The sequence below is a fragment of the Saccopteryx leptura genome, chromosome 1, assembly GCF_036850995.1.
Source record: "Saccopteryx leptura isolate mSacLep1 chromosome 1, mSacLep1_pri_phased_curated, whole genome shotgun sequence".
Lineage (NCBI taxonomy): Eukaryota > Metazoa > Chordata > Mammalia > Chiroptera > Emballonuridae > Saccopteryx > Saccopteryx leptura.
In genome coordinates this window covers 244,513,491-244,650,035 of record NC_089503.1, presented here as the reverse complement: position 1 = coordinate 244,650,035, position 136,545 = coordinate 244,513,491, and the positions used below count along the sequence as shown (strand labels likewise).

The 136,545-nt window shown below is 50.6% G+C and overlaps 6 protein-coding genes and 1 pseudogene across 13 annotated transcripts; 3 read left to right on the top strand and 4 right to left on the bottom strand.

Moving 5' to 3' along the window:
• Positions 1-26,843: 26,843 nt before the first annotated feature.
• On the bottom strand, positions 26,844-29,935 carry LOC136376476 (heat shock 70 kDa protein 4-like; annotated as a pseudogene).
• A 2,941-nt stretch (positions 29,936-32,876) lies between these two features.
• PLK5 (polo like kinase 5 (inactive)) lies at positions 32,877-56,872 on the bottom strand. 4 transcript variants are annotated; one of them, XM_066342520.1, is made up of 15 exons: positions 56,760-56,872; positions 42,273-42,380; positions 42,038-42,154; positions 41,496-41,625; positions 41,315-41,402; positions 41,116-41,211; positions 40,275-40,473; positions 39,985-40,111; positions 39,717-39,793; positions 38,778-38,862; positions 38,420-38,497; positions 37,152-37,308; positions 35,925-36,054; positions 35,717-35,854; positions 32,877-33,263 (listed from the first exon to the last, which is right to left on the bottom strand). In XM_066342520.1, exons 2-15 carry the CDS (start codon positions 42,345-42,347, stop codon positions 33,078-33,080), a joined length of 1,683 nt encoding a protein of 560 aa, XP_066198617.1. In that variant the 5' UTR covers positions 42,348-42,380; positions 56,760-56,872; the 3' UTR covers positions 32,877-33,077. The 4 variants fall into 4 exon arrangements, with proteins under 4 accessions (XP_066198617.1, XP_066198623.1, XP_066198601.1 ...); XM_066342526.1 differs by lacking the exon at positions 56,760-56,872 and adding an exon at positions 50,471-50,565; XM_066342504.1 differs by lacking the exon at positions 56,760-56,872 and adding an exon at positions 43,060-43,434.
• Positions 56,005-63,908, top strand: ADAMTSL5 (ADAMTS like 5). Its single transcript, XM_066360193.1, has 13 exons — positions 56,005-56,229; positions 56,477-56,823; positions 58,778-58,850; positions 58,958-59,049; positions 59,306-59,357; positions 59,509-59,617; positions 60,642-60,769; positions 61,566-61,677; positions 61,989-62,075; positions 62,218-62,381; positions 62,654-62,852; positions 62,924-62,995; positions 63,337-63,908. Exons 1-13 carry the CDS (start codon positions 56,005-56,007, stop codon positions 63,636-63,638), a joined length of 1,962 nt encoding a protein of 653 aa, XP_066216290.1. The 3' UTR covers positions 63,639-63,908.
• A 3,492-nt stretch (positions 63,909-67,400) lies between these two features.
• REEP6 (receptor accessory protein 6) lies at positions 67,401-72,604 on the bottom strand. 2 transcript variants are annotated; one of them, XM_066342538.1, is made up of 6 exons: positions 72,370-72,604; positions 69,427-69,520; positions 69,212-69,350; positions 68,737-68,905; positions 68,443-68,525; positions 67,401-68,163 (listed from the first exon to the last, which is right to left on the bottom strand). In XM_066342538.1, the coding sequence occupies exons 1-6, from the start codon at positions 72,482-72,484 to the stop codon at positions 68,155-68,157; spliced, it is 609 nt and encodes a 202-aa protein (XP_066198635.1). In that variant the 5' UTR covers positions 72,485-72,604; the 3' UTR covers positions 67,401-68,154. The 2 variants fall into 2 exon arrangements, with proteins under 2 accessions (XP_066198635.1, XP_066198643.1); XM_066342546.1 differs by lacking the exon at positions 68,443-68,525 and having other exon boundaries at positions 72,370-72,602.
• Positions 72,605-73,355: 751 nt separating this feature from the next.
• On the top strand, positions 73,356-79,838 carry PCSK4 (proprotein convertase subtilisin/kexin type 4). Its single transcript, XM_066360973.1, has 16 exons — positions 73,356-73,550; positions 73,812-73,916; positions 75,543-75,635; positions 75,710-75,838; positions 75,924-76,000; positions 76,096-76,184; positions 76,470-76,642; positions 76,736-76,948; positions 77,494-77,594; positions 77,673-77,776; positions 77,845-77,962; positions 78,202-78,381; positions 78,604-78,728; positions 78,990-79,148; positions 79,232-79,339; positions 79,620-79,838. The coding sequence occupies exons 1-16, from the start codon at positions 73,356-73,358 to the stop codon at positions 79,778-79,780; spliced, it is 2,130 nt and encodes a 709-aa protein (XP_066217070.1). The 3' UTR covers positions 79,781-79,838.
• Positions 79,839-82,425: 2,587 nt separating this feature from the next.
• Positions 82,426-87,382, top strand: C1H19orf25 (chromosome 1 C19orf25 homolog). Its single transcript, XM_066342491.1, has 3 exons — positions 82,426-82,515; positions 82,659-82,790; positions 85,784-87,382. Exons 2-3 carry the CDS (start codon positions 82,661-82,663, stop codon positions 86,008-86,010), a joined length of 357 nt encoding a protein of 118 aa, XP_066198588.1. The 5' UTR covers positions 82,426-82,515; positions 82,659-82,660; the 3' UTR covers positions 86,011-87,382.
• On the bottom strand, positions 87,343-113,823 carry APC2 (APC regulator of WNT signaling pathway 2). Of its 4 annotated transcripts, none has more exons than XM_066342448.1 (15): positions 113,765-113,823; positions 107,399-107,557; positions 107,134-107,224; positions 106,827-107,007; positions 105,411-105,519; positions 105,181-105,297; positions 104,283-104,360; positions 104,017-104,118; positions 103,128-103,518; positions 102,502-102,597; positions 101,128-101,267; positions 100,635-100,712; positions 100,323-100,439; positions 98,645-98,859; positions 87,343-94,958 (listed from the first exon to the last, which is right to left on the bottom strand). In XM_066342448.1, exons 1-15 carry the CDS (start codon positions 113,816-113,818, stop codon positions 89,981-89,983), a joined length of 6,906 nt encoding a protein of 2,301 aa, XP_066198545.1. In that variant the 5' UTR covers positions 113,819-113,823; the 3' UTR covers positions 87,343-89,980. The 4 variants fall into 4 exon arrangements, with proteins under 4 accessions (XP_066198545.1, XP_066198553.1, XP_066198564.1 ...); XM_066342456.1 differs by having other exon boundaries at positions 105,181-105,294; XM_066342467.1 differs by lacking the exon at positions 113,765-113,823 and adding an exon at positions 110,321-110,482.
• Positions 113,824-136,545: the final 22,722 nt, after the last annotated feature.

Here is a 136,545-nt window from a genome sequence, read left to right as displayed (position 1 = left end):
CTTTTTACCTCTTGTGTATATGTAGCAAATTTATAGGGAAATATGTACTTTATGGAATAAATTTTAAGAACTAAAATATATTTTATTTTAAAGTAACGGACCTTTAATCTTACACAGCTAAATTACTGATTATATATTTGCTGAGCTGACTTAAGGGTTCAGAAAATTGTATCAAGAGTTTTATTTTTTGACTCCAAAGCCTTCTTAATAAAGTCTTTTTATGACATGTGAGCCCTTGGCGTGGTGTGGGGCTGGTGGGCACAAGGAGGTCGGGTGGGGGAGGGACCCTCATACCCAGCTCCTCACTCTCCATCTTCCAGATAATGGAATCTGGCTCAGGATACCCCCATTCCAGGCCCTACCACAAGCCAGGCTCTGCTCTGTTCCAATGAGGACATAGAGTCTGTCAGGGAGATGGTCCAGCCAGGCCCCCCTTTCATGAGGCTCAAGCCCTCCACATCCCTAGGGTTGGCCAGTTATAGCCACTATGGAAGTGGAAGTGCCAGGCTGTCTTTTCTTGGGGCACCTGCTCCCCCTCCCAACAGGATGGGATCTACGTGTCACTGTAGAGATGGGGATACTGAGCTCAGAATCTGCATCGTAGGTCCTAACACCTCCCTGTCCCAGAAACGTCTGAATGATGAGCCACAGGCCTTCCCCACCTACCTTAGGTCTAGTCAGGACTGGCCCTTGGGCCGCCAGACACAGTTCAAGTCTGGGTTGGCATTAAAGCAAGGACTCGGGGACCAGGGGTTAGACCAGTGGTCGTCATACCAGCTCATGAGCCACATGTGGCTCTTTGGCCCCTTGAGTGTGGCTGTTCCACAAAATACCACGTGCAGGTGCTACCTCAATAAGGAATGTACCTACTTATATAGTTGAAGTTTTAAAAATTTGGCTCTCTGGCCCTGGCCGGTTGGCTCAGTGGTAGAGCGTCGGCCTGGCGTGTAGAAGTCCCGGGTTCGATTCCCGGCCAGGGCACACAGGAGAAGCGCCCATCTGCTTCTCCACCCCTCCCCCTCTCCTTCCTCTCTGTCTCTCTCTTCCCCTCCCACAGCTGAGGCTCCACTGGAGCAAAGATGGCCCGGGCGCTGGGGATGGCTCCTTGGCCTTTGCCCCAGGTGCTAGAGTGGCTCTGGTTGCAACAGAGCGATGCCCCGGAGGGGCAGAGCATCGCCCCCTGGTGGGCGTGCCGGGTGGATCCCGGTCAGGCGCATGCGAGAGTCTGTCTGACTGTCTCTCCCCGTTTCCAGCTTCAGAAAAATACAGGAAAAAAAATTTTTTTGGTTCTCAAAAGAAATTTCAATTGTACTGCTGATATTTGACTCTGTTGACTAATGAGTTTGCCGACCACTGGTTAGACCATCAATAGGTGCCATCAAAGTTCTGAAGGAGGGAAGGAAACTGGAGTAAAGGGAGATTAGGGTGTGAAACATGGTGACAGGGAGGAGCCCAGGGACAAGAGTTTTCACAGGCTGCTGGCCTAAGGAGTGGGCAGTAAGGAGGGATCTGGGAAACAGACCACTAAGAAATCTAGGAAGGCATACTGGAGCAATCTGGAGAGCTTCCAAAAGAAGGCTGGGGGGTTTGGGACAACAGATGGAGCAACAAGAAGAGATGGAGAGAGCTACAGATGGACAGGATACCCCAAGAACAGTGAACCCAGTGTCAGTCATATCAGACCCTCTGGCTGACAAATGGAAGCACCTTGAGGACTGAACTATGCTCAGGGCTTCAGGGCATGGGGCAAGTCTCAGAAAGAGCCACACACATGCACAGTTTCAGCCCAGCCTGCTTGGAATTTCCCCATCTGTAAAACAGGGCCCTCCCATGTCCATACTCCCAACTCTGGTGAGGCTCAGGGAGGTCGAGTGGGTTGAATTGTGGCCCCAAAAGATACATCCCCCAGAACCTGTGATTGGGATCTTATTTGGAAAAAGAGTCTTTAAAGATATATAATCAAGGTTCTTGAAATTAGGTCATCCTGGTTTGGGATGGCCCTAAATTCAATGACAAATGTCCACAGAAGGGACAGGAGAGATATAGACATTCAGAGGGATACTTCCAACACAGACATGCAAAAGGCCATGTGATGATGACAAGGCAGAGACAAGGGTGATGAAGCCATAGACCGGGGGAAGCCTAGAGCCCTCAGAACCTGGAAGAGGCAGGAAGAACACGCCCCTGGAGGGAGTATGGCCCTGCCACACCTTGATTTTGAGCTTCTGGCCTCTGGAACAGAGAGAAAAAATGCCAATTGTTTTAAACTGCCCACTTTGTGGTAATTTGCTTCATCATTCACGCGAGACCAATACAGGTGGGTGGGTCATGCTTAACCCTGGCCCAGGCCACAGTTCAGAGGTGGAATTGGACATGGCTGCAGTGGCCCCAGGAGACCTGGGGTAAGGTCAGGCCCTAGCCAGCCTACAGGAGACAGTGAAGTTAGCAGGGAGGTGAGACTGAAGACAAGAACATGAATCAAAAGGGCAGCAAGAGGGGCTGAAGGGTCAGGAAAGGTGGAAGTGAGCTGTGCACTGCAGCCCAGCTCCACAATGGTGGGGTGAGGGACTGGGTTCTTGGGTCAGCTTTACCTCTTGATAGCCCTGGGTGAGTCAGCTTGTCAGTTTGCTGCTGTAATTTGGGGAGAAAAGAGGCACCACAAAACTACCTGGGATGCCCCGGGAGCTCAGCAGGGGATGGAGAATGATGAGGTGGCTGGATGACTGGCCACAGGAAGGTCAAGCCCAGGGCTTAGGCCCAAATCCAGTCTGGCCAGAGCTCTCTCAAGGGGTTTCTGAAAGATGAAATAGTAAATGGGAGTGGGGTCCCAAACCAGGGGGTGAGGCCTTCACCTCTGGTGGTCTGAGGATGTATTGTCTTAGAATTTTCCAGAAAAATATGAGGCTTGTGCTCATTCCCTGCTGACAGCTTGTGAAGCTGATAAAAGGAAGGCCAGAGCTTCTGAGGCCCTCAGGGAAGATCAAGAGGTGGCCAAGCCAGAGGGAGATTCTGGAGCTTGCTGTTTGGACACTGGATTCAGTAGTATCTGAAAGCAGCCTATCTCACCCTCTCAGTTATGAGCACCAATCAGCTCTCCTTTGTTTAGCTACTGAAAGTTGGAGTAACTCTGAGAGACGGACAGACAGGGACAGACAGACGGGAAGGGAGAGATACGAGAAACTCAGTTGTGGCACTTTAGTTGTTCATTGATTGCTTTCTCATATGTGCCTTGACAAGTGGCGGGGGGGTGTTCCAGCCAAGCCAGTGACCCCTTGCTCAAGCCAGCGACCATGGAATCATGTCTGTGATCCCATATTAAGCCAGTGACCCCACAATCATGCTCAAACTGGATGAGCCTGTGCTCGAGCTGGCAATCTGGGGGTTTTGAACTTGGTCAGGCAAGTTGGAGTTACTCCAACTTATAACCACCTACAGGGACCACATTCCTGGTGAAAGAGCTGGGAAGCATTTTTTGTTTTTGTTTTTTTTAGCAAAATCAAGTACCCTATACACAGTTTCTCCACACCTCGGCACACATACGGGCGCTGGAGGCTGAGGCCTGGCTAGTATCCTGGATGCAAGCTTTCATTCCATTGTCACTTGTTTCTGTTGGTTCATGGACTCAGCACAGTCTCCCTCACCCTTGGACCCTCCCCTTTAAGAGAATAAAGCCACATTGGCTCACATTGGACTTTAGCAGCCAACAGAATTTAAATATAAATAGCCACATGTGGCTGGTAGCTCCTGTATGGGATGGCATTCCTCTAGAATGGTGTTCAGTGGTGAGAAGCTTCTAGAGCTACACTGTCAAACACAGGAGCTGCCAGCTACATGGGATGACTGACCGTGACAGGTGGCTTGTGCAACCGAGAGACTGAATTTTCTTTTTTTTAGATTTTATTTATTGATGCTAGAGAGAGGAGAGAGAGAGAGAAGCAGGGAGCAGGAAGTATCAATTCGCAGTAGTTGCTTCTCATATGTGCCTTGACTGGGCAAGCCCAGGGTTTCAAACCAGCGACCTCAGCATTCCAGGCCAATGCTTTATCCACTGCGCCACCACAGATCAGGTGAGAGATTGAATTTTCTATTTTATTGGGGTTGAATGTAAACTTAGATAGCCCCAGACAAAAGGAAATATGTAGGGAAGCTATTTGCTCTGCAGATCTTAAAATATTTTTAGAGCCAGGGAAGCAGGAGAGCCACCATGCCCTAAGATTGTTAAGAGAGTGTGGGTGGGTGGAGGCCCTGACCACAGTGGGCCCAAAGCAACAAAGGCCACAGAGGAGGGACAATTCATGGGCCGTTATGGTTGGCAGAATAACTGCCCCCACACTTTCTCAATCCTGGTCCTGGGACTTGTGGACATATCTCCTCACATGGTAAGAGGACTTTGCAAATGGCATTAAGTCAAGGTCCCTGAGGGGCCCAGTGTCATCACAAAGCTTTTCATAAGAGGAAGGCAGGAGGGTCAGAGTCAGAGATGGAAGAGGCTGCACTGCCACGAGCCAGAGATGTGGCACTTCTAGAAGCTGGAAAAGGCTAGTAACTATTCTTCCCTGGAGCCTCCAGAAAGACCAGCCCTGCCCACACCTGGAGTTTAGAATTTCTGACTTCCAGAATTGTCAGAAAATAAATTTGCATTGTTTTAAACTACCAAGTTTGTAGTCTTATGTTACAGTAACTATTTGAAACTCACACAGCTGTGTTAAAAGTTGCCCAACTCAGCATAACCTGTGGTGGCGCAGTGGATAAAGCATTGACCTGGAACACTGAGGTTGCCAGTTCAAAACCCTGGGCTTGCCTTGTCAAGGCACATATGGGAGTTGATGCTTTCTGCTCCTTCCTCCTTCTCTCTCTCTCTTTCTCTCTCTCCTCTCTAAAATGAATAAAGTCTTTAAAAAAATTTTTTAAAAAGTTGCCCAACTCAGCAACTCAGTTGGCCAGTTGGCTCAGTGGTAGAGTGTAGACGTCCTGAGTTCCATTCCCAGTCAGGGCACACAGGAGAAGCAACCATCTGCTTCTCCACCCCTCCCACTCCAACTTTTCTCCCTCTCCCACAGCCATGGCTCCACTGATTGAAGTGTACTGGCCCAGGGCACTGAGAATGTCTCATAGAGCCTCTTGCCTCAGGTGTTAATAATAGCTCAGTTGCGAGCATAGCCCCAGACAGGGTTTGCCAGGTGGATCCTGGTTGGGGCGCGTGCAGGAGCCTGTCTCTATATCTCCCCTCTTCTCTTTTGGAAAAGAAGAAAAAAGTTGCCCAATTTTTTTTTTTTTTTTTTTTTTTTGGTGACAGAGTCAGAGAGAGGAACAGACAGACAGAAAAGGTGAGAGATAATTCTTCATTGCTGCACCTTAGTTGTTCATCAATTGCTTTCTCATCTGTGCCTTGGCCTGGGGCTATAGCAGACGGACCGACCCCTTGCTCAAGCCAGTGACCTTGGGCTCAAGCTGGTGAGCCTTGCTCAAACCAGAGGAGCCTGCGCTCAAGCTGGCGACCTCGGGGTTTGGAACCTGGTCCTCTGCATCCCAGTTCAACACTCTATCCACTGTACCACCACCTGGTCAGGCATTGCCCAACTCTTTAGAGAAAGGACTGATTCTATGGCCTTCCCAGGCAAACATGTTTGAAAACTGCCCCCACCAGGCCCTGGCCGGTTGGCTCAGCTGTAGTGCACTGGCCCAGCATGTGGATGTCCTGGGTTCAATTCCCAGTCAGGGCACAAAAGAGAAGCAACCATCGGTTTCTTCACCCCTCCCCTTCTCCCTTCTCCCTCTCTATCTCTCTCTTCTCCTTCCTCAGCCAAAGCTCACTTAGAGCAAGTTTGGCCCTGGGCGCTAAGGATGGTTCCCTGACCTCTGCCCCAGGTGCAAAGAAGAGCTCAGTTGCTGAGCAACAGAGCAACACCCCAGATGGGCAGAGCATAACCCCATAGGGGGCTTGCCAAGTGGATCCCGGTCTGGGTGCATGAAGGAGTCTGTCTCTCTGCCTCCCTTCCTCTTATTTAAGAAAAAAAGGAAGAACCCGCCCCCCCACCCCCACCAAGGATGGGGACATGTCCAAGGACACAGGAGTCACCAGCTGAGATCCCTCGGTGGAAGAACTGAAGCAATTCATCCTAGAAGACACAAGATGTCCAGTTTTGAATTTTAGATAAATCTTTTTGTATATTTTTTGCTTTATAAGACGTACCTGACCATAAGATGCACCTAGGGTTTTAAGGGGGAAAATAAGAAAAAAAATATTCCGAACCAAATGGTGTGTTAAAATATTTAATAAAATATACCACAATAATATTTCAACAATGTAAACTCAACAGCAGTATTAACAACCATTAGCACTGTTATTAACAAATGAGAAGAGACTTTAATGTTCAAATACTCTTCTAGTTGTCCGGGAACCCCGGGAACTCATCATCGCTAGTGTCAGAATTTAAGCAGCTCAGTTGTTCACAATCACTGGTATCACTTTGCTATTTTCATATATGATACCATCTTCAGTGCTCTTCAGTGCCATCTAAGGCATTGCTAATGCCACATTTTTTTATTTTTTATTTTTATTTTTTGTGACAGAGACAGAGAGAGGAACAGACTGGAAAGGAGAGAGATGAGAAGCACCAATTTTTTGTTGTGGCACCTTTGTTTTTCAGTGATTGCTTTCTCATATGTGCCTTGACCGAGGGGGCTAAAGCAGACTAAGTGATCCCTTGCTCAAGCCAGTGACCTTGGGTTTAAGCTGATGAGCCTTGCTCAAACCAGATGAGCCCGCGCTCAAACTGGCGACATTGGGGTTTTGAACCTGGGTCCTCCATGTCCCAGTTCGACGTCTATCCACTGCGCCACTGCCTGGTCAGGCCACTAATGCCACATTTTTTGAATGCACCACAGTTTCATTCTTCACTGACTGCCATGATATTTTCACCCATTCACAAACTTGAGTGACAGTGGGTCTCTTCATTCGTCCAGTTGGTATCAGATCATGATTACCAGCAGCCATCCATTTGTTCCACTCTTCTTGCATAAAGACTTAAATGGTATGTTGATGGAAACGTCAAGAGGTTGCAACTGACTGGTAAGACTCCCAGTAATTACGGCTAGATGAGTCTTCACTTCTTTAAAGTTTTTTTTTGTGTGTGGTTTTGCTAATATGTGCTCTAAACTGGTCAAGCACTGAAGGGCAGCAAGTGACGTCAGCACTTCACACAGAGCTCCAGCAGCTGCAGCGCAGCCCTCCACCGCTGCAGCGAGCCTCTCACGTCTGCCCTGGATGATGCCAGATGAATGCGCCCACACGTCACTCACCTTCCCTCCTGCGCTGCATGCAACTGTGGAAACCGGAACCAGGAGATCACTCAACAGATGCTGGGGTTCCACACGCAGCCGTGGGGGGTATGATAATGCTCCCGCTGGCTCATTCTACATATGTTTACCAGCGCAGCAGCAGCTAAAAAAGTGAACATTCGCTTCATAAGACGCATAGGCATTTTCCCCTTCACTTTTTTTTTTTTTTTTGTGGGGGGGGGGGGGAGTGTGTCTTATGGAGCGAAAAATATAGTAAGTTTATCTCAAATACTTCATGTGACATCCTTCTACTTAACAGTGATGAAATTTGGATTGAACAGTGTCTAGTTGTGGGGCAGCTGTGTTAGGCTTGCTCACTGGTTTACTGGCTGCAAGCCCTTTGCCTGATTAGTGCGTGAGCAGGTGGCAGCGCCACATGTGTATGGCCTTTATATAGAAGGCTATGGGTGCTTACATGCTCTAGAGAGGTGGGGAATTACGGATTTGCGGATTGCTTGTCTGCCTGCCTGCCAGTGTGAGGGGCCATTTTGTTGTTTGTTTGCCTAAGAGGCTGTTTCGCCTGCCTGTGTGCTTGTCCGCCGTTGTGAGACTTTATTAAATGAATGGCCCAACTCTTTCTGGATTCACAGTTTTTCTACCGTCTGCCTGAATCCAGTGTGAACCTGCCTGGCCTCTGCCACCGGCATTACACCAGTATGTTTTTTAAATCTGGCAACTATGAGGAATGGAGAGAGGGGAGAGAGTAAATTCACTAATTTGCAGGGAGCACTATGAGCTTGAGAACTACCCTTTGTGTTTCCTGAATTCAGCAGGTAAAGGTGGATAAAGCTAACAGAACATAGGGCGGGGAGCAGTGGAGGGGAGCATAGGCAGCAGGATTTTGTTTTAATTGTGGTAAAAATACACATAAGGTAAAATTTACCATTTCAATCATCTTAAAGTGTAATTTCACAAATATTGATAAGGATTGAGGGCCTGGCTGAGTAGCACCAGTATTAAACCAGAAGTGGGTTTAATCTAGGACAGCAGCCAGGATGGAGCCAAAAGCCCTGAATACATTTGCGCCTATGCAATCCCCCCACCCCATTATCTCTTCTGGACCCCACCCACGGCCAGGAAGGACCACCAAAATAGCTCATACTCTGTCGCCACCGTGTGGCAGCAGCTGCACATGACAACCTGCACTGAACAGTAGTGGAGCCCAGAACAGCTGGGGCATTGGGCATCATTTGTGCCAACAAGTCTCAGCTGTTTACTTCCGTCTGCTTCCTCATCCCCCCCACCGCGCTAATTGCTCCATAGCACCTGCATTTCTCTACAACGACGCTTAGTAAATCACATAGCCACAGTGTTATGATCAAACTTAAAACTCTTAATGCTAATTTCTCCACCCCCACCCCAGTTTTATTGAGATATAATCAACATACCGCACTTTATGTTGTGCAACCATCACTTCTATCTTGTTCCAGAACATTCATGACCCGAAAAAGAAGCCCTGTTCCCATTAACAGTCACTCTCCTTATTTTCCCTCTTCAGCCGATGGACATTTCGTGTATGTGGAATCATACACTATATGTGTGTGTGGCTTCTCTTGCTGAGCATCACGTTTTTAAGGACAATCCAAGTTGTAAAGTGTCAATGCACCACTTCTTTTCTTTTTTTCTTTTCTCTCTCTTTTTTTTAGTGAAAGAGACAGCAAGAGGAACAGGAAGGGAGAGAGATGAGAAGCATCAACTATTTGCAGCACTTTAGTTTTTCATTGCTGTGGGGAAGCTGTGTTAGGCTTGCTCGCGGGTATACCAGCTGCAAGCACTTTGCTTGATTAGTGCATGAGCATGTGCAGAGGCACATGTGCACAGCCTATATAAGGCTACGGGTGCTCCCCCTGGACAGCGATTCTCCCAAATTGCTCCCCCACCACCGTGAGGTGAGGTTTTCCTTGCTTTCTTGCCCTTACTGCGAATAGCAGATTTTTCTGTTTATTAGCTCTTTCCCTTTTGTTGTTTATTTGCTCTCTTGTCTTTGCGAGCCTCCAATAAACGGGTATAATCCAACACTTTCTGGCTCTGCAGTTTCTCTATGGTCTGCCCAAATCCAATGTGAACCTGCCTGGCCTCAGTCCCCAGCATTACATCTAGCGTAGTGGGCAGGATTTGGAGCAGATTGGTATGGAGCTGCCAACACCCTTGAACGGTGGGGTAAAGTGGTTGCAGTTTTCCAGTGTATGGTTCCCCATGGCTGTCCTTTTGGGAGCTGTAGGCTGGGGGTTTTTTACAGCCCTGCGAGAGGAAACCGAGAGCTCTGTGTGAGAGGCAGCCCGAGGTAAAAAAAAACTCCAGGGTGAGCTGTGGACTGAGCAGAAACAACAGCATGAGCTGGAATGGTCACTGGAGTAAGAGCTGCAGATCCCAGAACTGCAAGTCAGACTGCAGGCTGAGAACCAGCAAAAGCATGTACTGGAGCAAGCACTGGTGAGGGAGACTGACTGGGTCCAAGAGTTGCAGTGTGAGGTGCAAGCTGAACACCAGTGGCACCTAGAACTGGAGCAGTCTATGAAGAAGGAATTGCAAGTTTGCAAGTTTCAGTTTGCCCTAAAAGCTGAACATCGGCAACAACAGCTGTTGGAGAAACAACTGAGGGTTCAGGAGCTTGAAAGTCAGCTTCAGGCTGAGAGCCAGAAGCCACAGGAGCCGAAACAGGTGCAGAAGACGGAGCTGCATACCTGCCAGCAGAGTGGCTCTGAGTCGGTGGAAGCAGGTGTTTCCTCTTCTGAGGGAGAGGCTTAGGCTGCAACTGCTGTCCGCAGATTCAGAGCCCAGCTGGTGGTCGCCGAGAAGGTAAAATACCAGCAGCAAAGAGTCCCTCAGGGGCAACCACAGCCTCCTCCACAGGTAGTGAATCACTCTGTGGTCTGGCCCTACACCCAGGCACAGCTGATGGAATTGGGGGCGCAATTCAGGCAGAAACCCATGGAGCCGCTGGCAGCCTGGTTACTGAGGTTGTGGGACATAGGGGGTGGATGGCATTATGCTCTCTGGAACAGAGACAGAGAAATTGGCCGCCATTACCACACACTCCTCCTTGAGGCAATGTCTTCAGAACTGCCATGAGAACCCAGGAAACCATACCTTATTAGAATGGGTGATGGCTGCCATTCGTACAGTGTGGCAGAATGCTGGGGACTTGCTGGGGGCAGCGAGTCAGTGGCAGTGCTACAGTGAGTTAGTAAAGGTCCTTCGGGAGCTAGATATGAAGAATGCTGCTTTCCACTCGGGGTCCCGTGGACCAGACGAGGAAGTGTTTACGGCTGGGATGTGGGATCTTATCCTCTGCAGTGCCCCATCAGCTCTTTCTGGGTCACTAGTGGCTATCCTGGGCCCCCATGTGGGACAGCCTATCAACACGGTTACACAGATGGTAGCAGATTTGGGGGAGCTGGAGGTAGCACAGAAGCACAAGCTGTGAGGGATGCTGCCCATGCTGCCCCTCCAACTATCAAAAGGAATGGGCCTGTGAAAGTCACCCGAATACAGATGTGGGTAGATTTGATTGCGGCTGGGGCAGATAGGGAGAACTTGGATGGCAAGCCTAATAAGGTTCTTTTGGAGCTTTGGCAGCAGCTTAAACCAGAACAGAGATTCTCGCCATTGAGACGAACAGCCCCAGCAACTACCAGTAAAATGGTTGGTTCCCGGGCGGCACGGTTACAAGATTATATGATGGAGACTGCTGAAGAAGAGGAGGATCCCCAAGACTCGCTGTTCCAGTTTGAGTAGGGGGAAGGCCGAGGGACCTAACAGGGGCAGGTGGGGACCAGAGGCCACACATGGAACTGGCTACCCACTGGTACCCTTCTAATGTACAATGGGTATTGGCCTTGGTGGATACAGATGCAGAATGTTCCCTTCTTTATGGGAACCCAGAATAGTTTGCTGGGATCCCAGTGACCATTGACAGTTATGGGGGCCAAACTGTTCAAGTGAAGCCAATAACTATTCCATTGAGGATAGGAAGACTGCCTCCTAAGCCATATAAGGTGTATGTATCCCTATTCCTGAATATATTTTTGGGGTAGATATCTTACAAGGACTGTGGTTGGAAACTACAGCCAGGGAGTTCCGCCTTCAAGTCTGGGTCGTGAAGGCAGCATTGCGGGGACATGCAGCACATTCCCCCCTGCAGTTCCCATTTCCCGGCGTGTGACTAGCAGAAGCAGTACCGCCTGCCAGGCGGCTATGAAGTCCTGGGACAGTCTTTGAACTAGAAAAGGTGGGGATTATCTGGCCTGCACACAGCCCTTACAATTCCCCAGTGTGGCCCGTGCATAAACCAGATGGAACCTGGAGAATGACAGTGAATTTCAGGGAACTTAATAAAATTGGTCCCCCTTTGCATTCTGCTGTGCCCTCAATAGCTAACCTGAAGGATTGGGGAAGCCATGAGTTGGGGACCTACCACTTTGTGGCAGATTTGGCTAATGCCTTGTTCTCTATTGATATAGCTACAGAAAGTCCGACAAATTTGCCTTCACTCGGGAAGGGTGGCAATGGACCTTTACAGTATTACCACAGGGCTCTTTGCATAGCCCTACCTTGTGTCATGGGCTGGTGGCTGCTGACCTGGCTAACTGGAAACAACCAGAGGCAGTTCATATGTATCATTATATTGATAACATTATGCTAACTAGTGACTCTCTTCCAGAATTGAAGCAAGCAGTCCCTACCCTACTATCCCATATGAAAGCTTGTGACTGGGTGGTCAACGAGGGCAAATTACAAGGACCTGAATTATCTGTTAAGTTCTTGGGAGTCGTCTGGTCAGGTAGACAAAGGTTACCCCTGACACAGTTATAGATAAGTTCCAAACATACCCCGTGCCCACTACGGTAAAGCAGTTACAGAAATTCCTAGGTCTGTTGGGGTATTGGTGAGCATTCATACCCCATTTAGCTCGTGTTCACTCACTAATCGTGCAAAGTGCTTGCAGCTGTTTTCCCAACACTTTCTCATATGTGCCTTGACCAGAGGTCTCCAGCTGAGCCAGTGACCCCTTGCTGAATCCAATGACCTTGGGCTCAAGCCAGCAACCTTGGGCTTCAAGCCAGCAACCTTTGGGCTCAAGCCAGTGACCATGAGGTCATGTTTATGATCCCACGCTCAAGCCAGCAACCCTGTGCTCAAGCAGAATGAGCCTGTGCTCAGGCCAGGGACCTCAGGGTTTTGAACCTGGGTCCTCAGTGTCCCCGGTAGACACTTCATCCACTGAGCCACAACTTGATCAGGTACTCCACTCCTTTTCATGGCAGAATAATCCATTGCATGGATGGACCACATTTTGCTTACCCATTCATCCATTGTTGAAGATTTGGGTTGTTTCCACTTTGGGCTATTTGAACAAGGCTACTCTGAACATTTATTCACACAATTGTTTTCAAATACCTATTTTAAATTCTCTTAAGTATATACCTATGTAATGCCGGTGGTTGGGACCAGGCAGGTTCACACTGGATTTGGGCAAACTGTAGAGGAACTGAGGAGCCGGAAAGCATTGAGTTGTTCCCATTTATTAGATTCTCACAACTGTAGGTGAGCAAACAGGCAGAGGAGAACTGCTTCTCGTGGGGATGGGCAAACAAACAGGAAAACTGCCCGTCACGGTGGAGGGCAAGCGATCCACGTGGAGGGAAAGTACCCATAGCCTTATATAGGCTACATATACACATGTGGCTTTCTGCCACATACTCATGCACTAATCATGCAAAGTGTAAGCGAGCAAACCTAACACAGCTGTCTTTCCTGTATATCTAGAAGTAAAATTGCTGGGTTATATGGTAATTCAATGTTTAGCTTCATTGAGGAACCAGCAAACAGAACTTTTTATTTCTGGTTTGGTTTTTTTTTGTGGGCCATTAGCTTTAATCCTAGCTTGCACTCAGCGGGCAAGTAAAAACATACAGTGGGAAAACACTTCCCTTTCCATTCAGGGCTCCCAAAGCCACGGACTTATCTGAGTTTTCTAGAATCAGAGGTTTCTACCTCACCAGCCTTATTCACCTCTGTTCCCCATCTCCTTCTCTCTGCACAAACTGGCTTCTCCTTCAGCACTCTCCCATCTTGACTGCTTCTCCTCTCTTCCCACGCAGCCTTTCTCTACTCACTCTCCTCCAGCATGGGCTCCTCTGCCCCATTTTATAGTGTAGAAATCAAAACCTTTAATTTAATATACAAACAAGAAAGTCTCTGATACAAAGTCACTTATCTGAGGCATAATGGGATTCCTCATGAGAGCGCACCACCCCACATCATTCAACAGTCAAGGGTGTGGGGGAAAGCTTAGTGTTGAGAAGATTTTAGGATTAAAAGGGTGGGAAAGGCTTAGTCTTAAAACTAAGCCTTAGGCCTGACCTGTGGTGGTGCAGTGGGTAAAAGCATTGACCTGGAACACTGAGGTCGCCAGTTCAAAAACCTCAGGCTTACCTGGTCAAGGCACATATGGGAGTTGATGCTTCCTGCTCCTCCCTCTGTTCTTTCTATCTCTCCTCTCTCTCTCTCTCTCTCTCTCTCTCTCTCTCTCTGTGTGTGTGTGTGTGTGTCTCCTCTCTCTAAAAAGATGAATAAATAAAATGTAAAAAAATAAATAAATTGTAAAAAAAATTTTTTAAATAAAAATAAATAAATAAACCTAAGCCTCTTAGGCTATAAGGATCCTGCCTGCTTACAGCCTGTCCCCCATACCCAATGCAAACTATAAGCGAGCAAACATACATCATATTTGCAAACTTATTTGACCCACATTCCACCCCTTTTGCTCGCTTCACAATCTAAAGCACAGGTATTCCTGCACAAGGAAATTAGGCACACTACACAAATTACAACATGACAAACCATACAATTTCAAGAATTACAAAAATACGCTTCACCAGTCTCTGAGCACTTTGCCAAAAGCACAAAATTTCCTCGGACTTCTTTCTAGCCATGGGAAAAGCTTCCCGGGGCAGGGGGAGGGCCTCCAGCAAAGCCACCCCCACTGCCATCAGGGTATTTCACATTGTCCAAAATCTGTAATTCCATCCAACAAAGGAGCCAGTGCCCACTCCAGTCATAGTCCAGGGATCAGTCCACACACATGGGGCCTCAACCCCCCCCCCCTCATCCCTGCCTTCCTGGCAGGTCTTACACTGTCCCAGGGAGGAGCATGTGGCAATGACAGTCAGCATTTCCATCTCTGCCCTGGAGCATGATGGCATCCATACCTGTGTCCCAAGATCGCAGACCTACCAGGGGCATAGTAGGTACTCCTTGCTGCTGGGTTCTCATCTTCTGGAGACTGCAGATTGCAACTCCAGCCCGATTCTCCTCATCCTCCAAAGAGGAACTGAAAACATTAGCTCCCGCTGCCGGGCTTGAGCCCAAGGCCGCTGCTGCCTTCTGCTCTGCCGGCCTTGTAGTCTCAGCCCCAGCCTCAGCCCAGGCCTCCCACAGCTGCTGGCTCTCTACAACGTCCAGGGCATGCTGCAACTCATGAACCTGTGATTCCTTCTTCAGCGGCTGCTCCATTTCAAGCGAATCTCACGAACCTGGTTGGCCTCCTTCTCCGGTGTTTGCTCCAGCTACAGGGTCAGCATCTCTTTCTCCCATGTGTGCTCCAGCTCTTTCCACTGCTCAGTTTGCAGGTCCCAGGCAGCTTCTTCCACAGAGTTCTTGGTTTCCTCATGCATGGCTGTAAAAGTCAGCCAGACTCTGTTCCCCATCTCCTTCTCTCTGCACAAACTCTGCACAAACTGGCTTCTCCTTCAGCACTCCACCATCTTGGCTGCTTCTCCTCTCCTCCACATGGTCTTTCTCTACTCACTCTCCTATTTCTGATTTTTATATTTTCATTCAATGAGAGGAAGGGAGGCAGAGAGACAGACTCCCACATGGGCCCTGACCTAAATCCACCTGGCAAGCCTACTAGGGAGCAATGCTCTGCCCATCTGGGGTGTTTCTCTTCTTAGCACCTGAGGCGGAGACCATGGAGCCATCCTCAGCGACCAGGGCCAACTTGCTCCAGTTGAGCCATGGCTTCAGGAGGGGAAAGAGAGAGAGAGAGAGAGAGAGAGAGAGAGGAGAGGGGAGGAGTGGAGAAGTAGATGGGCACTTCTCCTGTGTGCCCTGACTGGGAATCAAACCTGGGACATCCACACAGTAGGCCAACGCTCTACCACTGAGCCAACCAGGCAGGACTGAACAGAATTTTTTAATTAAAATTTTTGTTGAGATCATTTGGATTCTCCTGCTGTTGTAAAAAACAACACAGATTCCGTCATACACTCTGCTCAGTCTCCCCCAATAAGGTTGCATTTTACAAAATGAAATCAAGATCTCAACCTGGATGTTGAGGTGAATCCCATCACCTACCTTACCCAGAATTCAGACTTCCCAGTTTTACCTGCTCTTGTATGTGCATGTGTGTGTGTACTGTCCACACTTGTATCAACTGAGTATGTTCATGTGTCCACCACCATAAGGACCCCTCAGCTGCCCTGTTATAACCTCAGCCCTTCCTCTTTCACCCACTCCCATCTCTAATATCCTGGCAACTATTCATCTGTTGTCATTTTAAAAAGTTACATAAACGGGCCCTGGCCAGTTGGCTCAGCGGTAGAGCGTCGGCCTAGCGTGCGGAGGACCCGGGTTCGATTCCCGGCCAGGGCACACAGGAGAAGCGCCCATTTGCTTCTCCATCCCTCCGCTGCGCCTTCCTCTCTGTCTCTCTCTTCCCCTCCTGCAGCCAAGGCTCCATTGGAGCAAAGATGGCCCGGGCGCTGGGGATGGCTCTGTGGCCTCTGCCTCAGGCGCTAGAGTGGCTCTGGTCGCAACATGGCGACGCCCAGGATGGGCAGAGCATCGCCCCCTGGTGGGCAGAGCTTCGCCCCTGGTGGGCGTGCCAGGTGGATCCCGGTCGGGCGCATGCGGGAGTCTGTCTGACTGTCTCTCCCTGTTTCCAGCTTCAGAAAAATGCAAAAAAAAAAAAAAAAACCAAAAAAAAATCAAGAAAAAAAAAAGTTACATAAACGACAAGACCAGGCAGTGACACAGTGGATAGAACATCAGACTGGCAAGCAGAGGACCCAGGTTCAAAACCCCAATGTTGCTGGTCTGAGCGCAGGCTTATCCAGCTTGAACATAGGCTCACCAGCTTGAGCGCAGGGTTGCTGCCTTGAGTGTGGGATCATAGACATGACCCCGTGATCACTGGCTTGAAGCCCAAGGTCGCTGGCTTGAAGCCCAAGGTTGCTGGCTTGAGCCCAAGGTTGCTGGCTTGAGCAAGGGGTCACTTGCTCTGTTATAGCCTCCTGGTCAAGGCACATATGAGAAAGCAATCAGTGAACAACTAAAGTGTCGCAATGAAGAACTGACGCTTCTCATCTCTCTCCCTTCCTGTCTGTCTGTCCCTCTCTCTGTCTCTGTCACTTGTACACACACACACACACACACACACACACACACATTACATAAACGGAGACCTTTGGACTTTGTTCCCTTGGCATAGATCCCTAGAGTCATCAGGATTTTTAAAACTCCCCTGGAGTCCTGGCTGGGTTGCTCAATTGGTTAGAGCGTCATCTTGGTATGCCAAGGTCGCGAGTTCCATCCCCCCATCAGAGCACTACAAGAATCAACCAATGAATGCATAAATAGGTGGAACAACAATTGATGTTTCTCTCTCACTCCCTTCCTCTCTCCGAAAAAAAAAAAAACCTGACCCCTGCCCGCACCTTGTCTAGGAATGGCCAGTTTGACCTACCTACAACCATCTGCCTTTTCTCCCAGCAGTGTATATATTGAGGCAACTCCTGTGCCTCAGTTTCCTCATCTGTCAAATGGAGAGAGGAAAGCCCCCAGCTCGCAGGTGACCTCTGTGGCTTAGAATAAATGAGGTAGCAGATGCTGGCAGGCAGGACCTGGATCCTGGGGGGCTTTGTGATACCATACCAGGTTGCTAGGACAGCAGCCAACCAGCCCCCCCCCCCCCCGATGCCTGCTGCCTTGGCCCCCAACTTATTGGTGGGTGATTGGAGGAGGCAACAGTGTCACACACCTGCTTTCACAACGAATGAGGAGGTGGTTCAGAGGCAGGGTTCAGCTGGCTTCAGATAGGGAGGGGGGACAAAGACAGAATTAAATTGAGGTGAGTTTTCCCTCATGCTTTGTGTGTGTGTGAAAGAGAGAGACAGGCCCTGGCCAGTTGGCTCAGCGGTAGAACGTCGGCCTGGCGTGCAGGAGTCCCGGGTTCGATTCCCGGCCAGGGCATACAAGAGAAGCGCCCATCTGCTTCTCCACCCCTCCCCCTCTCCTTCCTCTCTGTCTCTCTCTTCCCCTCCCGCAGCTGAGGCTCCATTGGAGCAAGGTTGGCCCGGGCAATGAGGATGGCTCCATGGCCTCTGCCTCAGGCGCTAGAATGGCTCTGGTTGCAGCAGAGCTATGCCCCAGATGGGCGGAGCATCACCCCCTGGTGGGCGTGCCGGGTGGATCCCGGTCGGGCGCATTCAGGAGTCTGTCTGACTGCCTCCCCGTTTCCAGCTTCAGAAAAATACAAAAAAATAAAATTAAATTAAAAAATGAAAGAAAGAGACAGAGACAGTGAGAGAGAGAAAGAGATAGAGCCTGGAAGAGAGGGAAGCATCAACTCCTAGTTGCTTTTACTTTAGTTGTACATTGATTGCTTCTTGGATGTTCCTTGCCTGATCTCAGGCTCTAGCCGAGCTACTGTCCCCTTGCTCAAGCCAGCAACCTTGTGTTTTTCAAGACAGCGGCCTTCGGGCTCAAGCTGGAGAGCTTTGGGATCTGTGGATCAAATGGATCATCTCCCACTCAAGCCAGCAACCCCACGCTGAGGAGCATGCATTCTTGGTGGGTGCCCTCTGGGTTTTGAACCAGGGACCTCAGCATTCCAGGCTGACGTTTTACCCACTGTGCCACCACAGGTCAGGCTTCCCCCATTTTTAAGTGTTAAAAATGTCCTCAGTGGTTTCCTTAAAAAAAGAAAATAAAGAAAGAAAAGGTTCTGGACAGAACTGGAGTGGATTCATTGCCATATCTTGAAGCTCCAAACTTTGTAGGCACCCAATACCTAATAAATGTATTTGGAGGAGCAGAGTTCCCCTCTCTGGAGGATTCCAGAAAAGTTCAGTGTGAGGGCGGTGTGAGCACTGTGCCATCTCTTGACGTTCTTATACCTAGAAATAAGAATTGGCCTGGGAGGTTACAGAATTAATATATTCTGTGGTTGGTTTATAAACCACCATTGTGGGCGATTCTCAAAGATTGTTGCTGTTCCTGCGCCCACGAGCAGATGGGAACAAACACTTTAGGTAGGTCATTTGGCAAGATAGACAGTTAAATTGCTGACAATGTCTTGTCTTTTTCTCCTCTGAAACCAATGGGCAGAACTAGGGCTGGGTCCTCTGTGTGTTTGGGCCAGCATACACTATTGCTGGGTAACAAGTCACCCCAAAGCAGAGTGACTTGAAACAGCAAGAAACCTATTTTTTCACAGCTTCTGTGGTCAGGAATTCAGAAATGATTTGGCTAAGTGGTTCTGGCTGAGGGTCTCTCATGAAATTGCAGTTGAGATGTCAGCCAGGGCTGTCTCATCCCAAGGCACGACAGGGTCTGGAGGAGCCACTTCCCGGATGGCTCCCTGGTGTTGCTGTTGGTGGCAGGCTCAGCTCCTCTCCACTGGGCCCCTCCCCAGCATTCCTTGAGTGTCTTCACAGCATAATAGTCCAAAATACAGTAGGGTAGAAGCCTAGTCTCAGAAGTCACAGACTGTCATGGCTGATATCCTATTGGATCCACAGGCCAGCCCTATTCAGTGTGGAGGGTAGTACACATGGGATTGAATACCAAGAGACAGGGCCATCTTGAAGGCTGCCCACCATGTCACTTTCACGCAAAAGACTATCTGTTGATCAGAAACACACTACAGCAAAGCCAGATAATGATGGGATGTCAGCATCCCTTCCCCTTGCTTCTGGACCTTCTGCACTCTACTCTGAGTACAGGGATATGTGGGTGAGATCATATCATCAAGACCTGGCTGGCCTGACCAGGCGGTGGTGCAGTGGATAGAGCATTGGACTGGAATGCCGAGGACTCAGGTTTGAGACCCCCGAGATCACCAGCTTGAGCGCAGGCTCATCTGGTTTGAGCAAAAGCTCACCAGCTTGGACCCAAGGTCGCTGGCTCGAGCAAGGGGTTACTCGGTCTGCTGAAGGCCCACGGTCAAGGCACATATGAGAAAGCAATCAATGAACAACTAAGGTGTCGCAATGTGCAACAAAAAACTAATGATTGATGCTTCTCATCTCTCCGTTCCTGTCTATCCCTCTCTCTGACTCTCTCTCTGTCTCTGTAAAACAAAACAAAAAAAAGATCTGGCCAATAAGCTTCAACTTGGGACTTTTGCTGGCACTAATGGGGAAAGTGTGGCTGCTGCTTTGTCCCTGAGTTTTCTGAGGGAGCATGACAACCCAAACCTGGGGTCATTTCTGTCACTATGCTGCAAGAGCCAAAACAAAGGATGGTAGAGCCAGAGGTGGAGAAAGAGTGAGGGAAAGAAAGAGAGAGGCAGGGGGAAGACCTTAGTCTTTGTTTGAGCCCCCGATCCAGCCTGCCTGCAACCATCCCTTCTTCTGAACATTTCAGCCTCAGAAGCCAATCCTTTATGTTGCTCATAACAATTAGGTGGGAAGTTTCTGTCATTTGTAACACGATGCCATTAACATTGAACAAATATATACAACATTGACACTACAAGGTGGATAAACCTTGAAAACATGATGTTCAGTGAGAGAAGACAGACACAATTGGCCACAGAGTCTATGACTCCATTTATATGAAATGTCCAGAACAGGCACATCCCCAGGGACAGGAAGTGGATCAGTGGTTGTCAAGGGCTGGGGAAGGGGGATGGGTGTTCTGGGATGATAAAAATGTTTTGGAATTAGAGGTGATGGTTGCACAACATTGTGAATGTACTAATAGTTGCCAAGTTGTACACTTCAAAATAATTAATTATGCTCTGGCCCAATTGCTCTGTTGAGTAGAACATTGTCCCAATATGCAAAGGTTATGAGTTTGATCCCCTGTCAGGGTACATACAGGAACAGATCAATGTTTCTGTCTCTCTGTCTCTTTCCCTTTCTCTCTCTAAAATCAATAAGTAAATTTTAAAATAAATAAATAAATAAACTATGTTATGTGAATTTCACATTAATAGTAATATTAAAAAGAAAAGACCAGGCCCTGGCCGGTTGGCTCAGCGGTAGAACGTCGGCCTGGCGTGCGGGGGACCCGGGTTCGATTCCCGGCCAGGGCACGTAGGAGAAGCGCCCATTTGCTTCTCCACCCCCCCCCCTCCTTCCTCTCTGTCTCTCTCTTCCCCTCCTGCAGCCAAGGCTCCATTGGAGCAAAGATGGCCCGGGCGCTGGGGATGGCTCCTTGGCCTCTGCCCCAGGCGCTAGAGTGGCTCTGGTCGTGGCAGAGCGACGCCCCGGAGGGGCAGAGCATTGCCCCCTGGTGGGCAGAGTGTCGCCCCTGGTGGGCGTGCCGGGTGGATCCCGGTCGGGCGCATGCGGGAGTCTGTCTGACTGTCTCTCCCCGTTTCCAGCTTCAGAAAAAAAAAAAAGAAAGAAAGAAAAGATCACAATGTCCCACCCAGCATTGCTTCTCTCTTCTGCTGGCTCCTCTTCTCCCCACACCCAGTTCCTGCCATGTTCTCCAGTTTCTACCACCTCTTTTTTTGTGTGTGTGCCCAAGCTGTAGCTGCTTTTGTACCAATTGAGCAGCTGCCCTAAGTTTCTCCTGAGGAAGGGGCCATTGGTCTACCCATACAGGATTATCTGATTTCCAAGTAATTGGGTCTGCACAATGCATTATTGGAGTAGCAGGAGCTACCAAGGCCCCTGTACTAAATTTTGATATCCTAATCCACACCTTTTGGTATTGGGAGCCACTTCTATGGGGGTGAGAATTCCTCGCTGTTCTTTCCCTAGTCCCTTAGTGGGCAAAAATCCCCGATCAAGCATCTGAGTACTGACTAGAACATTAGGACTGACAAGCAATGCTCCCATATTTTTCAAAACATCTCTACCCCACAAATTAACTGGCCATCCAGGGAGCACATAAGGCTTAAAAACTCCAGAATGACCTTCTTAATCTTCCCAATGTAAAAAACTAGAACTTTGTTGAGGGGATTTACTCTACCCTATACCTTGTAATTCTGTGGCTGCTGCATGAGTGGGCCAGGAAGGAGGCCAATGTAGCTTAGCAATAACAGATACATCAGCTCCAGTATCTAAAAGTCCTTTAAATTTATGCCCATGTATTGTTAGTTCCATTTCAGGGCATTCCTGACCTATTTTTTTTAAATCCAATTGGCAAAATCAGAGGAGCCAAATCACCAATTTTCTTGAGGCCCCTCTTGCAGGATGTGGCCTGAGAAGCAGAATTAGCACCCTTATACTATTCTTCTAACTGCCTAAATTAGCCGTGAGACAAATTCTTTTTTTTTATTTATTAATTTTAATGGGGTGACATTGGTAAATCAGGGTACATATGTTCAGAGAAAACATCTCTAGGTTACTTTGACATTTGATTATGCTGCATTCCCATCACCCAAAGTCCAATTGTCTTCCGTCACCTTCTAACTGGTTTTCTTTGTGCCCCTCCCCTCCCCCCACCTTTTCCCTCTCCCCCCCCATAACCCCCATACTCTTGTCCATGTCTCTGAGTCTCATTTTATGTCCCACCTATGTATGGAATCATGTAGCTCTTAGTTTTTTCTGATTTACTTATTTCGCTCAGTATAATGTTATCAAGGTCCATCCATGTTGTTGTAAATGATCCGATGTCATCATTTCTTATGGCTGAGTAGTATTCCATAGTATATATGTACCAAAGCTTTTTTTTTTTATATATATATATTTTTCTGAAGCTGGAAACTGGGAGGCAGTCAGACAGACTCCCGCATGCGCCCAACTGGGATCCACCCGACACGGCCACCAGGGGGCGATGCTCTGCCCATCCGGGACGTCGCTCTGTTGTGACCAGAGACAGTCTAGCGCCTGAGGCAGAGGCCATGGAGCCATCCCCAGCACCCGGGCCAACTTTGCTCCAATGGAGCCTTGGCTGCGGGAGGGGAAGAGAGAGACAGAGAGGAAGGAGAGGGGGAGGGGTGGAGAAGCAGATGGGCGCTTTTCCTGTGTGCCCTGGCCGGGAATCGAACCCTGGACTTCTGCACACCAGGCCAATGCTCTACCACCAAGCCAACCGGCCAGAGCCTTGTACCAAAGCTTTTTAATCCACTCATCCACTGACGGACACTTGGGCTGTTTCCAGATCTTCGCTATTGTGAACAATGCTGCCATAAACATGGGGGTGCATTTCTTCTTTTCAAACAGTGCTATGGTGTTCTTGGGGTATATTCCTAACAGTGGTATAGCTGGGTCAAAAGGCAGTTCGATTTTTATTTTCTTGAGGAATCTCCATACTGTTTTCCACAGTGGCTGCACCAGTCTGCATTCCCACCAGCAGTGCAGGAGGGTTCCCTTTTCTCCACATCCTCGCCAGCACTTACTCTGTGTTGTTTTGTTGATGAGTGCCATTCTGACTGGTGTGAGGTGATATCTCATTGTGGTTTTAATTTGCATTTCTCTAATGATTAGTGATGTTGAGCATTTTTTCATATGCCTATTGGCCATCTGTATGTCCTCTTTGGAGAATTGTCTATTCATTTCTTTTGCCCATTTTTGGATTGGATTGTTTGTCTTCCTGGTATTAAGTTTTACAAGTTCTTTATAAATTTTGGTTATTAACCCCTTATCAGATGCATTGTCAAATATATTCTCCCATTGTGTAGTTTGTCTTTTTATTCTGTTCTTGTCTTTAGCTGTGCATAAGTTTTTAGTTTGATAAAGTCCCATTTATTTATCCTGTCTTTTATTTCACTTGCCTGTGGAGACAAATCAGCAAATATATTGCTGCGAGAGATAGATGTTGGAGAGCTTATTGCCTATGTTTTCTTCTAAGATGCTTATGGTTTTTGTTTTTTTTTTTGTTTTTTGTTTTTTGTTGTTTTTTTTTTTTTCATTTTTCTGAAGCTGGAAACAGGGAGAGACAGTCAGACAGACTCCCGCATGCGCCCGACCGGGATCCACCCGGCACGCCCACCATGGGGCGACGCTCTGCCCACCAGGGGGCGATGCTCTGCCCATCCTGGGCGTCGCCATGTTGCGACCAGAGCCACTCTAGCTCCTGAGGCAGAGGCCACAGAGCCATCCCCAGCGCCCGGGCCATCCCTGCTCCAATGGAGCCTTGGCTGCGGGAGGGGAAGAGAGAGACAGAGAGGAAAGCGCGGCGGAGGGGTGGAGAAGCAAATGGGCGCTTCCCCTGTGTGCCCTGGCCGGGAATCGAACCCGGGTCCCCCGCACGCTAGGCCGACGCTCCACCACTGAGCCAACCGGCCAGGGCTAGATGCTTATGGTTTTATGGCTTACATTTAAGTCTTTTATCCATTTTGAGTTTATTTTTATGAATAGTGTAAGTTGGTGGTCTAGTTTCATTTTTTTGCAGGTAGCTGTCCAATTTTCCCAACACCATTTGTTGAAGAGGCTGTCTTTACTCCAATGTATACTCTTACCTCCTTTGTCAAATATCAGTTGTCAAAAAGGCAGAGTCGGAGGCCCGGGCTGGTCTGTCCCAGCCTCCTGACTCCTGGAGGGCTGGCTGCTGCCAGGGAGGGGTCAGCCCCCGGCCTCCAGGACCTGTTTCCAAAGTGCCCAGTTAGGGGTAAATGAGTGTGACCCTTGGATTTACTTTTGGCAACCTGGTTGGAATGTATCTGGCTCAGAATTATGACATACCCATCCTGGCTAAAAAACTTGAAGATATTAAAAAGGACTTGGATGCCAAGAAGAATCCCCCTAGTTCATGAGGCCACCTCCAGCACTGCCTCCAGGGATCCCGAGTCTGTTCTTCCCATGGGCCTCCTTTCCATCCGAACCAAACACTTCTGTCTTAATCTCCAGTCTCAGCCCTTGATAGATCCTGCACTGCCTTCGCACACGAATGGAACCATGAGTTAAGAGCCGTCCTTTTCCAGCTCTTTTCCCTCACCTCCTCCCTTTCTCCTTCCAGCCACTTGGAGGTTGTCCTGAGACTGGAGTTATGGTGCTAGATTAGTAAACGTGACCTGTAATTAGTAGTCTCTCCCTTATTTGGGATCTCTACTGACTTTTTCAAAAGAAAAATTGATGAGTTTTGTATAGCTGGTTAGATACAAATAATGCTGACTTCACAGCTTAGCAATTGGAATGGATGTTTAAACATTTGGAACTAAATTATGTTGTTTCAGGGTCATTAAAATTGAAATCTAGAAGCCAGGTTCTGGTGAATTAGAAATAAAAATATTTTTAAAAAATATATATCAGTTGTCCATAAAAGTGTGGGTTTATTTCTGGGTTCTCAGTTCTGTTCCATTGATCTATATGCCTGTTCTTATGCCAGTACCAGGCTGTTTTGAGTACAATGGGCTTATAGTATAACTTGATATCTGGAAGTGTGATACCTCCCACTTTATTCTTCCTTTTCAAGATTGCTGAGGCTATTCATGTTCTCTTTCAGTTCCATATAAATTTTTTGGAATATGTGTTCTATATCTTCGAAGTAAGTCATTGGTATTTTAATCGGTATTGCATTGAATTTATAATTGCTTTGGGTAATATAGACATTTTAATGATATTTATTCTTCCTAACCATGAGCACAGTATATGCTTCCACTTGTTTGTATCTTCCCTGATTTCTTTTATCAATGTTTTATAATTTTCCGAGTACAAGTCTTTAATCTCCCTGGTTAAATTTATTCCTAGGTACTTTATTTTTTTGGTTGCAGTGGTAAAGGGGATTGATTCCTTAATTTCTTTTTCTGACAGTTCATTGTTAGTGTATAAAAAATGCCTCTGATTTCTGAGTATTAATTTTATATTCTGCCACCTTGCTGAATTCATTTATCAGGTCTAGTAGTTTTTTGACTGTGACTTTAGGGTTTTCTATATACAATATCATATCATCTGCAAATAATGATAGTTTTACTTCTTCTTTTCCAATTTGGATACCTTTTATTTCTTTTTCTTGTCTGATTGCTGTGGCTAGGACTCCCAGAACTATGTTGAATAAGAGTGGTGAAAGGGGGCACCCATGCCTTGTTCCTGATCTTAAGGGGATTGCTTTTAATTTTTGCCCATTGAGTATGATGTTGGCTGTGGGTTTGTCATAGATGGCCTTTATCATGTTGAGGTATGTTCCCTGTATTCCCACTTTGCTGAGAGTTTTGATCATGAATGGGTGCTGGATTTTATCAAACACTTTTTCTGCATCTATTGAAATTATCATGTGGTTTTTCTCCTTCCTTTTGTTTATGTGATGAATCACATTGATTGATTTGCGAATATTGTACCAGCCTTGCCTCCCAAGAATAAATCCCACTTGATCATGGTGTATGATTTTTTTCATATATCGCTGGATCTGGTTTGCTAATATTTTGTTGAGGATTTTAGCATCTAAATTCATCAGGGATATTGGCCTATAATTTTCTTTCTTTGTGTTGTCTTTGCCTGGTTTTGGAATCAGAATTATACTCGCCTCATAAAAGGAGCTTGGAAGTCTTCCTTCCTCTTGAATTTTTTGAAATAGCTTGAGAAGGATAGGAGTTAGTTCTTTGAATATTTGGTAGAACTTACTTGTGAAGCCATCAGGCCCAGGACTTTTCTTTTTTGGGAGTTTTTTGATAACTGTTTCAATCTCATTTGTTGTAATCAGTCTGTTTAGGTTTTCTGATTCTTCCAGATTAATTTTTGGAAGATTATATGTTTCAAGGAATTTGTCCATTTCATCTAGGTTGTCTAGTTTTTTGGTGTATAGTTCTTCATAGTATTTTCTTACAATATTTTGTATTTCTGTTGTGTCAGTTGTTATTTCTCCACTCTCGTTTCTAATTTTATTTATTTGAGTCCTCTCTCTTTTTTTCTTGGTGAGTCTGGTTAAAGGTTCATCAATCTTGTTTACCTTTTCAAAGAACCAGCTCCTGGTTTCATTGATCCTCTGTATTGTTTCTTTAGCCTCTATTGTCATTTATTTCTGCTCTGATCTTTATTATTTCCTTTCTTCTACTAGCTCTGGGCTTTACTTGCTGTTCTTTTTCTAGTTCTTTTATTTTTTTATTTTTTTAAATTCATTTTAGAAAGGAGAGAGAGAGGGAGAGAGAGAGAAGGGGGGAGGAGCAGGAAGCATCAACTCCCATATGTGCCTTGACCAGGCAAGCCCAGGGTTTCAAACCGGCGACCTCAGCATTTCCAGGTCAATGCTTTATCCACTGCGCCACCACAGGTCAGGCCTCTAGTTCTTTTAGATGTAGGGTCAAGTTGTTTATTTGAGCTTTTTCTAGCTTCTTGAGGTTGTTTTGTTTTTGTTTTTTGTTTTTTGGTTTTTTTTAGCTTTATAATAATCTGTTTTAATATAAACAACTGTTGGAATCAATCTATGTCCATTTCAGGAAGCTTCTTGTCCGAATCCGAAGGCACAGCTGAGTCTGTGCACTGTGCAGCAGCCTGGGAACCCGGGCTGTCTCCTTGTCCGTCCACTGGTCCGTTCTGCTCTGCATTTTTTGGTTCCTCTTTTGGAGGCTCCACTTTGGGTTTGGGCTTTGAAATTATAGGACTACAGATACTTATCAGCTCCTTGATTTTAGCTTCAATGTCTTTTGCTTTGACAACTGGATCCATGGTCAGACTCTGCTTGTTCTGAAGATTTAGCTTCTTGTTCATCCACTCCATGGCCTCGTTCGTGCTCTTCTCCACCTTCCCCAGGTCAGCAGCATCCAAATGGTCATACTAGTCCTCCTTGTTTTTGAAAGAGCTGACTACTTTCATATAATGTTGAATTTATTTCCCTAGTTCTTCAAATAATTTTGGTCTTTCTTCAGATTCCTGGAATCTTATCTTAATAGGTTGACCTAGATTCTTTAACTCAGCCAATTTATTGACGTAAACTTGCTTTGGCTGGTCTTCTCCATCCTCATACAACCAATTTTCAGTATCTTCTAGTTTCAAAGTAAAATTGCTACGATCCTCTTCACTCACAAACTTTTCGTATTCCCCACTGAGCTTGTCTCTCATCTCATACACATATTCTTCTACTGCGTTCTTAGCATCATTCCTCTCCTTCTCCAGCTTATCCTGCATGATCATCTTACCCTCATTTTCAATGTACAAGTTGAGCATCTCTCTGTCTATCTGCCACAACAGCTGATTCTCAATTGGCAGGTCCACGGTACTGGTCTTCACTTTTGCTTTCTTGGCTTGAGGTGGTTGATCCATCTTTTTGTCTTTTGATCCAGCTTGGGAAGTCTCCATTTCTTCAGACTCAGCCTTATTTTCTGCTGGCATTTGCTGCTGTTGCTCTTCAACATGTGGTTCCTCTTGGTCCACTTGCATTTTCTCTTCCTCCTTTGCATTCTGATCTGTTTCCATTGGTTCCTCATTTTCCTCAAACTTGTGCACTTCCACTAGAGATGCACTGGACACACTGAAAATGCCATGGACATTTACTCGAACCTTGACTTTGACTTTCGAACTGGAGCCATCAGACTGAGGAGTGACTTTCTGAACAGAAAACTGAGCTATAGCAGGATCTGGGTAGGGCAAATTTTGAGGAGAGCTGTAATAGGCCTCAAGAGTGAAAGGCTCCTTTCTATAAAATGTGAGTACTTTAGAGAAAGGAGCAGCATGATTTTTTAGAAAGACTTCACAGTCACTTGACCCTTCTTCAGCTGGAAAATTCCATCTCAGAGATATTGGGTATGGAACTACGTCAGTGATAGAAAATTCTCTGACTTTGAAAGCAGGCGATAAGATTGCACACTGCAGTGCACAGCCTCGAGTGACGGCTTCATCGGCATTGAGTGTTGTACTGAGCTCTTTACCAAAAACTTTGCTCATCTTCTCTTTTACTTCAGGGATGCGTGTTGCACCACCAACTATCTCCACTGCATAAATATTTTCTTTCTTTAACTTGGCTTGTTCTAAAACACTACGAAGTGGCGGCTCCACTCTAGCTAAGAGATCAGCACACATCTCCAGAAATTTGCCTCTATTCATAGTTCCAGATACATCAACATCATTCATAAAACATTCGATGCTCAAAGAGAGATCTGAAGCATTTGCACTCATCAATTTCTTAAGTTTCTCACACTCTTGAGATAGTTGTAATAATGCACGGATTTTGGACTTTATGTCTAGCTTATATTTCTTTCCAAATTCTTCACAGAAGTGATTTACTAACACCTCATCAAATTTTCTGCCTCCCAGTGTTGTGTCAAATGCAGTGGCCAGAACTTTAAGTTTTCCTCTATTAAATGCACATACAGAAACTTGATAAGGAGAATGCCCCATGTCTATGAAAACTACATTTCTTGGTTTTTCTTCTAAGGCAGGAAGATCTTGCTTGTAGATTCCATATGCAAGAGCAACTGCAGTAGTTTCATTCATTAATCTCAGGCAATTGAGACCAGCAATCTGTGTTGCATCCATCACTGACCGTCTTTCTGCATCAGTATAGAAACAAGGAACTAAGACAACACAGTCCACAGCAGGCTTTTTAAGAACACTTTCTGCCTGACCAGGTGGTGGTGCAGTGGATAGAGTGTCGGACTGGGATGCGGAAGGACCCAGGTTCGAGACCCCGAGGTCGCCAGCTTGAGCGCGGGCTCATCTGGCTTGAGCAAAGAGCTCACCAGCTTGGACCCAAGGTCGCTGGCCCCAGCAGGGGGTAACTCGGTCTGCTGAAGGCCCATGGTCAAGGCACATGTGAGAAAGCAATCAATGAACAACTAAGAAGCCACAGCGCGCAACGAGAAACTGATGATTGATGCTTCTCATTTCTCTCTGTTCCTGTCTGTCTGTCCCTGTCTATCTCTGCCTCTGTAAAAAAAAAAAGAACACTTTCTGCTGTCTCCTTCAGTTTAGACAGAAGCATGGCAGTCACCTGTTCTGTGGTAAAATTTCGTTCTTCCTCCATATATGTCACCTTTATACCTGTTAATCCAGTGGGCAAATGAACAATATCATATGTGAGGTTAGATTTTTCTGCCTCTACAAATGGATCAGAGAATGCTCGGCCATGAAATCTTTTAAATCCTTGGACTGTGTTCTTTGCATTAGAAATGATCTGGCTTTTAGCTGCTGCTCCAATTGAACGATTCTTAGGACCGAAAGAAATGCAAGCCGGCGTGCAGCGGTCGCTGTACTCATTCGCTATGGTCTCGATGCCGACGGCGCGCGCCACAGTCACGTAGCAGCTCTGGAAGCCCAGATCTATGCCCACCACTGACATGGCGCTGGCTACAGCTCAGGCTCGAGCCCGGGTCGGCCGCCGAGACAGGACGCGGAGCACAACGGGGACAGCGCACGGAGAGTGGACCGCATGAGCTGGAGGAGCGGTGCTAGTGCAGGACTGGTGAGTGCCCACGCGAGAGCCGAGGTCCTCGGAAATGGAGCTGCTGTGGAGCGTGCTGCTTGGCCAGCTCCGGCTCAGCCGCAGAGAGGGCGCTGGGCAGCCGCATCTTTTGTTTTAAGGTGTGTCTTTTGTAGACAGCATATGTATGGGTCCTGTTTTCTTATCCATTCAGCTACCCTATGTCTTTTGATCGGATCATTTAATCCATTTACATTTAAGGTTATTATTGATATGTAATTATTTATTGCCATTTTATTCTTTAAAACTGTATTCCTCTTTTGCTATATTCTTTTTCTGCTTTGATCTGTTTACAACAGGCCCCTTAGCATTTCTTGCAGCCTTGGTTTGGTTGTAGTGAATTCCTTGAGTTGTTTTTTTTTTTCCGTCTGGAAAGCTTTTTATTTCTCCTTCAATTTTAAATGATAGCCTTGCTGGATAAAATAGTCTTGGTTGTAGGCTTTTGTTCTGCATTACTTTGAATATTTCTTGCCATTCCCTTCTGGCCTCAAGTGTTTCTGTTGAGAAGTCAAAAGTCATCCTTATGGGGGCTCCTTTGTAGGTGATAGTCTTTTTTTCTCTAGCAGCTTTTAATATTTTCTCTTTATCACTTAGCTTTGGTATTTTAATTATGATGTGTCTTGGTGTTGATTTCTTTAGGTTTCTCTTTAATGGAGTTCTCTGTGCTTCTTGAACATGTGAGATGTTTTCCTGCCTTAATTGAGGGAAGTTTTCAGCTATGATATGCTTAAACAAAGTCTCTATCCCTTGTTTTTTCTCTTCTTCAGAAACCCCTATGATGCGGATGTTATTTCTCTTCATGTTATCACAGAGCTCTCTTAGAGTTTTCTCAGACTTTTTGAGTCTCTTTTCTTTTTTCTGCTCTGCTTCCGTGCCTTTTTTTATTGTGTCCTCTAACTCACTGATTCGATTCTCAGCTTCATCCATCCTGCTTTTAATTCCTACCATTATGTTCTTCATTTCTGATATTGTATTTGTCATTTCTGACTGATTCTTTTCTATTATTTCAATGTCCTTTTTTATATTTGCTATCTCTTTATTTAGGTGTTCGTAATGACCATCTTTTGTTGTTCTAATATCTTTGAGCATCCTAACAATTGTTATTTTAAACTCTGCATCTGGTAATTTGGTTACATCTGATTCATTCAGGTCCTTTTCTGGGGATTTCTCTTGATTCATTTGTGTTGGATTTCTCTGCCTTCTCATTTTCTCTGTATAAAGGAAGGTTTTGGCCACTGGAGTCCACTGGGTGTGGCCTCTGTTCCCTAGGTATGGTCTGTCTGCAGGCCCACCACCCCCTCTACTGTTGCTGCCTAGGGCGTTTGGGTATGGGCATTGCCGGTGCCTGCCCACTGGGGCTGTTGCTGTGGTTTCTGCCTCTCCTTCACAGGAGTGGCTGTGATCACGTGCTCGGGTGTACAAGCCTTGGTGGCCTTGGCCTTTGCCCCACCCCCGTGGGTGGCGTTATGCTCAGCCCTGAGGGCAGTGGCGAGCACCTTTGCTCAGCTGTGGGTCTCCACCTGTTTTCGGGCTTTCGCCCTGCCCTTGCAGGAGGAGCCCTCTCATGGGAAGGCTGCAAGCCTTGGTTCCACCTACCACCACCTCTTTTAAGAAGAACAATTTCTCCTCCCACATCTGGCCACACCAAGGCATTTGACTTTCTGACTGATCCTACCAGCTACCTCCATTTCCTCCCCAGTCCTTACATTTCAGATTTTATTCATCCCCTCATTCCATTAAAAGAAACAATATGGGGCCCTGGCCAGTTGGCTCAGTGGTAGAGTGCCAGTCCAGTGTGTGGAAGTCCTGGGGTTTGATACCCATCCAGGGCACACAGGAGAAGCGCCCATCTGCTTCTCCACCCTTCTCCCTCTCCTTTCTCTCTATTTCTCTCTTCTCCTGTAGCTCAGGCTCCATTGGAGCAAAGTTGGCCTGGGCACTGAGGACAGCTCCATGGCTTCTGCCTCAGGCGCTAGAATGGTTCCAGCCACAACGGAGCAATGTCCCAGATGGGCAGAGCATCACCCCCTGATGGGCATGCCAAGTGGATACCAGTTGGTGCATGTGGGAGTCTGTCTGACTGCCTCCCCAATTCTAATTTCGGAAAAATACAAAAAAAAAAAAAAAGAAAGAAAGAAATAAGATGGCTCTCTACACACAAATGCAGAAAAATACATCCAGACACATGGTTGAGGGGAAAAGATAGAATGTACTGATGGTTTAATTCTTTTTTTTTGTTTGTTTTTTTGTTTGTATTTTTCTGAAGTTGGAAACGGGGAGGCAGTCAGACAGACTCCCGCATGCGCCCAACTGGGATCCACCCGGCATGCCCACCAGGGAACGATGCTCTGCCCATCTGGGGCATTGCTCTGTTGCAACCAGAGCCATTCTAGCGCCTGAGGCAGAGGCCACAGAGCCATCCTCAGTGCCCGAGCCAATTTTGCTCCAATGGAGCCTTGGCTGTGGAAGGGGAAGAGAGAGACAGAGAGGAAGGAGAGGGGGAGGGGTGGAGAAGCAGATGGGCACTTCTCCTGTGTGCCCTGGCTGGGAATTGAACCCGGGACTCCTGCACACCAGGCTGACGCTCTACCACTGAGCCAACTGGCCAGGGCGGTTTAATTCTTTTCTACGGGAACATAAGTGTATGTCAATGGATAGAAAATAAGAGGACCCTCTCTAGGAAGCATATTCCCCCCAACCTCAAGTTATCACAGGTGACAGTTGTGCCGATCATTTTGCCCCTGCATAACACAGGTCACCATCTTTCCAGTCCCCAACATCCATTTCCTCACTGCCCATCTATTAAGCAAATTCCTATATTTTAGATTTTTGGTCATTCCAGAACACCACTATGGTAACTTCTGTGTTGGTGAAAATCTGACCTGCCTGTCTCTACCACAAGGAACAGTGGACTCATACCATGCTACATTTGAGTACTGCCTTGCTGAAGCCCCTCAAACTCCCCCAAAGAGAGTCAGACAGCAAGCTACATGGTCAATTTTTCTTTAATGCAAAAAGAACAAAGCTGAACAAAAGTCTGGGTTAAATAGTCATCCCATGAAGCAAGGACCCCCACCTCCCATGCATCTGCAACTCCCCCAGCTACCCTCTAGGACATGCCCTCTGGAGGAACAGGTACAGAAGTGGAGCTTGGGTCCCTGGCATCAACATGCAGAGGTCCATTCTGACCCTTGGAGGCTCTAGATGCTCTGCAGCATGCAGAGAGCGTGATGCAGGTGTTGGCGAGCAGCTGGGGGACAGCCATGGCTCCGCAGGGTCTCCAGCGTGTAGGAGACACCAGGCTGGCCCCGTTCCCAGACTGTGAGCAGCAACTCTTCACCACCCCCACTCAGCACTAGTTGAACCTGGCCTCTACTACAGCTGACCTGCCAATGGTTAAGGAGCTGAGGTTAAGGAGAGAAGACTTCCCCAGATTTGGCCCTCCAGAGAAAAGGACAAAGGGACAGGGCACTGAAAAGCCCCTGATCAGGGTCTCAGTGGCTGCCCCACTCCTAGGAACTCAGAGTCAGGAACCCAGAGTTCTACAGAATCAGAAACAGGTTCAGACAGGACTCACCTGCCCACAGTCATCTAGTAAGATCCCCATTCTTAATCCTGTGACTTGGGGAATTCCAGTCCCTTACCAAGTACCAGTTTCCCCTAGTGTCCTTCAGAGCTGTGAAGACAGTGTTCTCTGAGACCCAGTGCAACTCAGAGCCTAACCCACACGCTAGTCTGAACAGTTAGTTGTTTTTCCTACAGTAAAAAATTAAAAGCAGCCCTGGCCGGTTGGCTCAGCGGTAGAGCGTCGGCCTGGTGTGCGGAGGACCCGGGTTCGATTCCCGGCCAGGGCACACAGGAGAAGCGCCCATTTGCTTCTCCACCCCTCTGCCGCGCTTTCCTCTCTGTCTCTCTCTTCCCCTCCCGCAGCCGAGGCTCCATTGGAGCAAAGATGGCCCGGGCGCTGGGGATGGCTCTGTGGCCTCTGCCCCAGGCGCTAGAGTGGCTCTGGTCGCAATATGGCGACACCCAGGATGGGCAGAGCATCGCCCCCTGGTGGGCAGAGCGTCGCCCCCTGGTGGGCGTGCCGGGTGGATCCCGGTCGGGCACATGCGGGAGTCTGTCTGACTGTCTCTCCCTGTTTCCAGCTTCAGAAAAATGAAAAAAAAAAAAAAAAAATTAAAAGCAATTAAAAGTGTTTAAAATAGCCTGACCAGGCCGTGGTGCAGTGGGTAAAGCGTCGGACTGGGATGCGGAAGACCCAGGTTCGAGACCCTGAGGTCGCTGGCTTGAGCGCGGGCTCATCTGGTTTGAGCAAAAAGCTCACCAGCTTGAGCCCAAGGTTGCTGGCTCAAGCAAGGGGTTACTTGGTCTGCTGAAGGCCCGCGGTCAAGGCACATATGAGAAAGCAATCAATGAACAACTAAGGTGTTGCAACGCGCAATGAAAAACTAATGATTGATGCTTCTCATCTCTCCGTTCCTGCCTGTCTATCCCTCTCTCTGACTCTCTCTCTCTCTCTCTCTCTCTCTCTCTCTCGCTGTAAAAGAAAAAATTAAAAAAAAAAAAAGTATTTAAAATAATAATGAGCCTGACCAGGCGGTGGCGCAGTGGATAGAACGTTGGACTGGGATGCAGAGGACCCAGGTTCGAGACCTCAAGGTCGCCAGCTTGAGCATGGGCTTATCTGGTTTGAGCAAAGGCTCACCAGCTTGGATCCAAGGTCGCTGGCTCGAGCAAGGGGTTACTTGGTCTGTTGAAGGCCCGTGGTCAAGGTACATATGAGAAAGCAATCAATGAACAACTAAGGTGTTGCAACGCGCAACGAAAAACTAATGATTGATGCTTCTCATCTATCTGTCCCTGTCTATCTTTCTCTCTGACTCTCTCTCTGTCTCTGTAAAAAAATAAAATAAAATAAAACTTGTTTTTTAAAAAAGTGTTTAAAATAATAATGAAGTATCATATGCTACTGCTTTTGAAATGTTTTAGGACTGGCTGTGATTTCTCAGAAATTGCCAGGACTGCTCAGGAAAACAACTTAAAAATGATTTTCCACCTGACCAGGTGATGGCGCAGTGGATAAAGCGTCAAACTGGAACACAGAGGATCCAGGTTTGAAATCTTGAGGTTGCCGGCTTGAGCGCAGGCTCATCCAGTTTGAGCACAGGCTCACCAGCTTGAGCATGGGGCCGCTGGCTTGAGCATGGGATCATAGACATGACCCCATGGTCGCTGTTTTGAAGGTCAAGGTCACTGGCTTGAGCCCAAGGTTGGTGGCTTGAGCAAGGGATCACTCACTTTGCTATAGCCCCCCCTCAGGTCAAGGCACATATGAGAAGGCAATCAATAAACTACTAAGGTGACACAATGAATAATTGATGCTTCTCATCTCTCTCCTTGTCTGTCTGTCCCTATCTGTCCCTCTCTTTGTCTTTCTCTCTGTCACACACACACAAATGATTTTCCAAAGAAATGACATTTTGGCAGCTGCTAAATATAACCATCTGTGAAGATGACCCCCAACTTTGTTTTGCCATTACTTACACACATTTTCTTTTCAATTTTGCAGTTTTGGTACTTAGGAGTAAATACTTTGCCTCCCTCGGGGTAGGGGTGAGGGTGTTATATGAGTGGGACACTTGAATCTATGTTAACACAATAAATTAAAATTAATAAAAAATTAAAAAAATACTTTGCCTTTCTTCTGGGAGCCAGCTATTTCCTGGAGCACCCCTCAGCAGTGCACTGGAACAGCTGACATGGTCTGGGGGACAGGTTTGCTCCCAACCTGCTGACTCCCTGCCAGGGGCTCCTGAGAATGAGAGCCCATGCTTACCTGCATCATCCCATCACTGAAGAACAGCAGCAGGGCCTCCTGGGACACAAGGAAGCGCAGAAGGCAGAAGCTGGAGCTGGCAGACTGGATGGGCACAGGCAGGCCCCCCTCCTGTGGACAGACCCAGCCATGAGGGTCCTAGAGCGAGGGCCTCTCCACCTGCCAGTCTCACGGCCCCACCAGCCCCACTGGCTCTGCCGGCCCTCACCTTCCGCAGCCGTTGCTGCATGTAGCCAGCAAAGAGTCGCAGGACAGCCAGCTTGGCGCTCAGTGGGCTGGGTATGTCCCTCAGAGCAAATGTTTCCAGTTTCCCTCGGTCTGGCATATAGCTGACTTGCCTGAAGGCAAGGACACAGGGCAGTGCCACCTGTCATAGCCTCTGGCCTAGGCACCTCAGGCCAGGATACCTTCCCACCCAGCCACACCTTGTTGGACAGTGGCTTTGAAGACCAGCTCCACACTGACCATCCCTCTTTGTGGGTCCAGCCCCAGCCCCTCTCCTGAACTCCAGACCCGTGGAACCATGGTCTCAGCCTGTCCACTGAGATCCTGATTGACCCCTATACCCAGCCTCCTGCCATTTCCCATCTGGCCCAGAGGCTGCTCCATCCTTCCCACCTGCAAACTCAGTTGAGATTATAGCTTCCTTGCATCTCTATTCTACCACCACCCCAGCCCAAGTCACTGCCATTGCCCAGATGACTAGTCCAACTACCTCCCTTCAGGTCCCTACATCACTCCTGCAAGAGAGAGCTTGTTAAAAGTATGAATCATTCCTGGCATAGTAGCTCAGTTGGTTAGAGCATCATCCTGATACACCATGGTTGTGGGTTCAATCCCTAGTCAGGGCATATATAAGAATCAACCAGTGATTGTATAAATAAGTGGAATTACAAATTGATGTTTTTCTTTCTTTCTCTCTCTTTCCCTTCCTTTCTCTCTAAAAATTAATAAATTATAAAAAAGTGAATCAGATCCCTCCTTCCTACCCCAACCGCAACAGTGGCCTTCAAGGCCACTGACTTCAAATCCTCCTTGTCTCCCCCTCACTCACTTTGGAGTCCCCACTGTTCCTCAAACCCACCATGCTCAGTCCTATCTTGGGGGCTTTGCACATGCTATCTCCTGTGCCTCAAATGCTGTTCCCAACAAACTCCATTTCACCATTCATGTCTTGCCTGAATGTCACTTCTTCAGAAAGCCCCTTTACAACCATGCTGTCATAAGCCACCTCTACCCCAATCTGTCACCTCACCAGGTCATTTCCTTCAGAAAAGTGCTACCTGAAATCAACTTATTTGTTTATCATTGTTCTTCCCCACCAGACAGTGAGTGCCTATAGGTGTGTACACTAGGTACTTAAATACTTAAGGAATGGATGAAGAAAGGCAGGGGAGAGCCTGGCCCCCAAGGGAACAGGAGCCCCATGACTTACCCCCCTGGAGGGCGCAGGGCCATGTGGGTACCATCTCGAAACAAGACACCACTGCCCCTGTCTGACAGCTGGTAGCCAAAGCCATACTTGCTGGAATAATCCACCCACTTGGGGGCCCAGAGGATAGACCGCTGTTCTCTTGGGAGGTCCTGCATGGCTGGGCACAAAGACGAGTGAACTGAGTGGGGGCCCGGGAGGGCCTGGTAGAGGGACAGCAGTTGCACTGGAGATGTTGAAAAAAGTCATAAAAGGAGGAAACTAACTCTTGCTTTGCACAGGGTGGACTGGGACGTGGGGATCACTCACTGCCTCTGGAAATGAGTGATTCTGAAACACCTATAATGTTCAAAATACCATTAAGGCTTTGTTTTATATGATTAAAAAAGTATTTGTGTTAAAAATAAAAATCGTTCAGTACCATGTGGGATCCTGTATCTGTTCCTGGGAAAGAAAAAAAGGCATTCGTGGAAAAATGGGATATCTAGTGGCCAGGGACAGATGGAACTTCATGCTGTCTTGATAGCTTCTCTGAAAACTTATCTCGTTCTCTTTTACTGTTTATTTAAAACATTGAAATAAAAGTTGGCTCCAGTTGATTAAAGACAAGCTTAGAGTTTGGAGTTCTTGTGCTACACGATCAGGGGAGGCTGAACAAAGAAGCAAAATGGATCCCGTGAAGGAAAGAAGGCTTGGGGCTCCCTCTCCATGCAAGGCAGGACCAGTGGGTGGTGAATGTTAAGGAAAGGGAGAGAAAGAGGGCTTGGGGATCTGGGACTCTGGGACATGGGAGAGGATCCCATCTCAGGGTATGTCTGGCACATGGGTTAGGGGGTTGTTGATGGTCTGATGTCTCATTTCCTCCCTCCGTTTTCCTCAGTCTCCTTTCTAATTCTCAAGCAGGACTGGATTACAAATTATAGAGATTTAGACCATGAAAAGATGAGGCTGCCCCCCAGAGCTCTCCCCAACATGTCACTCAAAATAAAGTCATTGTAAAGTATACATACAGAGGTCTCAGAAAGTTCCGGACTTCTCACACAAGGATAGCCTGCATCATACTATCATCAGCCTTCTCGGACAGGTAAGGAAACGGAGGCACAAAGAGTTAAGTGACATGCCTGAAGTCACTGTGTCCTGAAGCCTCCCTTAAACCTGTCTTCCCATAGAGCCCCAGAAATATACCCTGTGGGAGCCTGAATGGAGACAGGGTACTTGTCCTCAGAGATTAAGAGGCAGGGAAGCTCCTGCAGCCTGGGCTGTGCTCCTACCTGGAGGTCCAGGATCCAGGCAGAGCTGTAGCTTTCTAATGGCCTCCTCCACCTCCCGCCTTGGGCTCCCCTCAGGCCCTGGGGAGACAGATCTATGTGAGGTCAGGAAGAGAAGGAAAGAACAAACAGGCCTGGGCCCCCACTATAAGGGGCTTCTCTAACCAGCCCCACCCCAAGCTCCTGCATCTGAGAAAAATCTTATTTTAAACCCAGAAGGATTCCAGACATCATTCCCATTTTACAGGTGAGAAAGTTGAGGCCAAGAGAGCCACAACCCTGGCAAAACACTGTCTTTGTCCCCTGCCTCTAGACCCTCACACTCTATCCACAGTCCCTACCTAGAAGAGAGTCTACTCACCAGCCGGGTCACTCTGGAGGGTTCCTTGGCTGAGCAGATGGACAGGGACCTTGAGTCGGGGAGCCCCTCTATCCAACAGGGAAGCCTAGGAGGGAGTAGCAAGGATGAGGGAGGGGTGCCCCATCCCATAGGCGGAGGCCTGAGTTGAGTGAAGGGATCCAACCTCCTCACTCTGAAGACCCCCTACTTCTCCCCTTGCTCAGTGGTTGTTTTTTTCTTTGTTTGTTTTTGTTTTTGCTTTGTTTTTCTACAGGGACAGAGAGAGTCAGAGAGAGGGATAGACAGGGACAGACAGGAACGGAAAGATGAGAAGCATCAATCATCAGTTTTTCGTTGCGAGACCTTAGTTGTTCATTGATTGCTTTCTCATATGTGCTTTGACCATGGGCCTTCAGCAGACGGAGTAACCCCTTGCTTGAGCCAGCGACCTTGGGTCCAAGCTGGTGAGCTTTGCTCAAACCAGATGAGCCTGCACTCAAGCTGGTGACCTCAGGGTCTCAAACCTGGGTCCTCTGCATCCCAGTCCAACGCTCTATCTACTGCGCCACCGCCTGGTCAGGCAGTGGTTTTTTTTTTGTTGTTGTTTTTTGCTTTTTTTTAATGCTAGCCTTTAATTATAAATGACCTCTCCAGCAACAAGGAGTATAGAGTCAAGCAAACATTTACTAAGAGATTCTGCTGCTATCAGTAGTTTCCTCCCCCCCTTCTTTTATTGATTGATTTTAGAGAGAGGAAGGAGGGGAAAGAGATCAATTTGTTGTTCCCTTTGTTTATGGATTCGCTGGTTGATACTTGTATGTGCCCTGACCAAGGATCAAACCCGCAAACTTGGTGTATCAGGGCGATGCTCTAACCAACTGAGCTACCCGGCTAGGGCCTCCCTCTGCTCCATCTTGCAGTGAGGGTTCTCTCCTTGTGTCCCATACCCTAAGCCCTCACCTCACTGCCCCACTCCATGGTGTCAGGATTGGGACCATCTTCTCCTGGACATGAGGCCACATCAAGAGTGCAGGGGCCTGAGGGAGGCACAGGATTTTGAGGGTTGCAGAGCCTGGCCCCATGCAGGTGGAGGTACTTGCCATCCATATCCACCTCTGTCATGAATGTGAGTTACAGAGCAGGTGGAAAGCATGACAGGTACATGAGGTACAGCACAGGTATTGGGCAGGTAGGAGCAAGTGAGGGGTGGGCAAGGGGTGATACTCACAGGGTAGCTGGCACTGGCTCAGCAGCAGCTGGCCCACTTTCCGGAAAAGCCTGCCCAGAGGCTGGGAAATCGTGAAGATGGGTGGGCTGTAGCAGGAGTGGGGTGGCAGCCGGTCTGGAGTGAAACCCTTCAGAATAGGGCGTTGGTGATCAGCACCCCAATCAGGGTGGCTCCTGAGTACCTGGGCCACCTGGGGGTCCTGACCTTCCTGGGTCCTTGGCTGAGATGCCCCAGTGAAGCACCCAAATATCCAGCTCCACGTGTGGCACCACCTGCTGAACACCACACACCTGTGTGAAGAAGTTGTCCTGCAGTAAGTGGTCCAGGCTGGGACGCTTGGCCGGGTTGGGTGCCAGCAGGCGGGCGATGAGGCGACAGGCATTGGGTGATAGGTGGGAAGGCTCTGGGTAACAGCCATCTCGAATATTTTGATACATCTCTGACAGGGGAGCCACCACAAAGGGAGGGGCGCCAGTCAGCACCATGTACCTGGGTAGGAGGGGAGGGAGCAGGAACCTGGGTGTCTATTTGCATCTGTCTTGGGCTGGTTCAGAGTCAACTCACACCTACCTGTGCCACCTGGCCACACTTACCCACACTTCCCTACTCTGTACATGCTTCCCAGACATCCACATTCCCATACCTGCCCTACATCCCCTCCCACTAGGCCATGCCTGTCTGCTCAGTAGACACCAGCATCTTTAGATGCCAGCTTGTACCTGTACATACCTGAATGCACCTGTCCAATTTTCTTTTATGCATGCTCACACCTGCTCCATTCCTGCATGTACTTCATACCTTTATATATTCCCTGATTTGCCTGTGCACCTAGTACCTGCACATACCTGTCCACATTCAAAGATGATCTTTTACATACATCCATCCTCCCATATCCCTTATGCATACCTGCTTGCTTAAATGATGGTTGGTGTGTGCTCCTCCTACCTATCCCATATCTGTTCACATCAATCATGTATATGCTCACACCAGTCTGTCCCCCACTCAACCTCCCCTGTACCTACTTATACCCATCCTTACCTCCCTACATGCTTTCTCCTGCCCATACTTGCCACCACCTGGGCACATTCTGGCCCCTCTTCCCCAGGCCCAGGCTCCCAGGACCCCACTCACATGATGCAGCCCAAAGCCCAGATGTCTGACTTGCAGGAATGCCCATTCCTGGAGACAACCTCTGGGGCCAGGAAGTTTGGGGTCCCACAAAGCACTCTGGGAAGGGATAATTGGGGGGCTCAGGAAGGCTGGGACCCCCATGCCAGATCAGGTTCACCTGTGCCCACCCCGAGAGACTACTCTGAACCTCCACCCTCACCTATGGCATCGGCCCCCTGGCCCCACCCTGGCAGCCAGCCCCAGATCTCCAATCTTCACCTCCATGTTCTCATTCAGGAAAAAGTTACCTGGTGGGAGGGAAGGCATGGGTATAAGAGAGGGAGCCAAGTCCCAGCTCCCATGGTCCCCACAGTCCCCACAGCTCCCCTCCCCAAACTCACTGAGCTTTAAGTCTCGGTGCACAATAAGTTGCTGGTGCAGGTAGTGCAGGCCGCGGACCAGACCCCGCAGGTAGTAGCGCACTTCAGGCTCCGTCAGTGTCTTCCGTACCTCCAACACATGGGCCAGTGACTGCAGGTGACCCACAGGCCACAGCACCAGTACAAGGGAGACACAGATGAGCTCAAGTGTATTTAAGTGGGAAAAAGGATGGCAAGGGGTCTATGAAGGCACCACTAAGTTCAGCTGGGGGCATGGGCACGGCTAATTGCAGGAAGGACTCAGATGAGCATGGGTATGCTCAGCTGGGCCCAGGTACCACAGATGAGTATGAGATGAGCCTGGTGACTACAGAATAAAGTGGACACAAACGTATACAGGTGAGCGTAGGTGAGTCAAGAGAGCCTAGGATGAGCATAGATGAGCATGGTGTGGGCACAGGTAGAAACAGGTTAAGTGCAGACAGAATACAGGGGTGGATGCAGATGAGCACAGCAGACGCGGGGGGTGTGCAGGCTCCCTCTCTGCTCCACCCCTGGGGCACCTGGCGGCTGCAGTACTCCAACACCATGTATACGTGGTCAGAGTCAGCAAAGTGTCCGTGGAAGGCCACGATGTTGCGGTGTCGCAGGCGGCTGTGCAGGGCAATTTCTCTATCCACCTGCAAGCACAGCCCTATGTGTACACACCCTGCACGCAGTATTCATACCAATGGGCATCTTCAAGGGCAGGGACCTCTCTGGCAACGGGAACCCTGGGCACTTAGGTGGGGGCCATACCTTCCCACTGGAGCGCAGACCTCCAGCCCCACCACGCGGCACCACCTTGAGAGCAAACACGGTGCTGGTGGACATGTCAGTCAGCTTATAGCAGCGGCTGAAGGCGCCCTTCAGGAGGGATTCACAAATTCAGTGGACAGTCGTGTACAGGTGTATGGGCAGGCATCTAGGCATCTTCACACACACACACACACACACACACACACACACACACACTTGAGACACACAAACACACTGCTCCCACCCTCATACCTGGACACACAATGCAACATATAGGAAAAAACATAGGGACATATTCACTCAGACAGACAAATCTATACCAGGCACAGAAAGCAAAGATGGGTAACGCATTTAGAGACACACACACACACACACACACACACACACACACACACACACACCTGGAGACAACACGAGAGCGTTTAGAGAAAGATGCGGAGACCCTTTACAACACTTGGTGATAGCACACTCATACCCCTGGACACACAACTCACGGACACCGCATAGCCCGCCAAATACCCGTTCCCGTCACACAATGCACGCCCTACAGCGGGCCCACTACAGACCAGGCGCCCAGTTCAACGCCAGACCTCAAACTCATGCGGACACACAACAAATATAGAGACAAAGCCGGGGGCACAACTGGCAAACAAGCTGGATGTACACCGTTCCGCTGCACTCAGAACCGCGGCTGCACAGTCCGCCCCGTCCCGCCCTACCCCACCAGGACCCCCGCCCTGCCCAGCCTGGCCCCCTCGCCGCGAAGCGGGGGTGCCCGGGTTCCCACCTTGCCGATCAGCTTTCCGCGCTTGTAGACGCGCCCCGAACCCGGGTCGCGCAGGAAAACCGAGACCAGAGGGCGGCAACTGCGCCGCCGCCGCCGCCGCCAGCGCGGCCCGGGCTCCATCCCGCGCGGGGCCCTGCCGGGAGCACGGTGCTGGCGCCGGCGCAGCCTCCCGCCTGGACCACCACACCAAGCGGGCCTCGCTGTCCCGGGGCGCGTCTTACTGGCTTAACAGAGAAAAGAGAGGGCGGAGTCCCGACGCTCCTGGGCGGATCGCGGCGGGAGGGGGCAGGTGAGTGGAAGGCGCGTGGACGTGCGGATACTGACCCGGTGGCGGGAGTTATAGTGACAAGAGCAGCGCTCGCACCCGAGCGCCAACCCGGTGCAATCAGACTGGCTCTTTTCAATCCTGCACCTCCCGCCAAACTGTGAATTGTCAGAGATTTCACTGAACCGGAAACTGAGTCCCAGAGGGATTGTCTCATTCTTTCAGAGGCCTCGCAAGGAAAGGTGGGTGGGGTTGGGACTTGGTGGGCTCTCCCCAAAGTGCACTTGAGAAGTGAGTCTAGTCATTCATTCTGAATACCTGTGACTAGGTCTTTTCTGCTGGGTGAGTCCCTGGCACGCACATGATATTGTGGGGCTTGATTAGCTGGGCTCTGAGGGATGCAGCAGGATTCAGAGGCTGAGAAAGAAGCCCAATATCTCTGGAGCTAAGGCTGGTGGGGAGGAGAATGAGGCCTGGGCAGGGACCCAGAAGGGAGAGTGGGACCCAACCTCTGGGTTGGGAGGTGTCATATACAAAGGACACTTGACAGTGAAAAGGGGCAGGATTTAGGAACCCATGGGTGGACACTGGGGTTTATGATTCCTGGCAGGGGCTGCCAAAGAGAGGCAGTCAGATGGGAGAACAAGTGGGCAGACTGGACACCCTGAGGGCATCTCTGAGCTGTGACCTAACTTCATTTCTAGGCGCTTTCCTTGCCTCTTCCATTTCACTGTTACACCAATCCTGGAGCACTGGCCCATCCCCATTTTATAAGTGAGCACACTGAGGCCTAGGAAGGTTAGGTGCTTATCCAGCCAGGAAAGGATAGTGCTGGGTTTGAATTTGTGCTGCTGCCTCTGCTGCCTCAGTATTAATCCACAAATGTTACATAACACAATGAATGGGGAGGGATTAGTAGGGTTCTTTGTGGCTGGAATCAGACCTAGGAATTTTCCAGAGACCAGATTTCGGAATCTGGCCAGGCATGCCACCAGGGATAGGAAACACTTTCTGAGTTGAGTTGTCACATGGTCACCTGGCACATCATATAGAGGCCCCAGTGCCTTTGAAGACTCATAGTGGGGGCGGCTTCAGTGCCAGGGCCAAGAGTTTCAGGCCAGTGAAGGGGATCAGCTGGCTGTGGCCAGGGAACTGAATCCCCTGCTATTGAGAACCGGGTACAGCAGGACAGAAGGTGGTCAGCTGGGGGGGGGGCATCCATGGGTCTGAACAGTTATGTCACTGTCGCTCTGGAATCCACGGGGACAGACAGCTGATTCCTTCTCAATAGCACACCTCCATCCGTGTGCTAATTCACATATTTATGAAATATTGTGGGGGAATCTATGCTGGGCTCTGCATGCCCAAAACAGACCCACTTGGCCCTTGGAAAACACTGCCAGGAAATCATCCAGACTTAAATTAGCCTGGGGGCTGGGAGGTTTCCAGAGGTGAATGTAAGCCAGGCCCCTCTGGGCACTGGTTTGCCCTGGAGGTATGTGTTATTCTTAGCTTCATGTTAGAGAAGAGGAAACTGAGGCTCAGGAAGGCATTTGCGGACCTGACCTGTGGTGGCACAGTGGATAAAAGCTTCAACCTGGAACGCTGAGGTTGCTGGTTTGAAACCCTGGGCTTACCTGGTCAAGGCACATATAAGACTGGATGTTTATTGCTCCTCCCTCTCCTCTCTCTCTTTCTCCTCTAAAAAACTGAATAAAAATATTTTTAAAAAGAAAGAAAAAGGAAGGCACTTGCAAGCCCACTGGCTGTGGCCAAGCCCTGCCAGATGTGTAGGTTAGTAGATGCAGAGCCTCTGTCCCCCTAAACTATTCCCCCAGGCTTCCTGGGAAGGAAGGCAAAGCCCACATAGTGGATTGGGTGGCTAAGACCATTAACCCCCAGAAGTTCTCTAGGAAGGGAGAAGATTCTGAATTTCCTAGCTGGTGGCCACACAGCTGTCCTGTCAGCTGGCCCCTCTGCACAAATACTAGTCTTCCCTACCTCTTGGCTGCCCAATAGGTTTTTCTGGCTTGGCCTCCACCACAGGGTTGGCAAGACCTCCCCTTCCCAGCCTGTACCATGCTGAGCAGGTACCTCCCTCCCCAGAACTCTAGAATGAAAAACCTAGACTAAAACAAAAAACATGGCTGGTCACAGCAGCACAATTTACAACAACCAAAAGGAGGAAACAACCTAAATGTCCAGTGATGGATAAATGGATAAAAGTGGTTCATCTGACACTGGAATTTTATTCAGCCTTAGAAAGGTAGAAAACTCTGGCCCTGGCCCAGTAGCTCAGTTGTTTAAAGTGTCATACCAACATGTCAAGTTTGCAGGTTACATCCCTGGTCAGGCCACATACAAGTATCAACCAATGAATGCACAAATAAGTGGAACAACAAATTGATTTTCTATCTCTCTCTCTCCTTTCCTTTCTCGCTAAAAGTTAATTTTTATAAAAAGAAAGGAAACTCTGCAATAAGCCATACACAGGAGGATGAATACTGTGTGATTCCACTCATGAGGTCCGTGGAGGAGTCAAATTCAAAGAGATAGAAGATAGATGGTGGGTGATGGGCTAGGGGAGGGGAAGGAGAGGAGGTTAGTGTTTAATAGGGACAGCATGTCAGTTTGGGAAGTTAAGAAAGTTCTGGAGATAGATGGTGGTCATGGTTGTACAACAATGTGAGGATACTTAATGCCCCTGAGCTGTGCACTTAAAAATGGTTAAGATAGGCCTGCCTGGTGGTGGTGCAGTGGATAGAGCATCAACTGGGACGCTGAAGTCTCAGGTTTGAAACCCCAAGGTCACCGGCTTGAGCGTGGAATCATTGACATGATCCTATGGTTGGTAGCTTGAGCGCAAAGGTCGCTGGCTTAAGCAAGAGGTCAATGGCTGAACTGGAGCCCCCGGTCAAGGCACATATGAGAAGCAATCAATGAACAACTAAAGTGTCGGAACTACGAGTTGATGCTTCTCATCTCTCTCCCCTCCTCTCATTCTCTCTAAAAAAAATGGTTAAGATGGTAAAGTTTATGTTATACTGTATATATTTTGCCAAAAGAAAAAAACATATTGGATTCTCCACTCTACCCCCCAAAAAGCAGGACTTACTAAAACCCCCATTTTACTTTTATTTAAAATATATATATATATATATATCTTAAATATATATATATTTTACGTGAGAGGCAGAGAGATAGTGAGACAGACTCTTGTATATACCCTGACCTGGATCCACCCAGCAACCCCGTCTCAGACCGATGCTTGCAACTGAGCTATTTTTAGCACCTGAGGCTGACACACTCAGACCAAAGGAGCTGTCTTCAGCGCTGGGGCCAAACCCAAACCAATCAAGCCACTGGCTGTGGGCAGGGAAGAGGGAGAGAAGGGGGAGAAGTAGGTGGAGCGAAGCAGATGGTTGCTTCTCCTGTGTGCCCTGACCAGGAATTGAACACAGGATGTCTACATGCTGGGCCAACGTTCTATCCACTGAGCCACCAGCCAAGACCTATTTTTTAAAATATATTTTTAAAATGTTTTAATTCAGGGGTCAGGAACCTATGGCTCACTAGCAGATGTGGCTCTTTTGATGGCTGCATCTGGCTCACAGACAAATCTTTAATAAAAATAAAAATAATGTTAAAAATATAAAAATTCTCATGTATTACAGTCCATTCATTTCCTACCGCTCATGTTCATGGTTGCAGGTGGCTGGAACCAATCACAGCTGTCCTCCAGGACAACACCAAATTTTTATTGGATAATGCATAACGTACACGGGTCGTTGTGAGGTCAGGAAGTAAACTTTCCTCCTTTTAATCAAGTAGTCAGCTAGCTAATTCCAGAAACCCTTTTGACAAAGAAGATGGCTAAAAGAAAAAAAGATGAGGAGTATTGTACTTTTCATCAGGAATGGACAGAGGAATTCTGCCTTTGTGGAGAGAGCAGGTTCTACAGTGTGTCTAATATGCAATGATAAAATTGCATCGATGAAACGGTCAAACATAAAGCGGCACTTCAACACACGCCATACTACATTTGCATCGAAATATCCATCAGGGGACAGCAGGAAGAAAGCATGTCAAGAGCTACTGTGCAGAGTGCAAGCTAGTCAGCAGCAACTCCATGTTTGGACCCAACAAGGTGACTGGAATTCAGCTAGCTTTGCTGGTGCTTTAGCAATTGTGAGAAATGGAAAACCATTCACAGACGAGGAGTATGCCAAAACATTCATGCTTGATGTTGCCAATGAACTTTTTGACAACTTTTCAGATAAAGACAAATAAAGATAATCAAACAAATAAATGACATGCCTCTGTCAGCAAGAACTGTTCACGATCGTACCATCATGATGGCAAATCAAATTGAGGCAACGCAAGTAAAGGACATAAATGTAGCACCATTCTTTTCTCTTGCTTTGGATGAGTCAACAGACTATAAGCCATTTTATCCCAGTTCAGCGTGATTGCAAGGTGTGCTGTCGGTGACACACTACATGAGGAAAGTCTTGCTGTTTTGCCTATGAAAGAGACAACAAGAGGGGAGGATTTATTCAAGTCTTTCACTGAGTTCACTAAAGAAAAATATCTGCTTGACCAGGCGGTGGCGCAGTGGATAGAGCATCGGACTGAGATGCAGAGGACCCAAGTTCGAGACCCTGAGGTTGCCAGCTTGAGCAGGGGCTCATCTGGCTTGAGCAAAAGGCTCACCAGTTTGGACCCAAGGTCGCTGGCTTGAGCAAGGGGTTACTTGGTCTGCTGAAGGCCCGCAGTCAAGGCACATATGAGAAAGCAATCAATGAACAACTAAGGTGTCATAACAAAAAACTGATGATTGATGCTTCTCACCTCTCTTCCTTCCTGTCTGTCTGTCCCTATCTATCCCTCTCTCTGACTCTCTCTCTGTCCCTGTAAAAAAAAAAAAATCTACTGCCCTGGCCGGTTGGCTCAGCGGTAGAGCGTCGGCCTGGCGTGCGGGGGACCCGGGTTCGATTCCCGGCCAGGGCACATAGGAGAAGCGCCCATTTGCTTCTCCACCCCCCCCTCCTTCCTCTCTGTCTCTCTCTTCCCCTCCCGCAGCCAAGGCTCCATTGGAGCAAAAATGGCCCGGGTGCTGGGGATGGCTCCTTGGCCTCTGCCCCAGGCGCTAGAGTGGCTCTGGTCCCGGCAGAGCGAAGCCCCAGAGGGGCAGAGCACCGCCCCTGGTGGGCGTGCCGGGTGGATCCCGGTCGGGTGCATGCGGGAGTCTGTCTGACTGTCTCTCCCCGTTTCCAGCTTCAGAAAAATACAAAAAAAAAAAAAAATCTACTGATGGATAAACTTATTTCGGTGTGTACTGATGCTGTTCCGTGCATGATGGGGAAAAACAGAGGATTCGTAGTGCTTCTTGATGAACATGAAAAGAGACCCATCCTAAGTTTTCACTGCATTCTACATCAGGAGGTACTTTGTGCTCAGATGTGTGGCGAGCAGCTTGGTGAGGTGATGTCGCTGGTCATTCGGGTGGTCAATTTTATTGTTGCCTGAGCTTTAAATGATCGCCAGTTTAAAACACTGCTGGCTGAAGTTGGGAATAATTATCCTGGTCTGCTTCTGCACAGCAATGTGCGTTGGTTGACAAGAGGGAAGGTGCTCAGCCATTTCGCGGCTTGTCTGAGCAAAATCCGGACTTTTTCTGAAATGAAAAACGTCAAGCATCCTGAGTTAGCTAACACTGAGTGAGTGGCTCCTGAAGTTCTACTATCTCGTAGACATGACTGAACATCTGAACCAGCTCAATGTGAAAATGCAAAGCGTTGGAAATAGTCTTATCCCTTCAACAAGCATTGTTTGCATTTGAAAAAAAACTGAAACTCTTCATCGCCGACATTAAACAGGTCATTTACTACACTTTGAAAAACTGGGAGTTTTAAGATGCATGCACAGCAAGTGACCCTGCTCAACATCTTTATCTCCAGCAGCTAGCGGGCTTCACATCTAATCTCCTGCAGTCATTCAAAGCGTGCTTTGGAGAATTTCGTGAGAGCACTCGTCTTTTTAAGTTCATCACCCATCCACACGCATGTGCAGTGAATAGCGCCGACCTGAGTTACATCTCTGGTGTCTCCGTAGAAGATTTTGAGCTACGAGCTGCTGACCTGAAGGCCTCAGACATGGAGGTGAATAAGTTCAAGTCATTGAATGAAGATTTGGAAAGACTTGCACGACAGCAAGCAGAGTTGGCGAGCAAACACAAGTGGGGAGAAATGAAAAAACTTCAACTTGCGGACCAGCTGATTGTCAAAACTTGGAACGCGCTTCCTATCACATACCACACACTGCAGCATGTGAGTATTGCTGTATTGACAATGTTTGGATCTACGTATGCATGTGAGCAGTCTTTCTCACATCTAAAGAACGTTAAGACCAACGTATGATCACGTTTAATGGATAGAAGTCTCAACGCCTGCATGAAGCTTAACCTCACCACCTATCAACCAGACTACAAAGCCATCAGCAAAACCAGGCAGCACCAGAAGTCGTATTAATGGTAAGAAGTACTTTATTCATTACTGGTTAGCAATAGCATAACAACGTCATTAAAAAGAATTCAGAGACTTATTGTACTTTAAAAGTGTTGGTCTTACATAAAATGCACACAATTACTTGTATTTAGTGTTAAACATATTGTATGGCTCTCATGGAATTACATTTTAAAATATGTGGTGTTCATGGCTCTCTCAGCCAAAGGTTCCCGACCCCTGTTTTAATTGACTAATTTTAGAGAGAGAGAGAGGAAGGGGGACAATGACATTGATTTGTAGTTCCATTTCTTTATGCATTTATTGGTTGACTATTGTATGCGCCCTGACCTGTGAATCAAAGCCACAACCCTGGCATATCAGGACCACACTCTAACCAACTGAGCCACCTGGCCAGGGCTAAAACCTCCACTTAAAGAGGAGCAAACTTAAGTACAGTTTGGGTGATGATCACAGGATCACAGCTTTGCAAACAGGGCTGCCTGGCCTCCCATGCTGACCCTGCACAGGTTCCCCAAAGCTAGGTAGTCATGGGCTGGAAACCCAGCATGGCCACCTGTCCCCTGAATCCCAAACCCCAGGCCACAGCTTCACTTCCTCTCCATTCTGTCTTCTCACTGACCTGAGATAACTCCCCAGACTCAGCAGATTTCCCTGGAGCTTTGCTCAAAATACCTGCTGCAGGTGAGGGTGCAGCTGCAGCTGCTGAGACAGCATTGGGTAGCCAGATTCCCAGAGGTCTCCCTTGGGAGGCTCAAGGGGCTGGGCATGGGATCAGCCTGGACACAGCCCTCTTCTCACAGAAGGTGCCAGTATGGGAGCACGTGGGTGCATGTGACTCACCCTGGCTCTAGGTTCCTCTCTGGCCTCCTGGCCTTTGAACTACAGCGAACTTCCTCATGTCTGTACTCGTGAGCTTGGCCTCTGGGGACAGGGCCTCGTGAGCAGAGCCAGCAGGAGGGGACCCTGCCTCTGTGCTTCAGAAATCCCATGACTGCGGCAGAGTACTGCCTTGAGACTGGCCCAAAGTTGGGGGCAGGGAAATTTGGCTTCCACTGGTTCAGGATCAGACTTTGTCCTTGCCTCTCCCAGCTTCCAAGCATCCATTGTTGTCAGCTCCTTCCAGAAGCACCATCCTCTCTGGTCCTTTAGGGTCATCCCCATCTCAGACTCTAACTTAATCCACCTGCAAAGTTCCCTGTGCCACATAAGGTAACATATCCACAGGTCTCTTTGGGGAAGGGATATTATATTATTGATGACAAAGGGTAGACAGAAACTTGGTAATGTCTTTGCAACTTTCTTTAGATCTAAAATTATACCAAAATTAAAACATTGTTTAAATAAAAACAAGAATTAGGATATCATTATAAAAAAATTCAAGCAAAACATATAAAGCAGTAACTCAAAGTCAACCATAACCGCCGCCCCAAGATCACTGTGGCCAACGCTAGGGGTTTATCCTTCAATTTCCTGTCTGAGTTTATAGTAACATGCATACTTCTTTTTTTGTGTGTGCGACAGAGACAGAGAGAGGGGCAGACAGGGATAGACAGGAAGGGAGAGAGATGAGAAGCATCAATTCTTCGTTGCAGCTCCTTAGTTGTTCATTGATTGCTTTTTATTTGTGTCTTTATGGGGGTGGGGGATGAGGGGGGAGCGCTACAGCAGAGCAAGTGACCCTTGCTCAAGCCAGTGACCTTGGGCTTCAAACTAGCGACCTAGGGGCTCAAGCAATCAAGCCAGCAACCACGAGCTCAAGCTGGTGAGCCCACCACTCAAGCCAGATGAGCCTGTGCTCAAGCCAGCGACCTCGGGGTTTTGAACCTGGGTCCTCTGTGTCCTGGTCCAATGCTCTATCTACTGCACCATCACCTGGGCATGCTGCATACTTTAAAAAAATTTTTTTTTTCATTGATGTGAGAGAGCGACAGAAAGGAGAGAGAAAGAAGCATCAACTTGTTGTTCCACTTAGTTGGTCCATTTAGTTGTACACTTCATTGATTGCTTCTCGTATGTGCCCTAACCCCTGACCAGGGGGGAATCAAACCTGCAACCTCCATGTGCCGGGATGGTGCTTTATCTACTGAGCCATGTGGCCAGGGCCTGCATTACTTCTTTTAAAAAATGTAATCACATTGTGCATGATTTCTCTAATTTTTTCACCTAATGGCATATGGTAGACCAGTGATTTTCAACTGCCAGCCCATGGATCAGTCTGTCAGAAATTTTGTGCCAATTTGTCCACCTTGATGTATGAAGATTATAGACCCAATTATCTTAGTCAAATTTTCTTATGCTCAAGGTGATTTCTGCCTTAGCGGTTCCCGAAATAATTCTCCTATTTTCACTGGTCCCCAAGTATAAAAGGTTGAAAACCACTACCTTAGGTGACTTGCCACGTCTGAGTCACTGTTCCATGCTCCCCAGCTCCCAAGCCATGTGAGCTCTCTGCTCCCCTCTGGCCTCGAAGTCAACTCCCTTGCTCACTGTGCTCCAGCCACACATGCCTGCCCTGGGCCTGGGTTTCACCCTGCTCCATGGCCACCTGGCCTTTGCACGTGCTTTTCCTCGCTGAGAACACCCTCTCCCTTACATCCTCTTCCCTCCAGTTCCCCCTCACCCTCCTGGTCCTGACTGGAGCGTTCCCACTTCAATCAAGTCCCTCCACACCCCCACCCCAAAAGGAACTGAGGGTACCCCACCTGTTCAGGTGTGGGTGTGAAGTCGTTGTCCCAGGACCTCTGAGTCTCACTGAATATGATTTTACACCTCTGTACCTCAGTATCCTGACCCATAAATTAGGGGTGAGTAGTGTCACATCAGATATAAGAGCCCCCAAAACAGTGGCAACTCACAGTAGGCAAAGTGCTCCGACACTGGGTGGGTCAGTGGCATAAGTAGTAAAGAGGATGATGGAATGGATACTCCTCCCCATTAGTGAAGACTTCTTGACTAGAAGTCACAGAAACACTAAGTTGCAAAAGTGAATAATACTGGGTTCATGGCTTCAGGTATGCCTTGATCCAGGGACACAACCATCTCAGAAACCTGTTTCTTGCCTCTTGTGTCCCTAGGGTGGCTCTTTTCCAGGTAGTAATCCCAACTGACATAGGTAACCCCAGCTGGGGTGGGTCCTGGTTCCTGCTCCACCCATGGTCATGCCCAAGGACATCTGGACAGCTCCAGAGACCTTAGGTTCTGTGACAGAAGTGGCAGGACCCCTTTCACCCAGTCATTTTAGGGGGCTGAAGTGTCCTGGAACCAGATAGACAGGTCCCAAGAATCATGAGTGGCACAGTGGGTTGGAGGAGGGGGCATAAAGAGACCATCAAATCTCTCATAGACATTTCCTAAGCACCAAGACCATAAGACCACAGACCAAGAGGGAGCTAGAGTCCAGCTGCCTCACCTCTGCTATGACCCGTACCCACTTGTCAGATCCCACCCAGGTCTTGCCTCTGGGAGAAGGTCTAGGCTGGGGCTTGGGATAGGAGTAATCCAGCTGGCCCTGGGCTAGGGTCCAGGCCTGAAACACCACTAGACCTGGAGCCTCTGAATCTTACAACCATACCCTCTGCCTGCACCAGGTATTTTGTGCCAAGCTCCAGGCCTCATCCTGTGGGAATCTGCTGAATCCAGCTGAGTTATATTCAAAGAACAGAGGTGGAGGCCAGAGACACAGGGAAGACAAAGACTGGGGGGTGGGCCAGCACTCCACACCTTTATCCCACTCCCACCTGGTGATTCCACTAGACTAGGGCCACCATAAAAGGTGCAGTGCCTGCTATATGCACTTTCTGCAGGCCTCAGTGCCTGCTGCATACACTCACTGTAGATAGAGTACAATGCCTGCTGTAAACGTTCCTGTAGAAAGTACCTTCTGTAAACCCTCCTTGCATGATGCAGTGATTTCTGTAGATTCTGTACAGAATACAGTGACTGTTGTAGGTACTCCTTGGAAGGTTCAATGTCTACTCTATGAACTACTTGTAGGGTGCAGTACCTACTGTATATACTCTCTGCAGGACAAAGTATCTGTTGTATAATTTCTATAGGATGCATTGCCTACTGCATACATTCCCTACAAAGCATAATGCCTGTTGTATATGCTCCATGCAGGATATAGTGCCTGCTGTATGCACTTTTTGCAGGGCACAATGCCTATTGTATGCACACCCTGCATAGTAACAGTTGCTGGGGCTTCAGGAACAAGGCACTTCTGAGGAGAATGCAATTTTACACTTTGTGGAGTCCTTGGGCCAAGCCTGATTTACTTCTGATGACCCCCCCCCCAAGTTCCAGTCCATGGCTTGGTACATAATCAGTACTCAGAAAAGAGTGCCTGCTTTTGCTGCCCCCCCCCATCCTCTTTCCAGCGATGTCCAACCTGGTTCAGTCTTGTCAAGGCCATGACTGCCTCCATCGATGCTAATCCATTGTTCCACTGGTCCACATCTTCATCTTGCCCAAAAAGGCTCTACCTACCTCCTCCCAGGAGCCTTGTGCAGCCTCTGGGACCCCACAACCACCTTTCTCCTCCCCCTGCCCCTTTCTGTCCACACTCACACCCTATGACCTCATCCATGACACTAAACACCCCCCCGTGTGCCAAGGACACCCATGTGTCCACCTTCTCCCAGACATGACCCCTGGACTCCCAGCCTCTTCTTGGTGACCCACAGAGGTCTCACTCTAGAGCAGTTCAGAAATGACTGCTGGGCCCTGGCCGGTTGGCTCAGTGGTAGAGCGTCGGCCTGGCGTGCGGGGGACCCGGGTTTGATTCCCGGCCAGGGCACATAGGAGAAGCGCCCATTTGCTTCTCCGCCCCCCCCTCCTTCCTCTCTGTCTCTCTCTTCCCCTCCCGCAGCCAAGGCTCCATTGGAACAAAGATGGCCCGGGCGCTGGGGATGGCTCCTTGGCCTCTGCCCCAGGTGCTAGAGTGGCTCTGGTCGCAACAGTACGATGCCCTGGAGGGGCAGAGCATAGCCCCCTGGTGGGCAGAGCCTCGCCCCTGGTGGGCGTGCCGGGTGGATCCCGGTCAGGCGCATGCGGGAGTCTGTCTGACTGTCTCTCCCCATTTCCAGCTTCAGAAAAAAAGAGAAGAAAAAAAAAAAGAAATGACTGCTGGATTCACCCTCCCCCCACTCACCAGCTGCCTCCCTCAGTAAATGGGGCACCTCCCTTTACCAGCCACTCAGGCCAAGCTCCTACCTCATATCTTCCCAACACTTCCCCCATGGGATCCATCAGCACTCCTGCAGACTTCACTCCCAAACAACTGGGAGCCACCCACTGCTCTCACCTCCATCCACATCACAGGCTCAGCCTCTACCCAGAATGCCCACTTCTGCCTCTCACCACTTTTCTGGCCCCCTCAGAAACCAGGAGTGGCTTTTCAAAGCTAGAGCACACTCTTCCACCTCCTATGGCTTCTTCCTGCGTCTGACCTCATCCCCTCCTCCACTCAGGCAACTTGTTTCAACCCACTCCACCTCTTGACTTCTTATTCTCTTAGTCCAGCCTCAGGGCCTTTGCACTTGTTGTGCCCTCTGTCTGGACTGCCCTTCTCCCCACTTCCTGTGACCATTGCCTTCCTGCTGATGTCCCCCCAATCTGCAGTGGGCCTGGGCTATTTCCTCTAAGCACCTGATCATAAAGTGAGATAATACCCACCCACGGGCTGCCTCCTTTACTAATATGACTGGCTAGGTAGTTCACCACTGTATTGGCACATAGTAGGTTTGCAATAAATGTTGAAATAAATGGCATTGGGTGGCTCTGTTCCGAGCTTCTCCAGACTGGAGGGCAGACAGATCTGGACCCCAACCCTCTTTCTCCCTGTAATCAGGTCTGGGAGACCCATGGTGGGCTTCCAGAAGGAGACACTCAAGCTGAGCCTGGCCAAGGCTGGGGCAGAGGAGCAGCCCACCCATTGCCTCCTCGGTATCCCATCTCCTCAACCCACCTACCAGGGAGCATTGTGAGTGCCAGTGAGGAGCTAGGGGAGGAGCTTGCAAAATCCCTGTGTGGGCAGAGGGGGAGGGAGCATTGGGAAGGGTGCTATGGTCAGAGTCCTGGAGTAACCCTGATCTCGCTAGTCCAGGCAAAGAACTAAAGTTTACCAGAAAGGGTCTCTGTGGTCCTCTTGCCCTAATGGGGAAATTGAGGTCGGAGAGTGTGGGGCCACCGCTACGCAGGATTGGGACCTCTGGACCCAGGTCTGGTTCCAAAGGCGCGGCTCACAGTCCGGGGGCCGGCAGGGAGGGCAGGAGGCGGGGTGGGGCGCGTCTTGTGGATGACAGCATGCCCGGAAATGCGCCGGTCGGGATTGGGCTCTCCACCGCTCACACCCAACCCCTGGGGCTGATCTTCTCCCCAGTGCGTTCGGGGCCCTGTGCTTGGGGTGGCCAGGACTTGGAGCGGAAATCACAGGAAAGAAACTCAGGCGCGCCAGCTCCTGAGTAGGCTGACCAGAGAAGGGGGCAGTGACCAGGAAAGGGGACCATCGCGGGGTAGGATCTGGACGCCGGCTGAGACAGAGCCCCAAACTCCCAGAACTGGGACAAGGCAACCTCGACCTCGGTTCGCTCACATTCCCTGGCCTTGAGCGTGGCGCCTGGAATAGCAGCCCCAGGGTAGGGGTAAGGACCGCCAGTACCCTCGCGGCTCTCCCGCCCTGGGCTTTCTAAGGTCACCGGGACATGGACTCTCAGACACCAGACCGCAGTTCTGGGGTGCCGAGGCCTGCGTGGATCAATCCCCTGCCACAGATTCGCGCAGAAGAGCCCCACAGCCGCGCGAGGGTGCAAGGGGCCATCACCCCTCCCGACCCCGGCCTGGGCACGCCCTGGGAGACCGGGTGGAAGGGGCCTTCCCAGGCTCCCCTTGTCCCTCTCCGCGGGCCCCACCTTTTCCGCTCATCCTGGGGCAGTCCAGAGAGCCAGGACGCACCGCCAGAGCTCTGTGTCGCCGGTAAGCCCCTCTTCTATCCCCACAGTATCCGGGTTCGCTTTTCCTCCCCAAGTCTGGGTCCGGTAGTACTGTGGAGAGGGGAGGGCGGTGAGGCAGCAATCCCCAGGGTGCAAGAAAGCTCATCCTCACTTCTTCCTGGGGAAACTGAGGCCCAGAAGCGTGGCTTTCCCTGAGATCACACCCACAGTACACAGTCAAGATTTCAGCCAAAACTGGGTGTAAGTGTCCTGCTCTTTGGGGAGAGAGCCCTGGGGAGTGGGAGGGTCGTCTTTCTGGCCCTTTATTTTTCATGCCTAGACCCCCACCTCAGCCAGTGCTGAGTCAAGAGTGAGTGTCAGAAGGCCAACCCTCCTCTGCTATCTTTGCCTTCCTCTCTAACTTCCTGTTTCCTGGGCCCCACAGGGCCCTGAATTCAGAAAGGGGCTGAGATGCAATTAGCAGCACAGCCTGGGGGTGGGGGGTGGTGGGAGCGCTCACCTGGTGGTTTCCCCATGTCCAAATGTCAGAGCCAGGAGGGCCTGAGATATAGGGAAAGAGGCTCAAGAGGGGTCATGTAGCCTGACCAGGTGGTGGCCCAGTAGATAGAGCGTTGACCTGGGGTGCTGAGGACCCACATTTGAAACCCCAAGGTTGCCAGCTTGAGCACAGGCTCACCAGCTTGAGCATGGGGTCCCGGATTTGAGAATGGGATCATAAACATGACCCAGTGGTCACTGCCTTGAGCCCAAAGGTTGCTGGCTTGAAGCCCAAGATCACTGAGTCCCAAAGTCTCTGACTTGAGCAAGGGGTCACAGCAGGCTGTCCTCCCCCCCCCCATTGAGGCACTTATGAGAAGAAATCAGTAAACAACTGAAGTGCGCAACCAGTTGATACTTCTTATCTCTCTCCCTTCCTGTCTGCCTATCTGTCTGTGTCTCTCTCTTGCTAAAAAAAAAAAAAAAAAAAAAAAAAAAGAGGGGCCATGGATGCAGTGGGACCTAGCCTTCCCCCACCTGGTGTCCAGGAACTTGGAGGCTGGAGGACTCCAGCTTGTCCTGCATGTCCTTTGGGCACTGCTGACTGCTGGGCTCCCTGGCTCTGGCCCAAGTAAGGACTCACAAGGTGGCCACTTCCCTCCCCCTTTCTCCTGTCAATGTCATGGTCATGCAGAGGGTGTGGATGTCAAGTGGCTTTATTTTTCTCCTAAAAGACTGGAAAATAGTCCTGGGTAGACAAAGTTGCTAGCCCAGCCCCACCACCCCAGCTGTCTCCCTCTTTTCTGCATCATCCTCATCAGGGGCCCCTTTCTCATCACAGACCACCCTGGTGTTCCATCCCATACCCTCTGTTATAAAGCCATGAGGTCTGGCTGGGCCAGGGTCAGGTCATCCCTCCCTGCTCTCCCCAATCTGGAGACTCACTGAAGGTCTGGGAGCAGAGGGAGCTCTGAAGGGACCTGGTCCCTGAGCCAGTGCTCACCGGCTACACCCTCTTCAGGGTCTGAGTCCTGGACTGACCACAGCTTCTTCTGCATAGATGGGGAAACTGAGGCCTGGGAAGTGGAGTAGCTGGCCCCTGGCCACACAGGAAGGTCGAAGCAATGATGGTGGAGAGAACCGTGAAGGGCCCTGACCCTGGAGACATTTGTGCAATATCCTGGAATGATTTGTTCTGTCATTAGACACTGATTAAGCACCTACTGTATGCATCATAGAATAAACAACAACAACAAATAATAATAATAATTCTTTGAGCTCTTCATCTCTATCCCAGGCTCTGTGCCTCCCGTTTTTCTTACTTGACCCAATAAACCTCTCAAAACTTTTCTGTGAATGTATTATCACTGCATGTTTCAGAGATGAGAAGGAAGGCTCAGAGAGGTTAAGTTACTGCCCCAAATTACACAGGGCAGAGCTGGGATTCAATCCCTGGCCTGCTGACGCCTCCACTGCAGTGACTTCCTCTGCTTCCTCAGACCCCACCCCCTCTGGAACCTGCTCTTCCTGCTATGGACCCTCCTGAACTGTGGTTTGGGAGGCAGTGCTCAGGTAAAAGGGGACAGTAGTCCAGGGAGCATTGGGCATAGGGACTCAGCAGCCATGTGGGGGTGGCAGCCTCCCCCCCAGGCTAACAATGCTTCTCTCTCACCAAGTAGGGTCCAGGAGAGTGGACACCATGGGGTTCCTGGAGCCGCTGTTCCAGCACCTGTGGGCAGGGGATCTCCGTACGCAGCCGGCGTTGCATCTGGTAAGCAGAGTGGGACTGTGGGGCTTGTCTGTGAAGGGGTTCCTGCCGCTCTTCTCCTGCCAGTTAGGCCCACCCCCTGACCAAACCCTTGGCCTGCCCACACATGCTGTACCTTTTAATACCACTGATCTACCTGGAATGTTTGGCAGGGCTGGTGGGGGTAGGGGAAATTGGTATATGTGAAGGGTGTGCAGGTGGGCTCTGGGAAATGGGTTACTAGGAGGCCTGACCACACTTAGGCCACCCTGTTTCCCAGGGAAGAGATATGCTGGGGGGACACCCATGAGTACCGCCTCTGCCAGTTGCCAGTAAGTTCTGTCCGCCTCCCAGACCTTCTCATCTGTTCTGAAGCCCTCCTGCTTCCCCACTCATGCCCCCAAATATGTTTTCCACCCTGCCAGCTTTTCTGGACCCCCCTGAGGCTATCCCAGCCTCTGACCAACCCATCCCTGTCCCCAGGACTGTCCCCCAGGGGCCATGCCCTTCCGAGACCTCCAATGTGCCCTTTACAATGGCCACCCTGTCCTAGGCCCCCAGAAGACTTACCAGTGGGTGCCCTTCTATGGTGGTGAGTAGCCTGCACTCCTGATGGTCCAGAGAGAATAACTCAGAGTTGCAGGAAGAAGAAGATGCTAAGAAGGAAGGGGAACTTGGAGGGTTATAAGGAGAAGTAGGCATGAACACTTGGGCTTTGAAGGATATGTAGGAGTTGGTGAAGTGAAGGGTAAAAGTATGTGTGAGGTGTAAAGCAAGCCAGAGGGAGGCAGGGTCTATTCTGCACAGGGCAAACCACCAGACTGGGGATTTGCTCAGAGCTGTATCTAGAAGCCAACAGTTCTCAAACTTATTCCTGTTGCAGGAACTGTTCCCATATTGAGCTGAAAATAGCAAGTTATATAACTGTGTGCCCAGGGCAGCATGACTTCAGACTTAAAGAAGACAGGTAGTTTTAGACACCACAGTGGAGGCAGACACAGATAAGTGTAGAATGGAGAAAGTTCCATCCATAAATCTCATGGGTTTTTTTTTCTTTGCCCTAAGAATTGGCCCACCAGGACCAGTTAGAGCTCCATTCTAGGCAGTGTTAGCCAGCCAAGCTCAGGGAAATGGGAGCTTGAGTGGGAGGAGCAGGAATTAGGGCTACAGGCTCCTGTGCATAAGCGGACTACTGTCCATCATGCCCTGCTGCCAGGCAGAAGGGAAAACTGAGTCCCAGGGAGGGCCAAAGACACACCCAGCCTATGTGGGACCCATCAGCCCTGAACAAAACACTTTTTACTGGGCACCTGCTGGGTGCAGTTCTGCTCAAAGCTGAGCCTAGATAGAACCATGTCTGGAAAATAGTAGGTGTTCAATGAGTACTTGTGGAATGAATGAATGAATGAATGAACGCAAGCCCAGGATACTTTCCTGGGAGAATCCCAGGAAGCTGGAGGCAGAATGCCTAGGTCCAGTCTTGGCTCTGCTTCAACTTCGATGTGCAGTTTTTGGCAGAATCTCTGGGGCTCATCTGGGGAGCCTCGTGGGAAGGTGGCTGTAAATAAATACAGAAATAAACACTCCCCGGTCCACTCTTTTCTTTCCGCCTTTAGCGCCCAACCAGTGCGACCTCAACTGCCTGGCCGTGGGGCATGCCTTCTACCACAGCTTTGGCCGTGTCCTGGACGGCACTCCCTGCAGCCAGGGTAGCCAGGGACTCTGCGTGGCTGGCCGCTGCTTGGTAAGACTTCTCCAGGCCCCGCCCTCAGACCGCATTTATTAAGTTCTAGGACCCGCCCTCTCTCCGAGCCCCGCCCTCCCACTGGGCCACACACCTCAATAGGCTTCACCTCTCCACCTTAAGCTTCTCTCCAAAGCCCACCCTCAGGTCCTGCCTAAGCTCCCCGCCTTTTTTAAAAATGAGAAGCGGGAGAGAGAGAGAGAGAGAGAGAGAGAGAGAGAGAGAGAGACTCCCCCACGGTCCCCGACGGCCAGCCCCCTACTGGAGTAATGCTCTGCCCTTATGGGGCCGTTGCTCTGTTCCTCGGCAACTGAACTATTTTAGCAGCTGAGGCGAGGCCATGGAGCCATCCTCAGCCCCTGGGGCCAATTTGCTCCTAGTGAGCCATGGCTGCGGAGGAAGAGAGTTAGAGAGAGAAGGGAGAGGGGAAAAGGTAGAGAAGCAGATAATCGCTTCTCCTGTGTGCCTTACTGGGAATCGAACCCACGACATCCACACGCTTGGCCTGGGCGATGCTCTACCGCTGAACCAACCGGGACAGGTCTGGCCCCCATTCCTTCCTTTTGTTCCATAGTCTCTCCCTTTTCAATTGGCGGTACCCCTCCTTAGGCCCCACTCCAGGTTCCTCCCTCTGGGCCCACCCTTTTACTTCCAGTCCCATGTCTTTTATTTCAGGCCTCCCTCACCCTCGTCTCTAGGCCCAGCCTCCTAATTCTCAGAGCCCCGCCCCCTATCCCAGGTCTAGGCCTGGGGTGGGGCAAGGGATCTCTGTAATGTGTCCTCCCCACCCCTTTAGAGCGCCGGCTGTGATGGTTTGATGGGTTCGGACGCCCGCGAGGACCACTGCGGCCGGTGCGGCGGCTCCAATGACTCGTGCCTCTTCGTGCAGCGCGTGTTCCGTGACGCGGGTGACCACTAGCCCCACCCTTTCTAATCTCCTAGAGCCGGGAGCATGGAAATTGAGTTCCCGTGCTGATTGGGTAGTCTGTGGCACAGCCCCCTATCGTTCGCCATTTTGATTGGTCAAAGCTAGATTGCCCCGCCCTTCCCAGAACCCATGGGTTCTAAGTCTTGCTGCCTCATTTAGGTGATAATCGTAACTCCAAACGTTTACGGGGCTTTTTGGTGTACCAGGCTAACTTTAGCTGCTTTAATCCTCAAAGCATCCGTTAAATACACCCCCACACGCACCCCAACACCCTCCTTCCCTCCCGCCCAGGAGCGTTCGCTGGGTACTGGAATGTGACCCTGATTCCCGAGGGCGCCAGACACTTCTACGCCTCCCATCGGAGCCGCAACCACCTGGGTAACGCTGAATCAGAGTGGGGAGGGTGCCCTGCTGGTCGCCCAAATGGAGTCGGGAGATTGAGGCTGGAGGAGGGAGACACTAATGTCGGAAGGTGGGAGGGGCGGGTTTCAGAGATCCCGAGCTGACGTTTTCTTTGCAGCGCTGATTGGGAGCGACGGGCGCTACGTGCTCAACGGCAACAGGGAGGTCAGCCCACCCGGGACCTACGAGGCAGCAGGCACCCGCGTGGTCTACACCCGCGCCGCAGGGCCAGAGGAGACACTGCGCGCGGCTGGACCCACCTCCCAAGACCTACTCCTGCAGGTGCGTGTTGGGCCTTCAGGGCACGGCTGAGCAAGAGGTGGTAGTGGGAATTAAAGGATCTAGGAGAGGCTGGGAGCAGAGGGAGTACGGCAAGATAGAGAGTAAGAGTGAGGAGGCTATAAACAGAGAATCAGACTGGCCAGGCAGGGGTAGAGGGTCAGAGGAGGGAGGCTAGGGTAGAGAATCAGAGGGCAAAGCAGGAGTAGAGTCAGGGGGGAGGCAAGGCCATCAGTTCCAATTTCGGGTGCTAAATGTGTAACCTTCCCCCCCAGGTTTTCCTGCAGGAGCCCAATCCTGGCATTGAATTCGAGTTCTGGCTCCCTCGGGAGCGATATGGCCCCTTCCAGGAGCAGGCACAGGCCCTGGGCTTGTCCTTGAGGCAGCCACAGCCTCTGGAGGTGGAATCTCAGTCCCCTGAGCCCCATGAAGCCCTGGTTGCTTTCCCCACACGGACCCCATACCCCACCCCAGGTGAGGGGGGTACAGCCAGGGTGGGGACAAACAAGGAGGTAGGCCTGTGCTCTAACTGTACCACCTCACAGATCCCTGCCCACCCTGTCCTGAAATCCGTGGTCGTGCCCACCGGCTGCTCCACTATTGCCGCAGTGACTTTGGTGAGAGAACCTTTTCCTCAACCCTCACCTGGCCCCTAAAAGACCTGAATTTGTCTCCTTTCCTGCTGGCATCTGACCCTGATTTGACTTTATTCTTGACTGCTTGACCTGACTGAAACTTGAACCATTCTTGCCCTAATTTGATCTGATCCTTTGTTCTAATTTGACCTCTAAGTTCTCATTGGTCCTGATCTGATTCTGACCCCAGTACCCTCTCCACAGTCCCCAGAGCCCCTCCCCATGTCCCACCTAATTCCCGTTTCCCTCATATGGCAATGACGTGCATGGATGAGTGTCCAGTCTGGACCATCCAACTGGCCTCAGCACCACCCTACCCACAGTGTTCCGAGCTCGAGTGCTGGGCCTCCTCCGCCAGGCCCAGGAGACCCGCTATGAGGTGCATGTGCAGCTTGTCTACAAGAACCGCTCACCACTGCAAGCCCTCGAGTATGTGTGGGCACCTGGCCGCTGCCCCTGCCCACCAATGGCCCTCCATCGAGAGTACCTGCTGGCTGCCCAGCGCCTTGTCAGCCCCGATGGCACTCAAGACCGGCTGCTGCTGCCCCACGCTGGCTATGCCCGGCCCTGGAGCCCTGCTGAAGACAGCCGTGCACACCTAGCTGCTGCACACTGCCCTATCTGAGCCCCCAGATGCGGCCCCACCACACAGAGCAGGAAAGACATGCCTGATCAGGCTCAAACTCAACCTATTTCACCTCTTGCCCTGACTTCCAGGAAGCTCAGAAATATATCCCACCACAGCTATGTGACTTTCCCTCACACACACTTATGCACCTTTGTACGCAGTCAGATCCACTGTCACATGTAGGCAGGCACTGATGAGAACACACTGAATTGCTTCTTCAGCTCTTATTTCCTCTCTCACCCTGGCTGCTAGGAAACTCATAACTATCTTATACTCGAAAACTTTGTGTCTGCTTTTATTCCCCTTGCCTTACACTCACTTGTTTAGCAACACTGTCACAAGCAAGCAGAGCCCAGAGGAAGACATAACTAAGGAGATATTGTGATATATCAGTTTCTCCTCTTGTCCTGACCATAAGGAAGCTCATCACTGTTTAATTCCATGACACTCTGTGGTCTCTTCTCACTGTCACTTACCCATATACCCTAATGTATTCAGAGATAATATCACAAACAGACATGCCTAAATAGGCAGTGTAACATACTTATTTCCCTTTTTGCTCCGACTACCAGGAAGTTCAGAGATCATCTTTTTCTTTCAATTTATTTTGTATTGATTTCAGTGTACAGCTTAGTGTTTAGGCAATCATATACTTTACATAGTACTCCCCTCGATATTTCCAGTACCTAACTAGCACCATACATAGCTATCACAATATTGACTATATTCCCTGTGCTTACTTTATATCCCCATGATTATATATTCAGAGATAATCTTGACAGTCTCGCAATTCTGGCTGGGTTTTCTCCAGGCCACACTGCTGTTCTCCCCTTTTATATTCCTGTTTAATTTTTATAAGCACTTTAACAAGGGCACCCTACTTAAACACACTTGGCCACAGAGATGCGGGGATGCACTGATGGTCAGATCGTAATTGTGCTCTCAGAGCATGTACACATGTGATTTCACAAACTCCATTCCTTTCTCCTCCTGGGCCACCCCTTACCTCCCATCAGTCTGACCCTTTTTTGGAGGTGAAGATAGGGAATATATGAGGATGGAGGGAGCAAGCAGAGGGGTAAATGTGTCTTATAGGTCCCAAGCCCCCTTCATGCCTTCCTGGGTGCCACACATTCATCTCAGGCCTCCCCAGCAGAGGAGGCAGTTGGAGCCCCTACCCATCTTCATGTTATCCTGCATAGATTTTCATTTATTGTGGAGCAAGAGGGCAGACCTCAGTTGTGTAAGAATTGAGAGTGTCTGTGGGGTGGCACAGCAAACCTTCCCCTATGAGGGGCTGCCTTGTGCCTCCCCACTCTGAATGGGGTGGTTTACACTGTCATTTTGGGATAATTTGCTCTTCTGTACCATCGTGGTCATGTTTTTTCCTGAAATGCAGATGCTGACAATGGACAAGGGACACACTATGTGCAGGTCTCGGAGCTGGATCGGCTCAGCCCCTGACCTTATGGGTAACTAGGCCAGGCCATTTCCCTCTCTTGGCCTCAGTTTTCCTATCTGCAAGTACCCTTTCAACTCTTCCTGGCTCTGACCATGGGAATCACACTCTTCTGGATTCCTTCCCTATCCCCTCAGTTCATTCATGCATTCATCCAACAAATATTTATACTTATAGAGCACCTACTGTATGCCAAGGGCACGGCAGTGCGTGGGCTGTCCCAGGCCTGGCTCTCTCCTCTAACTAGTGCTTAAGCTGGAGAATCTTCTCAGAGCCCCAACTCCTGCAGGCAAAGTGCAGTTCTAAAGGGAGGTGTGGGGTCTGGGCGCCCCCTGATGGCAGTATGGTAAAGTGGTAGTCAAGGCATCCGGTTACTTGTAACCCCGAAGGTCCCCTATGCTTACATACCTCCTCGACATCCACTTCTCTCATCTCCACTTGCCTTCCTCAGGAACGCTTCTCCCCACCCACCGGTTTCCTCACATCAGCATTCATTTACGGCTCCATTTCTCCCACCATTAGCCTGAGATTGCCCTCCCCTATGCCTCCCTGCAGTGGGGGGGATATGTCTGGGAATGAGGGTCTCCAGCCTTCTCAGCCCAGCCAGGCTAGCTCCAGGCGCTTGCTCTGGGGAGGAGCCAGCACAGAGTCCCCTGGAAAGCAGAATGGCCTGTGACACCTGAGCATGACTTTCCTCAGCCCTTTTACAGCCCTTCCACTGTGTGGCAACATTGTCTCCAATAATGATCTTCTAACACTCCCAGTCAACATCACATTGTTTTGATTTGCTCTTTAGCTTTGAAACAATCTAAAGAGAGAAGAAAACATTACAATTCTAAAGATGCTCAAATTCTGCAATGTGGTGGTTCAGGGTGGAACTACCACTTGCACTTGCCAAGCAAAAGTATTAACACTGTTTCTGTTTTACATTGAAACACTAATAATTCCAGGGGCTTACATAGAATGACAGAGACAAAGTGAATTGTTCTGTTCCTCTTTACAGTCCCAGACTTTTTTTTTTTTTATTAGTTACTGTGTTCCCAAAGGGATATGCAGTGCCCATCTGGATTAGAGACCCACACATTGCCCGGAAAGACTGCAAATGGGTACAGACAGGGACTTCCTTTTGGGAAGACTGTCTTAGACGGAGCTACCAAGCAGCTGGGGACAAACAAGGCCTGCAAAGGAGCAGGGGGCATGACATGTTAAAGACTGCAAGACTTGGCTGATGTGTTTTGGGCAGAACCTGAAAGTGTTTCTAAACATTACCTAGCACCTCTGTGACAAAACTGTCCCCTGTTGAGAACAGAATTGCAGCCTTGGGAGCACCTGTAGTGTCAGGGTTTATAGTTCATCTTGCTAAACCTTCTGTGTTCGCACCAGAAGCTGTGGCCCACTAGTCATGGAGAAGCAGAGCTTGGGCAGCAAGAGCTGAGTGGTGAGAGGGGTGGACTCTGTGGGCCCCAGGTCCTCCCCAGCTATGACTACAGAAGCCTTGGGGTTAGAACCCTCTCCTGAAAGTACAAAACCTGGCCCCCAGGCTAAAGGTAGAGCTCACTGCAGGTGCAGTTCAGGCTCCAGGAATCTCTGCCCCTGCTGAGACCACCTCTAGGATCAGTTCCACTCCCACCCCTGCGTTATCCCCCAGCTTCCAGCTCAGGATCTGCCTTCAGGGACCTGTACTTGCACAGGGGGCATTCTATAATTTATATACTGTTGGATTAAATTTGCTCTTCTTTCTCTGGATTATTTTGCATCTATATTCATGTACCAGGCTTGTCACCTTCCTTACATGTCCTGTCTCTGCCTGGTTTTATGATCAGTGTCATGTTGGCTTCACAAAGGAAACCCAAGTGCAGGTTGTAGAAGGCCCCATTAGTGTCCACCTAACTCCCCTCTCCCAATTTCCATGAATGCCAGTCTGACACTAACTACCAGCCACCAGGCCTCTTTGCTGCTTGCAGAGACATTGGCTGAGATAAATGGTCGCTGTTCCCCCAGTAATTAACAGGTGGTGGATAGTCCTTGGCTTCCTTGGCTCCAGGTACCTGCCCACACCCACTTCTTTGGCTCCTTCCCTTAGTCACTCCCCGCTGGAGCTTCCTAGGATCCACTTCCAGAAAAAGGACTTGTACTTGAATTCTGGCTTCCGATTTATCTCAGCCACTTGGTGAGACTATGATTCTAGGTGTTTCTTATGTGTAAAGTGAGGCTGCACAGCATCCTCTCCTGTTAGATTGTAAGGTCCCCACAAAGGCTTCCTGGTCCCCCCAACCCCAGCACAGATGGTGAAAAGAGGCTCGGCCAGATGTGCTTTATTGAGCTCTCTCCTAGCGGGTGAGGTGTTTCAGCCGCCAGCAGTGCTGCAGATATCGGAGCCAGGGGTGATAGTGAGGCCAGCTGCAGGTGACTTCAGTGGTGGATTCGGAGGTGTATTCCACAGGGGACTCGGATTGACAGGAGACAGGCAGCTCAGGCACTGAGGAGCTGGTTGGGGGCTGTGCTGGGAACCGCTTCTGATGATGTTTGCTGGACTTGGAGGCTTTGGGGGCTAACTGCTCTGGTCCATTGGAGGTCTTGTTGGGAGGCTGCATGGGGATGGTGGTACCACTGGGGGATAGCACAGTGGGGGGGCTCTGGCTAGACGAGGTGCTGAGATGCCGCACAGAGCCCAGGGAGCGGTGGGCCTGTTGGGAGGGGCCCAAGGAAGTGGAAGTGATAGATGGCCGGAGGTGCTGCTGGCCAGGGTCCTGGGGCTGGCTTGAGGAATTGGCCTTTGACCGAGGTTGAACCTGGGACTTGCCAGGCAGCTTGGAGCCATTGGCAGAGTCTGTGGCCTGGAAGTGAGGCTGGGACTGGCCCAAGGTGGTACGTGAGGAGCTCCTAGGAGCTGGTTTGCTTGGGGTTGAGGGAACAGTGGCGGTCTGCCCTGGGGAGTCAGTCAAGGGGTCTACGGAAGACTTGGAATACAATGTGTCCTTTAGCTGGCCAGCTGGCAGGTCTGAACCGGGACTGGGTAGGGACTTCACTTGTCCTTTTGAAGCTGGGTCGCGCTTACTTTGGCTGCAGAGAGAGGGCCATGCGGATGAGGTAGATCTAGCCAATCTCTTGGGCCCTAGGGCTGTTTTTGGGTGCTGAAGAGTGGGATAGAAGCTGCTGGGAGCCACAGTGGGGTTAGTGGCCATCCTTGGCAGGGACAGAGTCATCTGCATGCACTCACCCATGGAGATATACAGGCACACACACACATAAATGAACTCACACAATGCACACACAAACCCCTTCTCATAAATAAATGCACACACATATAGGCCCTACTTTCTAGGAATGGGGGTTACCTACAGTTGGCTCCGAGGGCAGTGGGGGACCCACCACCACAGCCGCTGGGGAGACGAGAGCCCGGCTGCGGGCCAGGGTCCGCAAGACTGGTTCCCGAGAGCATAGGAGAGAGAGGTGGATAGTGAGAGGGGAAGGCAGAGCACCTGATGCCAATGGCCAAGATGCCAGCTGGAGGCCAGTCAGAGTCAGGCAGAGGGGAGGCAGGAGTGAAGGTGAGTGGGGCAGGTAGGCTAAAGATGGACACAGAAAGACCAACACTGGGACAGATGGACACCCCCATGCCCTACGAGCACACACCGTTCTGGGTTACTCCTGCTGCCATGTCCAGTGCTCGCCCGCTGAGGTCTCTCATGATGCTGTCCACGGCCTCGTGATGCTTTAGAAACAGCGGACGTATGACGTGATGATACAACATGTGAGCCCCATTCCATGGCCCGGGAACCATGCAGAACAACAGGAAGGCGCACTGCGGGCATGGGCAGTAGTTATACTCAGCCCCAAATCTGTGCCCCATGAGAAGCGATTAGACCTCACCCATTAGACACTGGACTTCATGGACCTAGGTCATCCCCATCAGACACCCTTTTGGATGGGCATGGGCTGCTCCCATCAGACACCCCCCTGGCTGGGTCTGTTTCCACAGTGAAGGGACTGCATCTCCCCAACACTCCAGGAGGCAGCAAGGTGGGCCCCTCAAACCCCCACCCCCAGTTGCTGGTTGCCTGCCTGCTCTCAGAAGACCCCGACCTGTATGTACTCTAGCAGCGCACACCTTGCCCACGTAGTAGAAAGGGAACCAGGACAGGAGTAGGTCGCTGAAGAACTCGGCAAGCCCGAATAGGCTGTACACCACCCAGTAGGTGAGCCACACAGTGTCGTCCTCCTTGTTTGGGCTCTCGATTGCTTTGATTCTGGGGGGAGGTATAGCAGAATCAGAGGCTGTTGGGAGCCCCTGGACGCCCCACCCAACAGCCTGTGGGCACTCACGAAGCATATGCAGGGTACACAAAGCCGATGAGATTGCACAGTAGTGATGCCCCGTAACCAAACAGAAGATAGAGGCTTAGCAGAGTGGTGGCTCCTGCAGAAAAGATGTGTGTGAGTGGGGGTCTGGCTCACTCCACACCCAGCCCACAGGCCCTCCAGCCTCCTCTTGGCCTGGCAGATGCACCCCACAGAGTTCTCACTTGTTCCACAAGTTTCAGTGACCCTTCCAGGATGTGCTATTTGCTCCACAGCACCTTGGTGACTCCTACTTTGGCCCTGAACCCTGAGTTTTATGTCTGTAATCAGTTAACATGGCCCCTACAATGATGGGAGCTCCTCAAAGGTAGGCAGGGTCCTCAGCCCTGGTGGGTACAGAGTAGCTGCCCAATAAACATTTGTTGAACGAATAAGTAATCATCTGCAATTATAACTACCTCATTCTGGGCCCTAAGGAAGGGTTGTAAACATAAGGCCAGCATTTGAATATAAGTAATGGGAGAAAGATACATGATTAAGACATGACTGCTGGTGAGTGAACAAATAGCAAATAGTTTAAAATTTCAATAGTTTAAAATAGTATGGGGTTTCTCAGTCTCAGCTAACATCTAGGCCATGTAATCCTCTTTAGGGAGCTATCCTGGGCACTGTGGAGGTGTTGAGCAGCTTCCCTGGTACCCACCCACTCAGTGCCAGGAGCATCCCCAGTCATGATACCACAGATGTCCGCAGACACTGCCTAGTGTCCTAACAGGCAGCATGGCCCTGTTTGAACCCCTTGTCTTAGTGGGAGGGAGCAAAAGGCAGTACAGCATCTCCCAGATCTTGGGAAGCCCTCTGCTCTTTTTCCACTCACTCACCATGAGACACTGAGCAAGTTTCTCTCTGCTTGGAGACTTAGTTTCCTCATCTGTCAATGGGGTAGTAGTGGCCCTGCCTCCTAGGATTGTTTTGGAATTAGCTAAATACACTCAAAAGAGAGGACTTGTCCTTTCCACATATTACTAAGGAACTTCTAGTCACAAAAACATTTCCAGCAAAGGAGGCTCAAAGGAGAATAATTTGAGGGTATGGGGAGCCAGGAGCACTAGCCACTCTGAAAACGATTAACTGTCACATTTATTAAGTGCTTCTTGTGTTCTTCTCTGTTCTATCTCATGCAATAGTCAAAACTAAATGGAAGCTATCAAGGAGAGGGGCTTTCCCAGGATCACTCAGGAGTATTTACAGCTTTCTACCTCCTCCCCTATCTTCAGGAGAGATAAAGGGCTCTCGTAGACCAAAGGGCAGAGTCACCCACACCCTTCCGTCCACCCGCATTAGCTTTTATCCCAGAGTCTGAGGTCAGGAATGGAGGAGGGCCTCCTCAGCTGACTCCTCTGGGTTTCCTCCTGTTACTTAGGGTGGGGGATTTGACCACTGAGGCAGGTGAAGCTCATGAGTTCCCACATCTGGGTGAGGGGGTAGGGGAATGTCATCTCTTCCTCAAAAATAGCTAGCAGAGAGCAGTGGCTATCCCACAGCACCCCTCCCCTCAATCCCTAGTCTTGCAGCCTCAGCAACAGGAGGATGACCTTGGACATGGGTTGGGGAGGTAAGGCCTGAGATCAACAACAGATGGGGCCCAGAGGGTGGAGAGGGGTAGATACTCTAGACAGGGCAGGTGACAAGAGCATCCTCCCACATAGCCCCTGCCTCTCTGGGCTTTAGTTTCCTCCCTATAACTACCAGCCTCTCTAGCAGTCTCCTTGCAGTGGGCCCTCCCCAGTGCTCTATGACCTAAATTCCCCAGCCACTGGTACCAGGTATGTGGAAAGCCAGGCAGGAGGTCAATGGCTTGCTCCCAGGGGCAGGTCCCTGGCTGAGCAGACATGAGGTGAGCACTGGGATCCTGGGGAGACAGATTTCGGACCCTCCTTGGGCTGTCTGTCATGGGGATCTCCCAGACAGTGGGAAAATGGGAGGAAAGTGGACTCCTAGTGTCACATATAAAGTGCTCAAAACACAAAATACCTGACACTGTCCTCATCCAGAGCCCCCCCACACACACCAGAATCCTTGTGATTCATTCCAGGGGGTCTTCCTAGAAGAGGGGACAGATTGGGTAGGCCTGGGACACTGCAAGAGGAAAGGAAGATGTTTAACAGCTTACTAGACAGTTTCTGAGAATGGCAGGAGTCACCCCAGGTCGTTGAGGAGAAAAGAAGAGGAAAGACTAGAATGGAAGTTACAGTCAGGGGTGGCGGGAGCCCCTTCTCCCTGAGCTTCCAGTCAACCTTTCTCCAACCCCATCACAGCTGTCAAACAACCAAACTCCAATTCAACTATTTCTACACAGTAGGCCAAAGCCATTGATTGATATGATAGGGCAGGTCAAAGGTCGGGTACAAGCAGGAAAACAATGGGAGAGGAGGTGTTAGTGACCCTCCCTTCTGGCAGGGAGCATCCTCTCTGAAAGATTTCTATCTACATTTGCTTTCAGACTGGGGGGTCATCTGGGAAAGGGTTGAAGAGACACTCTGGGCACTGGCTGCCTATCTGCCCCCTCCTCCCCTTCCCTATCCCTGAGGCCGACAGGGCAACTGGAAGAACCGGACTTCGGCCTGGCGGGCACCCAGCGCCCCAAGGGAGGAGGCAGAGAACGGCCTCCAGACCCGAGGGCCAGAGTAGGGGTGCTGCACCGGCCGAGAGAGGGGGTGGCTCTCATCGAGGTGGCAAGGCTGGGGCAGGGGAGGAGCTGCGGGCTCACCCGAGGTCGCAGTCCACGACCCCTCCCCAGCAAGGATCTCGGTCTCCACGCTGGGCAGTGGGGCGCACCTCTTAATACGGCCCAGACCCAGCACCTGAGAGGCAGGCCGGAGTGGGGCAGGACAGAGGTACCCCAGGGCCTCAGGGTGCGAGTCGGTGAAATGGGGCGACGGCCCCGAGCGTCCCAGTACGGCTCACCCGCAGCCAAGTACCGCTTGTCCACACCGGTCTTGGCTTCGAGCGCCCCTAGTGCTTCGGTGGCCAAGTTCCTTTGTTCCAGAAGGCGCTCGAAGCGCTGGCGCAGGCCGTCCATGGCACCGGCGGGTCCGGGGCTGGTAGCCCAAGCTTGACCTCGGCGCCGCACACCGGCCCCGCGGTTCGCGCGCTGCTTTACCCTGGAGCAAGCGGCACTGCTCGGCTCCTGGGCTGGTCTCTGCCCCCAGGCTGGTTTCCGCCCCCTTCCCCGCGCACTGGCCAATGGGAGGGCTGGGCGGACAAAGGAGGTGGGGCCTGCCCCTTCTCCCTCGCCGCATTGCCCTCTGGCGGGCCGCGGCCGCCGCAGCCACGACTTGGCAGAAACGGGGCGGGGCGCGGCGGCTGAGGACACCTATTGGCCGAGCGGAGTAGGACGTAGCTGATTGGAGAGGCAGGGTCACGGCATGGGATTATTGGCTGAACAGTTGTATAAATAGGCTGGGGGGAGGGGAGAAGCTTGGGGGAGCAGTTAGTGGGAGGGGCCGGAGAAAGGGCAAAGCTGATTGGAGATACGGACGAGGATTCATTGACAAGAACAGAGAAGAGGCGGGGCATATTATCAAAGAGGCGGGACAGACTCTTAAGGGTGGCTATGGGGCGGAGCTAAATTGAAGAGGAATCAAGGGGCGGGACTAAATAAAGGGGCGAAGTCAATCCTAACAGTGAACTCGCTCCTCCAGTTCAGAAGAATTGAATCATTGTACAAATGGGGAAATTGAGGTTTCAGAGGGTTTGTGTCTGCGTGTGTTCAACCTTCCATTTCTGTCGAAGCTTTGTGCCCCTCAAGGGACGCCGCAAGGACCCCTGGGAGTTGAAGCCTTTCAAGGTTGCTATGGCGCCGGGGGCGGGGCGGGCGCTTGGGTCTACTCGGCGGTTTGGCCAGGGGGAGGGGATTTTGGTGGCCCCGCCCCGGCCCCGCCTTAATCACCATGCGGCTCATCCGGACCATGCTCTGGCCGTGCCTGGCCTTGCCCCTTAGCCTTGGCCTCTTTTGCGCCCTGTCTTTAGGGTTGGCCTCGGCCCGTGCCCCCATCTATGTCAGCAGCTGGGCGGTACGGGTGTCCCAGGGTTACCAGGAGGCCGAGCGCCTGGCTGACAAATTCGGCTTCGTCAACCTCGGGCAGGTGGGTGGGATCCGGATGGACAGGACCGGTCGGGAACAGGACCACCCAAGATCCTAGACCCCGACAGAGGGGAGCGGGTCCCTCAGGTCTTATTGATATCAAGAACACACAACCAACGCCTGCCTCGACCAACTTCAGATTCTAGGACACCTCCCCCGCAGGGTACCCGAAGCCCACACCTGGTTGGGGGAGGATGCAAGCACGGGTGCTCTATCAGGGGAGCCAAGTCCCAGCGATGCGGCTACTCCCCCATATCCCCAGATCTTCCCTGATGGGCAATACTTCCACCTGCGGCACCGGGGCATGGTCCAGCATTCCCTGACCCCGCACTGGGGCCACCACCTGCGCCTGAAGAAAGACCCTAAGGTGAGCCTGCCCTTGAGGCTGCCTTCTTGGGCTCTCAGCCAAGCCCTGTTTTCTTGTGATTGTTATGAACGGCTGTGGCCTTTTCAACTCACCTGCTCTCTCTGAATTTTTGTTTCCACCTGGCCCTCCAGTGAGAACCCAGATGGGATAGATCTGTGGAGAGCAATAGATCATGCATGTGCCTGGTGCACACTCTAGGGCCTGGCACACTATCAGCATTCTTGTCAAACTCCCCTTCCCTTCTCTATCTTATCCTGAAAGATTAAGTTTCCCAGGTACCCCATAAAAAGGGGCAGTTAACATTCTAACTCATAAGATGGAGGGAGGGGAATTGGCCCATTTTAACAGAGGAAACAGTTCCAAAAAGAAGGAATTCTACCTGAAGTCACCTAGTGACACCATGGCTGAATTGGGACCGGAACCCCGCTTCCAGATTTTCAAAGTGGTGATGGAGAAAAGGCTTTAGATGCCAAGCTGAGGATTTGAGACTGAGTCTGTCAAGCCCTTGGAAGCCACAAAGGGGTATATATACACTGGGCTAGGGTATGAACAGGCAAGGAGCAAGAAGCCTGATTGTTCGAAACCCACCTGGAGCATTGGCAACAGAGAGAACTGGCTGGTTGGAGAATGATTTGCAGGACAGAGTGAGGGCTTGCAGGTGGATAAGATGTATAAAGCAGAGGGAGAAAAATCAGGGCCATCTTCCAAGGCAAGCAGAGCAAATGGGAAGACAATGGCCCTGACTGCTGAGATGGGGTTGGGGGACATGAACTGGTTTTGGAGGAGAGATGTGAGATATCAACAAAGCAGAAGGAAGAGCAAAGGTCTGAGGAAGAGCAGCTTGGGCAGGCAAAACAACATGTGCAAAGGATTTGGCCTCAGCCCCAGGCCCCCATCTAAGAAGGCCAGGAGTGAAGTAGCCACTATGGCAGCAGCAGAGGGAGGCTGGTGAAAGTCACATAGGCAAGGCCTGTGGGCCCTGAAAAGGGCGATGGGGAGCCATGGGAAGGTTTTAACAGAGAGTGCTGCTGCTGTGTGCTGAGAGTGGGTCATGGGAAGGGGAGCATCTAGAGGACCAGGGGGTGGTAAAGAGAAGTGGCCACTATTGGGGGAGATGGGAAGGTCTTGGGCAGAGGGATCTAGAACAGGGATGGAGGAAGGGGCAGAGTTTGGACCCCAGGACCCCTAGCCACCCCAGGCAGTGGTCAATTATCTGTGGGTCCAGGGGACAGATGCTTCAAGTGCCTCGGCCCCTTCTAACAGCAGAGTCCAAAGTATGTGAGGACCCTGAAGAGCATCCCCAGGAAACACAGAGCTCCAGGTTCTGTCCTACTCCACAAGGGCCCCAGGACAAGCAGTGGGCAATCCAGATACACATGCTACTTCAACTGCAGCCTCATGGACAGTTGCCCTTTCGTGAACCCTGAGAAAAGACCTGGGCAGACCCTAGACACAAGCTTGGGCCCTTTGACCAGGAATTGGTGGGAAGGGCTCAGAGGATAAGATCTTCTTGTTCTGTGAGACAGGGCCCTGTAAAGTGCATAGATACGAGGGAAGGATAGCTGGGAGGAGGCTGAGCTAGCACCATTAGTCTGGCCCACTCCCTTGGTGGGTGTCTCCCTCCAGGTGCAGTGGTTTGAGCAGCAGACTCTACGGTGGCGGGTGAAGCGCTCCTTGGTGGTGCCGACAGATCCCTTTTTCTCCAAGCAGTGGTACATGGTGAGCAGGCGGGGCCAGGTGGCTGGGCTGGGCCATGCCAGAGCCCCAGTGACTCTAGGCTCCACCTGGCACAGAACAACGAGGTGCAGCCAGACCTAAACATCCTGCAAGTCTGGAGCCAGGGGCTTTCAGGCCAGGGCATCGTGGTCTCTGTTCTGGATGATGGCATTGAGAAGGACCACCCAGACCTCTGGGCCAACTATGTGAGTCCACAGTGGGCTGGGGCAGGGGCTGTTCCCTGGTCCCACAGTCTGCTCCAACCCCTTCATGTCCCCATCCCATCCCCAGGACCCCCTGGCCAGCTACGATTTCAATGACTATGACCCAGACCCCCAGCCACGATATACTCCCAGTGACGAGAACCGGTGAGCCTGGTGTCCCACAGTGCCTGGGGATGGCCCTTGTGCCCTGTAGGGTGCTGGGTGAGCTGTGACAGCACCCCTCTCTGCTCTGGCACCAGGCATGGAACCCGCTGTGCTGGAGAAGTGGCAGCCATAGCTAATAACAAGTTCTGCGGTACAGGCGTCGCCTACAATGCCCGAATAGGAGGTATCTGGCCCGCCATAGACAGAGGCTGGACCAGGTGGCACTGGGTGGCTGGTAACACCAGGGAGAGTTAGCAGATCAACCAGGGGAGGAAGCTTCTTGGTGCCCATGCCCGTTGCTCAACGGTGCAGGGTCTCCAGACTTAGAGTAGGGAGAGCTAAGCCCTGCACAGATATCCCCACTCCCTGGGAGCAGAGAGAGAGGGGCTAGCCAGAGCATCTGGAGTTGGCCTGGATGGGCGGGGCATCAGCAGTGCTGTCTGCAGAGGACCAACAGCTGCCTGTGCAGGCGTGCGCATGCTGGATGGCACCATCACTGATGTCATTGAGGCCCAGTCACTGAGCTTGCAGCCGCAGCACATCCACATCTACAGTGCCAGCTGGGGCCCTGAGGATGATGGCCGAACAGTGGATGGTCCAGGCATCCTCACCCGAGAGGCTTTCAGGCGCGGCGTGACCAAGGTGAGCAGTGGGGCCTAGGGCTTTGAAGGGCCTGTGCCTACATGAAAGGCTGACACCTCCACCCCATGTCCCTTGCCCTGTCCCCATCTGCAGGGCCGAGGTGGGCTAGGCACACTCTTCATCTGGGCATCTGGCAATGGTGGCCTACACTATGACAACTGCAACTGCGATGGCTATACCAATAGCATTCACACACTCTCTGTAGGCAGCACCACCCAGCAGGGTCATGTGCCCTGGTACAGTGAGGCATGTGCCTCCACCCTCACCACCACTTACAGCAGTGGCATTGTCACCGACCCCCAAATTGTGAGTGGACCCTGCCACCATGCTCACCCTGACTGGCCTAGCCTGGTCCCCACACCTTCCCTCCAGTCCCACCTGCCTTCCATCTATTCCCCTGCCTTCCTTCCAGTCCCCTCAACTTCCCTCCTGTTCCACCAACCTCCCCTCCAGATCCTCCCGTCTCCCCTCCAGTCTCCCCTCCAGTCTCCTTCCCTTCCCTCCTGTGCCCCAACCTCCCCTCCTGCGTCCTCACTTTCCTTCTTGCTTCCACTTTCCTTCCAGTCTCTGCACATTGTTTCCTTTCCTCTTGTCTTCCCTCCTGTTTCCCCATCTTCTCTCCTCTCAGGGATTGCTCCTGCAAAGCTGGAATACAGACATGGTTCCAGGCCCCTTGCCACTGTTGCCCCTTTACATTCCAGGACTGTGTTTCCGGGGTATGGACCTGGGCAACACTCAGGCCCCTCATCTACTGTAATGTTCTGCAGTCCTTCTTGAGCCCCTGGTTCCATGTGAACAAAGGCTGGGTTTTCATGTGCACCAGGCTCCCAAGTCCCTGTCTCTATCCCCAGGTCACCACGGACCTGCACCACCAGTGCACCGATAAGCACACGGGCACCTCAGCCTCTGCCCCACTAGCTGCAGGCATAATCGCTCTGGCTCTGGAAGCCAAGTAGGTGACAGTGGAAACCCTACCTACCATCCTGGCCCCCCAGTCGTGGCCCCAGCTTACTCCCTCACCTACCCCCAGCCCATTCTTGACATGGAGGGACATGCAGCACTTGGTGGTTCGTGCATCCAGGCAGGCACATCTCCAGGCCAAGGACTGGAGGACCAATGGCGTGGGGCGCCAAGGTGCGGCAGGGCTGGGTGGGGTGGGGACGCCATGCCCACAGGGCAAGTGACTGTGCCCTTCCACACAGTGAGCCACCACTATGGCTATGGGCTGCTGGATGCTGGGCTGCTTGTGAACTTGGCTCGCACATGGCTGCCCACACAGCCCCAGAAGAAATGCATAATTCGGGTCCTGCACACCCCCACGTGAGCACCCTCTTTGGTCCTAGCCACTGTACACACTTGCCACCTCCCCAGTCTTCCCCCACCCCTGTCACTTCTCTAGCCCTCACCCATACCTGCCATCAACATGTGGGAGGCAGGTCCTGAGGCCTTAGTAAAGACAGAGGGTGGACCCCATGGTCTGAACCCAGACCCTGCCTGCTGGCTTCCCATCCCCCCAGCAGGCTGACAAGAGGGGCCCTGACCCCCCATGCCACCCTTAGCCCCATCCTGCCACTGATGCATACAAGGAAGAAAGTGTCAGCCTGTGCTGGTCGTGCCAACTACATCCGCTCACTGGAGCATGTGCAGGTGCAGCTGTCACTGTCTTACAGCCGCCGGGGGGACCTGGAGATCTCACTCACCAGCCCCATGGGCACCCGCTCTACACTTGTGGCCATCAGGTACAGGGGTGGGGTAATAGGCCCTATGGGTCTGCACAGGGGGGAAGGGGCAAGTACACTGTGCGGTCAGGTGTGGCCTGCACAGGGGGACCAGTCCCATGGGGTCCTGTCCTGTGGCCAGCACTTGGCATTGTAGTCAGATACTTGCTATGGCTCAATGGCCCCTTCATGACTGTGGTTCTAAGGTACCCCTGTTGTCCAACCCCCATATGTCTGTCTCAGACCCTTCGACATCAGCGGCCAAGGCTACAACAACTGGATCTTTATGTCCACCCACTTCTGGGATGAGGACCCACAGGGCTTGTGGACCCTGGGCCTGGAAAACAAGGGCTACTATTTCAACACAGGTGAAAAGCAGGCATAGGATGGGGACTCTGAGGTCAGACTCAGTTACCCCATTGCAGTGGGGCTCCCAGTGATCTCCTAGCATAGTAGGTGTCCTGTAACCAAGAGAAATAGGCACCCAGTTACTAGCCCGCAATGGTTGCTAGGGATCTGGGACTCCAGAGTGGGATGGGGGTGACTGGGAAATGGGGTCCAGAATGGCAGGATCAGGCTGCCAATAGCCTCTTTCCCTCGTGGCCCTACTCACCATTACCCCTGCCCAGGGACGCTGTACCGCTACACGCTGCTGCTCTACGGGACGGCCGAGGACATGACAGCACGGTCCCCAGGCCCCCAGGTGACCAGCAGCGCGTGTGTGCAGCGGGACACAGAGGGGCTGTGCCAGGGTGAGTGCCTGGCGTGGCAAGGCCCACTTGCTGGCAGTGTGTGTGTGTGGCCCAGGGTGGGTAGATGGGCCAGGGCTGCAGGCCTCAACCTCACCTCCACGTCCATGTGCTCCTTGCAGAATACCACATCCTGGACCACCTCTGCCTCTCCCACTGCCCATCGCAGTACTTCAATCAGACCCAGCAGGCAGTGACCACTGGGTCTGGGTGCCCAGCCACAGCCCCCCGTAAGTGTGCTTCAGCTGACACTTTTGCTACACCTGTGCAGAAGCTCCCTGCTTGACTGTACCACCTGCTGCCTGCCATATATACAGGATAAGCATAGGGGCTCTTCTTGCTCAGGGCTCACTCCCCCCAAAAGGCCACCCCCAGCCCACTGAAATTACCCTCCCCTGCTGCAGAAGCTGCAGCCTGATCAGGCCTTGGTGCTGGCCCTGCTGGCCATGGCCTTTAGGAGCCCTCTCCTCTGTAACATCTTCTCCATGAGCTTCCTGCTTCCCTGTGTAGGCTCCCCACCAGTTGCAGAGGCCACCCTTTTCACGACCCAGTCCCAACTGCTGGCTGGACTCCAGAGACATCCAACTAGGAGAGCCACCATGTGTTACGGCTTAGGCCTCTGGCAGGCACTGCTGTCTCACTCCCTCATTCCAGATGAGTGCCCAGGGTGAGAACCTGCCCCTGGAAGGCCCTGGCGGACCATCAGACCTACAGGCCTGGGGTGGCTTGTGTGGAATCCTGCAACCTGGACTTGGCAGGTTCAGGTGAAAGAGAGAGACACAGGCATCTAGTTACACAGTTGGGATGGGGGTGGGGTGGAATGGGGCAGAGGCCAGGCCATTTCTGTGATCACTATCCCTTCTCTGCCGCAGAATCTGTGGGGAGGTGAAGGGAAAGCCAGTGATACTATCCAGAGTCTTGGGGACCATGTCTGACCTCAGAGTTTGAAAATAAAGGTTGAATAGGAGGTGTATAGTCTTCTGTCTCCTTCGGGGCACAGGCAGCCCCACACCCCCTAGCATGATTGGGTTTTCCCTGTGCCCCACTTGAAAATCGCCTTCCCTGGCTATCAGCCCCTGGAAGACCTGGCAACCCACAAAGGAAAGGCGCTCAGTCTGGGGTCCAGAGACCCCAACTGTGGGGGCGGGAATGGGTGGGAGTTCCTAGTGATGTCCACATGCTTTGAGCATCAAGCTTCTAGGACCCAGCCCACATTCCCCCTTCCATCCTGTTGACACTAACAAGTAGCTGAAGAGTTTCTAAGAGCTTCCAATAACTATACTCCATTCCCTGAACGTCATCAGGAGATGGTGAATTATGGGCCAGAGGTATGTTGCTCTCATGCCCATAGCATTGACTTCCCCATTTGTAAAAATGGGTTTCTTACCTCTGGAACATAGAGGATCCTGAGGTGGGGTTGTGGGAAAAGGGGGTACAGAGTGAGCTATTAAGTGCTCCTCCTCTGTCCTCACTCACACCAATTGGATGGGTCTTGTTGGTCCCAATTTTCAGAGTAGAGAGGGGAGTTCCATGAGGAAGTGAAGGCTGGCCTGTGGCTTTGACTACGGGCCTTCATTGAGGCTCGGAGGGACAGGCCTCACCTACTGCGTTAGCCCACAGGCCCCAGAAACCTTTTGTGGCCCTGGGAACTTAGGAATTTGCTCTCCCACTGGGCTCAGGTTGGCCAACTTGAAGCCTTAAAGGGAGGAAAGCTCTATTGAGGGCTTTGCAGCTGGCATCAAGAGGCTGATGCCTCAGCACTTGGAACCAGACACTGTCATGGACCCCTGGCCTAGATCTGCCTGGAGAAGGAGACATGGATGCCCTACTGGGCCCAATGGAAGGAAGTGAACAGAAAGGGAGGAGAGAGCCTCATCTCCCTCCCTCATTCTCCCAATCCTGCCCATACACCCAGAGTCTCACCCCATTCTGCTCCTAGCTCTGAATTAGGTCTGAGTGTGAGCCCAGCCCTGGAAGGGCTAGGCTGTGTGTCCAGAGGCACCTGGCCTCCCTCTTGGAGCTTTTGTGGCCTCACCTGTGCTATAACACCAATAGCACATGTCTCACCAAATGCTTACAAGGACCACAACAGTCAGTTTTCTTCCTAGCACATAGTAAGCACCCAAAATGCACCAGCTTGGGGCAGCCCCTTAGGAAATATTTGGGCAATTATACACCTATCAAGTGACGCAGCAATTACCCTTGCAGGTATGTAGCTAGGAAAACCAAAAGCAGGAGTTCACACAGAAACCTCTTTAAGTGGATGCACAACAGCCAAAAGATGGAAGCAACCTAAGTGTCCATCAGCAGACGAACAGATAAGCACATGGTCTCTCCATGCACTGGAATATTACTCAGCCATGAAAAAGAGTGAAGCACTGACACTCACTATAGCATGGATGGACTTTGAAATCATAATGCTCAGTGAGAGAAGCCAGACACCCAAGGTCACATTGTGTATGATTCCATTTATGTGAAGTGTTCAGAACAGGAAAATCCACAGAAACAGTAAGTGGATTGGGGGGAGGGGGTGACTACTAATAGGCTTCTACTTGGGCCTATGTAAATGTTCTAGAATTAGACTGAGATGGTTGCACAACTCTAAATAAATATATAAATAATATATATTAATTTAGATATGTTCCCCAAACCATATAATTGTACACTTTAAACAGGTGAACTTTACAGTAATTTACATTCAATAAAGCTGTTAAACACACACACACACACACACACACACACACACACACACACACACACACACACACACACCATCTCTACTCTGAGCCTGTCTGTCCATTCTAGCCAAGAAAACCATCCAGCACCACCCACAGGTTGGAGAGGGGGTTTTAGAGATCAGAGGGGTGATCTTGACCCAAATCCAGCAAGTGAGATGTTGGTGAGATGCTGGGGAGCTCCTCTGGCCACCTCGCTGGCAATTAATTAGTGCAGCTAGCATTCGCTGAATGCTTACTGCGCTTTGGGCCACCTTGCGTGGACAGGAGCTCTGTTCCCACGACAGCCACGTGAGTTGGGGGTTGTGTCCCATTTTTGCAGAAAACAGGCTTCTGACGCTTTGTTAAGCAAAGAGGAAAGCAGGTACTGGGACTCCACGCCCACCCTTTGAGTTCTAGGCTGGGCGCGCGGGAAAGGTACAAATTGCATCCTTCCCGATTCTGGTTCAGCCACAGTTCCTTCCTTGCGGGTTCTGCCTCTTTAAGAGGGAGCGTGACCTCGCGATAAGCTGCGGGCCCTAGAAGGAAGAGGCTGGACATTCGGTCAGGGCCTAGAGAGCGGAGCCGTGCCCCGACCGGAAGCGGAAGTAGCCCCTCTGAGGCTCCAGTAATTCGCGGCGTGCACCCAGTTGAAGCGAGTTTGTTGTTTCAGCGGAGAAACTGAGGCAAAGGTGGAGCCGGTCGTCGAAGGGGCGGGGCAAGCCAATAGGGGCGGGGCAGAGCGGGTATGTGGGAGTTTGATGAGTGATTGGAACAGCTTCGGCAATGGTCGAGAGGGGGACTCCCGCGTGACGCTCCGTTCTCTCGCCTCCAGGGATGGGCTCCAAGGGAAAGAAGCGCGTGGTGCTGCCCACTCGTCCGGCGCCCCCCACGATGGAGCAAATCCTGGAGGACGTGCGCGGAGCCCCCGCCGAGGATCCAGTCTTCACCTCCCTGGCCCGGGAAGGTAGGAGGAGCCCAGAACGGGCAGGGGAGAGGCCACTCCGAGACACCTGCAGCGAGGTGCGCGGAAGGGGGTAAAGGACACCCCACCTCTAGTTAATAGGATCAGGACGGTTGAAACCATGGGATTTAGAACAGAGACTAACACGATCCTTACCTTCTTTGAACCCCATTTCTTCACCTAAAGTGGGGCGCTTCTTCAGAGGAGCATCTAGGACCAGCCTCTGGCCCTAGGTCCAGAGGCTCCACCTCTGCCTCAGTTTCTCCGCTGAAACAGCAGCTAACTCGCTTCAACAGGGTCCGCAGCCAAATCCTGCCCACCGCCTGTTCTTTTAAGGTCAGAAAGCTAAGAATGGAGTTTATGTGTTTTTTTTAGTTATTGGGAGGAAGTAGAGACTATTTCTTGACAGGTGGAAATGGTATGAAATTCAGTTTTATGTGTTCATAAAGTTGTATTGCTGCACAGCCATGCCTGTTCGTGGATGTGTGGACCTGAGTGCTTTCAGGACATAATGACAGAGCTGAGTAATCGGGACAGACTGACTGACTCTGCAAAACCAAAACTATACATTGTCTGGCCTTTTGTTTAAAAAGTTGGTCAGCCTGACCAGGTGGTGGCGCAGTGGATAGAGCGTCGGACTGGGATGCGGAAGGACCCAGGTTCGAGACCCCGAGGTCGCCAGCTTGAGCGCGGGCTCATCTGGCTTGAGCAAAGAGCTCACCAGCTTGGACCCAAGGTCGCTGGCTCCAGCAGGGGGTTACTCGGTCTGCTGAAGGCCCACGGTCAAGGCACATGTGAGAAAGCAATCAATGAACAACTAAGAAGTCGCAACGCGCAATGAGAAACTGATGATTGATGCTTCTCATCTCTCTCCATTCCTGTCTGTCTGTCCCTGTCTATCTCTGCCTTTGTAAAAAAAAAAAAAAAAAAGTTGGTCAGTCTCTCATGAAGAAGATAGTAATAAGTTAGTGACTAATCAATGGATTTGACCTACAGTTGTTGGGTGAATTTTATGTTTTGGTTGATGAAGTTTGCTTAGTCATTCAACAAACCATTAAAAACCTGTTATGTGTCAAGTTCTGTTCTAAGCACTGGGGTAAATAGGTGAACAAAAGAGGTGACAGTACCCTCCCTCGGCCACTGGAACTGAGATAGTAAACATGAGTCTAATGGGTAATATGAAGTGAAAAACGCTATGGGAAACTTTTTTTTTTCTCTATTTTTCTGAAGTGAGAAGTGGGGAGAAAGAGAGACAAATTCCTGCATGTGGCTGACCAGAATCCACTGGCAAGCCCACTAGGGGGCGATGCTCTGCCTGGGGTGCTCCTCACTTGCAACCGGAGCCCTTTTAGCGCCTGAGGCGGAGTCTGTGGAGCCATCCTCAGCACCTGGATGGGAAAAGAGACACGGAGAGGAAGGAGAGGAAGAAGGGTGGAAAAGCAAATGGGAGCTTCTCCTGTGTGCCCTGGCCGGGAATCAAACCCGGGATATCCACACACTGGGCCAACGCTCTACCACTGAGCCAACTGGACAGGGCTGGGAAACATTTTTTAAAAATTAAGTAATAGTGCCTGACAGTGGTAGTGCAGTGGATAGAGCATTGACCTAGGACACTGAGGTCCCAGGTTCAAACCCTGAGGTCACTGGCTTGAGTGCAGGCTCCCAGATAGAGTGTGGGGTCATTGGCTTGAGCATAGGGTCATCAACATAATCCCATGGTTACTGGCTTGAGCCCAAAGGTCATTGGCTCAAAGCCCAAGGTCACTGGCTTTAGCAAAGCATTGCTGGCTTGGCTGGAGCCTCCCATTCTAGGCACATAAGAGAAGCAATGAATGAACAACTAAAGTGCTGCAACTAAGAGTTGGTGCTTTTCATCCCTCTCCCTTCCTATCTGTCTGTCTTTGTCTCTCTGTCTATCTGTTTCTCGCTTGCTGCTGAAAAGAAAAAAAGAAAGCAATAGTAAAAAATCAATTTTTTGCTCCTTGTGGCCACATTTCAAAGTTCAAGAGGCACTTATGGCTGCTGTTGTATTGGACAGCTCAGATGGAGGACTTTAACATCTTCAGGAATGTTCTGTTGGATGAACAGTCCTAGGAACATAAGCCATATTTATCCTCAGCTTGGGTCATCCAAGGCTTCTTGAGACCCACCTTAACAATCAGGGGTACCCAGGGGAGGAGGGAGGGGAAAGGGGAGTAAAGAGGGACAACTATACGGTGAAGGAAAATGATTGACTTTGGGTGATGGGCACACAACACGATCGACAGTTCAAAAAGAAGAAAAAAAATCATGGGCAGGTCTGTCAGCATTTGGGGGGAGTGGGAAAATTGAGGCACAGGTAGAGCTAGAGCTACTCAAGGGAGAAGTTCTTTCCCTGTTGGACCATGTTCTTATCTAGGACTGCACTTAGTCTTCATGTGTGCTGCCTGGCATTATCCACCTTATTACTAAAGCAGGTGGAAAAATGGTGTTTAATAAAGTTTCCAGAGCCTGTAACAGACGTTTGGACTGCATGGGTATGACAGCAGACAGCTGCCAAGCAGGGCAGGCCATATTGTCCCATTCACATGGGACTAGACAGAGCAGAGAGGACCTGGCCATGTCTCTGGGTGAACCTGAAGCTGTGCTTTTTCTGCCCTGCTTCTCCCACTCTGCCCCACCCTACCTCCTTTGGCTGAGCACAATGTTAGGAAGTGGGGTCACATGGAGATGTGTCCACACCTCCTGTTGGATTTTGCGAGATTACACAACCACGGGATAGTTTTTTGGGGAGTGGGAAGTTGTATCTTAGGCTTTGAGAACAGGAATGAGGGTCAACCTGCTTGGTGGTTCCATTGTGGGGTTAGCGCCTTTTATATGGGCGGTGCCCACCTCCCAGGCAGGGCCCCTTCTGTGACGTATCTCCTCTGGTTACATGCTTTTCTGGTGGAGGGCAGAGGTAAATTGAGCCTTCTCTCTGCACCCTTCCTGACCAGCAGTCTGTTTTCTGTCCCCAGATTCCCCAGGCCCCTCCGGGAGGGCTGAAAATCCTGAGGCCCAGCAGGAGCAGCTCTACCAGCAGAGCCAGGCTTACGTGGCCACCAACCAGCGGCTGAGGCAAGCAGGCAATGAGCTAAGACAGAGGTGTGAGGACCTTTGGCAGGCCGGCCAGGAGCTGGAGCAGAATATTGTTCAGGTGAAGCAGGTGGCACTGTCAGGGGCCTCAGCTGCCTTCTCAGGTTGACTCAAGCTTGCCTGAGCATGCAGATCCCAGACAGTGTACCCCACAACCTCCTGGAACTTTTGGTCCTGGCCTGGCATACTGCAGACATGGGTGCTGGGTCCCAGAAGCAGATTCTGGGTTCTCTGTTTCATAGTTAAGCCCCACCCTAGTACCTGGAGACCCCAGGGGACAGAGCCTGCTCAGTGTGTGGTTGCAGCAGGGACAATACAGAGTGAAGGGATATACTTGCCTCAGCCAGGCACTGGCCCCTTAGTGAGGGTCAGGACAAGCTTTGTGGATGCCACTTACCCCCAGTCTTCTCTTCTCGGACTTGATTGCCATTAGCCTGGACTTGGTGTGGGTCCTCAAAATCCATCCTCCCTCCCTTTGGTGACCCTGCTCCACTATTCACCCATTAGACTGAGCCTATCTCTGTGTACCCTCTGGGGCCCCCAGAGGTTCCAGAAGAGGATGGATGTTCTTTTCCCTCCTTCACTCCTGGTGGCTATGGCCATGTAAGAAGTGATTGCCCAGCAGGGCCGATTCAAGACGGGCCTCCAGTGTCCCCAAGCACCCTGCTTTAAGGCATGGGCTTTCCTGCAAGGTAGCACTTACTCATCTGGTTCACCATCAGGGTGCAGGACCAACCTCTTGGCTGTGGGCTCCATCAGAGAAGGGGTGCTGGCCTAGGCTCCCAAAATAGGACACAGGGCAGACTGGTCAGGTACTTGCCTGGAGCCCTTATCCAGCCACCTCCATCCTGGCAGGCCAGGCCCATCATGGGTGTCCCTCAGATGAAATGCCCACTGCCACCAGCCATCTGGATGATGCCTCTGTGAACTGCTCCTTTTCAGGTTTCCCTAGGAGCTTAGGGAACCTGGACCCCCAGGCAAGTCCTTGAAATGGGTGACCCAGCATCCCAAGAGGTGTTTCTCTTTCCTCTGAAGTAGTGCCTATTTAAGCCTGGGAGACCCTTGAAACCTGTGGGGGCAAAGGGATTCAGAAAATGCCAGCGTGGCTCCAGTTAGAGCAGTGGACACCGAGGCTGTACTATTTAGGGCCCCATGGCCTATCTGCTAATGTCTTGAAGTTGCCCCTCACTGTACATCCCTGGCCCTTCAGCTGGGGCCACCTGAGTCAGTCGGGGTTTCTGAAGTCCCTCCCCCAGGATCAGGGTGAAACACTCTTGATTCCCTTCTCCTGCACATCCACCTGTCCTGAGTGCTCTCCCTACACAAATCCTGCAGCCCAATCTGTCTCTAACACATAGACCCAGGGCAAGCATCTGGAGGGAAAACCCACAGAGTACTCCATACTTACCCTGTTCTCACCCATATGGAAAGTCATGTAAAGCAAGAGTCAACAGCGTCATTTATTAAAGGTGCACATAAGATGCCTGGTTCTGTGCCTTCTTCCACCAGACAATGGCTTTAGGTTGATAGGGGTGGGAGGGGAAAATGCGGCTGTATGTATTTACATGTGTTCTATAACACTGCAGGGACTCAGGGCGTAGACTTGAAGGGCACAGAGATGGATGGACCAAAATAACTAGGCTTGGGCTGGGGTGCTATGGCCACCAGCTAGGTGACAGACAGGGACAGAGGGGTTGAGGTAATGCTGCACCTGCAGGCTCATTGCCCCAGTTCAACACCCAGCTGGTGGTAGTTTCCCAAGGTCACAGGCTGAGGGTGCTCTGGAGGCACACGGTCTCAGCATGGCCAGGTGGCTGAGCAGCCCTGCAGGGATCAAGGCTTCACAGGAGATGTCCTTTGGATCCTAAGACTTTAGTCCTCCAGCTCAGGCCTAGAATCAATTGTTCAGTGACTGCTACTCTTCTCAGGGCCCAGGGCCCCCAACTTCCTGCCCTGCATGGTTATGAGGTGTGACTATGTCCCCATCATGGCAACAGAGAAGGCAAACATGGCTGCTGGACATGGACAGGGCATGAGGTCCCAGCATGCTGGCCAATGTGGGAGTTGCCCCCTTCTGAGGACACAGGGTAGGGCAGGTGGAGAGGGCAGCAAGGGAGGTTCTGGGCCTCTCACCAAGTTAGAGTAGCCACTCTGGCTCTAGAGGTAGCTCTGGGAGTCCTCCTCATGGCCCATGTGGGGAAACTGAGACACAGAACATTGAGAGCACCACCCAGGGTCTCACAGTGCATGGGTCCTCTCACTCTCAGGCCCTACCACTTCAGATCCCCTACAGCTCGGCAAGCTGGGTGTGTAGGTTTGCATGGTTTCCCTTCCCACCAGGCCGTTTGGGGGAGCAGCTAGCCCATGGCAAGTGTGAGAGCAGACATCTGACAGCCACTGCACTTAAAAAGGAGTTGAGATCACCCAGTCCCACCCCTTCAGGCTAAGGATGGGGACAAGAACTGGTGGTTTCTGAGATGCATCTGGGCCACCCACCCCAAGTATGTCTTGAGTGGTCAGTTGTGGGCATGTGCAGTGCGTTGCCCAGCCCCCATTGCCATGGTCCACAGTGTGCCAGCTCGTCCAGGAAGTTTGGTCATACGAGGAACACTTGGTACACCTAGCCATTCCTGCATCCTGCCTGTGGCTATCTGGGGCAGATTTCTGGCAACTGTCCTTTAGGACAGGGCTCATGATACATGACACAGATGTGTTAGCAGCAGCACAGTGTCTATGGGGATTAAGGTCAATGTGGCTCCCAAGAGCCCCATTGAGAATGTTCCAGCAGAGAAACCACTTCTGCTCCTGAGTCAGCTCCTTTCCTGGACAGGGGACAGACAGGGACAGGGGCTCCTTGTACATTTCCACTGAACTCTCAACCGTGCTTTCCCACCACCCAGAGAAGTGACCTAAAGTCTAATTATCATTGTGTTGCCAGTCTTCCCAAGTGGCATCTGCACTGTGGTTGTGACAGCAGAGTGACAAGCCTGAGAGCAGCTCCTTCCCAGAGCCAGGCTTCCCTGGGAAAGAGGTCATTGGCTCTGTCTGCAGGAAGCTACCGCAGCAGTCCCCCGCCCCTGGCCCCCGCACACACTGGCAGAGGCTGGGGGAGACCCACGAGGCTCCATATGCCCCTCCATCTCTGCCTTCTCTGCTACTGACACTCTAGCAGCCTGGCAGCCCTGGCCTCCCCACATCCAGCTGGCATGGCCACAGTGTTAGGGCTTCAGGCCTGGCACCTTCTTCCAGGTACCAGCTTCAACCCAGTCCCCACAGTTCTGTCCTATAGATCCAGGGCTTTGTGTGTCGCCAAGGTGAACTGGATTTAACTGACTCTCATTCTCCTTCCTGTCGCACCTGCCCACTATGGCTGGTCCTGACACCACCTACCTCCCTGGCCTCCCTTTTCTCCCTCTGCTTGAGACTAGCGCTCAAGCCAGCCAGGAGTGGGAAAATGGGGTGGCCCCGAATCTCCCAGCCCTGTCTTCCTTTGCCCTTCTCTCTTTGTTCCTTCCAGGCTGTTCTGACAACCCCCTCTATCCATCAGCCCCTGGCTTGGCACCTAAAGGGCGAGGCTGCCTCACTGTCAGGCTCAGCCACACCCCTCCCAACTGCCAAGAAGACAAATAAACCAGTCATCGTTAACAAATGACCCAGCTGCCCCCCCCCCCCCCCCCCCGTAATTACAGGCTTTGTCTTCTGTTGGATACTATGTGCCCAGCTGGTAGGTGCTGGATAGCACCACCCTCTGCAGCCCCACCCCCCACCTTGGTAGATGCTGTAACCTCCCTTGGCTCCCCAGAAATGTGAGTCCTGTGGAGGTTTAGGCCCAATGGGGTTGGGGGTAAGGAGGGTGGTCTCTGCAGTTGGCCAGGCCAGGACTCAAGGTCCAGCCTATGGCCCATTTCCTTTTTGAGCCCCCATAGCACAGAAGCAAATGTGAGATGTGAGGCTGACATGGGCTGGGGTGGGGCTCTCAGGACAGGGGTGCTGGTGGGCAGGCAGTTCCCAGGACCACCCTCAGGGCAACCAGATGGCTCATGGCCAGAAAGGATGTTTCAGAAGACTGGTTCAGGCAACTATTCTAGGAGGTCAGCAGGAGCAGGGGCTTTCTCTACAGCTGAGTCAGTGGTGGCCACCACCATGGGGCTGGGCACATAGTTGAAGGGGGGAACTCGGGCTGAGCGGCTGGGGGAACCATGCCGGCTTGCAGCAAAGCCCGCCACAGCCGCCCCCAGGCCCTCATGGACAAAGGGGACTGAGGTGGCCACCTTGGTAGGGCCAGGCTTATCAATGTCACTGCTGAAGAGGGTTGTGGTTCCACCAGCCAGGGCCAGTGGGGGCCCCCTACTCTCCAGGCTTGGCGATGTGCTGGAGTTGGTCTTGTTGGCAGCAAAATCCTCCGTCTGGACCACAGCATCACTGGTCTTGCGCTGTAGGGGACTGCCCGGGCACTTCTCAGGTGAGGTGCCCATGAGCGGCAGGGCAGTAGCGGGCAGTGTGCTCCGCAGGATATGTGGCACATCCTCGTCCCGGATGCGACGCCATGTGGTGCCTAGAGAGGCCACCCTGGGCAGGGGCCGAGCCTCCCCATCGCTGCTACGGCGGGCAGCATCGGCTGTGGGACCAGAAGCAGCACCCTCTGCCCTTCGGGCCATGCTGATATGGGGCAGAGAGGCATAGCGTTTGACTGCCTCTGGCTGGGTGACCTGCTTGCGGATGGGCAAACGGGAAGGGCTCTCTGAGTTAGTGCGCCTGGGTGGTTGCTCACCAGGGCCTGGCCGAGCTGCAGTGTGCTGCTGGGGAACCAGGGCCTGTGGGGAGGGTGCCCGCAGCTCCTTGCAGCGGGAGGAGCAGAGGAAGACAGTAGGCAGCGCGGGCTGGTTGCGGCAGGCTGAGCTGCCCTGGTAGGCAGAGGCAGAGGCAGAGGCAGAGGCAGAGGCAGAGGCAGTGGCTTCAGCAGGGGACAGTTCCAAACGGCGTCGGTGCAGGAGGCCTGGCGATTCCTTTATGAAGGTCAGCTGCCTCCGGAAACCTGAACGGTTAGAGGACTTGCTGCCACTGGATTGTGCCGAAGCCACATGCACTAGGCCCAAGTGGCCCCCTCGGGTACCTGGACAACCCTTAGGCCCCATCCGACCCCTGGGGCCTGGCTCCGGAGCTGCCCTGGCCAGGGGTGGTGGTCCCCGCCTAGCAGGTTTCTGCATGAAGGGGATCCGCACAGGTGACTTCTGTGTCTTGTGCTGCTTGGCTAGCAGGGCTCTTGTGGGTGTCTTCGGCACCAGTGAGGCACTGGGGCTGGATATGGGCCTCGAAGCATGAGTATCTGGGAGCAACCTCCTGGTCAGGGGCTGGGAGGCTGGGGAGGTCTGGGAAGAGCTAGATGAGGGGGTCTTGGTGAGGCGGGCCGGTGGTGTGGCACTCCTCTGCGGGGGGCTCAAGGTTGCAAGCTCTGAGATCTTGCCGGGCCTGTGCAGGCTTCGAGACCGCTGCTGCCCAGAGCCCAGAGCTTTGGTGGGAACTGCTGGCTGCATAGGGCTCAGGGGTCCCATCTTCCTTGGTGTGGTGCGGGGCCCAGGGGTGCCTTTGGGCTGGGACCGGGTGGCCAGGTTGGGCATGTAGATCACTGTCCGTCCTCGGAGCATGGCTGGCACCCCAGATGCAGTCTTCTGAGTACCACGCAGCTTCTCTGGGCTGTAGGGCAAGCCAGAGCTGCGACTGCGCGGGGCCAGGGCCACATTCCGTTTCTCTGGCCCAGTGGCACTGCTTGCCTGCCCCTCTGCTTGTGGCTTCTGCCCTTTCCTGTATGGGGAGGGCTGCAGGGTGGAGCCCACTGACAGCCCTGACACAAAGGACAGAATAGAGTCAGACTCAGATGAGGCCTCATGGGTGGCTGCCACTGCTGCCTGGTGCAGCCAGGTGACGATAGAGTTGGCACCCTCCTGGATGGCGCGCCACTCGACGCTATCCAGGTCTGAGGCGTGGTCCGACCCTGCTGCCTCCTCTCTGTGCTCCTGGGGGCCTTCTGCTGGCAGCTCATCCAGCTGAGAATCTTGGGGCTTGTGACACCTGGAGTCTGACACCTGCGGCCAGCGCCTGGGCTTGGCTGAGCCACGGCGGTGCCACAGCAGCTCTACCTTGGCTGGAGGGCTTGGATAGTCATCATTTCTGCCTCCAGGGCCCAGGTTTTTGGTCACCCCTGGCTCATGGGCTTGGAGCCTGCCAGGCTTGAGCTCGGGCTCCGGCTCACTGAGGGAGCTGGTAGAAGAGCTTAGGGAGTAGCATGGTGGCGTCTCATCGGCAATAAAGCTGGGCTGGGCCCTGGCAGGCATGGTGGCCTTAGGCATAGCCTGTGCCTTCTTCCTGCCAACCAGGCGCTCCCTCTTCACTGCCCGAGGAATAGCAGATGTGCACCGGGAGGGTGTCACCACCGCCTCTGTAGACGGCTCCTCATCTGAGCCATTGCTGTAGAAGCAGTACACAGCCTCGTCAGTGGGTGTTGTGAGACACAGGGACTGCAGTGCCCCCTCCTCATGTGTTCGTCCCACTTGTGGGCTGTCTCTGTCCATACAGGCTCTTGAGGGCCTTCCAAGGGGCAGCTCCAGCCCTGCCCGGCTCCTTTCCACCCCCCGGGCTGGCTCCACGCTACGGCCCATACCCCCAGCCCTGTGTTGGTGCCCAGTGGCCTGCCTGGCAGGAGCCTCTTGGCCTGCTGGCTTCTGCCCATCCCCATGCCCATTGGGCAGGTCTCTGGGAGGTCCCCGCAGTGTCTCATCGCTGAGCGAGGCTACACTACAGTTTACCGGCATGCCTTCGGCCAAGTCAACACATGAGTTGTCCTCCGGGGCCGGGGTGGGCACCAGCATGTAGACAGGCATGGGCAATGCACAGCGGCCAGGCACCAGGGCGGAGGCCACTTTGCGGAGCCGGGTGGGCACAGCTGTACCCAGGCAATCCCGCAGCAGCTCCAGCTCCTGGTTATTGGCAGGTGGCCCCTCAAGGTGACCACTGGCCTCATCTCGCCGGCGCTGCCCAGCAAAGTGCTGGCTGGGGCCACTGCCCCTGCCAAGTTCAGGACAGGCAGCGGGCAGCAGCCGCAGCTCAACATCCTTCTGCACATAGTGCTCATGAAGGGCCAGTGCACTGAGGCTGGAGGCACATGAGAAGTTTTCGTCTGGCTTCTCCACAGTGAAGCGCACACTGCCAGCATCTAGCTCTGAGGGTAGCCAGCAGCGCTCCCGGCAGTCCGCAATGTCCAGGAAGCGCTTTACATAGCTTTCCCACTGTAGGCTAAACTGAGTGGTCTCACGCTCACCTGGAGGCAGTGGGGCCAGTGGTGGTGTCTTGCTGCGGCTTGGTGGCATAGTCTGCCCAGGGCTGTCAGGCAGCTCGCTGGGGCTGACTGTGCCACTGCCCAGTCCACTGCAGGGGTCACTAGGGATGGAGCTGGCAATGGATGGGCTCTCAAAGCTTCCCAGAGAGCTTACTGAGCTACAGCGGCTCAGCACCAATGGTGTCTCCTGCACACAGTTCTCTGAGGAGCTAGATGGTGTGGTGTCTTCCAACCCCAGGCTCCGGACCTGAGGGGGTGCAGGGATGGCCATGGGGAGGGAGGCAGCCCCTGGCCCATGCCAGGCCCCATCCAGCTCCACCTCACTGGGGCCAGTCTCCTCCAGCCCCTCCAGGGATGAGTCACTGTCATCTAGGTCCCCCACCTCACTGGGGCCTGGGCGGCCAGCTGAGGACAGTGAAGAAAGAGAGCTACAGCGAGACAGGCAAAGTGGTGCTGCCTCTGCCAGCAGCTTCTTGGGCACCTTGCTTAGGCCCTCTGCAGGCAGCCAGGCCTGCTTCCGAGTTCCAGGGACCAGGAGCCCCATGCTGGCTGTAGCTGTGTCCTCAAGCAGTGGCACACGCTGGTAGGTGGGCGACAGCTTGATGGTGCGCACACAGGCATCAGGAGCGGCAGCCTCCTGGCCTACTGGCTTAACCTGACCACCCAGCAGGTTGAGGTCAAGCTGGCTGGGCCGTGCCTGACGACATGGGGGCCCCTCTCGGTGCTCAGCCAGTGATGCCAGTGGGCAGGGCCGCTTCTGGTCACGGAGACAATGCCCATCGCTGGTGCTGCCACTGTTAAGGCTGTCATTGGAGAGGCTGGCATGGGCAGCCTTGAGCCGCAGTAGTGGGTGAGCTCGACTGCCAGCCTCCCGCTGCCCGCCCTCGGGCCCCCGGCAAGGAGAGCAGGACTGGGCCCGGCCTTCCCGTGGTGCCTCCTGCCCGGGGTCCCCAGAGCTGAGGCTGAAGCTGTCGTCAGATGATGTATGCAGGGCTGAGATGTCCTCCACTAGCCGGTCGATCCGTGCCACTGCCAGTGCCAGCTTGGCCTTGGCCCTGGCTGCCAAGGCTGCCTCTCCACTGGCCTCCTTCTCCACCTCTGACCCACCACGGTGGGCAGGCAAGGTGCGGGCCAGAGCCTGTCCTTGCAGGAAGGAGCTTCCCAGAAAGAGGGACAGCACAGTGGGGCTGGCAGGCTCGGCAGTGGCAGCAACAGCAGCCAGGGAGGGCACATCATCATCGTCGAAGCAGCCTGAGTCCGAGGCATAGTCCTGGGCCAGCCCATCCAAGTGCCGCAGGGGTGGCATTGGCTTCTTGGAGGTAGCCTCAGCCTCAGGCAGGCCCTGCTTCTCCAGGTGATTGAGTGCCTGGGTTAGGTGCCGTGCGTCCAGCTCGGCCTCCAGGGCCCGCTGCTTGCGCACATACAGGCTGGGTGCACAGGCACTGGGGGAGACAGCAGTGGCTGCTGCCTGGTACTTGGCTGGCCGGTGGGCCAGCAGGTTGCGCAGGGCGGCAGCACTGCCCATAGCAATCATCTTGTGTTTGGAGTGCACCAGGTTGCGCAGCATGGCCACAGCACCGAGGTCCCAGAGCAGCTCCTGGTCACATTGGCTGCGGGCAGACAGGTTCCAGAGTGTGCCACAGGCATTGCTCACAATGGTCAGGCTGTGTGACGTCAGGTGCTGCAGCAGTGTCTGCAAGCAGTTGTGGTCCCGCAACACCTGCCTGCAGCACATAGGGGCATGTCAGGCAGGGCCATCCCTAGTCTTACCAAGAGCAGGGTGGCCAGATTTAGCAAATAAAAATATAAGGTGCCCAACTAAGTTCGAATCTCAGGAAGGGAACAAATATGTATTATAAGGCTATTCCAAGTATCGAATGGGATATACTTGTGCGAAATACTTTTTTTACTTAAGAAAAAAATTTTTAAGACTTTATTCATTTTTAGAGAGGAGAGAGAGAGAGAAGGGGGAGGAGCATAAAGCATCAACTTCCATATATGCCTTGACCAGGTAAGCCTAGGGTTTCAAACCCACAACCTCATCATTCCAGGTTGATGCTTTATCTACTGCGCCACCACAGTAGATAAGTTCAGGCTACTTAAAAGAAATTTAAAAAACTTTTTTTTTTTTAAGCGAGGAGGGGAGATAGTGAGACAGACTCCTGCATGTGCCCCGACCCGGGATCCACCTGGCACTCCTGTCTGGGTCCGATTCTCCAATCAACTCAGCTATTTATAGCGCCTGAGGCTGACACTTGGACCAACCAAGCTATCCTCAGTGCCCAGGGCCTATGCTTGAACTAATCCAGCCACTGGCTATGGGAGGAGAAGGGGGAGATACTCTTGTCCATTCAAACAACCGGCCAGGGCCAAAAAAATTTTTTTTAAGAAATAATATATTGGCCTGACCAGGCAGTGGCGCAGTGGATAGAACATTGAACTGGGACACGGAGGACCTAGGTTCTAAACCCTGAGGTTGCCAGCTTGAGCGCAGGCTCACCATCTTGAGCACAGGCTCATCAGCTTGAGCGTGGGGTTGCTGGCTTGAGCATGGAATCATAGACATGACCCCATGGTCACTGGCTTGAGCCCAAAGGTCATTGGCTTGAGCCTAATGTCGCTGGCTTGAGCAAGGGGTCACTCACTCTGCTGCAGGCCTCCTCAAGGCATATGAGAAAACAATCAATGAACAACTAAGGAGACTAAGGAGCCACAACGAAGAATTGATGCTTCTGATCTCCCTTCCTGTCTGTCTGTCCCTATCTGTCCCTCTCTCTGTCTCTCTCTCTGTCTCTGTCACAAAAAAAAAAAAAAAGAAAAGAATATATTGGCACTGGCTGGTTGGCTCAGTGGTAGAGTGTCAGCCCAGTGTGTGTATGTCCCAGATTCAATTTCTGGTCAGGGCACACAGGAGAAGCAACCATGTACTTCTCCACCCCTCCTCTACCCCCCACTCTTGTCCTCCTGCAGCCATGGCTTGATTGGCTTGAGCAAGTTGGCCTTGGGCACTGAGGAGGCTCCATGGCTTCTGCTTCAGGCAGTAAGAAATGGCTCTGGTTTCAATGGATCAAGGGCCCCAGATGGGCAGAGCATTACCCCCTTCTGGGCTTGTGGAGTAGATCCTGGTAGATCCTGGTTGGGGCATATGCAGGGGTCTGTCTCTCTGCCTCCCCTCCTCTCACTAAAATACATAATAATAATAATAATAATAATAATACATTTAACCTGATCAAGTGGTGGTGCAGTGGATAAAATGTCGATCTAGGTCTCTGAGGATGCTGAGGACCCAGGTTCAAAACCCCAAGGTCGCTGGCTTGAGCGCCAGCTCATCCAGCTTGAGTGTGGTATCATAGACATGACCCCATGGTCACTGCCTTGAGCCCAGAGGTCACTGGCTTGAAGCCCAAGGTTGTATGCTTAAGCCCAAAGGTTGCTGGCTTGAGCACGGGGCAACTGGCTTGGCTGGAGCCCCCATCCCAGAGTCTAGGCACATATGAGAAGCAATCAATGAATAACTAAAGTGCTGAAACTAGGGGTTGATGCTTCTCATCTCCCTGTCTGTATCTCACTGATAATATATATGTATATATAAGGTCTACCGGAAAGTTCTGTCCGTTTTTGGAATAAAACAAAATACAAATTTTTCTTACCGTCAATAGACTTTATTAAATAATATAATTGCCATTATTATTCATGATTTCTTGCCAGCGTGAGGGCAATTTATATATTCCATTTTTGAAAAATGTTTTATCTTTTTTTTTTTTTTTTTTTTTTTTCTTTTTTTTTTTTTTTTCATTTTTCTGAAGCTGGAAACAGGGAGAGACAGTCAGACAGACTCCCGCATGCGCCCGACCGGGATCCACCCGGCACGCCCACCATGGGGCGGCGCTCTGCCCACCAGGGGGCGATGCTCTGCCCATCCTGGGCGTCGCCATATTGCGACCAGAGCCACTCTAGCGCCTGGGGCAGAGGCCGAGGAGCCATCCCCAGCGCCCGGGCCATCTTTGCTCCAATGGAGCCTTGGCTGCGGGAGGGGAAGAGAGAGACAGAGAGGAAAGCGCGGCGGAGGGGTGGAGAAGCAAATGGGCGCTTCTCCTATGTGCCCTGGCCGGGAATCGAACCCGGGTCCTCCGCACGCTAGGCCGACGCTCTACCACTGAGCCAACCGGCCAGGGCCATGTTTTATCTTTTGATGCGAAAAATTGAACCAGTGCTTGTTTGATATCTTCTTCATTTTTGAATTTTTTGCCCTTCAAAAATTTTGTAAGGACAAAAACAAGTGATAGTCGGAGGGTGCTAAGTCCGGGGAATATGGTGCATGTGACAGACATGCTTCTGTAGCATTTCTTTCTTGTTGAAATTCGTAAAAATTACAGTGGCGTAAATGAACTTTATCAGTAGCCATGGGTACTCTATTGCTTCACACATAAGACTAACGTGAATCAACTTTGTTTTAGTTAATTTGCTACGTCAGTATGTATATATTAAGTGATAAAAATAGAGAGGCACACATGCGCCAAATAAACGTGCTTACGTGTTGAAACGTTGTGATAGAAACGGACAGAACTTTCTGGTAGACCTTACATATATATATATATTAAATAATAATAATAAATCAATGATTTTTTTTTTTTTTTTTGTATTTTTCTGAAGCTGGAAACGGGTAGAGACAGTCAGACAGACTCCCGCATGCACCCGACCGGGATCCACCCGGCACGCCCACCAGGGGCGACGCTCTGCCCACCAGGGGGCGATGCTCTGCCCCTCTGGGGCGTTGCTCTGCCGCGACCAGAGCCACTCTAGCGCCTGGGGTAGAGGCCAAGGAGCCATCCCCAGCGCCCGGGCCATCTTTGCTCCAATGGAGCCTCGGCTGCGGGAGGGGAAGAGAGAGACAGAGAGGAAGGAGGAGGGGGGTGGAGAAGCAAATGGGCACTTCTCCTATGTGCCCTGGCCGGGAATCGAACCCGGGTCCCCCGCACGCCAGGCCGACGCTCTACCGCTGAGCCAACCGGCCAGGGCTCAATGATATTTTTAAAATAAAATGTAGTGTATTTTATTTTAGCACAGTATCTCATGTGATATTTGGGATAGACATACTATAGACAAAGTTTGTTTTTAAAAATATTAAGTATCATTTGTAAATTATTAGTATTATATAATAAACACTTTATTTTAATAAATGAAATATTTAGCAAACTGTCTCATAATATTTGGGAATAGTTATACTAAAAAAATTAGTTCCTGGGACAAATCAGGAATATTCATTTGCAAGAGGACAAACCAAGCCTGCCTCAGTGACAGTTCACTGCAGAATGGGATCTGCCACTCACAGCCCCAGACCATATCTGGTGATCCACCTTCCCCCAGTGGTACCATCAGCCCACATAACTGTGGGGTGGGATGGACCCACCTGTAGTCCTCGCGGGTGGCGATGAGGCTGGAAACATTGCGCAGGATACCCCCACCGCTCTCGATGATGGCCAGTGAGTTGCTCTGACACTTGTAGGTCAATGTGCTCACCAGGAAGCCCAGGGCACCATCCACTTGGCAGATAGCTGCCTTGTTCTCCGTGCTGTGTGCTGAGAGGTTCCACAGGGCACTGAGCACGCTCTTCAAGGTGGACTCCTAAGCACAGGAGTGGGATGTAGGAAGATCAGGGGAGGGAAGCCCCAGGCACTGGACCCACCCACTGAGCCCTCTCTATCATGATACAGACAAAAGGCTAGAAGGAAAGGCACCCAAATACATTTTCTTTTCTTTTTTTTTTTTTTGTGGCAGAGACAGAGTCAGAGAGACGGACAGACAAACAGGAATGGAGAGAGATGAGAAATATCAATTCTTCGTTGTGGCTCCTTTATTGTTCATTGATTGATTTCTCATTATGTGCCTTAACGAGGGGGCTATAGCAGACCATGTGACCCCTTGCTTGAGCCAGCGACCTTGGGCCCAAGCTGGTGACCTCGGGGTCTCGAACCTGGGTCTTCCACATCCCAGTCTGATGCTCTATCCACTGCGCCACCACCTGGTCAGGCCACCCAAATACATTTTCAAATAAAAGTGAAAAGTAATAAATTTTGGCCCTGGCCGGTTGGCTCAGTGGTAGAGTGTTGGCCTGGCATGTGGATGTCCTGGGTTCGATTCCTGGTCAGGGCACACAGGAGAAGTGACCATCTGTTTCTCCACCCTTTCCTCTCTCCTTTCTCTCTTCCCCTCCTGCAGCCAATACTCCATTGGAGCAAAGTTGGCCCGGGTGTTGAGTATGGCTCCATGGCCCCCACCTCAGGCACTGAATGGCTCCGGTTGCAACAGAGCAACACCCCAGATGGGCAGAGCATCACCCCCTAGTGGGCATGTTGTGTGGATCCCAGTCGGGCGCATGCGGGAGTCTGTCTCTCTGCCTCCCTGCTTCTCACTTCAGAAAAATACAATAAATAAATAAATATATAAATAAAATTAAAAAGTAATCAAATTGGCCCTGAATCCTGGCCAGTGGCACAGTGGATAGAGCATGCTCTTGGAGAACTGAGGTTTACAGGTTTGATCCCAGGGTTACCAGCTAGGTCCCAGGGTCACTGGCTCTAGCCTGGTGTCACCAGCTCAATCCTGAGGTCACTGGCTTGATCCCAAGGGTGCCAGCTTGACACTGAGGTCACCAGTTAGAGCCTCAGTCGGGACTCAACCTCAAGGATGCCACCTCAGTCCTGAAGTCACTGGTTCAAGCCCCAGTCAGGGCTTATATGAGAAGCAATCAATGGGACAACTAAGTAGAACAACACATGTTTTTCTCTCTCTCCTCCCTTCCTCTTTTTCTCTCTCTAAAAAAAAACAAAACAAAAAACCACTGTCCCTTATAGGATCTCTGAATCTCTGAATTGCAGGGTTGGAAGTCCCAGGCCTGTCTGAGGACCACTTACTCTAAGCTAAGCAGTGGATTGTTTGGTTTGATTTCCCCCAAGATGGAGAACTCACCACCTGTTGCCAGTGTCTCTCTGCCTTGCAGCTGGAATTAAACGGCCATGCAGTGCCCTCTCCCCTGGGTCTTGGATGCATGCCGATGCCCCCATCAGCCAGGTCCATCCAGTACCCACCTTGGAGGCTCGTAGGACACACTGCATCAGGGCGGTCATGCTGCCGACCTCTCTCAGTACCTTCTTGCTGTTGATGTCAGCCCGCCAGGACAAGTTGCGCAAGATACTGGACACCACCTGGAACAGGGTGCAGGGTGGGCAAGGTGGACCCAGCCCCGCCCCCGCCCTTAATCCCATGTGTGGGAGAGCTACAGAGAGACCGAAGTGGATGCCCATCTCACCCGTGAGGGAGGGGACTCTGTCAGCAGGGTTGTTGGGTAGTACATACTCTGCAAGGCTCTCCCCAAGTCCCATGCCACTTTACCCAGGTACCTGTTGGAGATCCTCGCTCTCAGAAGCCAGCTGGGCCACGATGGCCTCCATGCTTCCCCGCCGGGCACAGAGTGTGGCCTGTGGGGTGCCACAGTATAGTCAGGCCATGGCTGGTGGGGCAGGAGCCATAACCCACCTTCAAGCTTTCTTTCTGAGCACCTACTATGTACTAGAACTGAAGCTCCAGCTTCTCCTCCTTACCATCACAGCAAAGGGATAGTAGTCACAGTGTTACTTAGATGAGGAAATCGAGGCTGAGACAGGCTCAGACACCCAGCGTCCCCCAGCCCAGACACCCCACTCTCTGCAGCAGAACAACCAAGATGGTGGCCTGGCCAACCGAGCCCAGCCACAGTCCTCCTCTCACAGTCCTCCCAGTACCAAAGTCTACCCACCTATAAATTGAGGACAACTGTCCCCACCTCTTAGGGCTGTTTTGAGGCTCAGATGCAAGTAGGGGGTAATGTTGATGCCACCTGCCCACCCCAGGCACCTTGTTGGCAACATCCCCAAAGGTGAGGTTGGTGAGGGTCATGCCAGCATATCTGCGCAGAGCAAGATTGAGTGGGTCCTGGGTCATCTTGTGCATCGCATAATCCACCTCAAGTAGCTCTGCCACAGCCTGCAGCCCACCTATGGGGACACGGGAGGGGGCAAGTGAGGCTGAGTGGAGGGGGACCATCCTGAATGACCCTCCCTGCCTTCCTCCCAGCCTCTGCCCATGTCATTCCCTTGCTTAAGTGTCCTGTCTCCATACTGCCCCCAGATCTGCTCTCCTCAAGTCCACCTTTGAAGCTCAGTCCCAAGGATACCTCCTCCAGGTAGCTTGCTGACAGGTTGGCATGATACCCCAGATACCTTTTGACCTCCACACCTGCCTCCTTTCAGCCCTCCGCCTCCAATCACACTTTTTCCTCTCTGCTGCCAGGTCTTTGCATATGCTATTCCCTCTGCTTGGAATGCTTTTTCCTGCTATTTGCTTAGGTTCCTGGCTCCCTCTGCTCCTAGGTCAAGAGGGCCCTCAACACTCCAAACAAGAACCACCCCAAGACAATTAGACTTCTAGCCTCAGAGGGCAGGGCCAGGTCACAGGGGTAGGGTCTGGAAAGCAAGTACTCAGGAGCTACTGATGACTGCCACACTCACACAGTTCTTTACTCACTATGAAAACTAGGTTTTTACTCTATAGAGTATGCAAATATGCAGGGAAATGGTCAGGAGGAGAAGAAAAAGAACTCACAACTCAAATGCAAGGTGTCCTTCCCCCTTCACTGAACAAAGACAACAGAACTAGGGTTGCTGGAAACTTCTGTGGTTTCTAGATCTGGGGTTTTATTTGGGTCGGTTGCTGCCTTCCTTGTTTTCCTGCATTTTCCTACATAAATCCAGTCAGAGGGTATATTCCCCAGCTGAGAAAGCAATGACTTAAAAGATATACATTCTCAAAAAAAAAAAAAAAAAAGATATACATTCTCATAAGTGTCTGCTGCCTTGTCAGGGTTGTGAATGCCCATTTCTGTGCAGCCAGACCACAGGAGATCTGAGCAAACCTTTAAGTGACCATCTACTAGGTGAGAAGCAGTATCTCATTTGGTAGTAACTGGAGTAAAATTAAGCATACTGATGACATTTTCCCCCATGTTTCTATTACTTTAAGAGATGTTGTAATGCTCCCAAACCTAAAACTTCACAAGGTTGCCTCCTCCCTAACCACCTAGTAGCTCTGATCCTGTGTATTAAGTTACACAGGATCCCCTTTGCTCTTGGTTTCCCAGCTACTTCCCTGTTGTCTGAGCCCCAGGACCTTTAAAGCTGAAAGCCTGCCACAGCCCAAATGAGTCTTGGAGAAGGTCAGGAGTGCACTTACCCAGCTCATTCATGGCACGGCGGTATTCCTCATCGAAGGACAGCTTCATTACTGCACAGGTGGCCTGGCAGATCTGAGGCTCGATTGGGATGGGGGCTGTGGGCCAAGGGATGAGATTAGAGCCTTTCCAGTCCAGAAAATGACCCCTGTTGGGTGTCGCCCCTCCCTGACTTCTCCACCCCTCAAAGACCCTAAAGCTCTGCAAACCGCTACATACTTGCCTCCTTTTCCCACCCTAAAATGAATAACAAGGTGCCTGCCTCACCCAGAGCTGAGATGGATGATGAAGTCATGCTGTGTGTTCAGGACCTTTCGGCAGGGCTTTTGTCATAGCTTAACTTTGTGATCAGCTACCAAAACTAGAAATCTCAAAGTCTGCACCCATGTTTCTGGTTAGCCACAATCCATTCTTGCATTCAATAACTATTTCTTGAGTTATCCTGCAACCAGGGCATAGGTTGCTTGTGGCTTTCTTTTTGCCAGTCTGTCATGACAAAGCCTCTATAAAGCTTCAGGCAGCACATTGCACAAAGAAGTGGTGGCTATTGTTACTGCTAATGATATCTCGGGGAAGCCCAGGCTCTGTTCGCATTGCAAAAAGGTGGCAGGGGAGGCTGTGCACTCACCACTGCTCACCACGTCTCTCTCTGGCCCACTGTTCTGGGCCTGCAGCCAGTCCCAGCAGGTCTCACAGTAGGCCCGGATCTGCTCCAGCACATGCAGGACACGCATCTCCTTGCGTGCCAAGCCCTGGTCTGGCTGGGAGAAAATGATGTTGTGCAGTGCTGCGTTGGCACGCATGCGTGCATCCTTGGCTCCTGGCACCCCTGAGGTCCCATTGCGACCCCCAGCCCCAGCCTCTGTGCCATGCAGAATCTGCAGCAGCAGCGGCAGGCAGCCTGAGCGGCGCATGGCCACACAGCTCTCGGGGGAGCTGGACATGGCAAGCAGCGTGCGTGCCGTGTCCTCCTGGTCCCGTGTCGCCAACATTGACAAGAGCCAGAAGACCACTTCCACCTGCGGGGTGGGGAGGGGCAAAGGGATGGAGTCAGGCTAGAGAGCCCTGCCTGGTCACCTGGCCTGGTTCACTGGCTCAAGCAAACCCACCCACCCTCCCCAGTTAGGGTCAGCCCCCATACTTTGGGTGAATCGCCCTAAACACGGTAGGAGTCCTGTGATCCCAGCCCTTCTCACCCCACCACCCTCACCTTGCATCCCCCAGGGCCCACAATGCACATACCTGGGGAGATGGATGGGGGGGGGTCTCAATCACTGTGGAGATACCCCAGCCCATGAGGACCAAATGCCTACTCCACTGGCCTCACTTGGTATTCCTGGAGGTGACCCTACATCTAAGTCTAGAGTGCCCCCCAAATACATAGAACAGGTATCCCTATGCAACTCACTAGGACCCAGACCACATGCTGGCCCCACTAGCCTCAACTCACCCTAATCGAGGCGGCCACCCACTACCCATTCTGCCTCTCAGTGTACCGTAACTGGACTCCCCCTCACCTTGCTATTGCCTGGCTGAGGGGCACCATCCTCAGGGTGCACGGGGACCTTAGTCTCAGCAGGGTCCTCATCTGCTGCTATGGACTTTACTGCCAGCAGGGTCTGCGGAGAGGACACCAGCCCTTGGTTATGGGAGCACTCAAGCTGCTGATGCTGGCCACATGCCCATGATTTTGTGGAGGCTCCACCTATTTCTATACTGGGGAGGAGCCCTCACTGTGGAGGTCATCACCTCCCCTGAGGGCCCTGACTGCCACTCCCAGTACCTGCGGCTCAGTCTGCTGCACCCTGTCCTGAGCAGACAGCAACTCCTTGTCAATCTGCTCCAGGCGTGAAGCACGGATCTAGTGGGAGAAAGGCACATAGGAGGCTGCGGCTAATCTGGACCCAGCTTCAACCCCACCTGCTCCTTGATATGGTCCCGCCCACTGTCCAAACCCCACCCTTAGTTCTGACTCTTCCTACTCCTTGATATGGCCCACCCACCCTAAACCTATCCTGGCCCCATCTATAGCTAATTCACCCATCCTATCTCTGACTCCACCTATTCAATGATTTGGTCCTACCCACTGCCTGCCCTATCCCTGTAGCCTCACCTCCTACTTGGCCCCACTATAGACCCTCCTACTCCCTTATTTGGTCCCACTCCTATTTTATTTAGAGGACTGTATAAAGATTATTCATTGGGAGGAAAGGAGAGAGAGAAATATGGAGGAACAGGAAACATCAAATCCCATATGTGTTCTGACCAGGCAAGCCTGGGGTTTCAAGCCCGTGGCCTCAGAGTTTCAGGTCCAGGCTTTATCTGCTGCACCACCACAGGTCAGGCTGCTCCCACTCCTATTTAGACCCCACCCTTCCTTCTAGACCCACCACTCCCTGATTTGACCACGCCCACAGTCAAGTCACCCACTGTTGCCAGAGCCTCCGTGTTCTCCATCTCTGAGCCTGGCTCTTCCCTTAGGCCCCTCTGGCTGCACCCACAAACAGCTCTATCCTCTGGCTCCACCTTCCGACCCAGGCCCCAACCACAGCATCTCTGCGGTTTGATTATCCCACAGGCATGTAACTTCGGCCATTAATCCAGATTCTTCCCACAACTCTGCGCTGCAATTCGCCCACTGTGCATGGCCCCACCTGCCTTGGTGCCAATCATGGCCGTACCTGCGCTCGCTGCACCATCTCGTCAGAGGTGCCAAAACGTTCCTCCATTAGCGAACGGATGTGCTGGGATTCGAACTCCAGCTGCTGCCGAATCAGGTCCATCTGCATAGAGAACTGCTGGGAGGGGCGGGCAGTCCTTGGTGAGGGCCTGGCTTGGCCAGGAGCCTGCCTGCCACACCCCTGGTAGTGGGCAGGAGCGACCCACACTACCCCCCTCCCCTCATGCTCACCGTCTCCACGTGCGGAAGCTCATCCAGGCGCTTGGAGAGGCCCTGAAGCTGCGAATAGTACCAGAGCTTCTCCTTTTCCTCCTTCTCAATCTCATTCAACAGGAAACACCTGTGTGGAGGGGCAGGTAGGTGGACCCGGGCCCACACAGTATAATTTATTTTGATTTTTGTAATCGCTTGTATATGTCAAGTTTAACAGGCAGTGTGGCAAAATCTTGCCTTGGTGCTTCCCCTTACTAGGGGTGGGTGGGTGTGCACAAAATGTTAATTAATAACAAAACATAGTCTGACCAGGTGGTGGTGCAGTTAATAGAGCATCGGATTGGGACTTGGGAGACCCATGTTTGAAACCCTGAGGTTGCCTGGCTTAAGTGGTGGGCTCACCAGCTTGAGCGCGGGGTCACTGGCTTGAACATGGGATCATAGACATGACCTCATGGTCTCTGGCTTGAAGCCGAAGGTTGCTGGCTTGAGCAAGAGGTTACTAGCTCTGCGGCAGGCCTCCCTCAGCCCCCCTCCCCCCCCCCATCAAGGCACATATGAGAAAGCAATCAATGAACAACTAAGGTGCCGCAAGGAAGAATTGATGCTTCTCATGTCTCTCCCTGTCTGTCCTTATCTGTCCCTCTCCCTGACTCTCTCTGTCACTGTTAATAAAAGAAAAAGAAAACATTGTTCCTTTGTAAATTCTGATCCTCAAAAAAGGACTCTGAAGGGGGCTGTTATGACTCTAACACCTCTCCTACACTTGCTAATAATCTCCCTCTAGTCTACATAGTGAGGCTTCAGGCTCAGATTGCTCCAATTGCAACAGTCTCCCTCTTAACACCCTGTGGGGAGACACTGCTATTCCCACCCATTTTACAAAATAGAAGTCTGAGGCTGTAAGGGGTTACGGGACTTCTTTGAGGTCACACAGTAGCAAAGACCTCCACATCTCTGTGACCCCACACTATTCAACCAAGCTAAGCAGAGCACCTGGACCCTGCCTCCCTCTCCTCTGCCCCCCACCCCATCCCACTCCAGGTTTCTTGGGCAGGCAGCCCTCTCTCCACAAAAGCTGCCTTTAGCTCCTTTGGCTCCAGGCCTAAATCTGAGCCCTGGCACTGGACACATCCCTGTCCCTGGTGATGACTGGGTATCGGGGACCCCGGGGGACGTCTCCTAGGAGTCCTCCTCTCTAACAGAAACACCCCCTCCTTTCTGTCCTCCAACAGAGGTCTGCTGTGCCAGGAAAGGGGGTGGAGTCACAGGAAGCTGTCGCCTGCAGAGGAGGCCCCAAAGGGGAAAGGGACTGGCTTAGTGGGTGGTGCCCATGCTGGTGGACCAATCAAAGGGCAAAGACAGCAGAGGTGGAGTCTGGCTGGGGGCGGGGCTATATTGCAGCGGTCAGTGGTTAGTTTTCCATGGTCTCACCGTTCCCTGTCCAGTTCCTCCAGCAGCCGGATAGTGGCCCGGCTCAGCTCCCCAAAGCTGTCCTTGGGGGTCCCAGAGCCATGTACCGGGCTTCCCTCAGGGGTATGGGCAGCAGGCTCAGGGCCTAGGGCAGGAGGCTGGAACTTGAGGTTGTATAGGCTGGTGATGTCCATCTGTAGGGCTGGAAGGACATGGAGTGAGAGGGTGAGGTCAACACCTCTCCCTGCCCCTCCTCCTCCCAGCTCCCTTTTGGTCTGGATGGGGGTTGCTCCGGTGTACAGAGGGGACCTGCAGCCTGGCCCCTCACCTTTCAGTTGTTCCAGCACCTCAGTCTGCCCTGAGGACACTAGCACTCGGGCTTCCTGTTCCAGCTTGCTCTGTAAGTGCTTCAGTACCTCCTGGAGGTGGGGGCAGGAGAGAGTGCCGGTTGGCATGGCCACTGCCCTGGACTGCCTCGGGTCCACCTCCTTTTGAGATGCCCTTGGCCTTGTCTGCCCATCTCTGTGGTCCAGTGCCCTGGTGTTTGTCCCTGTGAACCAGGCCCATGTCTTCTGCCCAGCTCCCCCACCCACCTTCATGCCAGATGTCTCTGTTTCCAGCTTGGACAGGTGGCTTGAGTTGTCTCGTAGCTCCTGCCTCAGGTGACTGTTCTCGGCCTTCAAGGCCTCCACCTGCCGCACCAACTGCTCGTAGGGTGCCACAGAGCTCATCATCTTCACCTCCTGCAGCGCCTGTGGCCACAGATCACATGAGGCTCTAAGAATGGAGCAGCCCTGGACATAAGACTTAGCACTCCCACCCAACCCTGCAGTGGGTCCCAGGCAAGAGAGGCTGGTGTGGACTGCTGCAGGCAGGATGGTGCTGGCCCAGGGAATCCCAGGGACAGACTGTGTGGCAGATGGAGTGACAGACAAAGGCAGGAAAATGGGAGAGACAGAGAGCCATCAGACGGGTGTTCAGATACACAAACAACCAATGCCCAACTGACCAACAGACAGACTTTCTTTCATCCTCACAGCTGGACTCCAAGACACTTGTGCTTATAAACAGCCAGCCAGAAAGACACACAGCCAAGACCCTGATGGTCTAATGCAGCAGATGGACTGGCCAGCCAGTGCCACCAGACTCATAGACACAGGGAGAGACAGACAGATGGACAGCCAAGGCACTTCCTATAGCAATGTACTGGTAGCTGCCCAGAGGCTGAGTGGACAGACCACCAGCTGACCTAATTGATGGACAATAAGAATGTCAAGAAGGTTCTAAGAAACCAATGAACAAGCTGACAGTGGAACCCCAGACTGACCCAAGCCCACCATCATCACCCTGAGGGTTGGGAACCTGGTTGCCCTGCAGCCCCAACAACTCCTCCATCAGCAGGTGGATCTGGGTATCTACCTATATGGCCCAGGGGCCCTGCATAGGCCCTCTGCTAGCCTCTGTGATCCTCAGTGCCCCAGGCCTCATCCCCTGGGCTCCACCATTGCCGCTTGCTTCTTTGTGTGTCTGGCTGTCCTTTCTCACTCAGATCCAGCCTCCTCCCTCTGTCCAGCCTGCCAGTGCCTCTTCTTTCAGCTTGGCACTCCTGCCAGAGACTTCCTACTCCCCCCCTTCCCTCTTTGTTCCCTTAACATCAGCACTCCCCCTCCCTCTGCCTTTGTCTGAGGCGCACCAATGGTAGTCCATCCCCTCTGCCACCTCCTTCCTGGAAGCCACCTCCTCCTGCCCATCTGAACACCCTCCCCAAATCAGCCAGCCCTCCCCTGCTCACATGGGGCACCCTCCCCCCTCATCTGGCCACAAGCTTTCATTTGCTTGCTCATTCATTTTCCTCTCTCTTGTCCTACCCCAGAAGTTCTCTGCTCTTGAACTGACATCCTGGAGGAGGGGTAAGGGGCTCGGCCCCAGGTTGGAGGATGGGTCAGGCCATCCAAACTAGCTCAGAGGACCTACTGCATGCATGGCTCTGTCATTTGGCTTTTTCTTATCATAGTCTTGGGGACCATCATTAGAGGGAGAAACTGAGTCCAGGGGGACAGACAAGGCATGACTGAAACCCATTGGGCATGCTCAGAAGTCCAGGCAGTGCTGGAGGCACACAGGCCCACCCACCTCCTCTGCAGACCTCAGTTTGCCCATTTGAGAACTGGGGAGAATTTGGTCTGCCAGGCCTATCCTGTGGGCTGATGTGAGGGTCAAGAGGAACAGTAGTCACTAAGGAAACACAAGTCACAGGTCAGAATGGAAGACAGCATGTCGGGGGGGGGGGGGGAGGCCAGCCACTTGGGGCCCACAGCCTTTGCCTACCACCATTAATATTGATCCTGTCCAAGGCTCAGTCAGGGGTCCCAGCTGAGGATCAGGCCTGGTGTGTTAAAGTCCCTAGGGTCTAGCCAGAGCCCTGTGTCCTGGCTGAAGCCACCATGCCCAGCCCAACCAGGAGGAAGCCTTAGGTGAAGCACAAACCCCTGTACATCCCTCCCATTCCCCAAACCCAGACTCCTTTCTCAAGCATCTCCTGTACACACACAGTCAGGCCACCCTTGCAGGGAAAGCCTGGAATATCTTCACTCCCCCTGACACTCTAGCATCCTCATTAGATGGAGCTGGGAAACAGGCCCTCCCTAGGATCCCCCTCATTCTGCACTGGGTCCCCACTTCAACACTCTCACCAGTCCCTCAAGCTCTGCCCAGCTAGACCCTTCCTCCCTCAGGTCCCCGCACCTCTCCCATCAGAAAAGTCTGACTGGCCTTACACAGTCCACTCCTCATGCACAAACAGAAAGAAGCTTTGAAAGTCACTGGTCAGATTCCATTCCTCCCCTGCTCCAATAGTTGCCATGGCTCCCCAGTGCCCTCGGCATAAGACCTGTCTTCTGCACACACACTCCACTCTCTTCCCCACTCTCTTTGTACAGGCAGTTTTCCTGCCTGGAGCACCTTCCCTGACTTGCCACGACTCAGTCCAGCTCCCTCAAAAAAGCCCTCCTGCAGGTCCCTCACCTTCAGGCTGCATCAGGGTGGGGGTGGGACCTCCCTGAGATATCGCCATCACCAAAAGGAAAGCACCAATAACTGGTGGTTTCCCTAATTGAGTGAATGGCCAAATTTAAGCGATGGGTAGCACAGATGTGGCCCAGACGGTGTTCTCTTTCCTTCAATTCAAATCCCCACTTTACAGAAAAGGAAACCGACTCCCAGAGAGGTACAGCCCTCCCCACCCCCTCCCCTGCTAAGGTATACAGCAGCCCTGCCCATAGACTCTGGAAGGTCCAGGTGTTGAAGCCCGTGAGTGGGTGTGTATATGGGACCGACTGCAGCGACGCAGGCGCCACCTTCCTGTGACTCAGTTTCCCCTTTGGCTTCACCCTAGAGAAACGGAGGCTCCAGAGTGTGTGCGGACCTGCGCAGCAGAGAGAAGGGAGGATGGAGACACCCCGGCAGAGGCAGAGGCCGCGCCTCCTGCTCTCCACCCAGGAAAGCGCGCCGCTTACTTTATCTCACTCGGGCTGGGTTGGGCTGCTGGCCTGGGTCCTCCTCCCTCCGCGCAGTTCCGAGACCCTACTTGAGATCCTGGCGCTCCTGGGCCTGGGCGGCCGCGGGGCGCGGGCTCCGAGGTCTCGGTGGCGCAAGCAAGGGGCTCCGGAGCGGACAAAGGCCGGTGCGGGCCTGGCAGGCGGCGCCGCCTCTCAGGGCGCTGGGCGAGACCACCGCGAGCGGGGGAGGATGCTGGATGTGGGATGCAGGCGCAGTGACCAATAGCGGCGCAGGAAGACGGGCTGGTGCCATGGCAACAGCCAATGGCGGCCCGGGGGGGGGACCGGCGGCGACCGCGGGGCGTCTGGCTTCCTCGCGGGTTCAGGGGCTGCTTGTGCGGACGGGGTTGGGGGGAGATGAAGCCCCAGGGAAAGGGGACTGCTTGGAGGACCAGGACTCAGTGCCCACCCCCATTCCAGGTGAAACGCCTCTTATTATCTCCCGCTGCTGGATCCAAAGAATTTGAGAGTAAAACGTCCAATCTTGGGTGTTACATCAAAATCTTGTTGGGGGGAGCCCCAGGAGCAGGGACTGGCCAGTTCCTTCCCCTCAGGATTCAGGCCCTTCCCCTCAGGATCCGGCCTGGCCTTGTGTAGATGAGTCAGGGTGGGACAGGGCTCAGGATACAGGCCTGACGCTACCCACACCAAGGTCCAGACTGGTGGGGGAGGGGGAGCATGTGGGATGGGCAGGCACCCTGGAGAACACCTGGGACCCTGCATTTCTCCCCATTTTTCCTTGTCTCCCTGGCAGAGCGTCAGCTCCCCTGTGGGCATCTGCTTTGACTCCATGTTTCCCCCCATGTCCCTTGGTCTTTCTCTCCATCTTTCTCATCTCTATCTCCCTGTGGCTCGGTCTCTCGTCGAATACCTAATTCACTCTCACAGAAGGAAAGGCAGAGGAGGGAAGTACCTGATGTTCCAGGTGTACACTTCCCAGCTGTCTCATCCTCAATGGGTTCAGGGAGGCCACTTGAGGATTTGACACTCAGGGCGAAAACCTGCAGTGGCAGCCCAATCATTCCTGCTGCTGACACACATCCCAAAGGACAAAGATGCAGGTTTAAGGCCTACCTCTGTCTTTTCCTAGATTCAGAAGACAGGGAAATGTTTCACTTCACAACCCTCAGTTTTAAATGCAGGCTTTGCAATGGCTGGTGCTAAGAACCACAAAAGGCAGCCAAGAGCACAGAACCATGCTATTTCCTGCTGGGTCAACTGCAGGGAGTCCTGTGTGCCTGTCCTGGGTCAGCAATGCTGGGGGGCTCGGGGGGCTCAGGCCTGACTGTTCCAGAGCCTCCAGAGCTGGACACAGCTGTCCCCAGTCAGTGGGGTCAGGGAGGTAGTAGTGGACAAAGGGCCTCTTTCTGGAGCCTTGGAAGGCTGAACCTCTTTGAACCTTCTCAAAGTCAGCACCAGTACTGGGACTGTTCAGGATGAATAAGAGTTGGGATCAAGGAGGGAAAAGGCATTCCAGACTGCAGGAACAGCATGTGCAGTGCCTGGAGCTGTGAGAGATTAGAGCTCATTCAGGGGTTATGGGCTTCTGGTGGTGCAAATGACTACAACAGGCAGTAGGGCTGTGCTGGGGGAATTATGAGGGGTTTAAAACAGGGCAAACTTAAATGGGGATGGTGGGGGACAGACCCCAGAACCCTGGTTTCAATTCTGCCTTGATATCCTTGTGTAACCTTGGAAATTTCTCTCTCTGGCCTCAGTTTCCCATTTAGTTCACTGGAATACGGTTGGAGAATCCCACCTATCCAACCTAGTTTATAATGTCACTGCTCCCCAGACCCCTCTCACCCAGAACCTTAGAGCTGATAGAGGCTTGGAGGGTCCAGTGACCAGTCCTGTCTTCATACATTTGGGGAAACTGAAGCTCAGGACATATTGTTTGAGTTCATGCAAGAATCCCATCAGGCCCTGGGTCTCCCTCCCTCACCCTTCTGGGTGTGGCAGGGTCCTAGAAGGATAAGGAGACATGGGGTCTGAGATGCCCTTGTCCATATGCTTCTTGAACATTATGTCCCTGACACCCCCAAAATCCTTGACCCTGTAAATCCTTGAGCCACAGCCACACTCAGACATTACTGGAAATTCTAAAGCTATTAAGAGCTTTGGGAACACCCACAGCCCCATCCCCAAGACTCCAGGCCCAATCTTGAGGGGGTGAGAGATTCCCCATTGCATTGTGTCCAAGCCTAGCAAAGGGGGCCCTTCCCAGGCCCCCACTCACCACTGCTGGGTTCTTGAGAAATTGAATCATGGGGCTTGCTTTTTCCCATCCACTGAAACACCTCCCACCATCCCAACACACTGCATGGTCCTTAACGGAGTGTCTTGGACCTTCTGAGCCTGATCTCAGGCATTTCTGCCCCCTTGATCTCCCCCTTTCTTACCCAGCCTCTTTGCTGTACCAGGGACTTGGGCCAGAGACAAGGACATCCCTCACCCATAGGGGGTTGGAGGGAAGCAGGAAGGCACCAGGTCCTCATTCGACCACGGACAAGGCCCAGACTGGGTGACGGGGCAGGGCCCTGACAGGTAAGGAGACACTGCCCATGGCAGCGGTGGTGGTGGCGGCGGCGGGACTGGCCAGTCCAAATCGCGCCTACACAGCCGACTCTGGATGGGTCACCTGACCAGGGTCCTGGGCCTCATTTTCGTGGGTGAGGAGCAGGCAGGCTCGCGGTCCCGTCAGCACCGCGGACAGCTCCCTTTGGCCGCCAAGTGGTGTCCTCTGATGGTGCCTCCGCTCGAAAATCAGGGTACTGACCCTACGAGGGGCGTGACCTTGGGCTCCCCGCTTCACTCCCAGACTCAGTTTCCTCTTAAATAGGTGATGTTATAGCTCCCAGATTCAGAACGACTACGGAGACCAGCAAAGAGGTAGGGCCCAGTAAGATGGATGTTATTAGGAAGAACAGCGTCTGCAGACGTTGGGGTCGGCTCTACTCTCTGCGCCCAGAAGGGGAAACCGAGGCCCAGAGAGGCGCAGGGCGTGTCCCCCACCCAAAGCCTGTTTGGGGTGAGCTTCGGCACAGTACAATCCTGCCATAGCCCCCACCGCCCCAAACGGTCATCGTATCCACCCAATGGATCGGTTTTGGGGGTCTCTCTACGAGGCCGAGTGCTGGGCCTGGAGAGACCGCGCTTGTGCACATCAGGGAAGGGGGTCCCTGCAGTGCAGGAAACGGGCTCCCAACTCTGCCAACAATCTGAAGCGGTTTCCCTGGCAGTGGTCTCGACAGCAACTGCGCGAGACCCCAGACCTATCAAGTCTGTGTACACAAGCCTGTGCGACCCCTGCCGCCGGGACCACTGTCCCCGCAGTCCGCACCTCTTAGCTGCGCCCAGGGTCGGACCCGCATCCATGCGGCCAGTACCCCTGCCCCCTACCTGATCCCGGAAGAAGGCCGAATACAGCAGGCTCAGGAGCCCCAGAAGCCCCATGGAGCCGCGGCCACCTCCACCAGCCCGTGCCCCGCCCTCGGCCAGGGGAGTGGAAAAGGCGGTGCAGGGGGAGGGGGAGGGGGGAGGGGGGGAGGGGGGAGGGGGGGAGGGCGGCCGGGACGCCCTGCGCCTGCGTGGAGGGGTTGGGGAAGCTCCTTTAGCAGGCCGGGATCCTGACTCCTCCCAGAAAGGGAGTAATGAGTCCAACCTTGCAGGACTGATTACTCGAGAGGAGCAGCGCAAAAAGATCTCGAGAGAGACGAGGGCGTGTGAGCAGAGAAAAAGCGCAGGGTTGAAGAAGGTGAAGGATTCTGAGGAGGAGGCGGGAAAAGAGCAGGGAGGGGCTCCCACTGGAGCTGGGAAGGGGTACCATGTGAGGAAGTGGGAACCCGAGAAAGAGATATCCTGCCGAGAATGAAGATCTCGGAGGGACAGAGGGAGGCGCCTCCCTGCTACGGTAATCAGCTGCCCGCTTGGACAATGTCCTGCAGAAGCCCGGGCACCTCTTTGAGTTCCACAAGGCTGGAGCTGCGCACTCAAGTTCATTAAACATTTAGCAAATATTGGCTGCACGCCTGCTTTTTCCAGGCTCCGAGCTGAGCGCTGGGCATAGAAGGGACTGATAGGGCTACAACATCCATAAACATTAAGAAAGTCATTTAACAAACATATATCAATTACCTACTGTGTCCTGGGCCCTGTACAATGCACTAAACAGTCAAAACCTCTGAGCTTGGGAAACTGACATTGAGGGGAGGGACCGACAGTCCACTAGGAAACAATGTGTTCACTAGAGGTGAGGGCCAAGGAGGAGACAGCAGGGAAGTGGGGGAACTGGGCTGCTGTGAATGGCACTTGAATAGAGACGGGAGTGGTGACTCAAATGGGAAGAGCCTTCCAGCGGAAAGAACACCCAGCGCAAAGGGAGGGTACAGGTCATGAAAAGTTTCGTGGATGCAGGAGGACTTGGGCTTTTACCCCAAAGTGCATGGTAGCCAGCCATGAAAGGCGGTGGACAGAGCAGGGACATGTTGACTATATGCTCTCTGGCGCCTTATGATGGCTGCATGTAGGAAAGACCATGGGCAGTGTGAGGAAGCCCAGGGCCGAGGGAACTACGCTGGTCCAGGAGTGATGGTTAGGGTCGCAGAGGGGTTGTTATTAAGAATTGTTCTGGCACCTGACCTGTGGTGGCACAGTGGATAAAGCGTCGACCTGGAAATGCTGAGGTCGCCGGTTCGAAACCCTGGGCTTGCCTGGTCAAGGCACATATGGGAGTTGATGCTTCCAGCTCCTCCCCACCTTCTCTCTCTGTCTCTCTCTCTCCCTTCTTTCTCCTCTAAAATGAATAAATAAAATTAAAAAAATAATAATAATTGTTCTGGCCCTGGCCAGTTGGCTCAGTGGTAGATGGTTGGCCAGGTGTGTGGAAGTCCCCAGTTTGATTCCCCATCAGGGCACACAGGAGAAGAGACCATCTGCATCTCTACCTTTCCCCCTTCTCACTTTCTCTCTCTCTCTTCCCTTTTGGCAGCCATGGCTTGAGAAAAGTTGGCCCTGGGCACTGAGGATGGCTCCATGGCATCACCTCAGGTGCTGAAATAGCTCTGTTGCTGAGCAATGGAGCAGCAGCCCAAGGTGGACAGAGCATCGCCCTATAGGGGGCTTGTCAGGTGGATCCTGGTCCGGGTGCATGTGGGAGTCTGTCTCTCTGCCTCCTGGCCTCCCCACCTCTCATATAAATAAAGACAAAAAATTTTGCTGGCCCTGGCCAGGTAGCTCAATTGGAGCATCAGTCCCTATATGCCAAGGTTGCAGGATTTATCCCCAGTCAGGGCACACACAAAAGTCAACTAATTAAAATTAATGCATAAGTAAGTGGAGCAATAAAACCATGTTTCTCTCTTGTTCCATATATCTATATAAATAAAACTGTAAATGTTCGTTTGTTCAAAATCTTAAATCTCTGAAAGTTCTTCACCGATTCCTTTGAAATTTTGAAACAATGTTGCATTTAAATATGCATTCTTTTTTATATACCTACTATTATACAGCTATAGATGTCACACTTGTGACTGATAAAAACATGCTTTTTTTAAAAAACAGCGCCATCTGTTGGACATAAAAGCAACACACGCTGTACTAAATATTTTACAATTTCATTTTAATGTTTCCGATTTACATCTATTTACATGCAACCAGACTTGAGGATGCACAGTTGCAAGCACGGCGCATTCTGCAGCTTCAGATCAGCTTCATTCTCAACAGAATGAATGCGACAGTCTGAGAGTGGCTGAAAGATGTCAATGAGAAACAGCAGATTAGCATCAAACACGACTCCGTGCTCAGTAATCACGTGATTACAATCGCCTTGCATTCCGGTACAACCCGGCTGATGATTATAGTTTGAGCCGGCATGTTCTCATCGGCACTATGATTGAAGTGTGTCTTTATCACAAGGCTCTGAAATTTATTGGAAAAACAAAAGGAATGTGTTGTGCTGCCAGAAAAATTAAACTGCCTCAACTTGGAAAACAGCCAGAGCCATTAAAAACTTTGCTTGCCAGATATACCGCTGAATCAAAGCATTTCCTGTCTAACATCAGGAAATAGAACTCACACTTCCAAATGATGTTGTTCGGCGCAGAAATCTTAACAGCTCAATTCATGCCAACTTTTAAAGTGAAAGGACAAATTTATCATAAAGCCACTCCCTGCTATTGTTCCCAGATAGTCAACATAAATTCCTGCAAATGTGGCCCTGGCCGGTTGGCTCAGTGGTAGAGCATCAGCCTGGCGTGCAGGAGTCCCGGGTTTGATTCCCAGCCAGGGCACACAGGAGAGGCGCCCATCTGCTTCTCCACCCCTCCCCCTCTCCTTCCTCTCTGTCTCTCTCTTCCCCTCTTGCAGCCAAGGCTCCATTGGAGCAAAGTTGGCCCGGGCGCTGAGGGTGGCCTCTGCCTCAGGTGCTAGAATGGCTCTGGATGCAACAGAGCAATGCCCCAGATGGGCAGAGCATAGCCCCCTGGTGGGCATGCTGGGTGGATCCCGGTCGGGTGCATGCAGGAGTCTGTCTGACTGCCTCCCCGTTTCCAACTTCAGAAAAATACAAAAAAAAAAAATTCACCCTGGCCAGTTGGCTCAGCGGTAGAGCGTCGGCCTAGCGTGCAGAGGACCCGGGTTCGATTCCGGCCAGGGCACACAGGAGAAGCACCCATTGCTTCTCCACCCCTCTGCCGCGCTTTCCTCTCTGTCTCTCTCTTCCCCTCCCGCAGCCAAGGCTCCATTCGAGCAAAGATGGCCCGGGCGCTGGGGATGGCTCTGTGGCCTCTGCCTCAGGCGCTAGAGTGGCTCTGGTCGCAACATGGCGACACCCAGGATGGGCAGAGCATCGCCCCCTGGTGGGCAGAGCGTCGCCCCATGGTGGGCGTGCCGGGTGGATCCCGGTCGGGCGCATGCGGGAGTCTGTCTGACTGTCTCTCCCTGTTTCCATCTTCAGAAAAATGAAAAAAAAAATAATAATAATAATAAAAAATTCCTACAAATGTATTTCATCGGTGATGGCAATGATGAATTCAATGCACACTGCAGAATTTTTACCAGCGTTAAAAGGTCCATCATTTCCCAACTGCAAGAGCTTCTTCACAAAAAAACCATTTGGTGCATTTGTTCAAAACAGCAACTGGCATGATGCCATCTGATACACACAAGATTATTATGCATGCTGACAAAACGGCTGCTGGAGAACATGTGTGAAGATTCAATGCTCCAACTATAGACGAAATGGCAATTGTTATAGTCGGAGATCACTTCCAACCTAGAGATATTGTTCTTTTTCTTTTTTTTTTATATTTTTCTGAAGCTGGAAATGGGGAGGCAGTCAGACAGACTGCCGAATGCGCCCGGCCGGGTTCTACCCGGCACGCCTACCAGGGGGCGATGCTCTGCCTATCCGGGGCATTGCTCTGTCGCGACCAGAGCCACTCTAGCGCCTGGGGCAGAGGCCAAGGAGCCATCCCCAGCGCCCAGGCCATCTTTTGCTCCAATGGAGCCTCGGCTGCAGGAGGGGAAGAGAGAGACAGAGAGGAAGGAGAGGGGGAGGAGTGGAGAAGCAGATGGGCGCCTCTCCTGTGTGCCCTGGCTGGGAATCGAACCCAGGACCTCCGCACGCCAGGCCGATGCTCTACCACTGAGCCAACCGGCCAGGGCGAGATATTGTTCTTCATCGGAGAAGCATCAATTGACAAAATTTGCAGAAACTCATCGATGCTACGATGCCCTGCAATATCCAATCCATTTTCAGGATGGTGCCTATGGATATCACTTCAACATTAAGATGATAAATCCAGTCAGTGGCAAAGAAACAAATATGAAATGCAGTACAATGAACTATTATTCATATTGATTAATGATTCAAGAGAATGAAGACAATCACATTTTTTTTTTGTTTTTTTTTTTCTTCTGAAGCTGGAAACGGGGAAGAGACAGTCAGACAGACTCCCACATGCGCCCGACCGGGATCCACCTGGCACGCCCACCAGAGGCGATGCTCTGCCCACCAGGGGGCGATGCTCTGCCCCTCCTGGGCGTCGCTCTGCCGTGACCAGAGCCACTCTAGCACCTGGGGCAGAGGCCACGTTTTGATTTCTATACTATAAAATAGGGGCAGACCTGCAGCTTGCTCTCTCTTGGTTCCTGAGATTAGCATTAGAGAGGAGAGCAGAGAAAGGCCACGTGGAGGAGACCAGCACCCGGGCCATCTTTGCTCCAATGGAGCCTTGGCTGCGGGAGGGGAAGAGAGAGACAGAGAGGAAGTGGGGGGGTGGAGAAGCAGATGGGCACTTCTCCTATGTGCCCTGGCCGGGAATCGAACTCGGGTCCCCCGCACGCCAGGCCGACGTTCTACCGCTGAGCCAACCGGCCAGGGCCGACAATCACATTTTGAAATGCCATCAGTTGTTTCACCAATACATCGTAGATATGTATGCAAAAATCGAAACAGAATGTTTGATATTCATCCATTGGAATCAGACCAATCTTTGCTCTGAAGAATATGTTCATTTGCGAGATGTAGTTGTAAATGATGGTAATACAACTAATGTTGGAGAACTAATGATTTTGCCATCTTCGTATACAGGCAGTCCACGTCATATGCATGAGTATGCTCAAGATGCAATTGCGTATGTTTGTCACTATGGGCGTCCAGACCTATTCATTACATTCACATGCAATCCAGCTTGGGACGATATACAACAGCTCTTACTTCCTGGCCAATTGCTGGTGAATAGGCATGACATCCCAGCATGTGTTTTCAGACAGAAGCTGAAATCGCTGATGGATTTCATGGTAAAACATGAAGTGTTTGGGCCTGTGCGCTGTAAACATTAATGAGCAACATCGTAGAAGTCACAATCTTGACAGAACCTTTCAAAGGTGAAAATGTCCTCATTCCTCGCATTTCTATGATTCCAACGGATATGCCATTTCAGTTTAAGAGATTGCAATTCCCAATTCGATTGGCTTTTGCAATCACCATCAACAAAGCTCAGGGCCAATCTTTAGAATTGTGCCCTTTAGATCTACACATGTATTGCTTCTCACATGGACAATTATATGTTGTGTGTTCTAGACTCGGTAAACCAGACAATCTCTATATCTGCACAGACAATGGAACAACAAAAAACATTGTATACTGTTGGTCAAGTAAGTTTTTAAATATGACACATATGGGGCCTGTCCTGTGGTGGCACAGTGGATAAAGTGTCGACCTGGAATGCTGAGGTTGCCGGTTTGAAACCCTGGGCTTGCCTGGTCAAGGCACATATGGGAGTTGATGCTTCCTGCTCCTCCCCTCTTCTCCCTCCTTCTCTCTCTCTCCTTCTCTTTCTCTCTCGCCAATAAAAATGAATAAAAAAATAAAATAAAAAAAATACGACACGTATGTTTGCTCACTTATAGTTTGCATTGTGTGGGGGGAGACAGGCTGTAATCAGGCAGGATTCTTATAGCCTAAGGCTTGGTTTTAGGACTAAACCTTTCCCACCCTTTTTAATGTAGGGTGGTGCACTCTCATGAGGAACCCCATTATGCCTCAGATAAGTGACTTTGTTTCAGAGACTTCCTTGTTTGTACATTGAATTAAACGTTTTGATTTCTATACTATAAAATAGGGGCAGACCTGCAGCTTGCTCTCTCTTGGTTCCTGAGATTAGCATTAGAGAGGAGAGCAGAGAAAGGCCACGTGGAGGAGACCAGGAAAAACAGCCAAGATGGTGGAGTGCTGAATGAGAAGCCAGTTTGTGCAGAGTTTGTGTAGAGGGAAGGAGATGGGGAAAGAGCTGAATAAGTCTGGTGAGCTAGAAACCTTTGATTCTAGGAAACTCAGATAAGTCAGTAGTTTTGTGAGCACTGAATGAGTGGGTTTTGGAGCCCAGTGCATGTTTTTACCTGCCTGCCGGGTGCAAGCTAGGATTAAAAATGATGGCCCACCAGTTTTTGGCTCTGTAAAGCCAGTGGCCAAGGCCACCATCACAGCAGCCTGGCCCATGCAGGTTTGCATTGGATTCGGACAGTCGGTAAAGAAACAAAAACAATGAAGCCAAAAACTGGTGGGCCATCATCTTTAATCCTAGCTTACACCCTGCGGGCAAGAAAAAATACACACTGGGCTCCAAAACTCACTCACATTCAGTGCTCACAAAGCTACTGACTTATCTGAGTTTCCTAGAATCAAAGGTTTCTAGCTCACCAGACTTATTCACCTCTGTTCCCCATCTCCTTCCTTCTCCCCACACAAACTCTGCACAGACTGACTTCTCACTCAACACTCCGCCATCTTGGCTGTTTCTCCTGGCCTCCTCCACGTGGCCTTTCTCTGCTCTCCTCTTTGCTCTCTCCTCTAATGTTAATCTCAGGAACCAAGAGAGCTAGCCCCTGTTCTGCCCCCATTTTATAGTGCAGAAATCAAAACCTTTAATCCAATATACAAAATAGGGAAGTCTCTAATACAAAGTCACTTATCTGGGGCATGATGGGATTGTACCATCCCACATCAAAAAGGGTGGGATGATAGCGTCCACCCCTATGCCCCCAAAACCAAGCCCCAGGCTACAAGGATCCTGCCTGCCCACAGCCCGCCCCCAACACACATTAATATCACCTGGGCGACGGCTTCCACGTGGGCAGCGCCATCTTTAACAAAGTGAGCATAATATATTTTATCTGCCCAACAATCCACCCCTATGCTTACTTTACTACCCACAATCTACATCACCGGCATCCCTGTGCAAGGAAATTAGGCACATTACACAAATTACAACAGCACAAATCATACAGTTTCAACAATCACAAAGGTACACTTCACCAGTCTCTGAGCACTTTGCCCAAAGCGCAAAATGTCCTCAGCCTATGGGAAAAGCTTCCCGGGGCAGGGAAGTGATTCCAGCAAAGCCACTCCCCACCCCCATCAGGGTATTTCACATTGTCCAAAATCCGTAAATCCATTCAACAAAGGAGTCAGTGCCCACTCTGGTCGTAGTCCAGGAAATCAGTCCACACACATAGGGTGTCAGCCACCCCCCTCATTCCTGCCATCCTGGCAGGTCTTACACTGTCCCAAAGAGGGGCACATGGCAATGGCAGTCAGCATTTCCATCTTGGCTCTGGAGAGCATGATAGCGTCCACCCCTATGCCCCCAAATCGCAGACCTACCAGAGCCGTAGTAGGTGCTCCTTCCAGCTGGGCTCTCATCTTTTGGAGACTGCGGATTGCAACTCCAGCCCGATTCTCCTCATCCTCCAAAGAGGAACTGAAAACATCAGCTCCCGCTGCTGGGCTTGAGTCCTGGGCTGCTGCAGCCTTCTGCTCTGCAGACCTTGCAGCTCCAGACCTGGCCTCAGCTTCAGCTTCAGCCTCAGCCACGGCCTCCCGCCACTGCTGGCTCTCCACAATGTCCAGGGCTATCTGCAACTCACAAACCTGTGAATCCTCCTCCAGTGTTTGCTCCATTTCTAGGCGAATCTCGCAAACCTGGTCAGCCTCCTTCTCTAACGCTTCCTCCAGCTCCAGGGTCAGCATCTGTTTCTCCCACATTTGCTCCAGCTCCTTCTACTGCTCGGTATGCAGGTCCCGGGCAGCCTCTTCCACAGAGCTCTTGGTTTCCTCACACATGGCTGTAAAAGTCAGCCAGCCTACGGCCCCCAAAAGGACAGCCATGGGGAACCATAACAGCAGCCAGTCCTCTACTGCACCGCTCAAAGGTGGTGGCGGCTCCTTGCCAATCTGTATCAAATCCTGCCGACTACGCCAAATGTAAAGCCAGTGGCCAAGGCCACCATCACAGCAGCCTGGCCCATGCAGGTTTGCATTGGATTCGGACAGTCGGTAAAGAAACAAAAACAACGAAGCCAAAAACTGGTGGGCCATCATCTTTAATCCTAGCTTGCACCCGGCGGGCAAGCAAAAACACACACTGGGCTCCAAAACTCACTCACATTCAGTGCTCACAAAGCTACTGACTTATCTGAGTTTCCTAGAATCAAAGGTTTCTAGCTCACCAGACTTATTCACCTCTGTTCCCATCTCCTTCCTTCTTCCCGCACAAACTCTGCACAAACTGACTTCTCACTCAACACTCCGCCATCTTGGCTGTTTCTCCTGGCCTCCTCCACGTAGCCTTTCTCTGCACTCCTCTTTGCTCTCTCCTCTAATATTAATCTCAGGAACCAAGAGAGCTAGCCCCCGTTCTGCCCCCATTTTATAGTGCAGAAATCAAAACCTTTAATCCAATATACAAAATAGGGAAGTCTCTAATACAAAGTCACTTATCTGGGGCATGATGGGATTGTACCATCCCACATCAAAAAAGGTGGGAAAGGCTTAATCCCAAAACCAAGCCCCAGGCTACAAGGATCCTGCCTGCCCATAGCCCGCCCCCAACACACATTACACCTGGGCGACGGCTTCCATGTGGGCAGCACCATCTTTAACAAAGTGAGCATGTAAGGCCAGGAGCCATGGCTGTCACTATCAAAGCAGCCGCCTGGCCCATGCAGGTTCCCATTGGATTCGGGCAGATGGTAAAGAAACAGCGGAGTCGGAGGATGGTGGGCCATCCTATTTATTGGTGTCTCACCAAGACAGGCAAACCACAAAAGAAGACAAGGGAAAAGCAGAAAACCAGCTCTTCCCATGAAGGGCAAGGGATCAGGGAAGCCCCTGCAATCGTGATAGCAGGAACTGCGTGAGCAAGCTCCTGGTCTGTCCCACTTTATAGTGTAGAAAACCAAAATCCCTTAATCCAATATACAAACAAGGAAGTCTCTGATACAAAGTCACTTATCCAAGGCATAATTGGATTCCTCATGAGAGTGCACCACCCAGATCATACAATCAGTCAAGGGTGTGGGGAAAAGCTTAGTCCTAAAACCAAACCTTAGGCTACAACGACCTGGCCTGCTTATAGCCTGTCCCCCACACCCAATATAAGTCACAAGCGAGCAAACATATATATCATATTTACAAACTTATTTGACCAACAGAGCATAATATATTTTATCTGCCCAACAGGCTCCTTTGTTTCTTTACTGACTGTCCGAATCCAATGTGAACCTGCATGTGAATGGCCACAATTGTAGCTCCTGGCCTTACATATACCCACAAGCATTGTGAAATTAAACATATTAGAAACATGTGCTTTCTCTTTTCTTTCTTTTCCATTTAACCAGACTGAGCCACAGCAACGCGTGGCTGGGTACAACTAGTAGAAAAGAAAAGAACTGTGCTAAGTTCTGGTAAGATAAAGAACAGCAGCAAGAAGAGAAAGTGGGTGCTACTTTGGTGGGGTAATGAGAGCAGGCCTCTGTGAGCAGGTGCTCCATGGAACGGCTGGGAGATGGGACAAGTTTGAAGAGTCCATAGAGCAGCAGGGAGGTGGGCAGGCAGGGCTTCATGGGCTACTCAGGACTCTGAATGTTATTCCAGGGTCTGGGGGAAGTCAGAGGAGGATGACTTCTGTATTTTTTTCAAATTGAAATCCAGGTGGGAAATGGCCTGGCCATGGTGGTAGCAGTGAGGGTGGTGGGAATGTCTGGATCCAGGACAGCTGACAACTGAAAGAGGGTGACTCAGAAAGAGCAGAGAGCTGCCTGACTGAGATGATGGAGATGGGGGTGTGGCAGTTTGAAGAAAGTGACCTGGAACCCAGGGGAGGTAGACAAGAGGGGCAGGTTGGGGAGGGACTGGACACCAAGATGGGAATGTGGTAAAATTTTTTTATTATTTTTATTTATTTATTTATTTATTTATTTATTTTCTAAGAGATTCCAGGGAACAGAACTATGGCTGGTACCATGATGTGGTCAAATTTTTTGAAGGCAGAGCCTGGACCATAAGACCAGAAAGGAGCCCTGTAGTCAGACATTTGGAGTTATAAAGGCTTCTCCCAGCCTCCTGGACTCCCTGAAAGTGCTGCTGGATTAGGGCACCACCTGGCAGCTGATTCATGCACCTCAATCTGAGTAGTACTCGTTATTCGCTTTACTTATAATGATGCCAAGTGACAATGGAGGAGGCCAACCTCAACCCAATCCAGGTCTTTGTCATGGAACAAGAAGGACATCAAGAGCATGACAAAAAGATTTAGCAAAGCGCAGTAAGTTTACTGTTGGTCAAATAAGTTTGTAAATAATGATATATATGTTTGCTCGCTTATATGATAGTTTGCATTGGATGTGGGGGGGGGCAGGCTGTGAGCAGGCAGGATTCTTATAGCCTAAGGCTTAGTTTTAAGACTAAGCCTTTCTCACCCTTTTTGATGTAGGGTGGTGCACTCTCATGAGGGATCCCATTATGCCTCAAATAAGGAAATCAGAGATTTTCTTGTTTGTATATTGGATTAAAGGTTTGGATTTCTACACTATAAAGTGGGGCAGACCAGGAGCTTGCTCTCTCTCGGTTCCTGAGATTAGAATTAGAGGAAAGAGCAGAGAAAGGAGAACAGACAAAGGCCACGTGGAGGAGAGGAGAAGCAGCCAAGATGGCAGAATGCTAAAGGAGAAGCCAGTTTGTGCAGAGTTTGTGCAGCGAGAAGGAGATGGGAAACAGAGGTGAATAAGGCTAGTGAGCTAGAAACCTTTGATTCTAGGAAACTCGGATAAGTCAGTAGCTTTGTGAGCACTGAATGAGTGAGTTTTGGAGCCCAGTGTGTGTTTTACTTGCCCGGTGGGTGCAAGCTAGGATTAAAGGTAATGGCCCACCAGTTCTTGGCTCTGTTGTTTCATTACCGTCTGTCTGAATCTTTTTTTTTATTTTTATTCATTTTTAGAGAGGAGAGAGAGAGGGAGAGAGAGGGAGAGAGAGAGAGAGACAGAGAGGGAGAGAGAGAAGAGAGAGACAGAGAGAGATAAGGGGGAAGGAGCTGGAAGCATCAACTCCCATATATGCCTTGTCCAGGCAAGCCCAGGGTTTTGAACTGGCGACCTCAGCATTTCCAGGTCGACGCTTTATCCACTGCGCCACCACAGTCAGCCGTCTGTCTGAATCTAATGCGAACCTGCACAAGCCAGGTGGCTGTGATGGTGGCCGTGGCTACTGACTTTACATTTACAAAAGCTATAGTATGTACTAGACAAGTGAGAACAGGTGACCTTAGAAAATGAGATATGCTGATGGGGTCTGGGTGACAGGTTTTTAGTAAATGGGGATGGTGCTCTTTCTGATAATGTTGGGTGACTACCTCTACCACTCATCCTTATCACTTCTCTATAGATGTTGATTTTTTCCCCACTGAATTACAGGAAATTGAGGAGGAGGAAGCAGAAGAGGTGGTCAGTGAAGTTTGCATCTATGATGTTCCAGCCAACATGGAGAGGGGGAGCAATAAAGCTTGAGGCCTTTGTTCCTTATTCTAACTTTCCTGCCTCCTAAATCCCCCACGAGAGATTTTTGATCCCATAATCATATGGCAAGATGAAGGGTTGGGTCAGTCTTCTGTATTTACTTCAGGCTGAGATTTGGCATGAACCTTGCCTAACCTGAGATCAAAAATCTCTTTCTGCCTGACCAAGGAGCCCAAGCTCTATATTCCCTGAATGTTGAGATATGTGCTAGAATCCTTGGAGTGTCATCATCTTTACATGAAATTGTTGTAACCTAGAAGATATAAACTTAACAAGAAAATTAAAAAGGCATGGACAAAGAAAAAAAAAAAGAAAACAGAGAAAAAAAAGGCACAGACCAAATCACAAAAGAAGTAGAATAATTATTAATGGACTAAGGAGTGGAAAGAGCCAGATGAAATAAAGGAGAACCTATTGCACCTGTTTTAGACTTATGACATATTCAAGTTGTCTTTGGGCCTCTGGGTCAAAAGATGTCAGAGGTTAGGAAGGACTTCCCATAAAATATCTCAAAAGGGCTTAGTTTATTATTATTATTATTGATTGCTTTTAGAGACAGAATGGAAAGCATTTATTTGTTGTTCCACTTAGTTATGCATTCATTGATTGCTTCCCGTATGAGCTCTGACTGGGAATAGAACCTGCAACCTTGTTGTTTTGGGCCAAACTCTAACCAACTGAGCTAACTGTCCAGGGCCAAAACGGCTTAGTGTTAAATTTGATTTGGGAGCCTCTCTGTACCGTAGGAGGGCTATGGGCAGGAGCCAGAGCCATGTCTCCAAGGTCTACTGGCATAATTTTATTTTTATAAATAAATTTTATTAATGTTAATGGGGTGACATCAATAAATCAGGATACATATATTCAAAGAAAACATGTCCAGGTTATCTTGTCATTCAATTTATGTTGCATACCCATCACCCAGTCAGATTGTCCTCCGTCACCTTCTATCTAGTTTTCTTTGTGCCCCTCCCCCTCCCCTTTCCCCTCTCCCTCCTTCCCTCCCCCCACCCCCCATAACCACCACACTCTTGTCCATGTCTCTTAGTCTCATTTTTATGTCCCACCAATGTATGGAATCATGTAGTTCTTGGTTTTTTCTGATTTACTTATTTCACTCCGTATAATGTTATCAAGAGCCCACCATTTTGTTGTAAATGATCCGATGTCATCATTTCTTATGGCTGAGTAGTATTCCATAGTGTATATGTGCCACATCTTCTTTATCCAGTCTTCTATTGAAGGGCTTTTTGGTTGTTTCCATGTCTTGACCACTGTGAACAATGCTGCAATGAACATGGGGCTACATGTGTCTTTACGTATCAATGTTTCTGAGTTTTGGGGGTATATACCCAGTAGAGGGATTGCTGGGTCATAAGGTAGTTCTATTTTCAGCTTTTTGAGGAACTACCATACTTTCTTCCATAATGGTTGTACTACTTTACATTCCCACCAACAGTGAAAGAGGGTTCCTTTTTCTCCACAGCCTCTCCAACACTTGCTATTACCTGTCTTGTTGATAATAGCTAATCTAACAGGTATGAGGTGGTATCTCATTGTAGTTTTGATTTGCATTTCTCTAATAACTAATGAAAATGAGCATCTTTTCATATATCTGTTGGCCATTTGTATTTCTTCCTGGGAGAAGTGTCTGTTCATGTCCTCTTCCCATTTTTTTTTTTTAAAGTTTATTTCTGTATTCTCAGCACATGCCAAGGTTTTTACAGCGACAGAGAGAGAGTCAGAGTGAGGAACAGACAGACAGGAATGGAGAGATGAGAAGCATCAATCATTAGTTTTTCGTTGCACATTGCAACACCTTAATTGTTCATTGATTGCTTTCTCATATGTGCCTTGACCGTGGGCCTTCAGCAGACCGAGTGACCCCTTGCTCGAGCCAGTGACCTTGGGTCCAAGCTGGTGAATTTTTGCTCAAACCAGATGAGCCCACGCTCAAGCTGGCAACCTCCGGGCCTCAAACCTGGGTCTTCCGCATCCCACTCTGATGCTCTATCCACTGTGCCACCGCCTGGTCAGGCCTCTTCCCATTTTTTTATTGGATTGTTTGTTAGTTTGTTGTTGAGTTTTATGAGTTCTTTGTATATTTTGGATATTAGGCCCTTATCTGAGCTGTTGTTTGAAAATATCATTTCCCGTTTAGTTGGCTGTTTGTTTATTTTTTTGTCAGTTTCTCTTGCTGAGCAAAAACTTCTTAGTCGGATGTAGTCCCATTCATTTATCTTTGCCTTCACTTCTCTTGTCTTTGGAGTCAAATTCATAAAATGCTCTTTAAAACCCAGGTCCATGAGTTTAGTACCTATGTCTTCTTCTATGTACTTTATTGTTTCAGGTCTTATGTTTAGACCTTTGATCCATTTTGAATTAATTTTAGTACAAGGGGACAAGCTGTAGTCGAGTTTCATTCTTTTGCATGTGGCTTTCCAGTTTTCCCAGCACCATTTGTTGAAGAGGCTTTCTTTTCTCCATTGTGTGTTGTTGGCCCCTTTATCGAAAATTATTTGACTATATATATGTGGTTTTATTTCTGGACTTTCTATTCTATTCCATTGGTCTGGGTGTCTATTTTTCTGCCAATACCATGCTGTTTTGATTGTCGTGGCCCTATAATATACTTTGAAGTCAGGTATTGTAATGCCCCCAGCTTCATTCTTTTTCCTTAGAATTGCTTTGGCTATTTGGGTATTTTATAATTTCATATAAATTTGATGATCTTTTGTTCCATTTCTTTAAAAAATGTCAGGAATTTTGATGGGAATTGCATTAAATTTATAAATTGCTTTGGGTAATATGGCCATTTTGATTATATTTATTCTTCCTATCCAAGAACAAGGAATATTTTTCCATCTCATTGTATCTTTTTCGATTTCCCTTAACAATGCTTTGTAGTTTTCGTTATATAGGTCCTTTACATTCGTTGTTATGTTTATTCCTAGGTATTTTATTTTATTGTTGCAATCGTGAAGGGGATTCTTTTTTTGAGTTCGTTTTCCAATATTTCATTGTTGACATATAGAAAGGCTATGGACTTTTGTATATTAATTTTGTATCCTGCAACCCTACTGTATTGGTTTATTGTTTCTAGTAATCTTTTTGTGGAGTCTTTGAGGTTTTCAATGTATAAGATTATATCATCTGCAAAAAGTGATACCTTTATTTCTTCTTTTCCGATATGGATGCCTTTTATTTCTTTCTCTTGTCTGATTGCTCTGGCCAGAATTTCTAGCATCATGTTAAATAAGAGTGGAGAGAGCCTGACCTGCGGTGGCACAGTGGGTAAAAGCATTGACCTGGAACACTGAGGTCACTGGTTCGAAACCCCGAGCTTTCCTGGTCAAGGCACATATGGGAGTTGATGCTTTCTGCTCCTCCCTCCCTTCTCTCTCTGTCTCTCTCTCTCTGTCTCCTCTCTCTAAAATGAATAAATAAAATCTAAAAATAAATAAAACTAATTAAAAAAAAGGAGTGGAGAGAGTGGACAACGCTGTCTTGTTCCTGATTTAAGGGGGCAAGTCCTCAATTTTATGCCATTTAATAGGATGTTGGCTGATGGTTTATCATATATGACCTTTATCATATTGAGATATTTTCCTTCTATACTCATTTTGTTGAGTGTCTTAAACATAAAATTGTGTTGTATTTTATCGAATGCCTTTTCTGCATCTATTGATAAGATCATGTGGTTTTTGTTCTTTGTTTTGTTGATATGGTGTATTACGTTAACCGCTTTACGTATGTTGAACCATCCTTGAGATTCTGGGATGAATCCCACTTGATCATGATGTATTATTTTTTTAATATGTTGTTGTGTTTAATTTGCTAGTATTTTGTTTAGTATTTTAGCATCTGTATTCGTTAGAGATATTGGTCTGTAGTTTTCTTTTTTTGTGCTGTCCTTGCCAGGTTTCGGTATGAGGGTTATGTTGGCCTCATAAAATGTGTTCGGAAGTATTGCTTCTTCTTCAATTTTTTGGAAGACTTTGAGTAGAATAGGAACCAAGTCTTCTTTGAATGTTTGATAGAATTCACTAGTATAACCGTCTGGGCCTGGACTTTTATTTTTGAGGAGGTTTTTAATAGTTTTTTCTATTTCCTCCCTGCTAATTGGTCTGTTTAGGCTTTCTGCTTCTTCATGACTCAGTCTAGGAAGGTTGTATTGTTCTAGGAATTTATCCATTTCTTCTAGATTGTTGAATTTGGTGGCATATAGTTTTTCATAGTATTCTACAATAATTCTTTGTATATCTATGATGTCTGTGGTGATTTCTCCTCTTTCATTTTGGATTTTGTTTATATGAGTCATTTCTCTTTTTTCCTTGGTGAGTCTTGCCAAGGGTCTGTCAATTTTGTTGATCTTTTCAAAGAACCAGCTCTTTGTTTTATTAATTTTTTCTATAGTTTTTCTGTTCTCTATTTCATTTATTTCTGCTCTGATTTTTATTATTTCATTTCTTCGGCTGGTTTTGGGTTGTATTTGTTCTTCTTTTTCTAGTTCCTGAAGGTGTGACGTTAAGTGGTTTACTTGGGCTCTCTCTTGTTTGTTCTTATAGGCCTGAAGTGATATGAACTTCCCTCTTATTACTGCTTTTGCTGCATCTCAGAGATTCTGATATGTCGTATTGTCATTTTCATTTGTCTGTATATATCTTTTGATCTCTGCGCTTATTTCTTCTTTGACCCATTCATTTTTTAAAAGTATGTTGTTCAGTTTCCACATTTTTGGGGGGGTTTTTCCCTTTTTTGCAGTTGAATTCTAGTTTCAAGGCTTTATGATCAGAAAATATGCTTGGTACAATTTCGATTTTCTGAATTTGCTGATGTTATTTTTGTGGCCCAACATATGGTCAATTCTTGAGAATGTTCCATGTACACTAGAGAAAAATGTATACTCTGTTGCTTTGGGATGAAGTGTCCTGTAGATGTCTATCATATCCAGGTGCTCTAGTGTTTTGTTTAAGGCCAATATATCTTTATTTTTTGTTTGGATGAACGATCTAGAGCCATCAGCGGTGTATTGAGGTCTCCAAGTATAATTGTATTTTTGTCAGTTTTTGTTTTTAGGTCAATAAGTAGCTGTCTTATATATTTTGGTGCTCCTTGGTTTGGTGCATATATATTAAGGATTGTTATGTCTTCTTGGTTCAGTGTCCCCTTAATCATTATGAAATGACCATTTTTGTCTCTGAGTACTTTTGCTGTCTTGTAATCATCATTATTAGATGTGAGTATTGCTACACCTGCTTTTATTTTTGGATGTTATTTGCTTGTAGTATTGTTTTCCAGCCTTTCACTTTGAATTTGTTTTTATCCTTGTTGCTTAGATGTGTTTCTTGTAGGCAGCATACAGTTGGATTTTCTTTTTTAATCCATTCTGCTACTCTGTGTCTTTTTATTGGTGAGTTTAATCCATTTACATTTAGTGTAATTATTGACACTTGTGGGTTCCCTATTTTACTGGCATAATTTTGCTAAGATTTCCTTTAAGGTATGGTTAGCCTTTTCTACCTTTCCTGAAGACTGAGGTTTCCATGAACTATGTAAATGATAGTTAATGTCTAGGGCTTGGACTATTTATTGGATAATTTTGTACAGGAAGGAAGGGCCATTGTTATTTTGGAGGCTTTGAGGCAGTCTAAACCTCAGAATGATCTCCTTAAGGAGGGCTTTGGTTACCTTGGCTACCTTTTCAGTCTGGGTAGGGAAGGTTTCCCCACCCAGTAAAAGTTTCTGAATATCAGGTGATAGCAAAAACCCTGGCAGGGGGGTCTTTGTGTAAAATCTATTTGTGAATCTTTTCCTGGGTAGGTACCCATTCTCTGAGTGGGCTTGAGAAAAGGGAGGGCTTCCCTCCACCCCCACCCCCCGCTGGCTCATTAACTGAACAGAAGGCATAGGCCTAAGTGACTTCTTTTTGTATTTTATTTTTCCTGAGGGACTTCTTTTATGGCTTGAGATAGGCCTCTTCCAATGAAGATCTTTGATATTAAAGAATAGGTGACATCTCAGCCCTGGCTTGTGGCTCAGTGGATAGAGCATCAGCCCAATAAATGGATGTTCCTGGTTCGATTACCAGTCAGGGCACGCAGAAGTGACCATTTGCTTCTTTCCCTCTTCCTCTCCCCCCTCTCTCCCCTTTCTCACTCTCTTCTCCTACTGCAGCCAGTGGCTTCATTGGTTCAAGCCTGGCTGCTTCAGGTGCTAAAAATAGCTTAGTATTTGAGCATAGGCACAGACAGGATTGCTGGGTGGATCCTGGTTGGGGCACATGCAGGAGTCTGTCTCACTATCTCCCCTTCTCTTACCTAAAAAAAGGGAGTCCTGGCCAGTTTGCTCAGTGGTAGAGCGTTGGCCCAGTGTGTGGATGTCCTGGGTTCAATTCCTGATCAGGGAACACAGGAGAAGCACCACTCTGCTTCTCCACCCCTGCCCCTCTCACTTCTTTCTCTCTCTCTTTTCCCCTCCTGCAGCCATGGCTCTAATGGTTAGAGCAAGTTGGCTGGGGTACTGAGGATGGCTTCATGGCCTCGTATCAGGCACTAAGAAGAATTCAGTTGCTAAACAATGGAGCAACGCCTCAGATGGGCAGAGCATCACCCCCTAGTGGGCTTGCTGGGTGGACCCCAGTGGTCACGGCACATGGAGGATTCTGTTTCTGCCTCCCTTCCTCTCACTGAACGTTTTTCTTAAAAAAAGGTGGCATCCTGAAAGTCAGAAAGGATTTTTATAATTTTTTATTGACTCTTAGTTGGAAGCAGCAGTATCTGATCTTAGAACAAGGGTCGGGAACCTTTTTGGCTGAGAGAGCCATTAACACCACATATTTTAAAATGTAATTCTGTGAGAGCCATACAGTATGTTTAACACTAAATACAAGTAATTGTGTACATTTTATGTAAGACCAACACTTTTAAAGTACAATAAGTCTCTGAATTCTTTTTAATAACATTGTTATGCGGTTGCTAACCAATGATGAATAAAGTACTTCTTACCATTAATGCGACTTCTGGTGCTGCATGGTTTTGCTGATGGCTTTGTAGTCTGGTTGATACGTGGTGAGGTTAAGCTTCATGAAGGCGCTGAGACTTCCATCCATTAAACGTGATCGTAGGTTGGTCTTAATGTTCTTTAGATGTGAGAAAGACTGCTCACATGCATATGTAGGGCCAAACATTGTCAGTACAGCAATACTCACACATTGCAGTGTGTGGTATGTGACAGGAAGCACATTCCAAGTTTTGACAATCAGCTGGCCCACAGGTTGAAGTTTTTTCATTTCTCCCCACTTGTGTTTGCTCACCAACTCTGCTTGCTGTCATGGAAGTCTTTCCAAATCTTCACTCAGTGACTTGAACTTATTCACCCCCATGTCTGAAGCCTTCAGGTCAGCAGCTTGTAGCTCAAAATCTCTTACAGAGACACCGAGCATGTAACTCAGGTCGTCGCTGTTCACTGCACACTCATGTGGATGAGTGATGAATTTAAAAACATGAGTGCACTCACGAAATTCTCCAAAGTGCACTTTGAATGACTTCAGGAGATTAGATATGAAGCCCGCTAGCTGCTGGAGATCAAGATGTTGAGCAGGGTCACTTGCTGTGCATGCATCTTTAAACTCTCCCAGTTTTTCAAAGTGTAGTAGACAACCTTTTTCAATGTCGGCAATGAAGAGTTCCAGCTTGTTTTCAAATGCAAACACTGCTTGTTGAAGGGATAAGACTATTTCCATCACCTTGCATTTTCACATTGAGCTGGTTCAGATGTTCAGTCATATCCACAAGATAGTAAAACTTCAGGAGCCACTCAGTGTTAGCTAACTCAGGATTGTCGTGGTCCAGCCACGACAAGTCTGTTATGGGGTCCTCGAATGGGAAAAGGTATGGAATTAAATAAATGATAGACAGAGAATTAAAGATATGTACATAAAGATGGGTTTGGGAGGACCTCATGGCAAACAGTCTCTACTGCTCCTAAGCCGATGCAATGGCGGCCCCCAGAAGCACATCTGTCTTTATTCAGGGAAAAAACGTGATCCATTAGCAATTCAATTGTTTCCAAGACAACTCAAAGACAACCCCTACCATACCATTTAGATCTAACTTTACGCCAATAAGAAACTAGCTTCCAGCCTCTTCTGGAGAATATGGGTGGGATAAGCAATAATCAGGTATAGCTCTTTGTTAACTGGGCAGGTGAGATGGGTGGTTAGGCCAGCACCTTTCCCCTGGATATAAAAACACCCTGTTTATATTTTGGTCCCCAACAGATCCCCCTTTTGTATTTATTAAAACTTCAAATTCGTGTGTTGTGATTCATACTAATCTGAAATCTCATGTTCGGATTTGGAGGCAGACTGGAAAAATATAAAATAAACAACAATATTAAAACAACCAATGCTAACAGATACTATAACAAGTGTCCTAATACAATGAAGTGATTAAAGCCTATTAGATTATCAAGCAAAGTCTTAACTAATACAACAGGATCTAAAATAAAATTCTTAGTCTTAAATGTTCTTAACATGTTAATGTTATTTCACCAAGTCCACATTGACACCATCACCGCTTCATATTATTTGTAAATGTAACCCAATCCCACTTCAGTCTGAGAAGTGTCCCAAGGAGCAGGAGTCACACACATTCACGAAAAGTTCACAAGGCACTGGAGTTGTAGTCACATTTCCATGCTTTGCAGCTAGAGTCCAAGTCCCAATGACCACTGCTTCTAGCTGGTAACAATTCAGGTGACTGGAAAAGCTGTCTGCAGCACATATGGAGATGGAGCTTCTGTTTTCTTTAAACTGGAGAGGTGAACCCAGGGTGCCTTTCCCTGGAGCTCTGCAACCATGGTGTGGTGAAGAGAACCTTGGAATACATAATGCTGGGTGGCAGAGGTAAATTCGTCTAAATTAGGAGCAAGTCTCAGTCTAAAATAGGCATGGGGCATTAAAGCAAGAGGAATAAAGGAAACACTAAATATTAAACAAAGCAGCAGAAAATAAGACTGTCAACACCCACAACAGAGATCTTCGAGGGATGAATAAAAACCTGAATATTCAGGCAAGGCATAGTAAGTGGCCTTTGTGTCCATAAGAAATGAGATCAGTTTACCTGCTACTTGGAAGAAATACCCAAGCTCATCCACAGCGACATGAGATGGGGCCGACAGCCTTGGGCACCTTTACTCTTCAGTGGCAAGCCCCAGTAGGCTGGCAAGGTCAGGTCACAGGAACCGGAGCAGGGCTGGAAGAGACTGAACCCTTCCTTGGAGGAGGAGTGAGGGGCAGCTTACCTTCCAGTGTCCCTTTTTTTTCACAGCAAAGGCATGTCCCTGGTGGGGGCAGAGAAGTCTGGCAGGCTTTAGCTCAATGACCTTCCTTTCCACTCTTGAAGCAGGGCCCTAATGGAGTCCTATGAAGCCCCTTCAGGGCATGGGAGCCTTTATGGGTGTATGCCAAGAGCTGGTATTTTGCCTGATCTTTTTTTGGGCTCTGTCTGCCTTTTCTGTTCCTCTCTTGGTCATTATAGACCTTAAAAGCCATGCTCAGAATATCTCACTGAGGGGTTTGAGGGTCCCCATCTGCCTATATAAACTTTTTCCATATATCTGGAGCTAATTGGAAAAAGACAAAAAGAGCATTATTGTCTGGATAACAGATTTGATAGAGAATGGGACGAGAGCATAGTAAAACAAGCCATATACAATTGCTCTTGTGAAGTGAGTCTCTCATCCAGAGTCAAGGTGTCTCACCAGCCATTCAGGGAACCCACCAAGAAGCTTCAGCAGACCTAGGAAAAACACACATATATCCTCGGCCCCATAGGAGAACAGGGTCTGGCCCTTGCCAGATTCCTGTGAGTGGGTACCTCCATCACACTTCAGGGAAGACTTTCCTTGTAGGATTCCAGAGTCTCTCAGCTGTTGAATGACCCTGTACATCAGTATTCAGAAAATTTAAAGTAAAAAGAGCATGACAAAGAAGATTTGCAGGAGTTCGAGGGTATAATTCCCCTTTTTAATTTTTTCTAATTAATTTTTAAGCATTTGATGTGCATGCTCTACAATGCCTTGACCCTGGGGATTTTAAGGAATTCCCGTCTTTAGGTCAATTCCAAAAGTCTGACAAAATGTAGTAAATACTTTTCCTACATATGCAAGAGCATTGTCAGTTTTAATCAGTTTAGGAAATCTAATAATAGAAAATGCATACAGACAATGAGCTATAACATGCTTAGCAGCCTCTCCTGTTCTGGCAAAGGCTACTATAAATCCAGAATACGTATCCACTGTAACATGGACAAAGGACTGTTTGCCAAATGAAGGTATATGAGTAACATCCATTTGCCAAAGCTGTCCTGGTAGGAGTCCTTGAGGGTTAACTCCAAATGAAGGGACAGATTGTAGTATAGCTGTCTGTGTACAGATTAAAGGAGGAACATGGTAAATGCTGAAAAGCCATGATAACGGCATGTAATTCTACTCTTTGAGCTGATTTTAAGGCAACGGTTTCAGTATAAATTTGTCCATTGATTATTAAGCCTGCTATTCCTGAGCTGGACCCATCAATAAAAACTGTAGGCGCTTGGCCCTGGCCAGTTGGCTCAGCGGTAAAGCTTCTGCCTGGTGTGTGGGGGACCCGGGTTCGATTCCCGGCCAGGGCACATAGGAGAAGTGCCCATTTGCTTCTCCACCCCCACCCCCTCCTTCCTCTCTGTCTCTCTCTTCCCCTCCCGCAGCCAAGGCTCCATTGGAGCAAAGATGGCCCGGGCACTGGGGATGGCTCCTTGGCCTCTGCCCCAGGCACTAGAGTGGCT

Coding starts and splice junctions, on each gene's coding strand:
- REEP6 (XM_066342538.1), bottom strand. CDS start 72,484: ATGGACGGCCTGCGCCAGCGCTTCGAGCGCCTTCTGGAACAAAGGAAC. Junction 69,351..69,426: donor GTGTACCCTGCATATGCTTC/GTGAGTGCCCAC, acceptor ACCTCCCCCCAG/AATCAAAGCAATCGAGAGCC. Junction 68,526..68,736: donor AGCAGGAGTAACCCAGAACG/GTGTGTGCTCGT, acceptor CTCGGGAACCAG/TCTTGCGGACCCTGGCCCGC.
- PLK5 (XM_066342504.1), bottom strand. CDS start 43,179: ATGGAGCCCGGGCCGCGCTGGCGGCGGCGGCGGCGGCGCAGTTGCCGC. Junction 42,381..43,059: donor GCGGAAAGCTGATCGGCAAG/GTGGGAACCCGG, acceptor TCCCTCCTGAAG/GGCGCCTTCAGCCGCTGCTA. Junction 38,863..39,716: donor CCATGGAGTGGGGCAGTGAG/GTGAGGGCTTAG, acceptor ACTCCCTCCTAG/GCTTCCCTGTTGGATAGAGG.
- APC2 (XM_066342448.1), bottom strand. CDS start 113,818: ATGGGGCTTCTGGGGCTCCTGAGCCTGCTGTATTCGGCCTTCTTCCGG. Junction 104,361..105,180: donor AGATGGTGCAGCGAGCGCAG/GTACGGCCATGA, acceptor TTCTCCCACTAG/ATCCGTGCTTCACGCCTGGA. Junction 104,119..104,282: donor TGCAGCAGACTGAGCCGCAG/GTACTGGGAGTG, acceptor TCCTCTCCGCAG/ACCCTGCTGGCAGTAAAGTC.
- C1H19orf25 (XM_066342491.1), top strand. CDS start 82,661: ATGGGCTCCAAGGGAAAGAAGCGCGTGGTGCTGCCCACTCGTCCGGCG. Junction 82,791..85,783: donor CACCTCCCTGGCCCGGGAAG/GTAGGAGGAGCC, acceptor TTCTGTCCCCAG/ATTCCCCAGGCCCCTCCGGG.
- ADAMTSL5 (XM_066360193.1), top strand. CDS start 56,005: ATGGGGAAATTGAGGTCGGAGAGTGTGGGGCCACCGCTACGCAGGATT. Junction 59,050..59,305: donor CGCAGCCGGCGTTGCATCTG/GTAAGCAGAGTG, acceptor CCTGTTTCCCAG/GGAAGAGATATGCTGGGGGG. Junction 60,770..61,565: donor GCGTGGCTGGCCGCTGCTTG/GTAAGACTTCTC, acceptor CCACCCCTTTAG/AGCGCCGGCTGTGATGGTTT.
- PCSK4 (XM_066360973.1), top strand. CDS start 73,356: ATGCGGCTCATCCGGACCATGCTCTGGCCGTGCCTGGCCTTGCCCCTT. Junction 77,963..78,201: donor CGGGTCCTGCACACCCCCAC/GTGAGCACCCTC, acceptor TGCCACCCTTAG/CCCCATCCTGCCACTGATGC. Junction 78,729..78,989: donor GGGCTACTATTTCAACACAG/GTGAAAAGCAGG, acceptor ACCCCTGCCCAG/GGACGCTGTACCGCTACACG.